The 121,896-nt window shown below is 37.0% G+C and overlaps 1 protein-coding gene across 1 annotated transcript; it reads right to left on the bottom strand.

Annotated features, from left to right (window-relative positions):
• Positions 1-496: 496 nt before the first annotated feature.
• Positions 497-96,630, bottom strand: Glt (Glutactin). The gene is made up of 6 exons (XM_067791757.1): positions 96,219-96,630; positions 2,031-2,519; positions 1,741-1,947; positions 1,521-1,683; positions 1,265-1,449; positions 497-1,192 (listed from the first exon to the last, which is right to left on the bottom strand). Exons 1-6 carry the CDS (start codon positions 96,576-96,578, stop codon positions 602-604), a joined length of 1,995 nt encoding a protein of 664 aa, XP_067647858.1. The 5' UTR covers positions 96,579-96,630; the 3' UTR covers positions 497-601.
• Positions 96,631-121,896: the final 25,266 nt, after the last annotated feature.

Here is a 121,896-nt window from a genome sequence, read left to right as displayed (position 1 = left end):
TTTGGTGGTTTACAGATGAGCCAACCATATAATTGAACCATTATGGTGAACTGTCTTGTAAAACATTACCATTTTATTAAACGGTTTTATTTAGCTTAACTTGACAGGCTGGCTGGCTGGCTGGCTGGAACGAAGTTAGTAATTGAAATTTAGGTAACTTCCCGATAAGCTACAATCTTGGAATATAGTTCAGAACCCGATGAAATGAAATAATAAGAAAAAAACGCTCCCATAGGTGGCGCATGGCTCGAAATATTTCAAAAAATCGTATTTTTGATCCGATTCGGTTCATATTTGGAACACATAATACATACATGAATAGAAAAAAATTTCGCAATTTCTACACCATTTAAAAGGTAGAAGCTTTAAATTTCACCAATTGCTTTGTTTATCTCAAAAATCGCTTAGGTATGTACATATGCTCACTATACATTTCATATCATATACAGCCTATTATTCCCGTCCTTACTTGTTTTACAAATGGTTTCGATACGCATTTTTGGTTAAATCACTCTAAAATTTCTTCAATAGTTTATTGTTTTTATTTTTATATACATATGCATGTATGTACTTATGTAAATAGAATAAACGATTGCAAAATTTAATTTGGTAGATTTCTTTGATTAGGCTCTGGTGTCGGCTCAATACCATTTAAAACGGTTGTACGAGGTCTATAATGATAATTTGTGTTATAATTCGGATAATGGAGATAATAGGGCCTTTGTGTAGTGGTTGTTGTGGAAGAGTTTGTTGTCGTTGGGATGGCAAAATATTCAGGATATAAATTCGGTACCGAAATTCCATCAGAGTAATGATAGTCTAATTCAAGGCTTGCAGATTTGGAGTTGACAATTCTCAAAAACGGTCCAACGTCGGTTGTGACATTTGGCCAAATGTTACTATCCTTGCTGGGAACATTATATGTAGCAAAGTTGGTCCACATCTCAACAAGAGTACGTGACAAAGCGCGGTCTATGTAATCCAAATTGCTCACTTCCTCTGGGTAAGGAAAAAGGTAAATATTGTCGTCGCTCAGTGTAGCATCAGTTTCAAAAGGTAATGGATTTTTCAAATGGCCGAAGCGATGAAATTTTCCACGGTAATCGAAACAATATAAATAAGTCGGTGCTTTCTTGTAAGTTGCTCGAATTGTGTCGAGTATGGGTCCGCGGTATAGAATCAAATTTGTAAGCTTAGGGATCGAGAAGAGTTATATAGGTTATGAATGTGTGTATGTATAAAGTGAATAAATTTAACAAAATACCTCCAACAATCCTTGGATTAAATTAGGTAGACTCGGTACATGGGACTCCTTTTCGTTGAATATTTCCCTCAGTGCTAAATTTTTCCAGATTAAGTAATGCTGGGGATGAGCTGTATGCCTTAATACTACATTTACATAATCAGATATATTACTTGAACGTAGGCGAGCAAGTTCACCATAAAAGCCTTTCAAATTGAAATGAAAAAAATCTTAAAGTTTTCTGTTATCCTTAGTACATATGCGAAAGTTTAATTACTGGTTAATATGAAAGATCCTGCATCCTTAGTAACACCAATTATCATTGGAACAGTTCGATTAGACACCAAAGCAGCAGGGTGAACTGGCAAATACCCTAGAACGTCGCCCACAGTCAATTTGAATCCACCCATGAAATGAAGTCCTCGAACCTCATTTTCCTCCTAAAAAGGAAGGAATAATTATAAATTTAAAAGTCTAAAAATTCAAAAGATTTATACATAGTGTCGTTTCATGGTCTCTAGCAGCTCGGCAGTACTTAGACGCTCGAAACAGCTATGAAGATTTTGCACTTCTTGTGCAGCAGTTCTTGGGCAACGAGCTAAGCGTGCGAAGCTTCGTGCTGTTGAAAGTGCATCTTGTTCCAGGTAGAATGGATTTAAAGCGGTGCCCGATTGTAGAATCAATTTTTGAAACAGACCTTTTGTCTACAAAATTATAAGATACGCATATGTAAGTATGTATATTTCTTTCTTTTCACTATATATTATTTGCGATTTTGTTTACTCACTTTATTACTTAAACTCACTGCATGTACCAAAGTTGCTCCACCAGCCTGACCAAATAATGTCACCTGCAACGGATCGCCACCAAATGCTCGTATGTATTGCTGAATCCATTCTAATGCTAATTGTATGTCAGCTAATGCTATATTTCCCGGCATATCGCTAGTAAGTGTGGTGATAAAACCGAAAGGAGCAAGACGGTAATTTATAGATACCAAGATTATATCTTGTTCCATAAAGTAATCTGGTTGAGCTTCTTCTGCACTGCCATCAAACAACATTTCGCCGTGAACAAAAATCATAACCGGCAAAAGTCGTGGTCGAAGTGCTGTGGACGATGGTACATGAATATTCAAAGTTAGACAATCGTTTACATTTTCTTGACGTCCTTCTGCAGCAGCTACGCGTTGTAATGCAGGAAATTGAGGACAATTTGATGGTATTTGAGTTGCGTTGATTGGTGCATTACTGTTATGTTTGTACGTACTGGCTTGCTGAAATAAATCAAATACGGGGCTATTACCTTAAACCTTCAAAAGGATAGTTTCACTATCAAATTAGTTAAGAGTAACATGAAGAACTGAACATGGAGGGGGAACATAAGGTCAACGGCCCTAACATGTATGAAATGTTCACAACTTCAAATATCAAATATGTAGTTACAATGTCAACATCAACCCTCAAGCCATAAGGCCAATTATTTTGTTTCGTACGTATTAAAATGCTAACCACAGTTACGTTTTAACCCTTTGTTCAGTGGATTTTTTTATTTCAATTTTTCTATATTTTGAACCCATTCTAATAAAAAATCTGATTAAAAAATGGCTCAATGAGGCCCTCTCTGAGATAAGAAGAACGAATTTCTCAATTCTGATTTCATTATAGTGCAAAATTGGATTAAAAGCTGTGCCGAATTTAATTGAAGCAACAATACTGACCGGCAAAGCGAAAGGTGAAATTGTGCTTATACCGCGAATCCCACTGATACCAACAGACATGCCATTTGAATTCAAGCGTTTGCAATTTCCCGTGCGCCTGTCATTTGCTATGTCAGTCAACAATGCGCAAGGACAAACGCTTCGAGTATGCGGATTGAATTTGGAGGAACCGTGCTTTTCGCACCGACAGCTATACGTTGCCTGTTCTAGAGTAGGCATTCCAAATTGTTTGTTAATTCATATCCCAGATGGAAAAACGAAAAATGTAGTGTATCCAAATGTTTTGGATTAAGAATTGAAATAAAGATTAAAAAAATTCTATATTTTATTCTTTTTCTATTAGTGTAGCGAAGCACACCGGGGCCCCGCTAGTATAATATACATATATCTCATACAGCCGATTGTTCAGATACGAAATTTTTCGTAATTTCTGCCCCATTTTATCAGCTATAAGCTTCAAATTTCACCGAATGCTTACGTATAGAGCATACATTGTTGTCCATGAGATAAGAAGAACGAATTTCCCAATTCTGACTTCATTATAGTACAAAATTGGATTAAAAGCTGTGCCGGTTAGGATTCCTCTGAAAAAGAACATATTTCACTTAACGTCTAACCAAGTTTGCAGAAGTTGTTTGTATTAGAATTTCACACGGTATTTGTTGCAGAAAATAAAATTTTACCTCAATATCTTAAGAATAAATACAAATGCCTTATATATAAACTTACATAAAACAAGTAAAGGTGTCTAAGTTCGGATGTAACCGAACATTATATGCTCAGCGTGAGCTTCAATTTAAAAAAAATTTCTCCTCATTTCCTCTTACAATAAAACTTGATAAGTGAAATATCATTGATTCAAAACAATTTTTTGCTAAGATATAGCTGATTATTCTAGTCTACGACCCTTTTAAACTTGTTTTGTATCTAAGTTGCCGTGGTCTGTAAGCAATCCCGTCCATTTTTACTAGAAATATTTTCTGCTATAAGGAAAATATGTGTACACAATTTCATTACGATATGTTAATTTTTCTTCGAGTTATGGCTCCCGAAACATAGAAAATTGCTTAGTCATAAAAGGGGCGGTGCCTCACCTATTTTCAAAAATTTTAGTGTTTTCCAATTTAATGTTATAATTCATTTTAAAAAGTAAAATTCTATTGACACAAACCTCTTTTTCGCTAAGATAGGGCTTATTATTTTCGTCTACGACCCTTTCAAAAATCTTTTACATGAAAGTGGGTGTGGTCTTTAACCGATCTCGTCCATTTTTCCTAGAAATATTTCCTGCTATTTGTGTACCCAATTTTATTACGATCCGTTAATTTTTCTTCGAGTTATGGCTCCCGAAACTTAGAAAATTGCTTAGTCATAAAAGTGGCGGTGCCACGCCCATTTTTTTAGATTTGAAGTTTTTCCTATTTATTGTTATAAATCCACTTGGTAAATGAAATACCATTGATATAAGGCTCTTTTTTGCTTTAGCAATTAAGAAATACCATTTTTTCCTTAAATATACAAAATTGGGTGCTATTTTCCTTTTGTTTTACAAGTCTTTGTGCCTTCGTGGCTGCTTAATTAATAGTAAAAAAAATTTTTTTTGGATTTTTTTTTCAAATTTTAATGTTTAATCAAAATATTAAAATAACGTTAATTTACTTTACTAAGGCGGTTTTTATGTACCACTTTTTCTTTGTTTTTAACTTCATCGAAAATAGTTACATTAGGCTCGTTAATTTTAGTTATAATAAACGGACCTTGATACATATTTTCGTGCTTATGATGTGGTTATTTTTGTAAAAGTACTTTATCTCCGATTTTGACAACTAAAGGTCGTGCCGTTTTATCGTACAGATTTTTACTTTGTAATTTATTTTTATTAATTAGATTCTGTGCCATTTTGTGCGTTTTCTTCATCCTAAACTTAACTTCTTTGACATAGTTTTCGACATTATAGATCGGGTCAATTTTTTCTTTACTTAATTCATTAGGCAAGATAGGGCTTATTATTTTCGTCTACGACCCTTTCAAAAATCTTTTACATAAAAGTGGGCGTGGTCTTTAACCGATCTCGTCCATTTTTCCTAGAAATATTTCCTGCTATTTGTGTACCCAATTTTATTACGATCCGTTAACTTTTCTTCGAGTTATGGCTCCCGAAACTTAGAAAATTGCTTAGTCGTAAAAGTGGCGGTGCCACGCCCATTTTTTTAGATTTGAAGTTTTTCCTATTTATTGTTATAAATCCACTTGGTAAATGAAATACCATTGATATAAAGCTCTTTTTTGCAAAGACAGAGCTCATTTTATTCGTCCACGACCCTTTTTAAAATCTTTTATATAAAAGTGGGCGTGGTCCTTAACCTTTCGTTAATTTGTCTTCAAATCATTCCTTATAGTAAAGGCAACCTCCCTGCCGAATTTTGTTACGATAGGTTTAACGATTTTTGATTTATGATTAATAATATTTGTAAAATTGATTTTATCACAAGTGGGCGGTGCCACGCCCATTTTGAAAAATGTTTCCAAATTTTTATCAAGAGTCTTAATATCAGTCCAGATTATTATTTTTACTAAATTATCAGGTTTTTTGTGTTTTCCAAAATTTTATATATATAAAAAGTGGGCGTGGTTATCATACGATTTCGCTCATTTTCAATACCAATCTATTCTGGATCCAGATAAGCTAGTGTACCAAATTTGGTGAAGATATCTCAATATTTACTCAAGTTATCGTGCCAACGGATGGACGGACGGACGGACATGGCTCAATCAAATTTTTTTTCGATACTGATGATTTTGATATATAGAAGTCTATATCTATCTCGATTCCTTTATACCTGTACAACCAACCGTTATCCAATCAAAGTTAATATACTCTGTGTGCAAAGCACGCTGAGTATAAAAATAATAAGGATTTGGAATAGCACACAGAGATAGAAATAGGGGAGATAAAAACTGCAGCTACATTCACCTATTGTAATTATGTATAACCGTCTTACAGGAATGGAGTTCCATGGGCTCACAGCATATCTTCTAATTATATACGTGTGTCTGTGTGAGTAATAACTTCTGCTCTTAGGTCAGGGTTCGCCAAAATTCAAACTGCGGCTGTGTGAGTATAACTTAAATCATCTTATTGGTAGTGGTTTAGTGGTTGATGAAAAATCAATGAGGTAGGACGTATGTACGCATGTTTGTTAACACACAAAAAGTAATTCCCAAATATGCCATATATACTACTTTATTGCTTGAGTCTAAGTAAAAATTTAAACAAAATAAATTGTTAACATGAAACCATTAAAACATTCTGCGTATGAGCGTTTGTTTGCAAAATATCCTTTCGAAAATGCGCAAATAAACGGTAGCCTTATTCGATGTTGCTACTCTGCTTGTTCAGCGACAACTAAAGCTGAATACAGATGAAATAGAATAATAATACGTGTGAAGTGGCGCCAATAATTATTCAACTAAATGGTGACCGCTGTCTTAGGTGATGCCTACATGTGTGCATGTGAAATTATCTCTTCGATCATAGCTTCCCTGTTTGCATGCATGTGTGGCTGCTTGCTTGATGTTTACACATATATGTGTGGTTGTTTACCTTGCTGTTGTTGTGCATTTATTTACTAGCAGCACAATGACGCATCGAAATTGCCAACATTCGCCACACTACCCACCTTGGCCTCATTGTCCCGATTTGACAAACTTCCCGATCTAAACGTTGCCATCCTTTCCAAATGAACAACTTTCATTTTGTTTCGTGGTTTGTCAATGGTTTGTATGCGGTAAACAACATCGTTGATCCGTTTTACAACTTTGTATGGGCATTCACAATTACATTGTAATTTCGGGGACAAACCTTTCTTTCGTTGTGGGTTGTACAAGAACGCCAAATCTCCTTCAATAAAACTTACTGAATTAATTGCTTTATCGTATCCGCCTTTCATCTTATCACTTATAATCCTGGTTCATTGTCTTACAAGATCGGGTTTTTCTCTCATTTCTTCCTCCAAGGCATCAGTGGATTTCCTGGCATTTCTTTCCGCATCGGCATTTATCCCAAACTTCAAGTCAGCTGGCAGTCGAAGGTCATTGCCAAAAATTACCTTTGCGGGAGTATGGCCCATTGTCTCATGCACTGGCGTATAAAGGTTCATTGTATGAACCTCCGAAAAATGGACGTGTGCTTGCACGTCGCAACGCACTCCACATAAAGCTGGAGACATTGGTGCTTTATCGGTAACCGTATCGGTAACCTTTTAACAGCTGATTCGACCAACCTTATGAGAATCAATGCAATCGAATATTGGTGCCGCTAAGGTCGTAACCGTATCGTAGCCAACCAATTGGGTTTTGGTTTACCGTCGTAACGATAAACAGCTGATTACGTTAGGGATACGGATACAGCGATACGACATACGGCACCAATGACTCCGGCTTTACACGTATTTGCTGTTTAAGTTCTTGTTCTTTTATTTATCAAAGTTTTTGTATAATAAATGTTCTTCATTTAATTGTACACTTTATTTAGTTTTATTTCTAGTTTGTATTTAGTTTGATTTTAACTTTTTCACTTAATTCGTGTTTTACTTGTGTCGTCCAAAGTTTTAATGAATATTCAGAGCCGAATTGCTCTGTGTTCAAGTTGTTCCACACCCGTGGGTAGACAACGGGTGTTGCAGCAACTTGAACACAGGGTGACATTTCATTATTTATTATAGATCTGTTACATCATCCTTTTTGGGGAAACGAAGAATTGGCAAAGTGATCAATTTTGTCACATTCTTCTTTGGCCAAAAACTTATAAAAATTGTTGCGAACAAACGAATATATATTTATATTAGGGTGTTCCTCCCCTTTTTAATTCGTTGGTTCGGAACCACTTTTATTAATAATTGAAAAAGATTTTATACATCGAATAGTTAAATTTTAGTTACATTTTTATAGTTCATTGTAACTTAAATAAAAGGTATAAATATTAATAATATTTTAATTCATGACAAAATATGTTGAATGTTTCTTTGTAAATATTTCGTTTGATATATTCAATTTAAGGTTTTACATTTTTATTACATATTACATATTATATGTTTTTGTTTTTTTTTTGTTGTTTTAGCAATTAAGAAATACCATTTTTTTCCTTAAATATACAAAATTGGGTGCTATTTTCCTTTTGTTTTACAAGTTTTTGTGCCTTCGTGGCTGCTTAATTAATTTTGGATTTTTTTTTTCAAATTTTAATGTTTAATCAAAATATTAAAATAACGTTAATTTACTTTACTAAGGCGGTTTTTATGTACCACTTTTTCTTTGTTTTTAACTTCATCGAAAATAGTTACATTAGGCTCGTTAATTTTAGTTATAATAAACGGACCTTGATACATATTTTCGTGCTTATGATGTGGTTCTTTTTGTAAAAGTACTTTATCTCCGATTTTGACAACTAAAGGTCGTGCCGTTTTATCGTACAGATTTTTACTTTGTAATTTATTTTTATTAATTAGATTCTGTGCCATTTTGTGCGTTTTCTTCATCCTAAACTTAACTTCTTTGGCATAGTTTTCGACATTATAGATCGGGTCAATTTTTTCTTTACTTAATTCATTAGGCAAAGTTGCCTTTTCCCCAAAGACTAACTCGTAAGGCGAAAATTGGTTGTCGAAAACTGTGCTACTCGTAGTATTGTGTAGGAAAGTAAAGTATTTTAAATAAACATCCCAATCAGAAAAAGTATCTTTTAAATATGCACGTAAGTATTCATTAAAAACTCTATGATTACGTTCAATCGTGCCAACAGTTTCATTATGGTATGCAGTTGAAAAATTATGTTGAATATTTAAAAGCTTTGTTAATTCTTCGAATAATTCATTTTTAAATTCAGTACCTAAATCTGATTTTATGGCATTCATTGTGGCGTAAGTTAAAATGTATCCTTCAAAAATAGCTAAAGCGATTGTTTTTGCTGATTTTTCTGGTATAGCGACTGTTACCAGGTATTTAGTCATGTCGCAAATCATGGTAAGTGCGAACTTGTTACCATATTTGGACTCAGGTAGGGGTCCTATTGTGTCAATTACTAGTATATCAAATGGTTTACAAGGAGTTGGTGTTAAAACAAGTTTTTCTTTTGTTTTAGGGGTAACCTTGTTTAAAAGACAATCCTTACAATTTTTGATATATTTCGATATATCGCGAGTCATATCTTTTCAATAAAATTTTGTTCGCAATTTTGCGTAAAGTCTTTTCATTCCGCAATGTCCACCAGAAATGGGATCATTATGGTAAATTTTCATAAGTTTTAATTTTGTATCTTCGTCTGTTACTGTCTCCACTGGATCTGTTAGTATAATTTCTAATGATTTTAAAATTTTATTTCCAATATTTTTGAAATTTGTAATAGTATAATGTTCGAACATAATATCGTTTTAGGCCATTCAATCTGCTTAATTTTGTGTTTGCCGGCTTCTGATTCAAGCCTCGAAAGTAATTTCTCTAGAGTCATTATTTCGTTAACAAGCTCAAAACTAAGTAACTCGAGTTTCTTATGTTTAATATGCGCAAAAATTCTTAAATTTGTTGTTTTATTATTTTTATCGTACGTAATTGCGGATCTTATTCGTGGGACTTTTTTCGAAAAATTAAATGAAAATTTGTCGTAGACATGTAAAGTAATTTGTTTTTCGTCGTTTTTGTCTGTTTTCCTATGTAAATTTTTCTCGTTTGCCTTTTTTGTCATGGCTCTTGTCTGTACTGCTAAAATTTGTTTGTTAGCTTCTTTAATCTCATCGATTGTTATACGCGATAGTGCATCAGCACAAACGTTTGATTTACCTTTTATATATACAATAGTAAAGTGATATTCAGACAGTTCCAGTCTTATTCTTGAAAGTTTTGAAGATGGGTCTTTCATATTGAATAAGTATACTAGAGGTCTATGGTCTGATTTTACAATGAAATGGGTGCCATAAACGTATGGTCGAAATTGCTTGATTGCAAAGTAAATAGCTAAAAGCTCTAATTCTATAATGGGTTTTTTCTGTTCGGCTTTATTAAATGCTTTAGAAGCGAAACAAATTGGTAAATCACTACCTTGTTGTTCTTGACTCAAAATAGCGCCACATCCAGTTGTGGAAGCATCAACTGTAATAATGAATTGTTTAGTAAAATCTGGATATTGAAGTAATTTTGGTGAAAGTAACGCTGCTTTCAAAGATAAAAATGCTCTTTCGCACGCAACATCGCATACAAATTCAACTCTTTTTCTGCTTAATCGATTCAGAGGCGCTGCCAGAGACGCAAAATTAGGTATAAACCGTCTGTAATAGTTTGCAAACGCGACGAATCGTCGTACCGCGTCTTTGTCAGTCGGTTTTGTATACTTTTTAATTGCGTTTATTTTAGAGTCGTCTGGCAACAAACCTTTGGCTGAACATTTATGACCTAAAAATGTAACTTCTGGTCGTAAAAAGTTGCATTTATTTGGGTTAAGTTTGAGATTAAAAGATCTACAAGTATCGAAGACTTTTGAAAGATTTTTAATGTGGTGTGCTTCGCTACACCCTATGACGATAATATCGTCGACGTACAAAAATGCGACATAGGGTGGTATACCCGAAAAAGCTATGGTCATCATTCGCGAGAATGAATTAGGTGCTATATTTAAGCGGAATGGAAGCACTTTCCATCTAAATGCGCCACGGTCAGTGCTGAAAGACGTAATGTCACGAGAGTCAGGATGCAAGGGGATTTGATGAAATCCTGAAAAAAGATCTAATGTGGAAAAATACTTTGCTCTACCGAGATTGTCTACAATATCGTCAACTCTAGCTAGTGGGAATTTATCAGCAATGAGTTTTTTGTTTACCGCGCGAAAATCTACGCACATACGATATGCTTTTTGACCATTGGTATCTTTCTTTGGGACTACAATCAAAGGACTATTGTAATTCGAATAACTGGGTTCAATCAAATCGTTATCTAATAATTTATTTACTTGGCGATTTATTTCTTCGCGTTGAGAGTATGGCAATCTATAATTTTTAACATATACCGGATCGTTGTCTGTCAATCTTAGTTTTTGCTCGTAAAAGTTATTTAAAGTCATTTTGTCCGTGTCAAGAGCGAAAATGTCGGCATAATCTATGCAAAGGTCAATTAATTTACTATGAGCATGTTGAGGTATTTGATTTTTTAAAATCGAAATTAGTTTTTTCGTACGTTTGTCTTCTTTTTCTGTCTTGTTAATTGTATAAACATTATAGTTTGAAAGTTTTTCTGTCGGAATACTTTTTCATTTGACATACTTTATATCATCTGTGGTATTTATGACTTTAATTATTGGGTTACTGGAATTAACAATGCATCTAGCTGTGAAAACCCCTTTTTCAATTTCCTGGGAGTCCACGAAAAGTGGTTCGTGCGAATTTCCTAAATCAAATAGTATGAATATTTCACATCTTGGTGGGATGATACAACTGTCGCTTTCTGTTCCGTGCAGGATTGGTATCGCGACTTTTTCATTACCTACCCAAAAGGAAATACTATTTTTTTCATAATTAATGATACATTTGTTAATTTTCAGAAAATCTTTACCCATTATGCCATCGGATGGAATATTAAAGTCTTCATTTACTACATGTAAAGTATGTTTAATAGTAAAGTTTGAAAAATTTAAATTTGCTGTAATTTTACCTAAAGTGGAAACTGAATTGGAAGTGACACCGGTAATGTTAATAATGTCGTTCGTATTTAATGAAATGTTACTGTCTAGACATGATATTTTTATTAAGGAAACGTCGGCTTGGTTGTCTACTAGGAAAGAACAAAATTTTTGTGACTCGTTTAGTTGTAATTCTATGAAATCAGAGTAATTTAAATTTAAACAATAGATGCCTATTGGTGAGGGAAGTTCGCTTACTGGCTTAGTTCGTCCTCCCTCAGTGTTCGCTCCTGAGGGGCACTGGCGTTTAAAGCGCGAACGTTTGCGTTTCGACCTCTACCGTTTGAGGATCTTGAATTGTTGTTTCTATTGTTACTATTGTTTACATTAGGATTGGTATTTGGACGCGTATTATTATTGTGATTATTCTGATATCTGGGTAAAAACCTCGATAACTACCACGATGTACTTTTACCACGTGAGCGAAAAGCTCAGTTACTTCAGTGTTTTGTTCTACAATTAATTTTGCTACCACGTCTTTCGGATCTGTAAATGCCGTTGAGGCTAAAATGGTTTTTACTAAATTTGATTTTGCATTTAAACGACACACGTTAACCGTTTGTTCGACTGCCATTTCATGAGCTTTTGTTTGAGTGATCCCTTCAATAATAAGAGACCGCTCAAGTGAGTCAGCTAAATCTTCAACTTTTTTCGCAAAATCTGTATAATTGTTACCGTTAATATGCAACGCTGCAATTCTCCCTGCTACAACTTTCGAGTTGTCCGGTTTTATCCTATTACGTAGAGCTGTTTTAATTTCGTTGACTGAAGTTACTTGTGTTGGTATTGCTTCACGAGCTTTACCCTCTAATTTTGATTTTAAGAACGCTATAAAAGTATCGGTTAAATCTGCAGTAGCGAATTGTTCGAGTAATGCAATTTTGTCTATGAAATAATCAAGTGCTAGTGGATCACCACTGTAGTTTTCTCTAATAGAATTAGCACATGTGTTAATAAAAATTCCCTTTTCCTCTGGAGTTGCCATGATTTCATCGTTAAGATTTGGAGCTGAATTAGAAGAAGATGAGGCCACGTTTGTACTATTTGGATCGTTAAGATCTGATTTTAGAGTAGAAGTTAAAATTTCACTATTTGAATCGTTAAGATTTGAAACTAAATTAGAAGTTAAATTTTTAATGGAAGAATTTTCGAAGCCTGGAAAATCTGTTGATAAAGAAAATCTATTTTCCTGGTTTGTGACTTTTTCGGTCGAAGATGAAGCTAAACTTTCGTAGCTTGAGCCTGATTTATCTGAATCGGATTCTGAATCTGAAGTTTTTTGCACTTGTCTACCACTTCTAAGGTTGTACATATGAAATTACTAAAGCACTTGTTTGACAGTTGAATTTATATTTGAAGTTAAATTGTCGAGGAAAAAGAGCGAAGGAAAAAATTAAAGAAATATTTAACAATTTATTAGAAGAATTAATTGAAACTGCAGTAAATTTTTATGAAAAATTTGTAAAAAGTAATTGAATTCAAAATGGCTCAAAAGTATGTAAGTATTAATTGGTAAAAATGTACTCACGGACGCAACGCTTTATTCAAAAAAATCTCAATTTGGTTTTTCACGGAACCACCGTATGTATTAAAAAAATTGAATTGGTTTTTTAACGGAACCACCGCATATATCAAAAATTATTTTATTGGTTTTTAACGGAACCACCGCATATATCAAAAAGAAATTTCATTGGTTTTTAACGAAACCACCGCATATGTATATCAAAATTATCAATTTTTTTAGGGTACTAGCAGTCTGTACATCTAATTCACTCAGCATGATATTTTGCTGAAAAATTAATGTATTGAAGAAATTCTACCTGGGGTAAAAGAAATCCTTAAATGGAAGATTTGTGAGAGGTCAAGTTTACAATTTAGACGCACGCACTGTTTTATACAAAAATCCAGGTGTTTTATCAATAGATGCACTGTTGTAACCAAAATTTTAAATACATATATTATGCGAACGCACCGCAACTAATGAAAATTTTAATATTTTGTACACATACATGTGTTTAGTAAAAGACGTAGGTAAATGGATATATACATATTAAATACATATATTCTGCTACTGGTCCTTGCTGGTTCTTACTTGTGCCTTGAAAATATGCCACACGGTGGGTAGTCGCATGTACCAAAATCGTCATCCCGAAAAAAGAATGTTTGCCGGAATAAATGTGTATGAATTTGCGTTGAAGTTTGTAAAAATGTATATTCAGCGTATTGATATTGTTGAATTGCAAAGTGGTGTCGCGATTGACTACCACATAAAACTTATTGGCAGAGTTGGATTAATCCTTTGCCAGACCAATCTAATTTTGGCTACATCTTCATAACCCCAAAAATTCGGTAATTCCACCATTTTATTTTTCGCACCGCGTGTTTCGATGTCACGGTCGCCATGTACAGTCTACTTACGAGTATTCCGGTAATTTCCCAGACAGATTCCCAAGTATCGCATCCAATAAGAAGAGCAAGTATATTTTTATGTTTCACCATCGAAACTTCTTAGGTTTATTGAGTTTTTAAATCTTTTGTTTTATAAAAACGTTTTACAATTTTTAGTTGTGCTTGAAGTGTTCGACTTGCTTTTGTCGTGTCCAAAATTATATTGAATTCGAGCCGAATAGCTCTGTTCCCGAGTTGTCCCAACACCTGTTGTTCGTTTCACCGTAGACAACGGGTGTTGCAGCAATTCGAGAAACAGGGTGACATTTTATTATTTATTATAGCTCTGTTATAGGCGATCGGTAAGCCATCAAGAATAAGTATATGTGTGTATCCCACTCTTTATGGAACTTGTGGACTACTTTCGTTCAGTGCTCCTCCAAGGTTATATTGAATCGTTCCACCATACCATCGGACTGAGGATGCACTGCAGTTGTCCGAGTTTTTCTAATGGCCAATGTCTTAAACATTTATTGGAACACAGCTGATTCTTACCTTGGTCACAATGTAACTCCATTGGTACACCATACCTTGCAACCCAATTGTTTTTAAAGACTTCTGCTACTGCTTCCGCTTCCTGATTTGGAATTGGGTATATCTCTGGCCATTTGCTGAAATAATCCATAACCACCAGTACGTATTTGTTTCCGCGGTTGCTAGTAGGAAATGGACCTGCGATCTCCATCGCAATCCTCTCAAATTGTGCACCTGAAATATATTGCTTCATCTGGCCATGACTTCGTATTTTGGGCAATCAACTCAGTGAAATACTGACGGCAACCAACCCAATAGAATCTCTGCTTAATTTTCTCGAATGTCTTCGTGATTCCAAAATGATCTCCATTTGGGCCGTTACGTAGCTCACTGAGAATGCCAGGAATCCTTTTCTTTGGAACAACTATCAGTTTCCTCTTACATTGACCATCCTCACTCTCCCATGTTCGATGCCTGCAACCGGATATCAATTGCAGACTGTTCCGCTGTGGGCAATATGACTTCGCAATAGGACTCTCTGTCTTTCGCTTCGTTCGAGTCCTTGCATAACATGTGACAGATCTGTATCTTCAAGCTGACACCTCATTAGTTGTTCCATGTCCAATTAATCCGTACATGTTATAGTCATAAGGCGGGCATCTATGATGTCCTCCTTAGCCTCAGCTTTCGAACAATGCTTGTATTCCAAATTACATGGTATTCGTGACATTGCATCAGCGTTCCCATGGGTACTACCTTTTCGATGCTCAATGGCTCTTGCAGGAGCCATTTCAAAGCTGCGTGATCTGTCCTGACGTGGAATCGGTGCCCGTAGAGGTACTTGTGAAAATGTTTAATGCACTCTAGCAATGCGGCAATAGCAATAGTTCCTCTCTGGTATTCCAATTGATCGGCTGGTATTCTAAATGATCTCCGGTTCATCGACCAGTTGTGATAAAACGCCTCCCATAGCATATCCACTCGCATCGCTATCTAGAATGAACATTCCTCCTGGAATCGGATATGCCAACATTGGGGCAGTGCATAAACGCTCTTTCAATGTTTGGAAAGCCACATCTTGCTCCTTGTTCCATTCAAAAGCTTTATTTTTTCTTGTAAGCTCGTGGATGCTATAGGCTACGCTGGCAAAGCAAACTTCTTAATTCATGCAGGTTATGTGGTCTTGGCCAATACTTTACAGCTTCTTTCTTTTCATTCGCAGCACAGATGTCCTCCGTCGTTACTTTTTGACCCAAATAACTTAATTCTTCTTTATGCAGTGAACACTTTTTGGGACTTAATTTCAGACCAGCACCAGCTATTATCTGGAAAACTTTCTCCAAGTTCTTAAGATGTTCATCAAAATTCTATACCAATACGATGATGTCGTCTAGGTTCAATAACTGATCCATGAGTCTCTCAAATGTAGCTGGTGCATTACATAGTCCAAAGGGCATAACTGTAAACTGCTAAAGGCCATGACCGACACGAAAGGCTGTTTTCTCTTTATCTTCCTTCTTCGCCTCCACTTGCCAGTAGCCGCTTTTCATCCAAATTTGAAAACCCCTTCGTACAAGATAGCGAGTCCAGAGTGTCATCAATTCTTGGCAATGGGTAGCTATCAATCTTCGTTACGTAGTTCAACTTACGGTAGTTCACACAAAACCTCATTTTTCCATCCTTTTTCTTCACAATTACCACCGGCGAGTCCATGGACTAGCTGATGGTTCCATTACGCCACTGTCTCCCATTTCTTGAAAGATTTGACTCACAACTTCCCGCTTGGCCAGTGGAACACTACGAGGTGCTTGACGGATCGGCCTCGCATTTCCAGTGTCAATTTGATGTTTCACAACGTTGGAGCGGCCTGGTTTGGAACCATCTTGGTCAAATATGTTTGCGTACTTTAGGAGCAGTTGTTTTTCCTTACTCTTATAGTTTTCCTCTATCCCCTCCATCCATACCGTGATTTCATTTGAGAGAAAAGTCTTGCTAGTTGAAACGGTTTCCTGGACCTGTTCACAATTAATAACTACCTCAGCCTCCTGGCATCTTCCCAATATAGTTCTTTGGTTAGTTTGAGTGGTGACTTGAACTCATTGAGTACATACTCTTACCGGAATACGTCCATCTTGTTTAGACATAACCAGGGTTTTTTCTAGAAGTATATTCGTTGTTGATTTGTTTGTTGCCTCAAAACCCCACAATTTCTTTGTCCCACAATCTACATCAATCATAGCCCAGATGACCGCTTCCGATTTTGGTGGTATTTTCTGATTGTCCTCCACCATCGCTCGTTTACTGCTGTAGCCTTTTTGGTGGCCGAAATTAAGTGGCACATCCATGTTCTTATATCGCATCGTCTTTCTTTGCATGTCGATCTTCGATTCCTTGGTCTATTAACAAGTCAACTCCAATTATGATTTCATCAACAACGTCTGCCACTTTAAAATTATGCAGTACCGTGACGCTCCCAATTGCCACTTCACATGCTGCTTCTCCTAGAACCTGGGTGTATTCTCCAATTGCTGTACGTCAGTTCTTGTTGACTAAATCCAATCCAATGATGGAATGAGATGCACCCATATCTACAGTCAATAAACGTTCCCTTCCATCCATTTGCCTTCCGACAGTAAGATTGCTCGACCTTCTTCCAATTTGCGAGATAGAGATTATGGAGCATTCAATTGCGGGAGCCAGCTGTCGTCCCTTGCGCTGACTCGCTTTAGTTTAACGATTAAATGGACTTGGAGATTTGCTCATCTCCTTCAGCACTGCGTTTATGACCACCCACATTGTTGGAACAATTAGGGCCGGTGCTGCAATGGCGAGCAATGGGCACTTGAAACATTTCACAAGTCCGGCATTTTTCTGTTGCGATTCCTTCAGCGCTTCTAAAATTGTGTCTACTCAATCTGGCCTTTCTACTTCCACACGATAAGCTTTGTACGCTTGTTTACTCAACTTCCTGAGTCAATGCATGTAATACCGTTTCTGCGAATGTAGGTTTTGAGTTTACGTATGTCGCTCGCTTCGTTTCAACATCCTGTATTCCATGGATACATTTTTACTCTTTCGGTATATGTCACGGGTGCGTCCGCATTTGCCAAATGAGTAAACCGTTCAACATCGGAAGCAAACTCCTGCATAGTTAGCTTAATTTCACGGTTTTGCAATCCTATTTGGGGTATCTGCTTCTGTGTTTGCTTCCGTATCGCCTTCCTAGAGCGCCCATCAATGTGTCGTAGTTGTTCCGATCTCCCTCTATAATTGTCTGTACGATCTCAGCAGCAGGTCCTTTTAACGCCACGAACAATGCAGCATCTTTATCTTCGGCATTCCGGTTGTTCGCTGCTGGCGTCTTCTCAAATTGGAGCTTAAATACCTGGAAAGGAACAGAACGATCAAACGTTGGGGATTTTATCTTCAGAGTAGACGTTGAAGTGATTGGACGCTTCAATTGTAACCCCTGAGTCTGATCTTTCAAAGCATCCATCTCGCCCTCCATTTTATCTTGTCGTTCACTAAACGCCTCCAGCTGCGATAGGAACATTGTTTCCTGTGCCGCCAGCTTTGTTGAGTTACGCTCTTCTTGTGCTTCGAGTTGTTTGTTCTTTTAATTGTTCTGCAATTTGTGACACCATGTGTGTTTTCTGTTCATCCAATTGTGCTTCAATTTTCGATTTTATGTGTGTCTCCTGCCATTCCAGTTGGGATGTTATACGTGTCTCCTGCGATTCCATTTTTGTCGATATCTGTGATAACAAAGCCAATATCGCATTATTCTCGTCGCTTGCGACTGGATTCGGACTTCCTTTTTTTTCTTCCAATTTTGTTAACGTCTCGTCCCCATCAGGATGAAAGACATATTCGTCCACATTAATTCCTTCCGACTCAATAACCTCTCGTAGTCGTGCTTGAAGTTCGGTTTTATTACCGATTGTAGTCAACCCGCGGTTCTCCAACTCCTTTTTCAGTTGCTGAATCTTTGATTCAATTAGTTTTGCCATGTCCAAGTTGTAATCGAAATCTTAGGAATTTATTGAACAATTCCTCTTCTGACACCAACTGTAACGAATTCTGGGAATTCTGATTACTATGGACCTTCTGCTAACGTCCCAATCGAATAAATAACTCCAATATTCAGTTTAGCAAAATGGTTTATTTAGACTACTTTGGGAGTAGTACTTCACAATTATAATTATACTTCACTAATAGCGTGTTTAAATAAAACTGATTGACTAACGCTTGCATCGCGCAGCTTTTATACTCTCATTTAAGCTCGTTCGCCTATTTCTCCTAAGGTCTAAACTTTTCATGAACATGCCTTCTGGAACAGTTGTATCTCATACTTGGTTATTTAGCTATATGCGTGTGTATGTGTGAGTAACAAAATCTGTTCTTAGCTGATCACTACATAATTGTATGTGAAATAATCTCTTTGCTTTAAGTTGCTGGTTATGTGTGAAATATTCTTCGTCGCCTTCTATGTATGTGTGTAAATGGCTGACTGTCATTGTGTTTATTTACTAACAGCATAGTGATGTTAGAAATGCTAATAATCGCCACAATATGTATCAGCTGTTCGTTCACAGCTACGCTCACCTGACCATAATGCTTGTCCTAACTTCTTTTTTGTTTAGGCTATTCGGCAGCGTTGTACTATGTAAATAAATAAAAAAAAAATTGTGAGGCGCGATAACCTCTGAAGAGATTTTAGGCCGAGATCGAGTTGGAGGGACGAGACCTATTGATTAATTCCGACTCCGAACGGCATCTGCTACACTCAGAGAAAAACGCCATTCTAAAATCTAGCACCAGCGGACTAAATTCAAGATTTTCATGTTCTTACTTTTTTTTATTTGGAAAACGAACGACCTGTTCTCAGAACAACAACCTTGTTCTTGAACTGGCAACCATTTTCTTGAAAAGGGAACGGCTGGTCTTAAAATATGAACAAATGTTCTATTAATGAGAACGGTGTTCTTAAATTAAGTTCAAGAAAAAAGGAACGGTACAATTCGTGTACACTAAATGTTAAATACGACATTTGGCACAAGCTACCAAGCAGTTGTAGTGGCCCAGCGGCTATGATGTTGCGATTGCGATCGTGTGGCGCGAGTTCGATCACTGTCAAACTCTGAAGTTTTTTAAGTTCTATTTTTTTTAACTCTTATTTTTCGTTCAGTTCCATCCACATATTCACAGGTAATTCTCAAACTTGTTATGAAATGTTTCATGTATATATTCAGATTGCATCAATAAAAAGAAGAATTTCTCAATAAGAGAAATACATAAAAAAATGCATATTATGCGTTTTTTGTTCATGTTTTGGACTTTGATAATAGTTTTTGTGTTATTAATATTTTTTATTAATGACAAAAAAATTATTATTAATACAAAAAAATAAATAAATGGGTTTCAATTGGAAACATTACCTTCCCACTCCCTCCAAAAATCAAGCACAAACTGTTCTTGAATTGAGACCGAAAAATGTTAAATCGACCACAAATCGTTCTCGCAGCGTGAGAACGAAAAATCTTAAATCAAGCCCAATTAGTGCTTGAAATGAGCACAGAAGGTTCACACATCAATACCAAACCAAACATAAAATACGAACGGTGTGCATGGAAAAACTGTTCTTAAAACAAGCCCACCGGTCACGAGTTAAGAAAAAACGTACTTAGCAGACTTTTGTCGACGAATATTCTTAATTTTGAATTTGTTTCGTTCGTTTTAGAACGATTCTTTCTATGAGTATAGGCAGATGAGTTTTCACTGAGAAGCTTTTCATGGCAGAAATACACTCGGAGTGCTTGCCAAACACTGCCGAGAGGCGACCGCGCTTAGAAAGATTTTCTTCTAACTGAAAAAAATTGTTTCTAAAGTTTAGATGTTGCTTTGCCCGGGGCGTGTCTCAGGATCATTGGTGTTGTAGGCGGAGCACGCTACCATCACACCACGACTGTCGCGCAGCGTTGTACTACTTGGTACAAAATAGTGTAGTACCTGCTATGTAGTAGTGTGTGTTTTGGATTCTTAATGTTGATATAAGCCTTCCATGCTAACACATCCTACTGAATGATTTTTCTAAGTTTATTATTTTTTGATGAATTTTCTCTGAAAAGAATTCAAAACTAATAGCGAGCATTATAGGAGTGATACATATATGGCCAAATCACTACCGCTTAGAAAGACTTTTTCTAATTAAAAAAAAATTTATATATCGAAATGTTGGAAATTGCTAGCTAGATCTTCGGTGTGGTAGGCGGCTCACGCTACCACCAGTTTTTCTAAGCGCGGTCTCCGTCAATCAGTGCAAATTCATCTGCCTTGCAGATGCAATTTGTAGGAAAAGTTAGGAAAAGCTTGGTCTAAAATCTCTTCGGAGGTTATCGCGCCTTCCATCTGTTTTATTTATATGCTCGTTCACATCCAATCTTAAATAAAACCATCTTTGGACAAACCGTTCTCCCTGTTAGCTTTTATTTGAAAATGGAGGAATAGAAAGATTTCTCACTTTTATCAATTCAGAATGACAACAACTTAAAAAAATTTATAAATTTGGAAAATTTTTCTCCGAGTGATTTGAACAATCTCAAAAAAACTCATGGGTTCATACTTTCGATTGCTGTAAGAACAAATAAAATAAAAAAAATCACACAATTCACAATAAGCGCCTCTTTTAAGCCAAAAACGAATTTTTTTATGGAAACAGATCCTTTTTCCACAATTTAAAAGAAAAAAGACAACACTAGTGAAAATAAAACGCATAGAAAGCAACTTGTGAAAGCTAGTTCAGTTGACTAAGCAGTTTGAAATGAAATCGCCTAAGCAACAGTCTAACAAAACCAGAGCACTATTGTGAACGAGCGAATGAAATGTACATACGACTGTGCAGATAAACGAAAATAGCGAAACAACAGCGTGGCGGCACGGTGACATACAATACAAACAAACACACCATTATGTTTTTTTACTTCTCTGGGTGATTGTCAAAAACGTACTGTGCCAGAAGTACAAATGTCAAAGCAGCTAAAAAAGTACCAATTAGCTTAGAAACTTACACCACCTGTATGGTTCCGCCATGATGACACTGTTTAGTTGAAACGTTTTTTTCAAGCTCGCAACTATTATTAGATAACAATGAACACTTTGCCGCTTTCTTCGTTTTTATTATCTGATGGCGTCGCAAGCAAGGCAGCCACACAAATCGATTAGTAAACCACCCTCGGTTCTGAATGAACACACAGCACATACACATACCTAAATATACACAAGCATCAATTTGACAATACCTGCCCATATACCTACGAACTATAAATACAGGACAAACGACACCAACAGATCAGAACGAAAATCGGCACTGATGATGGCACAACGCTGAAACCCGTTTGTCTCAAAACCAAATTTGACAAGGGATGACGGAAAATCGTTCCAATATACATCATTTATCCACCCTGTCGGAAAATCAACCAAACAAGATAAGTCAGTTATTGCTTGTCAGGCTTTTAACTTGAACGCGAACGGACTACTAACAATTTACAAGCGACGCCTACTGAAAATATATAAAGCAAAGGCTAGCATTTGGTTCAACAAACAATGCCTGGAATTGAATGTTACTCCGAAATTCGCAAAAATAACAATAAAGGCAAATACCAAGTCTAGCAGGAAAACAGTTAGAAAAGCGGAAAAGGATTTTTTAAAATATGAGTTGGAAAGCTTATACTCGAAGAAGGATGAGATAAATGCCGAGTTTTTATATATCCATTTAAGATTGGCAGAACAACTACCTACGACTGCATTAATGGAATGTTTCGACCGCATTAAGACAGAGGTCGATCAGGAACTACAACAAAAATACAGGTCGCTGAACCGAAAATTGGACAAGCTGGCAGGACGACGAGAGGGTAACCAAAACCAAAACACTCACCAGTTTCATGACAAGTTCGTTAATCTCACAACAGTGGCCATTACCAAGGAAGAGGCACAACTTCTCGAAAAAGGCCTGAAGCACAATATCATGGACCAGAATACAGTAAGAAAAACGGAGCAAGCGATTGTAGATGCGGAGATCACAATATCATTGATACCACAGAAAGAACAGGAGCACGCAAGACACATGTGCAGGGAAATCATAAAAAAGGAGGTGAAAGCACAAGAAGGACAAAAATCGAATACAGAGGAGAAAACAATAAAGAATCTACGGCATAAACTAAGGAAAAACAATATTGTCACAACGAAAGTGGACAAAGGAAACACCACTGTGCTAATCGAAAAAGAGCAATATATATCCAAAACCGAGGATCTCATAGAGGAAATGAAATGTCGTAGAATGAGAGAGGATCCCACAGAAGAATACCAAAAACAAATCAAAGTTGCTATAAAAAATGCAACAAATATAGTAGATTCTAACATGGCACATAGATTGGTCCAAATGAACCCTTCGGCTCCTCCACTGGTTGCGCTACCAAAAACCCAGAAGCCGGACACGCCAATGATGCCCATCATTAATTTTAAATCGGCAACATGTTACAAACTGTCTAAATATTTAAAAACGATATTGATAGATACTCTGGAGCTAAGGAACGAATATGCAATAGCTAACACAACAGAACTAATAGAGAGACTCGAGACCGTAGAGCTAACAAGAAACAGCAAATTGATATCTTTTGACATAAAAGATTTTTTTTTTTTAATGGACGTTGTGGCAGCGCGCTGCCCTCAAGTGGCCCAATGAAACCAGGCTAATCCTGTTCACGCGATCGATTTATATATATATATAATAACTTTTTTTTTTTTTTATACCCATCTATACCACTATCTGACACTTTGGACATAGTTAGCTCAACAATAGTTCATAACACAAAAAACAAAGTGAAAAGTATGCAAATCACAAATACGCTAAGAACCACTTTACGTCAAAACTATTTTCAATTCAACAATAAAATATATAGAAAAACAAACGGTCTTGGAATGGGAAGCCCCACATCAGCAATTCTTATGGAAGTGTTCATGCAAAATCTGGAAGAAAAGTACATACAGGAGCTGAAGTCCAAATTAGGCGTGTCATTTTATGCTAGATACGTGGATGACATAATATGCGTTTTAACTACTAATAACGAAGAGCTTGTACTGGAGTACCTTAACAAGCAGCACGGAAATATAAAATTTACAATGGAAACCGAAAAAGACGGAGGAATCAACTATCTAGACCTCACGATAAATATTGATAAAGAAGCCAAAATATTTAACTATGACATATATAGAAAGTCAACGGCCACCGACACAATAATACACAAAACCTCAAATCACCCTCAACAGCATAAAAATGCAGCATTAAGGCACTTGCTACATAGACTTGAAAGAGCACCTCTTACACAAGAGGCATATAAGAGAGAGTTTGAGGTCATATATAATATCGCTGCAAACAACGGATATAAAAAAGCACTAGTAGATAAGGTCAGAAGGACAAATGGAGAACCAAAAAGAAATAATGAAAAAAAAAAAATAGCTGGACGACTATGACATATACTGGAAAAGCAACATATAAATTGGCAAACTTCTTTAAAAAATACAACATTAACACAGCATTCAAAACATCGAACAATCTAGGGCGAAAACTAAGAACTAACATTAACTCAGAGGATCCGTTTAGCAGCCACGGCGTATACAAGCTTACCTGCGGATGCCAGCATAGTTACATAGGACAAACAGGACGGCAAATAAGAACGAGGTTCAGAGAACATATTAGAGATTACAACAAAAAAATATAAGAATGAATGTTCCCCAGCAAACATCAATAAAACAGTTAGGGTTCTTCACATACAGGAAAAGGGCCGACGTCTCAACGTACTCGAAAACATGGAAATCTACAAACAGAAAACATTCGACGGTAGAATAATAAACGAACAGATAAACACAATTTCTGGCACAATATTCGAGCCTTTAAAACTTGTTTACAAGAAACAACTTAATCACACAGGTACAACAGACAAACACACAACAACAAATAAAAACAAAACAATTAACACACCAAAATAAAAAACCGACAAAGAAGGTCAAACGACTAAAATCACAGATTTCTACCTACCCCAGTCAGCCACGCAAATCGATTAGTAAACCACCCTCGGTTCTGAATTAACACACAGCATATACACATAACTAAATATACACAAGCATCAATTTGACAATACCTGCTCATATACCTACGAACTATAAATACAGGACAAACGACACCAACAGATCAGAACGAAAATCGGCATTTATGTAAATTACCGCTAAGAAAAAAAAGACGTGTGGCACTCGGGGACTGCCGCGGTAAAGCTATTGCATATTATCAACTTGTGCAATTATAATATTTATGCAACATTTTGTTTTCTTTGATATTAATTCAAGTTAACCTTTTTAAGCGTGGTGGCCGATAAGAAAACAAATTTTTTACTTTTATTAAATAAATGAGAAGCTAATATTTAACTTTCACTTTAACTTTAACTTTATTTTTGACTTTAACTTCAACTTTCACTTTAACTTTAACATTCACTTTAACTTTAACTTTAACATTCACTTTAACTTTAACTTTAAATTTAACTTTATCTTTAACTGTAACTTTAACTTTAAATTTAACTTTTACTTTGACTTTAACTTTAACTTTAACTTTAACTTTAACTTTAACTTTAACTTTAACTTTAACTTTAACCTTAACTTTAACTTTAACTTTAACTTTGACTTTAACTTTAACTTTAACTATATTTTTAACTTTAACTTTAACTTTCGCTTTAACTTTAACATTCACTTTAACTTTAAATTTAACTTTAACTTTAACCTTGACTTTAACCTTAACTTTAACTTTGACCTTAACTTTAACTTTAACTTTAACCTTAACTTTAACTTTAACTTTAACATTCACTTTAACTTTAACTTTAACTTTGACTTTAACTTTAACTTTAACATTAACTTTAACTTTAACTTCAACTTTAACTTTAACTTCAGCTTTAACTTTAACTTTAACTGTAACCGTAACTTTAACTTTAACTCTAACTTTAACTTTAACTTTAACTTTAACCTTAACCTTAACTTTAACTTTGACTTTGACTTTAACTTTAACTTTAACCTTAACTTTAACTTTCGCTTTAACTTTAACATTCACTTTAACTTTAACTTTAACCTTAACTTTAACTTTAACTTTAACTTTAACTTTAACTTTGACTTTAACTTTAACTTTAACTTTAACTTTAACCTTAACCTTAACTTTAACTTGAATTTAGCTTTAACTTTAACTTCAACTTTAACTTTAACTTTATTTTTAACCTTAACTTTCGCTTTAACTTTAACATTCACTTTAACTTTAACTTTCACTTTAACTTTAACTTTATTTTTGATATTTATGCAACATTTTGTTTTCTTTGGTATTAATTCAAGTTAACCTTTTTAAGCGTGGTGACCGATAAGAAAACAAATTTTTTACTTTTATTAAATAAATGAGAAGTTAATATTTAACTTTCACTTTATCTTTAACTTTAACTTTATTTTTAACTTTAACTTTCACTTTAACTTTAACATTCACTTTAACTTTAACTTAAAATTTAACATTCACTTTAACTTTAACTTTAAATTTAACTTTATCTTTAACTGTAACTTTAACTTTAACTTTAACCTCAACTTTAACTTTGACTTTAAGTTTAACTTTAACTTAAACCTTAACTTTAACTTTAACTTTAACTTCAACTTTAACTTTAACTTTAACTTTATTTTTAACTTTAACTTTAACTTCAACTTTAACTTTAACTTTAACTTTATTTTTAACTTTAACTTTAACAATTTTTGTTGTTATATCGGCCTACTGATTTTAAGATCGCGGGTTCGAATCGAGCTCAAGGCCTAACAATAATTTTTTTATCATTATTATTGTTATGATAAATTTTTTCTTAATTGAAAAAATTTTTAAATTAGAATAGAAGAAAGAAAAAATGTTTAGACAACTGCCAAAGCTCGTTGTATAGATCCATTTCGGGAACTGCTAAATTCCTTCATCGGCAACGTTTAGGCGCCGCTGCTATAACCATTCAGCCATCACAGCGGTTTTTTGTTTGTCTTCATTAATCCTACTACTATTCTGTTTCGTGCCAATTGATATTCACAACACTGCGACATCTGTTGCAGAATGGCTGTGAAAATTGGACTTGTTTGTTGGCAATGCCGCCATAGTGTCATAATTTATTGACACTTTTTTTCCCCGTGCTCTGGGATGTATTAACAATTTTTGTTGTTATAAATAACAATGATAAAATAATAATGATAAAAAAATTATTGTTAGGCCTTGAGCTCGATTCGAACCCGCGATCTTTAACTTTAACTTCAACTTTAACTTTAACTTTAACTTTATTTTTAACTTTAACTTTAACTTTAAATATAACTTTAACTTTAACTTTAACCTTAACTTTAACTTTAACTTTGACCTTAACTTTAACTTTAACTTTATTTTTAACTTTAACTTTCGCTTTAACTTTAACATTCACTTTAACTTTAACTTTATCTTTAACTTTAACTTTATTTTTAACTTTAACTTTAATTTTCACTTTAGCTTTAACTTTAACTTCAACTTTAACTTTAACTTTATTTTTAACTTTAACTTTAACCTTAACTTTAACTTTAACTTTAACTTTGACCTTAACTTTAACTTTAACTTTCGCTTTAACTTTAACATTCACTTTAACTTTAACTTTATTTTTAACTTTAACTTTCACTTTAGCTTTAACTTTAACTTTAACCTTAACTTTAACTTTAACATTCACTTTAACTTTAACCTTAACTTTATGATCCGGGGTGGGCGTGAGCTTAGCACCTGCTAACAAGCCAACCTAATATAAACGCACGCAAGTCATTTTCTGTCAAAAATGTCTCATGCACATACAACTTGTATGAGAGCAACTCAAATTAATTTGCTGCGTGAAAACCTAACTCGATATCCAATTTTTGTTCTGCCTGACATTTAGATTTGACGTTTGCACACATGCTTTACATTGTCGCAACGCATGGTTCAATTATGTACAGGTTGGCTCATCTCATCAGCTGATTTTATTTATGTCATTGCATGATCGAAGGGATTGTCAAAAGGAGATGGCAAACTCAAAATGAAACCAACACATTGGCAACATTCTACTTACACATACAAAAACTGCTAAGTTTTATGTTTCCATTCCATACCATTCGCACCAACACCAATACACAGATTTTGACAATTTGAACAGACATATTTTGTTGCTTTACAGATGAGCCAACCTGTATATAGTTGAACCATGGTCGCAACGCATGCTTATTTGGGTTAGGGCAAAAAACGGTTGTTTGCGCAGTGCGGTTTTATTAGGTTGGCTTGTAAGCATGGCGCAACGATACAAGGTGGCAGCATGGGACAACTGATTTTAAGCTTTTTTTTATTTGATTTGATACATCAAAATACGGCGCAGTACGATTTTGACATTTGTCCATCGAATTTACAACAACAAAGTACCTGAAATTTTTATTTATGTTTGTAGGTATGTCACCATGCTGCCACCTTGTATCGTTCCGCTATGCTTGTAAGCGACCATATATGTATACGATAAGCGATAGCACAATGGCTACTTCGTGAAAATCAACGACAGCTCTTTTAGTTTGATTTCGATGGTCGTACGGTGAGGAAGTGCCGCACGCGCGCTTAAAACAGAGTATCAAAGAGTTTGTGTGACACGTGTTCACGTTCAAGCATTGAAATCAAACTAAATAAATAATTGATTTTGCTTCCGTGCTCGCTACGTGTTCGTGTTTCCTAACACATTCTCAATTTGGTAACCGTATAAATGTAGTGGTGCCCACCGCTGTTTATGATAGAGATCCAATTTTATGTATTTGGCCTGTTGCTAACACCGAACCTTTACGAACCTTTTCGAATCTTTTCGAACCTTTTCGGATCTTTTTTGACAAATATCCGTTACGGTTTTTTTTATTTAGTCGCCAAGCCCGCGATAAAATCTTTGCAATAGCTTAAAAACTTTACTTCACTTAGGAAGGTAGTACTCCGGGACTACTCAAGCATTATCCCCAAATTATACTGGGATTAAATAAAAACGACTAAATAAATTAAAAAAAACCCTGTGGATCGTGTTATGCGATCCCTAATCGAAATCCATTTTTTAAATCGTTATCGTTCTGCAAGAGGGAATCGGATTAATGACATTTGTGAACTAGGGACCACACATACCATTTATTATTTTATTTAGAATGTGATGGTGTATATGTAAAACATATATGACACAACTTTGTTTTTGCTTGGATTCTAAGCTAAAAAAACTGACCAAACTTTATCGGAACTTCAAAACGCAAAAACAATTTCTATCATGAAAAAGCGAGACCACTATTCCCCCAAAATTAGTGAGTTTGACATGTTTTTGTTTATGTTTTACATTTTATTTTTACATTAACACTTTTAACAATATAAGTAAATCAAATAACACACGAAAATTATTTCGGTCTCTAATGGTTCACTTTTTTCACAAGAAAGTTGATTTTAGTTGTGTTTTTATGCCCCAAATTTTAAAACTAAAAACTAAATTTTCATGTGTCAGAAAAAAATAAAGAAAAAACGGCCGAATGTCAAAAAAACCTATCGAAATACAAACTGGCTCGTGAACTAGATTGTATTTTCCTTGTATTTCGTTAGTTTTTTGAAATATAGTTTACACACTTACACCAGTACTGAAGCCGTATTAGGAGGGAGTGCGACGAAAAATTGAAGATAAAATACAAGGAAAAATACACGAAATTAAAGTAGTGTCATATAGGTATAAGACTTAGGTCTTTTAAAATATGTGCATAAGAAGAATGGAAAATTTGTTACATATGGATGTTGATCTATTACAATTTGCTAATAACTTAAAACTAGCATTAAGCTGGAGACATTGGTGCTTTATCGGTAACCATATCGGTAACCTTTTAACAGCTGATTCGACCAACCTTATGAGAATCAATGCAATCGATTATTGGTGCCGCTAAGGTCGTAACCGTATCGTAGCCAACCAATTGGGTTTTGGTTTACCGTCGTAACGATAAACAGCTGATTACGTTAGGGATACGGATACAGCGATACGACATACGACACCAATGACTCCGGCTTTACTTAGAACACAGAAGCAGTACATACTCGTAGTATATGTTTAATTTACAACTTTGCTTATCACTAATATACATCTACTATATATTTGTGAAAGTGTGTCTGTATGTTTGGACTTGCAGGCTAAACCGCAGAATGGAACCGACGAAATTTTGCCATGACGTACCCTGAGTGCGTCAATCTATGGTAGGCTATATAAAAAAAGTTTTCGACAAGGGGGCATAGCACCTCCCATACAACTTGAAATTTTCGTTGTCAATATATCTGAAAGTATTAAAGCTAGACGACTGAAATTAGGTGAGGAGGTAATAAGACTAATCCCTACCCCCTCGGAAAAAATTTAGGATAGCGAAAAAAGGGCGTGGCATCTTCCGGGGGGGGGGGGGGGGGGGGTTTGGGATTAGTCTAATATATTAGTCTATATAGTACTACTTTTATTTATACCCGAACGACGTCGGGTACTCTGCTAGTATACTATAATATAAAAAGTGAAATTTTAAATATTTGACAAATTTAGACATAGTATAGACAAAAAAAGAAAAGGAATACAATCGGAAATAAATACAGAGCATGTCTGTCTGTAGCTACTCTTGCTCAGAATTGCTCTGAAATCTTCTGGATTCCAGAGCCTAGCAGCATTAACGAAGGAAACCCATGAAGAGGACTAATATTTATATATATATACTTATAGAATATTATGTTTATTATTCCATATTTATTAACTCAAATAAAACTAAAACAAAAAAGAACAATGTCTTATCTTAAAAGGGAAAGTCCCAAATTATATATGCGTTGGAATTCAAAATATTACTAGACGTTGGCTGTAGTTGCTAAAATTTAGCTTTTCTTTGATTTTGCCACATATTGCGGCAGGGTTCGATTTGGGTAGTCACTACACCACCCCCTTTCCAGAAAATCCACCGATGTGCTGGCATCAATACTTGTGGCTTGTGTTATTACTGCTAATTCATCTCTAGGGAAATAAGCTGGTTTAAGTCTATTGATGGATACGGTTACCGGCTTCGAACCAATTGTATGTCTTGGGGTATCTGTTAACAACCATATATGGCTCGTCGTAAGGTGCTTTCAACGGCTTTTTAATTGTATCGTCGCGTAGAAAAACATGACTACAAAAGCGCAGATCCTTGGGAACAAATACCGCAGGTTTACCATGCTGTGACGTTTGTATTGGTCGAACGGTCTCGAAATGCCGTCGTAGTTCTCGTAAAAAATTATTTTGGTCCACGGGACCCTCCTCCTTCGAGTTCATTATGTCACTAGGAAGCCGAATAGGTTGGCCATAAATCATCTCTGCCACAGATACTCCCAAGTCTTCCTTAACAGATGTTCTTAACCCCAGAAGGACGAGAGGCAGGACTGCCACCCAGTTTGCATCCGCTGCATGACATCTAAGGGCTGCCTTTACAGCTCGGCGCCATCTTTCCACCATACCGTTTGCTTGTGGATGGTAGCTGGTGGTATGTATATGTTTGACTCCTAAAAGTTTGGTCAACTCCCTAAACAAAGCGCATTCAAATTGACGTCCCTGGTCTGTGGTAATAAACTTCGGTGTACCGAACCGGCTTATCCAGCCATTGAGAAACTCTCTGGCAACCGTCTCCGCTGTCATGTCCGCCAAAGGAATCACTTCCAACCACCTTGAAAACCGATTCACACATGTGAGACAGTATGTGAAACTTCTTGACGGAGTGAAGGGTCCAACTATGTCCACGTTGACATGCTCAAATCTTCGTTTTGGAACTGCGAATTGCTCTAGCTCTGCTTTCGTGTGCCGTGAGATTTTGCATCGTTGACACGCTGGGCAACTGCGTACCCAACTGCGTATGTCTGAACCCTTTCTCTTCCATACATAGCTTTTCGTTATCAATTTAATAGTTGGTTTCGCCCCTGGGTGGGCCAAACCGTGACAAGCATTAAATATCTCTAGTCGTAACACTTTTGGCACGTATAGTCGCAGTGTGCCGGTTGATTTATCACAAATTATTACGATGGCCGATTGTTGATGTCGGTGTTGCACTAACTGCAACGAGGTTTGTTCGTAATCCTTAAAGTTCGTTACATTTTGTTTGCTCGTCATGCAATTGTTGTATATCTACTGGCGTCGGTAGCCAAAAGGTCTCGACCCTTGAGAGCATATCGGCTACAATATTATCCGCGCCGCTGATGTGTCGTATGTCCGAAGAAAACTGACTAATGAAATTAAGCTGTCGTGTCTGCCGTGGTGAAAGTTTCTCCCACTTCTGTTCCAATGCATGTGCCAACGGTTTGTGATCCGTGAAAATATGAAAGCTGTTCCCTCTAAATGATAATGGAAATGCCGTATTGCCTTGTAAATTGCTGTTAGTTCACGATCGTATGCGCTATAGCGTTGTTCTGTTGGGGTAAACTTTTGTGAGAAAAAACCTAATTGCATCCACTTACCCTTAACTAATTGCTGAAGTACGGCACCGACTGCGACGTCGGAGGCGTAGGTCATTAAAGCTATTCTGGCACCTTTAATGGGGATCCGCCGAGACCAAGTGTCCTAAAAACTCCACTTTTTCTAAACCTAGTTGACATTTTTCGCCGTTGATAACTAACCCCCTCTCGCGGTAACGATCAAAAAGCTGTTTGAGATGCTCCGCATGTTCCTCTGGCGAAGTGGAAGCTACGAGTACATCATCTAGGTATGGAAATACAAAAGATAAACCTTTTACTGTTCCGTCAATGTAGCGTTGGAACGTTTGGGCAGCATTCCTTAACTCGAAAGTCATATATTTAAATCAAATACTCCGAACGGCGTTAGAATAGCTGTCTTTGGCACGTCTGCCGGGTGCACTGGGATTGGTGGTATGCCTTCTTGCAATCTATTACCGAAAAAAATTTTTTCCGAACAATTCACCACTTAAGTCCGAATTGGATAGCTATCTGGCACTGTTTTCGCGTTCAATCTCCTATAATCGCCGCAAGGCCGCCACGGTCCGTGTGATTTCTGCACCATGTGCAACGGGCTCACCCATTGACTACTTGAGCGCTGACAAATTCCGCGTTCGATTAGGTACTCAAACTCTTTCTTCGCATATCCTAGTTTTTCAGGAGAAAGTCGTCGCACCCTTTGCGCTACCGGTGCCCCTCCTGTCTATATGGTGTTGGACTGCTGTCGTGGGTCTGTTAGCCTTGGGCAAGTCATTAGTACGATCAGGATAACGTGATAACATCGCATGATAGGGATTAGCTCCCTTTAAAGAGAGTACACTATGTAAATAAATAAATGTAAGGCGCGATAACCTCCGAAGAGATCTAAGGCCGAGCTTCTCTTCCAATTTGCGTCGTGCTCCTCTTGCTTTTCCCTACAAATTGGCCGGACGGGACCTACATGTTTTATGCCTACTCCGAACGGCATCTGCAAGGCAGATGGGTTTTCACTGAGAGCTTTTCATGGCAGAAATACACCCGGAGCGCTTGCCAACCACTGCCGAGGGGCGACCCCGCTTAGAAAAATGTTCTTCTAATTGAAAAACCTTATTTCTAAAATTTTGATGTTGCTTTGCCCGGGGTGTGAACCCAGGGCATACGGTGTGGTAGGCGGAGCACGCTACCATCACACCACGGTGGCCGCCACGTGGCGGCAGTATTATTTGGCAAAGCGTCCGAGTATGCGTTGCTTGATCGATGATAGCTTTGTTTTTTAAATCCACCAACACGTCGTAGGGTCTTAGGAAATCCGCACCTATTATAGGATGCGCAACGTCGGCGATTATGAAACAACACTTAAATGGCCGTCGTAGGCCGATAGGTTATCTGTCGTTTGCCAAATGATTAATTGTAGTATTGTTCGCAGCAACCAGTTTCATTGCGTTTGGTTGCATTCTCTCACCGTGACGTTTGGGTACAACCAAATTTTCGGCGCCCGTGTCGATGAGAAATTTCATTGAGGACATTCTGTCTCGAATGTAAAGGCGGCTGGAGTTCATATCCTCCTCCGACATAGCCGCTTTGTACGGAGGGCTGACTAGTTTTCCGAAAGCTTTGGTGTGAAAGCGCATGGTGGTCGACAACGTGTTGCGTTCTTGCCGAAAATATGATGATACCAACAGATATCGCGGTTTGTATCCCGTGTGTCCTCATTGCGTAAGCTGGTCGGTCGTGCTTGTTGCCGAGGCGCTCCGATTCGTTGCTGTTTATACGTTACCTCCCGCTTCTGTAAACGATCTAGCCTATCCACCAACTCTGAAATGGCTGCTGTTACATCGTCACTTGGGTTGCAAATAGCATCGACGCTACCACTCATAGTTGGAATTGCCACTATGTTATCAGCTTTTTTTGCAACTCTTCTACTTCACCCTCCATCGTTACTAAAATTTGCTGCACATGGAGGGGCAGTCGTCACAGCCATAAAGATTTCAACAATTCTTTACCTAGCTGCTGATTCGCCAGGTCTTTCATCTCTCGTAACAAAACTGTAGGCTTCCTCTGGCCCGATTCGCCCAACTTGCATAAACGCCTGAACTTGTTTTCTTTTGATTCGCTAAATTCTTTCGATCAATCGCTCTTTCAATGTGTCGTACTTGTTTGCAGTGGGTGGCGAGGAAATAATGTCGCTGGAATGTGCCAGTACAGCTGAATCGATTTCGGCAACGACCGTAAAATATTTGGTATCGTCTGTAGTAATTCCCGCTCGTGCAAATTGAGCCTCCACCTGCGCAAACCATAAACGCGGATCTGGTTTCCAAAACGGCGACGGTTTTACTGCCAACCGTGCCACTTGAAATGGAGCTCGTGAAATGTTTCTTCGTTCTCGTTGGCCATGATGTGGAAAATGCCTCAGCAATGCTTGGTTGTACTATTCTGGTGTCCTCGGGGTCACCACTTATAGAATATTATGTTTATTATTATATATTTATTAACTCAAATAAAACTAAAACTAAAAAGAACAATGTCTTATCTTAAAAGGGAAAGTCCCAAATTATATATGCGTTGAAATTCAAAGTATTACTGGCGTTGGCTGTAGTTGCTAAAACTGAGCTGTTCTATGATGTTGCCTCATATTGCGGCAGGGTTGGATTTGGGTAGTCACTACATATATATGGATTATCAGGCTATGATGCCTTTTGGATCTTGTTAGCTTTAATTTTTCGTTAAAGTATTCCGGAGTTTTATATTCTATTCTATTATACATAAGTGTACAATTTCTAGCGTCAAGGCGATGTGCACCCTAGAATTGCGCTGATATGGTCATACCTTTTAAGTCCGTAGGCGTAACGCGTTATAATTTATACAACTGGTTGGATAAATTAATATTCAACGTTTGACTGAAATTCGATTTCCATCCGTTATTGCCCTGTTTCTTCAAACTAATGAAAATTTTATATATAAATAGAACTTTTTTCTGAATCCATAGAAACTTTCAATTCGAAGAAAATTTTTTAGGAAATATTTTCCTTATTTTAGGTAGTTTTTTTTTATTTTTTTTATAGAAATTAAATGCAAGTGATTATAATTATTATTACCGGACTAGTAGTAGTAACCCCGTCGGCATAATTGGGTTAGTGTCAATCGACGTTAATTCCATTGGCATTTTGACACGTTACTCATTGTTGACACGATAGTAGTTACATATGTATATTATCAGACCAATTCTAAATATTCTCGCGGAATTTTGTTCTCGCGGATTTTTTTATTCCCGTGGAAAAATTCCTCCAATTCTTTTCTCCTAGGGAGAAGAATAATTGGGGAATAGGAATTTCGAATTTTCGAAGTCAGCTGTTTTGTCACTTGAAATTTCGTTGCGCATTTCTTATTTTGTTTAAAACATTGAAAAGTTTAATTATTGTTGCGAATTTGTTTGAAATTCATGTGGTATTCACTGGAATAAGTAATGAATTGGTGCCACAGCAACATCAACAGAGGAGCATAAGAAGATGAAGACGGCGGGATATGCCGGAGCATGCATTCATTCTGCAAAGCAATTTTCTGGCGGCCAAGTCGAGTTGAGTTCGCCTTTCGCCATATGCCAAAATCTATTTAAGACTTCTTAAAAAATCCTTGCGCAATTTCTGGATGGATGCATCAAATATACGAAGAGCTCTTCCATTGCTTATGATATACTTTTCGACTTAAAATAAAGAATATTGTGGTTGTTGTTGTTGTATTAACAGTGAGAATATTGTGGTAGAATGTAAATACATATTTTAGCACAAATTTGTACAAATAAGTGTTCTTTTTTAAAAGAACGAATTTCCTTTAACTATTTTGATGCATTCCCTTTAATTTAGCTAGTGAAAAAAACTCCTACGAAATTGCAGAGAAATCTCCCTCTCCCTCACATTCATAATACATACTTTTCTCCCATAACCGGTTTCCGCTTTTTCGAACATTGTTCAGAATAGGAGGAAAGGGAGAAGTGAAAAAACATACAAGGAATTTTTATTTAGAATACGAGGAATGGGAGAAGGGAAAAAACTCGCACGGAATTTTCGTTTAGAATCGGGCTGTATATCTTCATTCTAGAGTTTTCTTGCAATTTACAACATTACGACTAAAGCATCCCTCTAACTATTCTGCATCGTTTCTTAGTGACTGCTGATCTTTGTAGAGTCAGCTTTAAACAGATTTTTATCAGCTTCGTGAGTTATATACCACAATAAGATTTATCTCTTTTAATGCGTGAGCCGATGCAAGTTGTAAACAAGTTCATTTGAAATTTTGTTTCATCGCGGCACTTTGTCCATTAAAGGCTACGTTCGAAATCAGATTTGTGTCGAGTTAAGAGGTCATCACTGAATCAAATGCTTATTTAAAGAAGTTTCTTATGTGAAGGTGATAACTAATCACTGATAAGAAAAACAACATTTCATTACTTTAGCAGGAAACTAAGAAATTGTGTCATATTGGATGTGAAACCAGTAGATTGCTAATAAAAACATTTATTTTCTACGCCTTCTTGATGAATTTTAATAATTGAACTCATAGCATTTTGTATTTACGAAATATGTGTCACTTTTCTCCCAGCGAACCGGTTTCGGAGCGCTCTTGGTTATGGGCTCTATATAATCGTTTTCATTAGTTTTTCTGATCGGGCGCGTAAAAATATCTCTTTTAGTTTCTAATATACATACATACATATGTATACCATTTATTTCTTAGATTAAAGTACGTTATGTATCGTTAGGATTAAGTTCAATTTAAAGAAAGTTTTTGTTATCTGTATTTAATTAGCGGGGCATGCTCATAGTGCTTTAGACAGTTGTTTTCAGTGATACTAGAGAAAAATTACAAAGTTTACAAGCGGCGATGGTTACTAGGACATGTTTCTGAATTTCATTTCTTCATCAGCTAGCATCTCGAAACCTGAGTATTGAACTCGAAGTCTGCAACATTCAATATATATACTAGTGTAAAGGCAGATGTCTGTATACACTTAGCCATATGAATGCCCTGCTGCTCGTTTTGCAATTGGTCTCCAGGTATTGCCTTTTTGTTGCATTCCTTTATACACCATTAGGTACATACTAATTCTATATGTGTTTATACTCAGTTGAGCAGAGCTCACAGAGTATAATAACTTTGATTGGATAACGGTTGGTTGTACAGATATTAAGGAATCGAGATAGATATAGACTTCCATATATCAAAATCATCAGTATCGAAAAAAAATTTGATTGAGCCATGTCCGTCCGTCCGAGCCATGTCCGTCCGTCCGTCCGTTAACACGATAACTTGAGTAAATTTTGAGGTATCTTGATGAAATTTGGTACGTAGCTTCCTGGGCACTCATCTCAGATCGCTATTGAAGATGAACGAAATCGGAATATAACCACGCCCACTTTTTCGATATCGAAAATTTCCAAAAACACAAAAAGTGCGATAATTCATTACCAAAAACGGACAAAGCGATGGACCTTGGTAGATGAGTTGAACTTATGACGCAGAATAGAAAATTAGTAAAATTTTGAGCAATGGGCGTGGCACCGCCCACTTTTAAAAGAAGGTAATTTAAAAGTTTTGCAAGCTGTCATTTGGCAGTCGTTGAAGATATCATGATGAAATTTGGCAGGAACGTTACTCCTATTACCATATGTATGCTTAATAAAAATTAGCAAAATCGGAGAACGACCACGCCTACTTAAAAAAAAAATTTTTTTTAAGTCAAATTTTAACAAAAAATTTAATATCTTTACAGTATATAAGTACATTATGTCAACATTCAACTGCAATAATTATATGGTGCAACAAAATACAAAAATAAAAGAAAATTTCAAAATGGGCGTGGCTCCGCCCTTTTTCATTTAATTCGTCTAGGATACTTTTAATGCCATAAGTCGAACAAAAATTTACCAATCCTTGTGAAATTTGGTAGGGGCTTAGATTTTAGGACGATAACTGTTTTCTGTGAAAAAGGGCGGAATCGGTTAAACCCGCGCCCAGTTTTTATACACAGTCGACCGTCTGTCCTTCCGCTCGGCCGTTAACACGATAACTTGAGTAAAAACCGATATATCTTTACTAAACTCAGTTCACGTACTTATCTGAGCTCACTTTGTATTGGTATAAAAATGGCCGAAATCCGACTATGACCATGGACACTTTTTCGATTTCGAAAATTATAAAAAATGCTATAATTCTATACCAAATACGAAAAAAGGGATGAAACATGGTAATTGGATTGGTTTATTGACGCAAAATATAACTTAAGAAAAAACCTTTGAGTGTGACACCTACCATATTAAGTAGAAGAATGAAAAAGTTATGCAGGGCGAAATCAAAAGCCCTTAGAATCATGGCAGGCATACTGTTCGTGGTATTACGTATATAAATAAATTAGAGGTACCCGACAGATGATGTTCTGGGTCACCCTGGTCAACATTTTGGTCGATATCTGGAAAACGCCTTCATATATACAACTACCACCACTCCATTTTAAAACCCTCATTAATACCTTTAATTCGATACCCATATCGTACAAACACATTATAGAGTCACCCCTGGTCCACCTTTATGGCGATATCTGGAAAAGGCGTCCACCTATAGAACTAAGGCACACTCCATTTTAAAATACTCATTATCACCTTTCGTTTGATACCCGTATTGTACAAACCTATTCTACAGTCAACCCTGGTCCACCTTTATAACAATATCTCGAAAAGGCGTCCACCCATGGAACTAAGGCCCACTCCCTTTTAAAATACTCATTAACACCTTTCGTTTGATACCCATATTGTACAAACGCATTCTAGAGTCAGCTGAGTATGTAATGTTCGGTTGCACCCGAGGTGAGCCTTCTTTTCTTGTTAATCCTAATTGTGTGGAATACTTATAGACGCGCTTTTAAGAGCTTAGTAACATTTGATTTTTAGCAGTGCTAAATATATAAGTATGAGTGTTGGAGATTTCGGGTTCAATACTCAGCTCCCGAAAAGCTACCTGATGAAAAGTGAACTTCAAAAACATGTCCTAATAACGATCGCCGTTTGTAAACTTTCTAATTTTTCTCTAATATTAATAACGAAAGTTTTTATATATTACTAGCATACCCGACAAACGTTGTCCTGCAGGAAAATTGGGTAGCCTACGTTTTTGTTTCGTTTATACCTCATCTACTTTTCCTTCCATTTATCCTTCTTATTCCTATCTTTAATTTCTTCCTGAAACTCCCGACCCACACCCACTCCTGCTCACATTCCTCTCCCACCTAAATTTCATAATGGAATCTTTCATCAAATATTGGCTATCTGCTTCAAATAATATAGGTGATTCATCATCTTGGAACTAGAATTTTATGAATTTTCTCATTTTCCAAAAGACAAGGCTTTGTATTTTTAATTCGATCATTATGATTTTTCTAATATAAATAGACCGTAGATTGAGAATCTTATTTATTGATCGTAGCCTTGAGGATTTTTTCGTTTTCTTCAGAGATAAAATATCTGAAATCTCAATTAGGCAGATTTCACGATTTCGCGAAAAACCGTTTAAGTTGCCGTGATACAACAGAAGATTGATTAAGCTCAAAATCCTGCGAAATAAATTTTACGCGTGTATCGGCGATTTTCATGTACATACACCTCAGATTTATTTTTTTTTTATATATAAAGTATAAACACTACGTGCTTTCTACTTTATAGATAAAAAAAAATTCTGCCGTGTACATGAAAATCGCCGATACACGTTATTTTTATTTTTTCTCCCCTTTCCGAAAAAGTATATTTGGTTCATAGGACGGAATGTGTGTAACGCGGTGTAATGGTTTGGTCACTAGGTCTTCAGCTGCAACTGCAAACTTGTTTGCTGATTTCTTAAAATCAAACTTTGTTTCAGACACAGACTCTCATAATTTTTTCTTAAGCAATGCGTTGTTTGGATTTCTAAACCGTTACTATTGTTGTCCAACTCTCGCTCAAACAAGGTGTCTTTCTTTATATTTGGAAGGCGGCTTTTGTCAGGTCCTTTTTTAAATCTGAGGATAAATGGGACATTTCTGACCTTCGTCCGATTTCCAAGCTTCCAAATTTCACTCAGTTCTTTGAGCAGATTGTTAGTAGTAAAATTTCATTTGCGATCAATTTGTTCTTCGCAATATGGTTTCGTACCAAAGCGACCTGTTTGTTTCCCCAAACTACTGCATCTCGTCTTTTCGTAGGAGATTTCATGTAGATGCTATTTATACCGACATCTCAAAAGCATTCGATAAGGCTAGCCATAATTTATTGCTTATCAAGCTTCACTCAATTGGACTTCATAATCAGTTTCTAGTTTAGGTTAGGTTCTATCTAGCTAATAGGATTAATTTCGTTAAGTAAATAATGTTAGATCATGTCTCTACACATCGTTCTCGGGGTTTCCCAAGAGCATACTAGGACCTCTGTTGTTCTTAATTTTCATTAACGTTGGTAGTTCATATTTCAAAATCTGTGGCCATCCTTTATATGCGGATGATTTAAAAAATTTCAAGGAGGTAAGAAGTTCTTCAGACCTTAAAGTTATTCAGCATGAACTAAATTGTTTAATTATGTACATATGTATATATAATGCTCCTATATTGCTGGTACAATTAGTTTTGAATTCGAAATCAAAAAAAGACAGCCTACAAAATTTTTGTGATTATAGCACTATAAATGCGACCAGAAAAATGTTAATTAAGGTACATTCCAAACAAAAATACATTAAATCGCTTTCGAGTTATAGGACAGTGAGTGGACGGTGTGTCAATATGAGGACATCATTTTTGAAGCGGACCACTTTTCCTTGAATAACTCAAACAGTAAACTTGTTTCATAGAGGGTCAAAATTAGCATTTTCGATTCTTTGTTTTTAAAAAAATTTCATACTTTGCAAAAAATTTCGAATTCAAAGAGTCGAATAACATCTGAACGGATAAAGATATTTTAACCTTTTTGTTTTGAATAAATCTTTGAACTCTATACACAAGCGTTTAAATTTTTGGTAGATAAAAAGTTAGCATGGCCCCAAACTTTCCCAAAAATTTAACGTTGCTTATCTTATGAAAAATTTTTTTTTTAATTTGATTTAAAACAATAAAAATTAGGAGCCTCTTATGCTAAAGAAAGAACAAAACATTTTCCAAAGCCACCTATGTAGATCAATTTCATATACATACATACATATATTTCCGTTTAAACTTTTTTCGATGGAAATACTGCACTTTTTCTTTTGAAGCCAACAAAATTAAATTTTTTTTACGGATATGTGAAATTGTTCTAAGTGCCATTGGAAAATCTCTTATTATTTTTATAACATAATAGGTTAACAAACTTTTATTTTTTAAATCAATGTAAAAAAGATAAGAGGATCAATGTTTAATTTTTGGGAAAGATTGAGACCATGAATATTTTTTCGCAAATTTCGATAAAAATCTGTTAAATCCAGTATAATAGTATCTCTACCAAAAATTTTAAATCTTGTGCTTAAAGTATAGAGTTGAACGATTTATTCAAAACAAAAATGTTTAAATATCTTCACCCGTTCAGATATTATTCCACTCTTTGAATTCGAAATTTTTTGCAAACTATGAAATTTTTTTAAAAACAATGTATAGCAGAAATGCTTATATCTGACCCTTTATGAAACAAGGTAACTATTTGAGTTATCCAAGTAAAAATAGTGAATCACCGCGCAATCACTGCCACATATGTATCTCGAAAACGATTCAACGTATAAATAAACTTTTCAGAGTTGATTTTTATGGCCTTTGGCCTTAATTTTTGAGAGACGTGTACACCTCATAATATGTAGGTTTAGAGACAAGTTTAAGGATGTCAAAATAAAGGTTTACACGTCAAGTATGTATTCAGCTGTGTATCTCGATTTCCGATGTGTTGTCGGCACATATTTATTTATCAAGCAAACACACAACCATAAGTTACTTTACAGTGTTTGATCTTAAATCAAGCTTAACCTAATTACTATATTCAATTAAAGTTGCAGTAACACGTAGCAATAAGATTAGAGTATGGGAGCCGAATGGTAGATGTGTGAGTCTAGGCATAAAAAGTTCTTGGGTAAAGAAAACAGGAGGAAGAGGAAAACGATTGGTTGGAGCTAAAAGGCCATATACATGTATGTCAGTTATTGTGCGAAGTAATGTAGCAGCTCGTTTTTGAAACGCAGTGGGTTCTGAATAGTTTTAAGTCGGACAGGTAGTGTTTTCCAGAGGCGGACAGCAAAAACGAAAAATTGGCGTTCAGTTGTTAGGTTGCTGAAGTTCATATTGAGCAAGATTCGCGATCGCGGGGATTTAATGAATTGAAGGCGTTCCCTAAGGTATTTAGGCTCTTCGGATACAATGACCCTGTGTAGAAGTGTCAGACATTTTAATTTAAGAAGGTTATCTAACGTTATGGAAGATAATTGTATGGCAGAAGCGGATATGTGTTCACGACGTTTAACACCATATACATATCTAGCGATATTGTTGTATAAGGCATTCAGTTTACCACGGCACAGGCTGTCACAACAGGCATACAATTCAAATCCATAAAACAGGGTTGGTAATAGAAATGTTTTCGCTAACAGCAGTCGAATTTCCACTGGGGTAAAGTGTTGAGTGTTCCAAAGAGAACGAAGCACGCCGTAGGTCTTGCCTATTGCATTAAATATGTGGTTATTCCAAGTCAAAGTTCGATTGAAGATTACTCCAAGCTTTTTACAGTATCAACAAATTTTACAACTGAGTTGTTTAGGATTACATTATCATAGCCGTCAAGGGCAAGAATCTTCTTATAAATTACGATGCATTGGGATTTGTTTGGGTTTAAAAGTAACCCATTATCACATGCCCACTTGTTTACACTTTCAAGATCATAGTTGAGTTTACTGATACAGTTGTTGACGGAGACCACAGGACAGTTGACATATAATTGGACATCGTCAGCATAGATATGAACATCACAGTATTTTAACACGCTTTGGAGGTCATTGACATATAACACAAACAGGAGTGGACCAAGAATCGAACCTTGTGGAACCCCCTTTTTTATGAGTAAATAATTAGACAACGTGCTGCCGGCACATACAGCTTGGGATCGATCGCTGAGATATGAAAGCAATAAACATAATGCTGGCGGTGAGAAGTTGAACAGATTTTTGAGCTTCATGGAGGGCGAAAACCGTGTCGAATGCTTTTGAATGATCCAGCGTTAAAAAAGTAACATGGTTGTTGTTAATGTTCGCTCTAATATCGTCCGATACCTTGATTAGAGCAGTTGTACAGCTGCGATTCGTTCTAAAGCCGGATTGTGTCATATTAATAAGAGAATTGTGACTCAAAAAGGAGTTTATTTGAACATGCATTTTGCGTTCAAGGACCTTAGACAAAAATGGCAGCATTGCTATGGGCCTATATTCACCATTTTTTTTATTTTAATTGGAATAACCTTAGCCACCTTCCAACATGGAGGAAAAGTTGACGTAGTCAGAATGGTATTTAAGGCAAAGGTGACGAATGGCAATATTTTAGGGAGTAAGCACTTAAAAAATTTAGGGTGAATACCATCGGGAGCGTGTCATTATTCTGTATTAAAAAATTCTGGGTGACAAAATTCTGTAAATTGCAAAAACATTCTGCTTGAACAAAATTCTGCTTTTTTAAAATTCTGCTTTCTAAAATTCTGCTTTTTCAAAATTCTGCATGTTTGGTTCTGGAAGTCAAAATTCTGGAATCATGGCATGGCGTAGCCGGTGTTGGATCGGCTAAGGGTAATTTTTTTAAAGTGCGGCCGAAGGCCGCATATACAGAAGGGAATACTACGCAGAAGGTTATACCACACACCCGGACTTGGCATGGCGTAGCCCAGGGTTATTTTTTATAAGCGCGGCCGAAGGCCGCCTATGCAGAAAGGTGTTCTACGCAGAATTACTGTGCATGGCGCACTTTTTCAAAATAATTACATGGCCTCTTTAACATTGTTAACATTATATTTTAATACAGAATTTTGTAATACAGAATTTTGAAAGCAGAATTTTAGAAAGCAGAATTTTAAAAAGCAGAATTTTGTTTTTAGAATTTTGTACATACAGAATTTCGACACCAACCCAATACCATCTAGGCCAGTGGCATTAGATTTCACACTGAGAATGGACTCAATAACTGCACAATCGTCCACGTTTGAGAACGAAAAACCAGGAAACGTATTGGCCAAACAATCGCTATATCTATCGCAACATATGTTACTCTCACCGTTGGATATCTGAACAAATTTTTCGTTTAGCTCATTGACATCGATATCTGCCGCGATAACATTGTCCCATGTTGATTTACTTCCAGTCGCAGTGCTAAACCGATGCTCATAATAATTAAGTTTTTGAAATGTTATGGCTTTAGTAACTTCTCTACGGCGAGCCTTGAAAACGTCATAGCTGCTCACACATTTTAATCGCTTCCACATACGATAAGCCTGGTTGCGTTTGAGAATAAGGCCCTTGATATGGTTGTTAAACCAGGGACGCTCATGGACATTACAAGGTTTTGTTACAACTGGCACGTGAAAATCAAAAAAGGAACAAATGTTGGATTGAAGGAAATTTATTTGGTCATTAGCAGAAGTCAGGTTATAAACATACTCCCATGGTATTCTATCAACGGCCTCTTCGAGCAGCTCATAATTTATATGTGCGAAGTCACGATACGAATAGGTGACTGTAGCAGATGAAAATTTGAAGTCGTACGTGAGAAAAATTATATCATGCTTGGAAAAGTTTGGTGCAGAGAGCTGATCAAAGAGCAGGCTTTTGGACAAATATTTGACAAAAAATACGTCCAAGAGAGTGCTGCTTGACTGGATAAAGTGCGTAGGGTATAATGTATTCACTGGGAATAATGACAGGGCTTGCATGGCTGCGGAGAATTTATTTTCAGAGAGCAGGTCACTGTTGAACACTCACGTATTTTTTTCGTACCAAAAAACGCACCAAAAGGCTTTTGAGCATACCAAAAAAATGTTTTCCCAGTAATAAAAGACAAATGGCTTTTACTTCCTTTATATTAGGTCGGTTGAATGTTTGTCCGCTTTACATACAAATCTTGCAATCGTTTTTTAAGTAACTTCTCATTGAGCTACAAACGTGAAACTTTACACATAGGTTAGAAAACCGCGACAATGCAACAAAAGAAAAAAATCCGTTAGGTGGCGCACGGATCGAAATAATTAGATAAGAATTTAAAAATTTTCAAACCAGCTTTTAAGTAATTTCTCGATGAGCTAGAGACTTGAAATTTCAAACTTAATTCAGATAGGGGGCGCACGGGATGAGATATTTAGAAAAAATCGTACGAAACGGAGGGAATTTTGGGATTGATTGTTATGTAAGTTCTTATTGAGCTACAAGCGTAAAACTTAACAGATAGGTTAAGACACCGATTAAATGTAAGAAAAGGGGGGGAAAAAAATAAAAATAATATAAAAAAATTTTAAGCACTTCCTTTATATAAATGGACAAAAATCAGCGAAATTGCCTCCTTATAAAAAGGCATAGCATATTCCTGCTACCTTGCTACCAAAAATGTTTATGACAAGTAAACATATAAAGGTAGAGCGCAATTGATTGACTAATAATATCTCCTTTACTACCAGCTTTCCAATCCGCGTTCCACTTTTATACTTTTACTTCTCATAAATATATTTGCAATTTCTATGTCAAAATTTAAAAATCGAAGTTTAGCAAGAATATGTCTTTATATAAGAAGACTTTTTTCGCTGATTTTTGTCCATTTATATAAAGGAAGTGCTTAAAATCTTTTTATCTTTTTTTATTTTATCATTTATTATTTTCAATAAAGAAAGAAAACATATACAACTTAAATTAACTTCATGAAATATATGTATATAATTTAAAGAAAAATTATTTATCATATTAAAGCTTGAAATGCAAAAATTAAAAGGATCTATAATTTCAATAAAAAATGAACATTTTCTTAAATTTCAGATATTTCGTGTTTTTTCTTGTAGAATGAACTAACTATTTTATATGTTTATAGTCTCTTTCAGCAGACCATACATAATTCATTTCATTTCTAACTAACTCCTTACAAACCATAATATTATGGATGGTCTTAACTCCTAAACTATTTCTAAGTTTTGTTTTTATAAAGTTATGCGATGAAAACTTTCTGCAGAGCTATTCGGCAGGGATAACAAATTAAAAATAAACTTAGTCTACTCCGGGAACTTTAGCTCTCCCAATTCATTTTTAAAGCTCCCTACCCTTTGTCAAAAAGAATTAATATCCAAATCGATTTTCAAGTTACGGTCACTTAACTTAAGCAAAGTCCATTGGCTAATGATTTTATCATCGTCATCACTTAAATGTTAATTTTAAAATGAGATCAAATATACAGCTATCACCATCAGACAAAACTTCTGGAGGTGTTATAATTTTTAATAATTCAAGATCTTTTAGATTAAAATCAAACCGAATTTTGATTTGATCCAATAGCTCAACATAAAATCGCTTTCTACGAAAAAGTACCAAAATCAAAAACAACGTACCAACGTACCAAATCATTTTTAAAGTACCAGTTTTGGTACGAAAGTACCAATTCCGGCAGCCCTGCTGTTGAAGTCACCGACCATCACAATATTGCTATAGTTTAGGCTAAGATCATCAATAAAATCAGTAAAGCTGTCGAATTCACTATATTTGTTCGGTCTATAAACATATCCAATGAGTAATTTGGAGAGCTTGGAATTGATTTCGATAAAGATATTGTAACGAATGTTAGCAGCACTGAGCGATCATATCGTCACCTCTCTGAAGTTGGCAAGACAACTTTTACGTGGAAAAAAATTACCTATTGGGAAAATTGCCGTGAATTTGCCGTAATTTATCCGTGAAACAAAAAAATTTGCCGTGGCCATATTTTAGAAAATACAGGGTGGCACGCCAACTTCACGTGAAGTTAGCGTGCCACCCTCAGAAAACCACCTTAGAGACCAGCTAGGAAAATAATTCTTGCACACGAATTTGCCGTAAATTTGCCGTAGGTAAGTGGCATATTATATAATTTCGAAAAAATTAAATTTAACTTTTTTTTATGGTGCACCGCCAACTTCACGTGAAGTTAGCGTGCCACTTTTCGAAAACCACCTCAGACACCAGTTAGGAAAATAATTCTTGCACGTGAATTTGCCGTAAATTTGCCGTGAATTATCCGTGAAACAAAAAAATTTGCCGCGGCCACGTTTTAGAAAATACAGGGTGGCACGCTAACTTCACGTGAAGTTGGCGTGCCACCCTCAGAAAACCACCTTAGAGGCCAGCTAGAAAAATAATTTGTGCACACGAATTTGCCGTAAATTTGCCGTAGATAAGTGGCATATTTTATAAATTCGAAAAAAAAAATTTCAAATTTTTTTTATGGTGCACCGCCAACTTCACGTGAAGTTAGCGTGCCACCCTCAGAAAACCACCTTAGAGGCCAGCTAGGAAAATAATTCTTGCACACGAATTTTCCGTAAATTTGCCGGAGATAAGTGGAATATTTTATAAATTCGGAAAAGAAAATTCAAATTTTTTTATGGTGCACCGTATGGTAAGTGGCATATTTTAAAAAAATATATAGGCGCATAGTCAAAATAAAATAGATTTTATATTTAGCTGCAGATTTTTTGACAGATAGCTCTTAGAAAATTATATCAAAAAGCTGTAACTAAATTTAAAACCTATTTTATTTTGACTATGCGCCTATATATTTTTATAAAATATGCCACTTACCATACGGTGCACCATAAAAAAATTTGAATTTTCTTTTCCGAATTTATAAAATATTCCACTTATCTCCGGCAAATTTACGGCAAATTCGTGTGCAAGAATTATTTTCCTAGCTGGCCTCTAAGGTGGTTTTCTGAGGGTGTCACGCTAACTTCACGTGAAGTTGGCGGTGCACCATAAAAAAAATTTGAATTTTTTTTTTTAATTTATAAAATATGCCACTTATCTACGGCAAATTTACGGCAAATTCGTGTGCAAGAATTATTTTCCTAGCTGGCCTCTAAGGTGGTTTTCTGAGGGTGGCACGCTAACTTCACGTGAAGTTGGCGGTGCACCATAAAAAAAATTTGAATTTTTTTTTTTAATTTATAAAATATGCCACTTATCTACGGCAAATTTACGGCAAATTCGTGTGCAAGAATTATTTTCCTATCTGGCCTCTAAGGTGGTTTTCTGAGGGTGGCACGCTAACTTCACGTGAAGTTGGCGGTGCACCATAAAAAAAATTTGAAATTTTTTTTTTTCGAATTTATAAAATATGCCACTTATCTACGGCAAATTTACGGCAAATTCGTGTGCACAAATTATTTTTCTAGCTGGCCTCTAAGGTGGTTTTCTGAGGGTGGCACGCCAACTTCACGTGAAGTTAGCGTGCCACCCTGTATTTTCTAAAACGTGGCCGCGGCAAATTTTTTTGTTTCACGGATAATTCACGGCAAATTTACGGCAAATTCACGTGCAAGAATTATTTTCCTAACTGGTGTCTGAGGTGGTTTTCGAAAAGTGGCACGCTAACTTCACGTGAAGTTGGCGGTGCACCATAAAAAAAAGTTAAATTTTATTTTTTCGAAATTATATAATATGCCACTTACCTACGGCAAATTTACGGCAAATTCGTGTGCAAGAATTATTTTCCTAGCTGGTCTCTAAGGTGGTTTTCCGAGGGTGGCACGCTAACTTCACGTGAAGTTGGCGTGCCACCCTGTATTTTATAAAATATGGCCACGGCAAATTTTTTTATTTCACGGATAAATTACGGCAAATTCACGGCAATTTTCCCAATAGGTAATTTTTTTCCACGTAAAAGTTGTCTTGCCAACTTCAGAGAGGTGATATCGTCTCTAAGCCGATGCTAAGCAGTGACGTGAATTCACATCCATAGATCAATCATTATGTATCTACATAAACGAAACAATAATTGCGTCTACACATATGTACCATGTACGTATACGAGCAGCGGAGAGTCAATGCACAAACACATGCATATATCTGAGATGCTCCTATAAGTATGCAATTGTAGTTACAGCTAAGAAGTTTGAGTGCTGCTGGACTAGTAGATTCTGGAAGCGCCTAGAAGATGCGAAGGTTGAAATCAAAGAGTATAAAAGGTGGCAATTGTAGAGGCGCTGGAATTCAGTTTGATTTGAGTTGTCAAGCAGTTTCGACTAAGACGCTATCTAGCGAGCAAGAGCAGTATTATATTGAATAGTAGAGTTTCATTTGAGCTATCAATCAGTTTGGTTATTAAGCAAGCTATTCGTTGCACAGTTTGAGTGTTATTGTGAAGTACATTAATAAAGGCCATTTTGCATTATTACAAATTGGAGTTATTTATTCAACAGTTTAGTGATTCGAACTTAGCAGAGGATTGCCAATAAGAGGATTTGCAAGTAAATTCGTTACAATATATTCAATCAAGCTGGAAGAATCTGATTTACATTTCAATCGGCACGATAAACCATGACTTACAAACACCGCAACACCCCTACCATGTCCATTACGATCTGAGCGAAAGAATGTATAGCCGTCAACATGCAGCGAAGTATCGCTATGCCATGCAGAGAACCAAGTCTCTGTGACACAGACAACATCAACGGCGGACGATTCAAAGATGTACCTGAACTCGTCAATTTTACTTGATAAGCTTTGGGCATTGAGGTGGCACATTAAGGTATTATGTTATGTGTGCTGCACAGCCCCTAGAACGAAAGCTACTAGAGCTCAAAATAAACAAGATTGCCACTGCGCTTCAATACTAAACGAACGTACATACGCACTTACATGCATACAAGTTAAGGAACGTGACTCCACTCAAATCAGGTGGCAAATATAAACAAATTCTTTAAACGTTGCTATTTGATTTATTTACGAAATCCGTTGTAAGATTCCATTCCCACATACTGACATTACGTTAGCCAGCTGATGCAATGCCAGGTGTAAAATTACTAAGGTATCGTATTAAGATAAATATCCTATTCAATATGCCTATTGTAAACTATTTGTAAGTTATAAATAAGAGTAAAATGTAAAGCTTAGTCAGTTTTTGAGCGGCATTGAAATAAAGGAAAGAGTTTTTTAAAAACTCAATTTACCCAACCTATACTTTAATTGGCGATCCTGCCAGGAGCCACGCAGTGATAGCCTGTAAAAAGGTTGCGTGTCCTCCGGAGTGAAAAAAAACACTGTAAAAATTAAAATAAAACAAGTATCTCTAAAAAGGAGAGAAAAGGAAAAAAAACAAAAACACTGTAAAAATTAAAATAAAATAAGTATCTCTAAAAAGGAGAGAAAAGAAAAAAAAAACACTCTAAAATTAAAGCAAACAAAAATATTTGTCAGCTTACAAGAAACCTAAAAACGCGAAGTACGTAACTTCAGAAAGTGAAAGGACCACCAACATATGAACAGCAGAATTCATCCACAAAGCGAACAAGGATCTAATAGAAGGACGAGAATCCGACGACGAAGAAGCGTAAGCTAATGAATAAAATAGTTAAGGTATACATAGTATGTATAAATAATTATATGTATGTACATATAAATTAGAAGATTATAAATGTTAAAGCAAAACAAGAAGAGATAAAGCAAAATTAAAAAATAAAATTTATATGAAGTGCTGAAAGATTGTGAAAGAAGATTTGAAAAGGGTATATAGATCTGGATTCTTTGATAGAAGATTTGACAAAAATATCATTAAATAGTAATAATAGTACCACTAATATGGATGTAATATCTAGATTGATTGCCGCCAGTACGGCATCATTACGAACGGAAGTAAGGCAAATGAGGCGACAGATACAGACCATCAACACCAGTGATGCTGTGACCGAGTTTGTACCCGAACAAATAGATTCAAATATAAATTGTGACGAACCTTTAGACGTTATCAAATCTTTGCCTGAGTTTGGGGGTAAGATAAATAATTATGTAAGTTGGCGCGAAGAAGCCAATAATTCCATGTCCCTGTAAACAAGGGGAAGTAGGAAATATTTCGCGGCGTTAACAATTTTAAGGAATAAAATTACCCGTGAGGCCAATGATATACTGACCTATCACGGAACAGTTTTGAATTTCGACGCAATTTTAAGTCGTCTGGACTTTGCCTTTGCTGACAAAAGGCCAAGTTATATAACCGGACAGGAGATGAGTGTCCTGAGACAGGGTTCGAAATCCCTGATAGGTTTCTATAATGAGGTTAACGAGAAGTTGACGCTTCTCATAAATAAGACCATAATGACTCAAGGGACAAGCTCACCCATAAATAAAGAGCTAAACTCTAAAAACAGAGCCACTGCTCTGCGGACCTTTATAACTGGGCTTAATCACCCATTAGATCAAATATTGTTTACCTTGGCACCGAAGGATTTGCCAAATGCCCTTGCCAAGGCTCAAGAGTTAAATGTCAATCAAATGAGGTCATAATTTGCTTTACAATATTCGCAAAGCCACCCGCAGAAAAGTTTTAATTCATCTCCACACAGACTTCCTTATAATAATCGGAGAAGTCAGGAGTTTCAGAATAATTGGAGGTATCCGCAGAAAAATAGTACAATATTCGGCGACGATAAAAAAACCCGTCCAGAGCCAATGGGTGTAGATCCATCCCTGCAAATTGAGAATAGGCCTAGTAATAGATATATGCCACAGGGAGTTAGAAACAATTCGCAAAACAACAATTTTAATAAAAGAGTTGGAGGTGCGCAAGTCAGTGCGCAACCACAGGAAAAAGTACAACGAGAAAATATATTAATGTAGGCCATTTTTTAGGCCAAAAGTAAGCTTGCCATATATACATATATCTGTATGACCAAGCTATAAAAAAAGATTTTGAAATTTTAGTAGATACAGGTGCAACATCCTGTTACATTAGGAAGGGAATTTATAGGAATCCAAAAGAATTGGATATTTATAAGAGGATAAAAACCATTAATGGTTATACAATAATAAGATTTTACCACGAAATTCATCTGTTTGGTGTTAAGGAGATTTTATACGAAATTGATAACTTGGAGTCAGATCTCCTTATAGGTTATAATTTATTGCGGAAAGTCAACGCTTTAGTGGATCTGAAAAACCCGAAGTTAATTGTTAATAGAATTAAAAAAAATTATGAATTTGTGGAAAGGAGTGCTATGAAGCACAGTTGTGAAAAAGAAAGTGAGGTTGGTAAAGTGAACTTTGTGGGACAAAAATGTTCCACAGCGCCAGCCGACGGTAATACCGGCAATAGTACAGATAATATAAAAAATAGAACAAATGTGGGACAAGAACGTTCCACAGCGCCAGCTGAAGAATGTACCAGCAAAATTCCAAATAATAAAATAAGCCCAAAAGAGGGCAATATAAAGAATCTTCGTCAGAAGATAATTGATGTTATAAAAAAAAGAACATGAAGATGTTGATTTGGATTTACCATTCAACACAGATGTCAGAGCAGAAATTCGCATGGATGAGGAAAGACCCATTTGGTCCAAACAATATCCATATCCAATGTCTGTTAATGGTTTTGTTAATGAAGAAGTCCAAAGTCTATTGCAGAAGGGGATTATAAGGGAAAGTAAGAGTCCATATAACTCTTCATGTTGGGTAGTTCCAAAAAAGGGAATTAATAAGGATGGAAGTCCTAAGTTACGCTTAGTGATTGATTTTAAAAAAATAAATGAAAAAACTATTCCGGATAGATATCCGATGCCGTATCCAGAGATCAAACTTTCAAATTTGGGGGAATCAAAATATTTTTCAACGATAGATCTCGAATCTGGATTTCATCAAATATTAATGAGAGAAGAGGATATTGAAAAAACGGCGTTCTCCGTTAATAACGGGAAGTATGAGTATGTGCGGATGCCCTTTGGCCTTCGCAACGCTCCCAGCATATTCCAACGGACTATGAATAATATTTTGCATGAATATATCGGGAAGTTTTGTCATGTCTACATTGATGACATTATAGTATATTCACGTAATTTGGAGGATCACTTGAAACATTTAGAATTGGTAATAGTAGTACTGAAAAAGGTCCATATGAAAATATCTCTAGAAAAGTCTAGGTTTATCGAGCAAGAAGTTGAGTTTCTGGGATACATTGTATCTCATAAGGTCATTAAAACCGATCCAAAGAAAATAGAAGCAATAAAAAATTATCCAATACCAAGAACTCTACGTCAGCTTAGAGGATTTTTAGGTTTAACGGGATATTATAGGAAATTTATAGAAGGTTATGCTAAAATAGCAAAACCAATTAAAAAATATTTACAAGGGGAAATGGTAAAATCTCCCAATATAAATCAAAAAAACTATTGTCAATCTAGACCAAGAGGCAATAGCTGCTTGCGAAAAACTAAAGGGATTGTTGTGTCAGCAGATAGAATTGATACAACCAGATTTTACAAAAAAAATTTGTTCTAACAACAGATGCATCAAATGTAGCCGTAGGAGCTGTGTTATCTCAAGAGGGGAGACCAGTGACTTTTATTTCAAAAACATTAACCACGACTGAAAAAAACTATGCGACAAATGAAAGGGAATTATTTGCCATTGTGTGGGCATTGAAGAATTCACGAAATTACCTTTATTCGGTGAGAGATTTGGAGATTCACACCGACCATCAACCATTATCATTTACAATTTCTGAAAGAAATTCAAATATCAAAATGAAAGATGGAGGGAATTTATTGAGGAGTTTTCCCCAAAAATTATTTATAAACCAGGTGCAATAAATGTGGTTGCAGATGCTTTATGCCGGAAAATTTTAAATAATGTAACAGAGTCGGAAAATGATGAAAGTAACTCAAGCGACTCTTTAACTAATACACAACATTCTGCAGAGAGTAGTGATGAATATCAAATTGCTGCAACAAAAAAACCATTAAATCATTTCAAACAGCAAATCTTATTGATAAGGGTGCTAGAATTACAGCCTTAGAAACCATATTTCCATTTAATAACAAACGCTTTTTGATCGAATATGATCAACCTGAAAATATTCCTTCGGTTTTGACAGAATATTTGAATCCAAAATTGGTTACCGCAATTTACTGCACACCAGATGTGCTTTATGGAATTGAACATGTCTTAAGAGAAACTTACCCATCGAAAAAATTTATGCATTCTAGATCTTTCCCTAATGATATTACTAATAGGGAGGACCAAGCGGCTATTATAGAACAAACTCATAATCGCGCACACCGCAATTATAGAGAAAACTTAAAACAAATCAAAGATCAATACTATTGGCCCGAAATGTACAAGCAGTTTAAACAATATTCAAGAAATTGCGAAGTATGTAACAGGAATAAATACGACAGGCATCCGAAAAAGATTCCAATTGGGGAAGTTCCAATACCGGAAAAAGAGGGAGAACAAGTATATATTGATATTTTTTATGCTCAACATTCGAAATTTATTACTTGCATTGATGCATATTCTAAATATTTGGTAGTAAAGCACATTGAAGATAAAATTTATTTGGAGGAAAAAGTAATGGAAGTTATCCAAAGTTTTCCTGAGTTAAAGGAAATAACGGTTGATAATGAGCCTGGGTTTATTACAATGCAGTTTAAATCTTTAATGCAAAGATTATGAATAAGAATTATTTTTTGTAGTCCAAGTCATAGCACAACTAGCAAGTTGAAAGAGTGCATTCGACCGTAATAGAAATCGCGCGTTGCATTAAACACGAATATAATTTAATAAGTTTTGCTGAGTCGATATATCGTGCTGTGCATCAATACAATAAAACGATTCACTCAGTAATAGAAGAAAAACCATTTCAAATATTTTTTAATAAAGTGCCACTTGATGCAGTTCGGTCAAAGCTTTTGACTGCGCAAAATAAAATGTTAGATAGGGAAAATAGAAACAGGGTTAATAAAACATACCAACGTGGCGATGTTATATATGAAAAGATTATAGGGGAGAGAAATAAGCTAAAACCTAGATTTAAAAAGCAAGTGGTAAAGGAAGATTTAGGAAATAAAGTTAGAATCAATTATAGGAATAGAATAGTACATAAAGATAACATTAAATCTTAACTTTAATTACAGGGAATGGAGTTAATCTTATTTCTGGCATTAATTACTATAGTAGGGACGGATATAATCGATTATATAAGAGAAGATTATGTATTAATAGGAGATGGAGACGTGGCGTTATACAACGACTTTGGTGACCTTTTCCATGTTACAAATTTAACTTATTTTTCCGAAATATTACTACTAGATGAGGAGGATTACAACAAAAATTTAGGTTATGATAATGTTAGGGAAATTGACATACGTGACGAGTTTCATATCAATATGGACCCAGAAATAGAGCTAATACAGACGTTGTTAGGGCAATTAAAAAAAACGGAGAGTCGTTTAAAAAGAGGAATTAATGGATTAGGGACTTTATGGAAGTGGATAGCCGGTACCCCGGATCACGACGATTTAGTTTTGGTAAATAATAAATTAAACGAGTTAATTTTAAATAACAACAAACAATTTATGACAAATTCAGAAGTATTTAAAGTTATTTCTCAATTATCAGAGACAATAAAAAACGCAAATAAAAATGATCATGCTACACAACTAAGGAAACGTAGGCATAAATTTTTACTAAATGAATTACAGAATATTATTCATACAATAACTTTAGGAAAATTAGGAATTTTGAATCCAGCAATTTTACATTTAGGTGAAATTAGAGACATTATTGCAAACGAACACGGACGATTGAGTGTGACGGATTTAATAGATATTTCTAGTTTTAAAATATTACAGAATAAAGATTTAATAGTTATTTATATTAGGTATCCAAAAATTTTTTTAGATTGTAAATTTTACGAAGTAAGAGCAATAGCTAAGCAAGATGGTAAGTTATTTATCGAAAAAGAGATTGCAAAATGTGAGATTCAAATTCTTGTTTAGTGGATATTTTGTTAGGAAAAACGACTAGATGTATAAAAATTAAAGAAAGGAATAAATAAATTGATGTAATAAAAGATGGCGTTATTTTAGTTTCAGGAAATCATGCTGTTGACAATCATAATGTAAATGGAGTTTATCTCGTAACTTTCAAAAATCATTCAAAGATTGACAATGTAACTTATGAGAACACAGATGCAAAAATATGGAAATATGTAAAAAATAATAAATTCAGTAGCTTTGAAATTGTTAAATATATAGAATCTGAAGACTTCAATTTAAAATTTGAAAATATAAACTTTATTGATGTCATAAAAGGTGAAATAAAATCAAAACCCATATTTTGGATAGGTTTAATAATAGTAGCAGTTATATTTATGATAATAGTATTAGTCAAAGTTGCTAATCAATACAAAATATTTAAGCAAAGAAAACAAACTGAAATTAATGAAAAGATATTTAAAAATTTAAGTTCTCAAATTGAAATATTAACTAATTCGCTGAATGAAACAGGTACGTTTCATCTGAAGAAAGGGGGGAGTTAAGGAACATGACTCAACTGACAAATATAAACAAATTCTTAAAACGTTGCTATTTGATTTATTTATGAAATCCGTTGTAACATTCCATTCCCACATACTGACATTACGTTAGCCAGCTGATGCAATGCCAGGTGTAAAATTACTAAGGTATCGTATTAAGATAAACATCCTATTCAATATGCCTATTGTAAACTATTTGTAAGTTATAAATAAGAGTAAAATGTAAAGCTTAGTCAGTTTTTGACCGGCATTGAAATAAAGTGCAAGAGTTTTTTAAAAACTGAATTTACCCAACATTAACTTTAATTTACATGATAAGCAAATATACATCTTGTTACGGAGTGAAAAAAGCAAAGAATGCAGCAATCGAAAGTATAGAAAAACAGATTGGCCAGAAGCAAGAAGAATATCAAAAAGTAAAGATAACAAAAACATAGAAAATTTTGGAGTATGCTAGAAACTAATATAAAATTATGGACGAAATCAACAAATGTGCAGAGTACGAGATTGGGAGAGTATTATATATATCCGTGCCTAAGTATATACAATGTATATTATACATACATATGTGTTATTTTCCCTGTGCACTTAAAAGAGAATCCACATCTGCTTTGGTACATACTGGCTGCGGCTCTGCGTTTGGCTTGCATCGGATGCATACATTCCTCTAATAGAGAACACTGATGTCACAAGTTTTTTTCTCCGGAGTCCAGAGGCATATGACATGAGTTCGCGTGTCATTATGGGTAAACTCTCATATACATATACGTTACCATGGCCTGGCTGATCAATGTCCGCGAGTGTAAGTGGTCTCTTGCACGATTTGCGAAGTGCAGAAAGAGATTTTAGCAGCTGTGTGCGATCATGTGAAGAGGACAGTTTTATTATGATTGGAGTATGGCTCATTGTTTACTATATAGTTTGGCAGCTTAATTGGAGGTTATGTTGCGAATAGAATGGAAGGCACTCGCAAGCCGTGAAAATAGGCACTCGAATGGAGTGGAATGAAGAACAGTAGGAAGACCAGAGTTGCATTGGATCAATCCTTGCATCAATATTAAAGATAAATTTAGAAAAAATAATTATATACTTGAGTATAAGCAAACATTTTCTTTCAATTACTGCAATTAAGGTGTCCTAGATGCTATATATTCCAAAATTATAACATTTTATGTCTGTTTAAAAATTTAAATTCAATTTCCCTAAGATTTCCGTAATATGGCCATTAGTGATGTTTGTGCGTGTGTGCAAATTTTGAGCGATCAGCTGTTAGATGCGCTACTTTGTGAAGTTTACAATGGTATGGCTTTTGTTTTGCGCATTTGCTTTTGTGCTTCTTAAGCCCCCATTACTGATACTTAGCATAGACTTGACTTGACTTGGCGTAAACTTGGCAACTTAGCCACGATTATACTCCACTTGGCGCATACAACCTGGCATCATAATCAGCGTTGAAATTTATTTTTAAATAAATGTCAATTTGTATGACAAAATGTCAAAATGAAATGGAAAAAAACAAATGGCATCTCAAAATGTAAACGTCACTTAGAACTTACATAGAAAATCAAAATTCAACAGACTTCTAAGTCAAGTTAAGTTTTGAGTAATCAGTAACATGCAATGTTCATTTAACAGAACTGTAAGTGACAGTTCTCAAGCCAAGTCAAGTCTATGCTAAGTATCAGTAATGAGCCCTTTACTCTGAATGCATCTCGCACGGGGGTTGTATTGTTTTGAGCCGCATTGCATATTTTGGCGAATAGTTCTGGCAAATTTTCGTTGGCTGCTTGGGGGATACCGTTAACTACTACATCGGAGGTAACTGCGCTGCTTTGTAGCTCAGTGAGTTGGGCACGCACACTAGAAAGGTCATTACGTAGGGCATTATATCACTGCAAGAGTTCTCGACTGCAGTTACTCTTGAGTCAATTGCGGTTAGTGAGTGTTTTATATTTGCGATATCAGAGAATAACTCACCGAACTTTTGCATCATTCCATGGCGCAACGATACAAGGTGGCAGCATGGAACAGCTGATTATAAACTTTTTTTATTTGATTTGATACATCAACTTCTGGCGCAGAACGATTTTGACATTTGTCCATTGAATTTACAAAAACAAAGTACATGGAATTTTTATTTGTTTGTAGGTATGTCACCATGCTGCCACCTTGTATCATTCCGCTATGCATCATTCTCTCCTCAGTGCTCTTTATAACTGCGGTCAGCTCATGGCCGAACGATACAAGGTGGCAGCATGGTGACATACCTACAAACCCATATAAAAATTCCATGTATTTTGTTTTTGTAAATTCGATGGACACATGTCAAAATCGTACTGCACCGGAAGTTGATGTATCAAATCATATAAAAAAGTTTATAATCAGCTGTTCCATGCTGCCACCTTGTATCGTTCCGCCATGGGTCAGCTCTTGTACGATGGAGACTCTCTGCTCTTCGATTGTAGTTCTCGTTTTGGTTACAGCAGTTGTTAGTGGTGTTGTAGGTGATGCAGCTTTGCGAGGTGGATTTCTACGGTTTGATGCCATTTCCTTTGGTTCAATGTGGAAAAAATATTTTATGAAATTATTATATTTCGTTAAATTTTTGGAAAACTTATAATGTTTAACACGCGCGCACATTAAAATGGTTCAGTGGTAATTTAAATATTAACAAGTAAGGAAGGCTAAGTTCGGGTGTAACCGAACATTACATACTGAATTGAGAGCTATGGAGACAAAATAAGGGAAAATCACCAGGTAGGAAAATGAACCTAGGGTAACCCTGGAAAGTAGTGTTTGTACGATATGGGTATCAAATGAAAGGTGTTAATGAATATTTTAAAAGGGCGTGGGCCTTAGTTCTATAAGTGGACGCCTTTTCGAGATATCGCCATAAAGGTGGACCAGGGGTGACTCTAGAATTTGTTTGTATGATATGGGTATCAAATGAAAGGCGTTAATGAGTATTTTAAAAGGGAGTGGGCCTTAGTTCTACAGACGGACGGCTTTTCGAGATATCGTCATAAAGGTGGACCAGGGGTGACTCTAGAATTTGTTTGTACGATATGGGTATCAAATGAAAGATGTTAACGAGTATTTTATAAGGGAGTGGGCCTTAGTTCTACAGGCGGACGGGTTTTCGAGATATCGCCATAAAGGTGGACCAGGGGTGACTCTAGAATTTGTTTGTACGATATGGGTATCAAATGAAAGGTGTTAACGAGTATTTTAAAAGGGAGTGGGCCTTAGTTCTACAGGCGGACGGCTTTTCGAGATATCGCCATAAAGGTGGACCAGGGGTGACTCTAGAATATTTTATGAAATTATTATATTTTGTTAAATTTGTGGAAAACTTATAATGTTTAACATGCGCGTACATTAAAATGGTTCAGTGGTAATTTAAATGTTAACAAGTAAGGAAGGCTAAGTTCGGGTGTAACCGAACATTACATACTCAATTGAGAGCTATGGAGACAAAATAAGGGAAAATCACCAGGTAGGAAAATGAACCTAGGGTAACCCTGGAAAGTGGTGTTTGTACGATATGGGTATCAAATGAAAGGTGTTAACGAGTATTTTAAAAGGGAGTGGGCCTTAGTTCTACAGGCGGATGGCTTTTCGAGATATCGCCATAAAGGTGGACCAGGGTGACTCTAGAATATTTTATGAAATTATTATATTTTGTTAAATTTGTGGAAAACTTATAATGTTTAACATGCGCGTACATTAAAATGGTTCAGTGGTAATTTAAATGTTAACAAGTAAGGAAGGCTAAGTTCGGGTGTAACCGAACATTACATACTCAACTGAGAGCTATGGAGACAAAATAAGGGAAAATCACCAGGTAGGAAAATGAACCTAGGGTAACCCTGGAAAGTGGTGTTTGTACGATATGGGTATCAAATGAAAGGTGTTAATGAATATTTTAAAAGGGCGTTGGCCTCAGTTCTATAGGTGGACGCCTTTTCGAGATATCGCCATAAAGGTGGACCAGGGGTGACTCTAGAATTTGTTTGTATGATATGGGTATCAAATGAAAGGCGTTAATGAGTATTTTAAAAGGGAGTGGGCCTTACTTCTACAGACGGACGGCTTTTCGAGATATCGTCATAAAGGTGGACCAGGGGTGACTCTAGAATTTGTTTGTACGATATGGGTATCAAATGAAAGGTGTTAACGAGTATTTTATAAGGGAGTGGGCCTTAGTTCTACAGGCGGACGGCTTTTCGAGATATCGCCATAAAGGTGGACCAGGGGTGACTCTAGAATATTTTATGAAATTATTATATTTTGTTAAATTTGTGGAAAACTTATAATGTTTAACATGCGCGCACATTAAAATGGTTCAGTGGTAATTTAAATGTTAACAAGTAAGGAAGGCTAAGTTCGGGTGTAACCGAACATTACATACTCAGTTGAGAGCTATGGAGACAAAATAAGGGAAAATCACCAGGTAGGAAAATGAACCTAGGGTAACCCTGGAAAGTGGTGTTTGTACGATATGGGTATCAAATGAAAGGTGTTAATGAATATTTTAAAAGGGCGTGGGCCTTAGTTCTATAAGTGGACGCATTTTCGAGATATCGCCATAAAGGTGGACCAGGGGTGACTCTAGAATTTGTTTGTACGGCATGGGTATCAAATGAAAGGTGTTAAAGAGTATTTTAAAAGGGAGTGGGCCTTAGCTCTATAGGTGGACGCCTTTTCGGGATATCGTTATAAAGGTGGACCAGGGGTGACTCTAGAATTTGTTTGTACGATATGGGTATCAAATGAAAGGTGTTAACGAGTATTTTAAAAGGGAGTGGGCCTTAGTTCTACAGGCGGACGGCTTTTCGAGATATCGCCATAAAGGTGGACCAGGGGTGACTCTAGAATTTGTTTGTACGATATGGGTATCAAATGAAAGGTGTTAATGAGTATTTTAAAAGGGAGTGGGCCTTAGTTCTATAGGTGGACGCCTTTTCGGTATATCGCCATAAAGGTGGACCAGGGGTCACACTAGAATTTGTTTGTACGATATGGGTATCAAATGAAAGGTGTTAATGAGTAATTTAAAAGGGAGTGGGCCTTAGTTCTATAAGTGGACGCATTTTCGAGATATCGCCATAAAGGTGGACCAGGGGTGACTCTAGAATTTGTTTGTACGATATGGGTATCAAATGAAAGGTGTTAATGAGTATTTTAAAAGGGAGTGGCCCTTAGTTCTATAGGTGGACGCCTTTTCGAGATATCGCCATAAAGGTGGACCAGGGGTCACACTAGAATTTGTTTGTACGATATGGGTATCAAATGAAAGGTGTTAACGAGTATTTTAAAAGGGAGTGGGCCTTAGTTCTATAAGTGGACGCATTTTCGAGATATCGCCATAAAGGTGGACCAGGGGTGACTCTAGAATTTGTTTGTACGACATGGGTATCAAATGAAAGGTGTTAAAGAGTATTTTAAAAGGGAGTGGGCCTTAGCTCTATAGGTGGAAGCCTTTTCGAGATATCGCCATAAAGGTGGGCCAGGGGTCACACTAGAATTTGTTTGTGCGACATGGGCATCAAATGAAAGGTGTTAACGAGTATTTTAAAAGGGAGTGGGCCTTAGTTTTATAAGTGGACGCCTTTTCGAGATATCGCCATAAAGGTGGGCCAGGGATTACTCTAGAATGCGTTTATACAATATAGGTATCAAACGAAAGGTGTTAATGAGTATTTTAAAAGGGAGTGGGCCTTAGTTCTATGGGTGGACGCCTTTCCAAAAATCGATATAAAGGCGGACCAGGGGTGACTCTAAAATTTGTTTGTACGATATGGGTATCAAATGAAAGGTGTTAATGAGTATTTTAAAAGGGAGTGGGCCTTAGTTCTATGGGTGGACGCCTTTTCGAAATATCGATATAAGGGTGGACTAAGGGTGACTCTAGAATTTGTTTGTACGATATGGGTATCAAATGAAAGGTGTTAATGAGTATTTTAAAAGGGAGTGGGCCTTAGTTCTATAGGTGGACGCCGTTTCGAGATATCGCCATAAAGGTGGACCAGGGGTGACTCTATAATGTGTTTGTACAATATGGGTGCCCAATTAAAGGTATTAATAAAAATTTTAAAAGGGAGTTGTGGTAGTTGTATATGTGAAGGCGTTTTCGAGATTTCGACCAAAATGTGGACCAGGGTGACCCAGAACATCATCTGTCGGGTACCGCTAATTTATTTATATACGGAATACCACGAACAGTATTCCTGCCATGATTCCAAGGGCTTTCGATTTCGCCCTGCAGAACTTTTTCATTTTCTTCTACTTAATATGGTAGGTGTCACACCGATTTTACAAAGTTTTTTCTAAAGTTATATTTTGCGTCAATAAACCAATGCAATTACCATGTTTCATCCCTTATTCGTATTTGGTATAGAATTATGGAATTTTTTTCTTTTTTCGTAATTTTCGAAATCGAAAAAGTGGGCGTGGTCATAGTCGGATTTCGGCAATTTTTTATACCAATACAAAGTGTGTTCAGATAATTATGTGAACTGAGTTTAGTAAAGATATATCTATTTTTGCTAAAGTTATCGTGTTAACGGCCGAGCGGAAGGACAGACGTTCTACTGTGTATAAAAACTGGGCGTGGCTTCAACCGATTTCGCCCTTTTTCACAGAAAACAGTTATCGTCCTAGAATCTAAGCGCCTACCAAACATCACAAGGATTGGTAGATATTTGTTCGTCTTATGGCATTAAATGTATCCTAGACAAATCAAATGAAAAAGGGCGGAGCCACGCCCATTTTGAAATTTTCTTTTGTTTTTGTATTTTGTTGCACCATATCATTACTTGAGTTGAATGTTGACATAAATTACTTATATACTGTAAAGATATTCAATTTTTTGTAAAAATTTCACTTTAAAAAATTTTTTGTTTGAAGTATAAAATTTATTAATCCAAAATTTTCATTTTGATACCACCAAAATTTTCATTTACAAAAACTAATTCGATAACAAAATATTTAAAATTCAAAGTATAAAATGCAAAGTTAATAATTTAACAACAAATAATAAACACTATATTTAAAATTTATTAATCAAAAATTTTCATTTTAATATGACCAAAATTTTCATTTACAAAAACTAATTCGATAGCAAAATATTTAAAATTCAAAGTATAAAATACGAAGTTAATAATTTAACAACAAATAATAAACACTATAAACCCTCTGTTATGCGCCGCGCTTTTGGTCGAATTTTTAGGCCTTTTTCCTACCACTGATGTCATAGAAAGTAAGCAAAAGGATACCATAACCTACAAATTCACGAATTTTGCATATCCTTTCGTTGCCAAAATCAAGGGCGATGAAAAACTGTATAACCAAGTGCTTAGCCCTAAACACGATATATGTTAGGTTGAACTGGCCGATCCGTGAGAACCTCACATAGACTTAATGAGTATAGCGCGAGGAAATGACTGTTCAAACAAGAAGGTGAAACATTTTTAAAACGACGCATCATTTCTTACACAAAATTTTAAATTAAAAATTTTTTTTGACGTTGACAAATTTTTTTTATTCACGAATTATCTTTTAGTTTTTTAATTATGGCCATATTACGAACGTTACTGGTAAATTTGTTATCGGAATATTATGAAACCGAAAATCGTTACGAGTTCATGTAATCGCGATTCTGACCTACACGGTTATTCTGTCAATAAACAAAGATGCGCAATCATTGTGAATTCATGCAAGTGAAAAAATCTTTCTAATCCTCCATTTCCATACCTACCTGCCTAATAATAGCTGATGAGAATGGCTGTCGCGAATGGCCAAAGAAAGGAAGAAGGGTTTGTTCTTTGCTCGCCGTTATTAAATTGAAGTGCCATGAATCGCCCACTTGTGTTTCAAATCAGCTTTTCTTTTAATTGTGCATACAGAAAATCAGACTACATATTGATTTTAATATCTAAAATCTAGTTATTAGATAAAATATGAGCAGCCGGTTAAGCAAACATTTTAAAATATGTAAATTATACAATATACCAGTCGTATAAAAAATTTTGAAAACACTATTGGCAAATGATTTAAGTAATCGAAGAGAGACTGAATAGGTGATCGAGGCTGTGTACTATTGTGAACGTTTTTTTCAAACTTCGCCACTTATGTGAATTCACAATGTGCGCAACTGAGAATAAAATGAAAATGTGAACAAAATTTTGTGTTAAAAAGTATTAATATTGTTTAGAAATTATGGTACATCAACATATACACTTTTTTGGCTTTTTTTGTTCAAACAAATATTTAGCAAACACGTGCAATTTTGCGAAGCAACAAGACGGCCGCCGTGGTGTGGTGGTAGCGAGCTCCGCCTACCACCACCGAAGATCGTGGTGGGTACAACCCCCGGTCAAAGCAACATCGAAAATTTAGAAAAACGTTTTTTTAAGCGGGGTCGCCCCTCGGCAGTGATTTGGCAAACACTCCGAGTGTATTTCTGCCATGAAAATCTTCTCAGTGAAAATTCATCTGGCTTGCAGATGTACTCGAGCCTCAAAAAGCAGTAAAAATTTTTTCAATTCAAAAATGTTCATGTACTCGAGCCTCAAACAAAAACTATTTGCTGTTGGTTTTTTTTTTCTTTCTTAAAGAGTTGAAATGTAATAAACTCCAATTACTAAAGGCTCATTCCATTTCAAGACACCCGGTCCGCGCAGGACATGATTTTTGATTTCGATGAAATTTTAATATGTTGTTCTTTGGCCAACATAATAAAACACGTGTTTTTTTTTTGTCTCAAAAAAATTTTTATCGGATTTATAGGCAATTGAATTCGATAAAATGCAATTGATATTTTATTCACATATTTTTTCAACTGTCAATAATAACTTTGTCAAAAATTAACCGATTCTCATGATTTTTTCTTTGAAATGTTCGCTATTACTTTTACTTTTATATACATTTATAACCAATAGCATATAGTTTAAAAAAATATTTTTAGTATTTAGTAAAAATTTATGACTTTTTCAAAAATTTATTTCTCTAAAAAGGTTATTTTTTTTTGTTTAAACTTTTTCTATATCGAGTGAGCAGTTTATATTTCAATTTGGGTAAATATCCATTGGCCAAAGCTCGTTGTTTTCGAAATATGAATTTTTGAATATTAAACTTTTTTCGCCATATATTGATGCAATACATATCAGCATACAAGGCGATCAATGCCAAATGCTTAAAATTAATTGAAATATCACATTTATTATTGAAAACATTCATTTGCTGTTATTTTTCAGCATATGGCAAAATATTTCACTAAACCTCCAATACCGTCACAAGAGCCTTTGCCATGTCCTGTTACAAAATCATTGTAATTCTGAAAAATAACAAGTAAGGAAGGCTAAGTTCTGGTGTAATCGAACATTACATACTCAGTTGAGAGCTATAGAGACAAAATAAGGAAAATCACCATGTAGGAAAATGAACCTAGGGTAACCCTGGAATGTGGTTGTATGACATGTGTATCAAATGGAAGGTATTAAAGAGTATTTTATGAGGGAGTGGGCCATAGTTCTATGGATGGACGCCATTTAGGGATATTGCTAAAAGGTGGACCAGGGCTGACTCTAGAATTTGTTTGTACGATATGGGTATCAAATTAAAGGTGTTACTGAGCATTTTAAGAGGGAGTGGGCATTAGGTCTATAGGTGGACGCCTTTTTGAGATATCGCCATTAGGGTGGGCCAGGGGTGACTCTAGAATGTTTGTACGATATGAGTATCAAACGAAAGGTGTTACTGAGCATTTTAAGAGGGAGTGGGCATTAGGTCTATAGGTGGACGCCTTTTCGAGATATCGCCATTAAGGTGGGCCAGGGGTGACTCTAGAATGTGTTTGTACGATATGGGTATCAAACGAAAGGTGTTACTGAGCATTTTAAGAGAGAGTGGGCATTAGGTCTATAGGTGGGCGCCTTTTCGAGATATCGCCATTAGGGTGGGCCAGGGGTGACTCTAGAATGTTTGTACTATATGGGTATCAAACGAAAGGTGTTACTGAGCATTTTAAGAGGGAGTGGGCATTAGGTCTATAGGTGGACGCCTTTTCGAGATATCGCCATTAGGGTGGGCCAGGGGTGACTCTAGAATGTGTTTGTACGATATGGGTATCAAATGAAAGGTGGTAATGAGTATTTTAAAAGGGAGTAATCCTTAGGTCTATAGGTGGACGCCTTTTCGAGATATCGCCATAAAGGTGGACCAAGGGTGACTCTAGAATGTTTATACGATATGGGTATTAAACGAAAGGTGTTATTGAGCATTTTAAGAGGGAGTGGGCATTAGGTCTATAGGTGGACGCTTTTTCAAGATATCGCCATAAAGGTGGACCAGGGGTGACTCTAGAATGTGTTTGTACGATATGGGTATCAAACTAAAGGTGTTACTGAGCATTTTAAGAGGGAGTGGGCATTAGGTCTATCGGTGGACGCCTTTTCAAGATATCGCCATAAAGTGGACCAGGGGTGAATCTAGAATGTGTTTGTACGATATGGGTATCAAACGAAAGGTGTTACTGAGCATTTTAAGAGGGAGTGGGCATTAGGTCTATAGGTGGACGCCTTTTCGAGATATCGCCATTAGGGTGGGCCAGGGGGACTCTAGAATGTTTGTACGATATGGGTATCAAACGAAAGGTGTTACTGAGCATTTTAAGAGGGAGTGGGCATTAGGTCTATAGGTGGGCGCCTTTTCGAGATATCGCCATTAGGGTGGGCCAGGGGTGACTCTAGAATGTTTGTACGATATGGGTATCAAACGACAGGTGTTACTGAGCATTTTAAGAGGGAGTGGTCATTAGGCCTATAGGTGGACGCCTTTTCGAGATATCGCCATTAGGGTGGGCCAGGGGAGTCTCTAGAATGTGTACGATATGGGTATCAAATGAAAGGTCTTAATGAGTATTTTAATAAGGAGTAATCCTTAGTTCTATAGGTGGATGCCTTTTCGAGATATCGCCATAAAGGTGGACCAAGGGTGACTCTAGAATGTTTGTACGATATGGGTATCAAACGAAAGGTGTTACTGAGCATTTTAAGAGGGAGTGGGCATTAGGTCTATAGGTGGACGCCTTTTCAAGATATCGCCATTAGGTTGGGCCAGGGTGACTCTAGAATGTGTTTGTACGATATGGGTATCAAATGAAAGGTGGTAATGATTATTTTAAAAGGGAGTAATCCTTAGTTCTATAGGTGGACGCCTTTTCGAGATATATCGCCATAAAGGTGGACCAAGGGTGACTCTAGAATGTTTGTACGATATGGGTATCAAACGGAAGGTGTTATTGAGCATTTTAAGAGGGAGTGGGCATTAGGTCTATAGGTGGACGCCTTTTCGAAATATCTCCATTAGGGTGGGCCAGGGGTGACTCTAGAATGTGTTTGTACGATATGGATATCAAATTAAAGGTATTAATGAGGGTTTTAAAAGCGAGTGGCCCTTAGATGTATATCTGAAGGCGTTTTCGCGATATCGACCAAAATGTGGACCAGGTGATCCAGAAAATCATCAGTCGGGTACTGCTAATTTATTTATATATGCAATACCACTAACAGTATTCCTGCCAAGATTCCAAGGGCTGTTGATTTCGCCTTGTAGAACTTTTTCATTTTCTTCTACTTAATATGGTAGGTGTCACACCCATTTTACAAAGTTTTTTCCAAAGTTATATTTTGCGTCAATAAACCAATCCAATTACCATGTTTCATCCCTTTTTTCGTATTTGGTATAGAATTATGACATTTTTTTCTTTTTTCGTAATTTTCGATATCGGTAAAGTGGGCGTGGTTATGGTCGGATTTCGGCCATTTTTTATACCAAGATAAAGTGAGTTCAGATAAGTACGTGGACTAAGTTTAGTAAAGATATATCGGTTTTTGCTCAAGTTATTGTGTTAACGGCCGAGCGGAAGGACAGACCGTGGACTGTGTATAAAAACTGGGCGTGGCTTCCACCGATTTCGCCCATTTTCACAGAAAATAGTTACCGTCATAGAATCTATGCCTCTACCAAATTTAAGAAGGATTGGTAAATTTTTGTTCGGCTTATGGCATTAAAAGTATTCTAGACAAACTAAATGAAAATGGGCGGAGCCACGCCCATTTTGAAATTTTCTTTTATTTTTCTATTTTGTTGCATCATATCATTACTGGAGTTGAATTTTGACTTAATTTACTTATATACAGTAAAGATATTAAATTTTGTGTTAAAATTTGAATTAAAAAAAATTTTTTTTTAAAAAGTGGGCGTGTTCTTCATCTAATTTTGCTAATTTTTATTTAGCACATATATAGTAATAGTAGTAACGTTCCTGCCAAATTTCATCATGATATCTTCAACGACTGCCAAATTACAGCTTGCACAACTTTTAAATTACCTTCTTGTAAAAGTGGGCGGTTCCACGCCCATTGTCCAAAATCTTACCAATTTTCTATTCTGCGTCACAAGGTCAACCCATCTACCAAGTTTCATCGCTTTATCCGCCTTTGGCAATGAATTATCGCATTTTTTCGGTTTTTCGAAATTTTCGATATCGAAAAAGTGGGCGTGGTTATAGTCCGATATCGTTCATTTTAAATAGCGATCTGAGATGAGTGCCCAGGAATCTACATACCAAATTTTATCAAGATACCTCAAAATTTACTCAAGTTATCGTGTTAACGGACAGACGGACGGACGGACGGACGGACGGACATGGCTCAATCAAATTTTCTTTCGATACTGGTGATTTTAATATATGGAAGTCTATATCTATCTCGATTCCTTTATACCTGTACAACCAACCGTTATCCAATCAAAGTTAATATACTCTGTGAGCTCTGCTCAATTGAGTATAAAAATGAATGTTTTCCATAATACATGTGATACATATTTTAATTAATTTTAAGCATTTGGAATTCAGCGCCATATATGCTGATATGTATTGCATCAATATATGGCGTAGAAAAAGTTTAATATTCAAAAACTCATATTTCGAAAACAACGAGCTTTGGTCAATGGATATTTACCCAAGTTGAAATATAAACTGCTCACTCGATAAGTAAAAATTTATGACTTTTTTTCAAAAATTAATATTTCAAATAAGGGTTATTGTTTTTTGTTTAAAATTTTTCTATAATACTAAAAAGTTATTTTTTTTTTTAACTATATGCAATTTTTTATAAATTTATATAAAATTAAAGGTAATAACGAACCTTTCAAAGAAAAAATCATGAGAATCGGTTAATTTTTGACAGAAGTTATTGTATGCTGTAATTAGGGCTGTGAACTGCATCTGGATTTTCCAACTAACCGCATAAACGGTATATTCGAATATCCGGATAGCTAAACAAAAAATTCGGCTATACGATATCCGGATTCACAAATGGAAAATCCGGATATCCTCTGTTCGGCTATCCGGATACGTAAATGAAGAATCCGGATACCCGTATGTCCGGATATTGGAATATAAAAGTTGAATATCTGCATATCAGAATTGAACCAAGCAAACATCGAAAAATTATTCACAAAATATGTTTGTAGATTATTAAATTAACGTCAAAAATTAAAAAGCTTCAATTTTACCAACAAGTGAAAATAAGAACAGTGCCATTGTTTATATTGTGAAAAAAAGCGCTGTTAATTGATTTAAATGCCCCACGAATTTATTGTTATTAATTTTAAATAAACATATATGGTACATCAATTTTTTGCTTTCACTGGATATCCAAAAATATGGTTATTAATCGGATCTTCATATATCCGGACATCCGGATAGTTTCACAAACGAATATTAACCGGATATCCATGCCGTCCGGATTTTCTCCGTGTCAAAGGATATCAGTATGGATATCCGGACATTCGAATATGCGGATAGTCCCAGCCCTAGCTGTAATGCATTGCAGGTGTTAAAGAATATTTTAACAGGGAGTGGGCCTTAGCTCTAGGTGGACGCCTTTTCGAGATATCGCCATAAAGGTGGACCAGTGGTCACACTAGAATTTGTTTGTACGACATGGGTATCAAATGAAAGGTGTTAACGAGTATTTTAAAAGGGAATGGGCCTTAGTTCTATAAGTGGACGCCTTTTCGAGATATCGCCATAAAGGTGGGCCAGGGATTACTCTAGAATGCGTTTATACAATATAGGTATCAAACGAAAGGTGTTAATGAGTATTTTCAAAGGGAGTGGGCCTTAGTTCTATGGGTGGACGCCTTTTCGAAATATCGATATAAAGGCGGACCAGGGGTGACTCTAAAATTTGTTTGTACGATATGGGTATCAAATGAAAGGTGTTAATGAGTATTTTAAAAGGGAGTGGGCCTTAGTTCTATGGGTGGACGCCTTTTCGAAATATCGATATAAGGGTGGACTAAGGGTGACTCTAGAATTTGTTTGTACGATATGGGTATCAAATGAAAGGTGTTAATGGGTATTTTAAAAGGGAGTGGGCCTTAGTTCTATAGGTGGGCGCCTTTTCGAGATATCGCCATAAAGGTGGACCAGTGGTCACACTAGAATTTGTTTGTACGACATGGGTATCAAATGAAAGGTGTTAATGAGTATTTTAAAAAGGTGTGGGCCTTAGTTCTATAGGTGGACGCCTTTTCGAAATATCGCCATAAAGGTGGACCAGGGGTGACTCTAGAATTTGTTTGTACGATATGGGTATCAAATGAAAGGTGTTAATGAGTATTTTAAAAAGGAGTGGGCCTTAGTTCTATAGGTGGACGCCTTTTCGAAATATCGCCATAAAGGTGGACCAGGGGTGACTCTAGAATTTGTTTGTACGATATGGGTATCAAATGAAAGGTGTTAATGAGTATTTTAAAAAGGAGTGGGCCTTAGTTCTATAGGTGGACGCCTTTTCGAAATATCCCCATAAAGGTGGACCAGGGGTGACTCTAGAATTTGTTTGTACTATATGGGTATCAAATGAAAGGTGTTAATGTGTATTTTAAAAGGGAGTGGGCCTTAGTTCTATAGGTGGACGCCTTTTCGGAATATCGTTATAAAAGTGGACCAGGGGTGACTCTAGAATGCGTTTGTAAAATATGGGTATCAAGTGAAAGGTGTTAATGAGTATTTTAAAAGGGCGTGGGTCTTAGTTCTATAGGTGGATGCCTTTTCGAGATATCGCCATAAACGTGGACCAGGGGTGGCTCTAGAATATGTTTGTACGATATGGGTATCAAATGAAAGGTGTTAATGAGTATTTTAAAAGGGCGTAGGCCTTAGTTCTATAGGTGGATGCCTTTTCGAGATATCGCCATAAAGGTGGACCAGTGGTCACACTAGAATTTGTTTGTACGACATGGGTATCAAATGAAAGGTGTTAACGAGTATTTTAAAAGGGAATGGGCCTTAGTTCTATAAGTGGACGCCTTTTCGAGATATCGCCATAAAGGTGGGCCAGGGATTACTCTAGAATGCGTTTATACAATATAGGTATCAAACGAAAGGTGTTAATGAGTATTTTAAAAGGGAGTGGGCCTTAGTTCTGTGGGTGGACGCCTTTTCGAAATATCGATATAAAGGCGGACCAGGAGTGACTCTAAAATTTGTATTTTAAAAAGGAGTGGGCCTTAGTTCTATAGGTGGACGCCTTTTCGAAATATCCCCATAAAGGTGGACCAGGGGTGACTCTAGAATTTGTTTGTACTATATGGGTATCAAATGAAAGGTGTTAATGAGTATTTTAAAAGGGAGTGGTCCTTAGTTCTATAGGTGGACGCCTTTTCGGAATATCGTTATAAAAGTGGACCACGGGTGACTCTAGAATGCGTTTGTAAAATATGGGTATCAAGTGAAAGGTGTTAATGAGTATTTTAAAAGGGCGTGGGTCTTAGTTCTATAGGTGGATGCGTTTTCGAGATATCGCCATAAACGTGGACCAGGGGTGGCTCTAGAATATGTTTGTACGATATGGGTATCAAATGAAAGGTGTTAATGAGTATTTTAAAAGGGCGTAGGCCTTAGTTCTATAGGTGGATGCCTTTTCGAGATATCGCCATAAACGTGAACCAGGGGTGACTCTAGAATTTGTTTGTACGATATGGGTATCAAATGAAAGGTGTTAATGAGTATCTTAAAAGGACGTGGGCCTTAGGTCTATAGGTGGACGCCTTTTCGAAATACCGCCATAAAGGTGGACCAGGGGTGACTCTAGAATTTGTTTGTACTATATGGGTATCAAACGAAAGGTGTTAATAAGTGTTTTAAAAGGGAGTGGGCTTTAGTTCTATAGGTGGACGCCTTTTCGGAATATCGTTATAAAAGTGGACCAGGGGTGACTCTAGAATTTGTTTGTACTATATGGGTATCAAACGAAAGGTGTTAATAAGTGTTTTAAAAGGGAGTGGGCTTTATTTCTATAGGTGGACGCCTTTTCGGAATATCGTTATAAAAGTGGACCAGGGGCGACTCTAGAATTTGTTTGTACGATATGGGTATCAAATGAAAGGTGTTAATGAGTATTTTAAAAAGGAGTGGGCCTTAGTTCTATAGGTGGACGCCTTTTCGAAATATCGCCATAAAGGTGGAACAGGGGTGACTCTAGAATTTGTTTGTACTATATGGGTATCAAACGAAAGGTGTTAATAAGTGTTTTAAAAGGGAGTGGGCTTTATTTCTATAGGTGGACGCCTTTTCGGAATATCGTTATAAAAGTGGACCAGGGGCGACTCTAGAATTTGTTTGTACGATATGGGTATCAAATGAAAGGTGTTCATGAGTATTTTAAAAAGGAGTGGGCCTTAGTTCTATGTGTGGACGCCTTTTCGAGATATCGCCATAAACGTGAACCAGGGGTGACTCTAGAATTTGTTTGTACGATATGGATATCAAATGAAAGGTGTTAATGAGTATCTTAAAAGGGCGTGGACCTTAGTTCTATAGGTGGACGGCTTTTCGAAATATCGCCATAAAGGTGGACCGGGGGTGACTCTAGAATTTGTTTGTACGATATGGGTATCAAATGAAAGGTGTTAATGAGTATTTTAAAAAGGAGTGGGCCTTAGTTCTATAGGTGGACGCCTTTTCGAAATATCGCCATAACGTTGGACCAGGGGTGACTCTAGAATTTGTTTGTACTATATGGGTATCAAATGAAAGGTGTTAATGAGTATTTTAAAAGGGAGTGGGCCTTAGTTCTATAGGTGGACGCCTTTTCGGAATATCGTTATAAAAGTGGACCAGGGGTGACTCTAGAATGCGTTTGTACAATATGGGTATCAAGTGAAAGGTGTTAATGAGTATTTTAAAAGGGCGGGGGTCTTAGTTCTATAGGTGGATGCCTTTTCGAGATATCGCCATAAACGTGGACCAGGGGTGACTCTAGAATATGTTTGTACGATATGGGTATCAAATGAAAGGTGTTAATGAGTATTTTAAAAAGGAGTGGGCCTTAGTTCTATAGCTGGACGCCTTTTCGAAATATCGCCATAAAGGTGGACCAGGGGCGACTCTAGAATTTGTTTGTACGATATGGGTATCAAATGAAAGGTGTTAATGAGTATTTTAAAAAGGAGTGGGCCTTAGTTCTATGTGTGGACGCCTTTTCGAGATATCGCCATAAACGTGGACCAGGGGTGACTCTAGAATTTGTTTGTACGATATGGGTATCGAATGAAAAGTGTTAATGAGTATCTTAAAAGGGCGTGGACCTTAGTTCTATAGGTGGACGCCTTTTCGAAATATCGCCATAAAGGTGGACCAGGTGTGACTCTAGAATGCGTTTGTACGATATGGGTATCATATTAAATGTATTAATGAGGGTTTTAAAAGGGAGTGGCCCTTAGTTGTATATGTGAAGGCGTTTTCGAGATATCTACCAAAATGTGGACCAGTGTGATCCAGAACATCATCTGTCGGGTACCGCTAATTTAATTATATATATGAAATACCACGTACAGTATTCCTTCCAAGATTCCAAGGGCTTTTGATTTCGCCCTGCAAAACTTTTTCATTTTATTCTACTTAATATGGTAGGTGTCACACCCATTTTACCAAGTTTTTTCTAAAGTTATATTTTGCGTCAATAGACCAATACAATTACCATGTTTCGTTCCTTTTTTCGTATTTGGTATATAATTATGGCATTTTTTTCATTTTTCGTAATTTTCGATATCGAAAAAGTGGGCGTGGTCATAGTCGGATTTCGGCCATTTTTTACATCAATACAAAGTGAGTTCAGATAAGTACGTGAACTGAGTTTAGTAAAGATATATCGATTTTTGCTCAAGTTATCGTGTTAAAAGCCGAGCGGAAGGACAGACGGTCGACTGTGTATAAAAACTGGGCGTGGCTTCAAACCGATTTCGCCCTTTTTCACAGAAAACATTTATCGTCCTAGGGGCTAAGCCTCTACCAAATTTCACCATGATTGGTTAATTTTTGTTCGACTTATGGCATTAAAAGCATCCTAGGCAAATTAAATGAAAAAGGGCGGAGCCACGCCCATTTTGAAATTTTCTTTTATTTTTGTATTTTGTTGCACCATATCATTACTGGAGTTGAATTTTGGCAAAATTTACTTATATGCTGTAAAGATATTAACTTTTCTTTTAAAATTTGAATTAAAAAAATTTTTTTTTAAAAAGTGGGCGTGGTCGTTCTCCGATTTTGCTAATTTTTATTAAGCTGACATAAAGTAATAAGAGTAATGTTCCTGCCAAACTTCATCATGATATCTTCAACGACTGCCAAATTACAGCTTGCAAAACTTCTAAATTACCTTCATTTAAAAGTGGGCGGTGCCACGCCCATTGTTCAAAATTTTACTAGTTTTCTATTCTGCGTCATAAGCTCAACTCACCTACCAAGTTTCATCGCTTAGGGCGGAGCCACGCCCATTTTGAAATTTTCTTTTATTTTTGTATTTTGTTGCACCATATCATTACTGGAGTTGAATGTTGACATAATTTACTTATATACTGTAAAGATATTAAATTTTTTGTTAAAATTTTACTTAAAAAAAAATTTTTTTTTAAAAGTGGGCGTGGTCCTTCTCCGATTTTGCTAATTTTTATTGGGCGTACATATAGTAATAGAAGTAACGTTCCTGCCAAATTTCATCAAGATATCTTCAACGACTGCCAAATTACAGCTTGCAAAACTTTTAAATTACCTTCTTTTAAAAGTGGGCGGTGCCACACCCATTGTCCAAAATTTTACTAATTTTCCATTCTGCGTCATAATTTCAACTAATCTACCAAGTTTCGTCGCTTTAGCTGTCTTTTGTAATGAATTATCGCACTTTTTCGGTTTTTCGAAATTTTCGATATCGAAAAAGTGGGCGTGGTTATAGTCCGATATCGTTCATTTTAAATAGCGATCTGAGATGTGTACTCAGGAACCTGCATACCAAATTTCATCAAGATACCTCAAAATTTACTCAAGTTATCGTGTTAACGGACGGACGGACGGACGGACGGACGGACGGACGGACATGGCTCAATCAAATTTTTTTTCGATCCTGATTATTTTGATATATAGAAGTCTATATCTATCTCGATTCCTTTATATATGTACAACCAACCGTTATCCAATCAAACTTAATATACTCTGTGAGCTCTGCTCAACTGAGTATAAAAACAGGTAGGTACTTTGTGTGAGGATGCAAAGTTTCTGTTTTTTTGTGGTCTGCGTGTAAAAACTATGACTGCGAATCACGTATTTCAACAATATATGACGTAAACGTAACTATTTGATGAAATTTGATGAATTTTGAAGCTTCTAGCCGTAAAAAGGGGGCAAAAATTAGAGTTTATATGGGGTATATAATATATATACCACCGATCTCTATGCTTTTTTCAGACAACAATATATGCTATATACGTAAGCATGTGGGGAAATTTGAAGCGTCTAGCTGTTAAAAAGGGGCAGAAATTGCGCAAAGTTTCTTAACTGAACAATCGGTTGTATGAGATATATACTATATATACCACCGATCTGAATGATTTTTTCAGACAACAATATATGCTATACACGTAGCAGTTGGTGAAATTTGAAGCTTCTAGCTGTTAAAATGGGGAAGAAATTGCGCAAAGTTTCTTATCTGAACAATCGGTTGTATGGGATATATACTATATATACCACCGGTATCTATGATTTTCTCAGACAAAAATATATGCTATACACGTAAGCATTTCCCTCACTAGGGTAGGCACCTTGTCGTTGGTGTGAGGGCTTAGCCGAACTCCATAGCGCCCGACTATGAGGCGGAGCTGTTTAGGACTGACATCTACGCCGTTTCGCCTCATAGGAGGGCGGCGGGATGTCGGTGACCAAGAACTGCCAACCCCCTAATCCAGGGTGTTATGCGGACCGTGCCTATTGGACGATTTGCAGCCAGGGGATAAATTCGGCTGTATTCGAACGGAGCCTTCCCGATACCGGGCCATCTCGGGAAGTTTTATGGCCTTACCGCAGTAAGGGGCGCTGCTGTGGCGGACGGTTCTTTCCCCGTATATAATACTGGACCGCTGAGCCCGCCTTGTCGGGCAGGTGGTCGTACGACCAAGATGAACAACTCATTACCTGAATGTAATAAGGAGGATGTAAAGAGGAGGACTGAGTCGCAATCCAAGGACGACAAATACGAATTAAGCGATGTGTCGGACTCGGGGAGCGAGAGTAGTGCTGATTCAATGAACTCCGTGTTGGAGAAGCACACAAATGAAAACGGAGTAGAAGAGTGGAGAAGGGTACGGAGCAGAGGAAGTAAAAGAGCTCTCTCGCAGTACCGTGCAGCACTAAGAATTGTACAACGCTTGGGAGCAGTGGTCGACCCAACAGAAGTGGAGATCGAGCGCTTGGAATGGGCCCATGAAGCGGTAGAAGTAGGTCGAAGGCAGTTCAAAAGGTTTGCTGCGAGAAACCCTCGGTTCTGCAACCGGTACGAGGAGGAAGAAGCGTCGAATGGCAGAATGAAGAGGCAACGTTCGGCAGAAGGCGACAAGCCTGCTTTCAAGAGGCAGAAAGGACCCAGTCCTAGAGCCGCGAGGCAGGGCAGTCGCATAGACAAGACAAGTAGGCCCAAAGCTGTAAGACAGATGGGTTCCAATAGCGAGGTAGCAACTACCTCGAAAGCTGCCAGTCAGAGGGAAGTTCCAACTACGGAAGTAGGAGATAAGCCAAAGGGAGATAACGCTAAGACTCCAGCTTTCTCGGAGGCGCTAAAGGGAGTTAACGCGAAGACTCCGGTGTTCTCGGAGGTTCCAAAGGGAGATAACACTAAGACTCCTGCTTTTCCCGAGAAGATGAGTGATGTGGCAAAGCAGTCACTGACTGTGGCGCTGGTTGATCGTAGCAGTCCGTTCGGACAAATGACTACTGAAAGGTGGAGATCTGTGGAAAGGGAGCTTATTAGCTTAATGCTTAAGATGATGCGGGAACAACCAAGTAAGCCCCTTCCAACCTTTGATTCGGGGGGATGGTATAATGGTGTGAAGATGATAGCGTGCGACAACATCGCGAGCTTGCGGTGGCTGGAGGAAGTCGTTCCAAACCTCCAAAGGCAAGGCACGAACGCGCGGTTTGAGGTGGTGGATAAAGCGCAAATCCCCACGGTACCAAAAGTTAAGGTATGGATACCATGCGTGATGAAGTCGGAGGATACACTGCGACTTCTGCAGAATCAGAATCCGAACATACCGACACAGGATTGGAAGGTACTTACTGTATCTCGGACTACCGAGGATGGTCAGTTCTACATCTTCCAAATAAACAAGCAGGCGGAGGATATTTTGTACACGCAGCTTGGCAAAATGTCCTTTGGCACTGGCAAAATTTACATGCGACTCAGGAAAAGAAGTCCCGAGGATAAAAATCCTAACACGCTGGAAGTGGGCGAAGTCGAAAAGGACCTCAGAAGCCTAAGGGAAAAAAAAGACAGGCGGAGGTCCCCGACGTCACCACGAACGTGCTAGAAGAGGACCAACCGCTAAATGGTGCTGTGACTCGCACAGAGGAACACACGGCACAACATTCACGAGGGGCTGAAGGGGGCCTCGAATACTCTAAACCAAAAGGGCAAGAGGAGGACGACGACGTCAAGACGAAGGTGCTGGAGGGGGACAAACAGCCCAATGGTGCGGCGAGTCCTACAGATAAACCTCCAACACAGTAAAGTGGCGTCGAGCGAACTCCTCCTAACCCTTGAGGAGGGTTCGTTTGACGTGGCGCTGATCCAGGAGCCGTGGCTCTCGTCGGGAGGAAAGGTTTCTGAACTTAGCTCGCGCGGGTTTGGCGTTTACTACGCACAAACGGAAGGACGGGTGCGAGCTGTAGTAATGGTAAGGAAACAGCTGCATTCATATATGCTGCCTAATTACACCACCGAGGATCTCGTAGCGGTGGCCGTTGAGCAAAAGAATAAGCAGGCATTTATCCTGGCGTCCTGCTACATGGCCCATGCTGCGGAGGTTCCACCGATGGAGTGCAAAAGGCTAGTACAGGACGAAGGGCGCAAAGGGCGGTTGGTCATAGGCGCAGATGCAAATGCGCACCACAATGCGTGGGGAGGAGCAGATACGAACGAGAGAGGCGAATCTCTATTTTGTTACATCCTGCAAACCAATTTGCAGATAGCCAACAGGGGAAATGTTCCTACATACATTGGTCCAACATCCAGCAATGTTCTGGATATTACATTGAGCTCCGAGCGTGATATATCAAGGTATGATTGGATGGTTCTCGATAGACCATCCTTCTCCGACCATGCGTATATAAGCTTCAGCATCCCACTAAAGAGGGTAGAGAAGGGAGGAACCTTTAGAAACCCTAGGGCAACGAATTGGACTAAATTCCAGAAACATGTAGAAACGAAACTGGGACAACCCAAAGAGGTTGCTAATGTAGAGGAACTGGAGGAGTCGAATGAATTCCTAACAAGGACGCTTATGACTGCGTATAACAAAGCTTGCCCTCTAAGAAGATTCAGAGGAAAAGCAAAGCCGCCATGGTGGAGCAATGAGCTGAGTCTTCTAAGAAGACAGGTAAAAGAAATGTTTAAACTCGCAAAGACCGCGGAAAGCGAAGCGTGTCGGGACGAGTACAGGGATCTACTGAGGATCTACAAGCGTGAAATTACCAGGGCGAAGAGAAACTCATGGAAAAGTTTCTGTACGGACATAGAGTGCTCCAGTGAAACAGCACGGTTGAAAAAAGTCCTAGCAAAGGGAAACATAGTCCAGGGACTAATAAAGAAAGAGAACGGGGAATGGTCACGTGATAGTGAGGAATCCCTTGAGGTGCTTCTCGATACACATTTCCCATCGGGAGACGGTTTAGAAGAACCAGCAGACATCACTCACACTTCGATCACGGAGCTAGTGGTGCCGGGCTTGGTGACCGATACCAAGATCGAGTGGGCAGTGAAAACGTTTTCTAAGTTTAAATCGCCGGGCCCAGATGGTATATTCCCGGCCATGCTACAAGACTCAAGTAGGGCGGTCGTGGAATGGCTTAAAATAATATTCGATGGGTGCATAAGACTGAATCATGTACCGTACTCTTGGAGAACTGCTGGTGTAGCTTTTCTACCAAAGGCGGGGAAGATCGGTCACGTGTATCCCAAAGACTATAGACCCATTAGCTTAACATCATTTCTGCTCAAAACCTTTGAGAGGCTGATAGATGTGTACATAAAGTCCAACGTGGATGAAAAGCTGCTCTCCACAACACAGCATGCGTACACCAAAGGCAAGTTGGTAGACACCGCATTGCATAGGGTGGTAATAAGCATAGAGAAATCCCTGGAATATAAGGAGTATGCTCTAGGAGTCTTCTTGGACATTGCCGGGGCTTTCAATAATGTTGCAAAATGGGCGATTATGGATGGTCTTAATTACATTAAAGTACATCCTGCCTTAATCAGATGGATCGGCTGCATGTTAAATTGCAGAAAGATTACATCACAATGGGGATTGTACGAGGCCACGAAATCAGTGGACAGGGGCACGCCGCAGGGAGGGGTGCTATCACCTCTGCTGTGGACACTGGTCATCAACCAACTGCTCAGGCAATTCGATGAGGGACCCGTAAAACTTACGGCTTACGCAGATGACGTTGCAATTGTCATAAGTGGAAAATGCCTTCCAACGATTAGTTCTTTGATGGATCGGGCGCTTCGGGATATTCATACCTGGGCATCTAATGTCGGGCTGAAAGTCAATGCGGAGAAGACGGATATGGTCTTGTTTACAAAGAGGTACAAGGTCCCAAATTGGACCAGGCCTAAGCTAGGAGCGGTGACCTTACAGGAGAAACCTTGCACAAAATATCTAGGAATCATCCTAGACAGTAAGCTGTCATGGAAGCTCAACGTGGAGGAGAGGGTCAAGAAGGCCTCAACGGCACTCTATGCATGTAAAAGAATGCTGGGGTGTACGTGGGGCCTATCGCCCTCTCTTTCTCATTGGGTTTTTACAGCGATTGTAAGCCCTATTCTATACTATGGAGTTCTTGTTTGGTGGAAAGCCACACAAAAAACAACATACCTCAAAAAATTAGAGGGGGTATGCAGACTATCGATGCTTTGCATTACGGGAGCCCTGAAAACAACCCCGACGGCTGCACTGTATGCCATTCTGCACATTCCACCTGTAGACCTGGTAGCAAAGAACAAAGCGTTAACGACCGCAACCAGGCTCGATGCTTCGGGGCAGCTTGAGCGCCGACCATATGGCCATAGTAGTATAGCGTCCTCAGTCACAAGACGAACAGACTACATGATTCCCTACCTGCACTTTGAGGGAGATCTTAAGGCCACAATAGAGGTGGACGGTTGGCGCAAGGGTGCGCAAATGGCGGACGAGGCGATACATGTGTACACCGATGGTTCCAAAATAGTGGAAGGAGTAGGGTCTGCGGTATACTGCGCTGATCCGGAATTAAGCAGATCCTACAGGCTGCCGGATTACTGTAGCGTTTTCCAAGCGGAAATATTAGCCGTAACCAAAGCAGTAGAAACCCTGGAAGAGAATAGCTTAAGCTGCAACCGTGTTAACTTTTATATTGACAGTCAAGCAGCAATTAAGGCAATAATCTCGCATAGCACAGCATCTAAATGCGTGTTAGAGTGTAAGCAGTCTCTGGAGAGAATCGGGACAGGGAGAAGCATACATCTATATTGGGTCCCAGGGCATATGGGAATAGATGGGAATGAAAAAGCGGACGAATTAGCTAAAAAGGGCGCATCCCTTGAAGCTTGCTCCGTAGACGTTCCAATTAGATTGGGCGAGATTAAGCGAAGGCGAGAGGTGCACATGATCGACCAAGCAGAAAAGGCGTGGGTTCAAGCGCGGGGCTGTAAAGTGTCGAAGATTATGTGTAGGTCTTACAACCTTAGACTAACACAGTTGCTTCTATCATTAAAAAGAGAGGACTGTAGACTCATGACGGGTATTCTGACTGGACACTGCCTTCTGGCGTCACATGCCTTTAAATTAGGCTTGGTCAGTGATAGCAGGTGTAGGAAGTGCGGGTTGGAGGAGGAAACGATCGAGCACGTTCTGTGCTCGTGCCCTGCACTTGCCAGGCTAAGACTCCAGCTATTAGGAGTGATACAGCTGTCAGATCTAGAAGCAGCAAGTGGCTTAAGTCCTAGGAAGCTTCTAGTATTTGCCAAGAGGACGGAGTTATTTTATAACATAGGTCCTGGTTTTTGATAGGGTTTTTCAGTTTGGTCGTTAAAACAAACTTCTGGTAACACTACGGACTCAATCAGTCTATGTGAGGTCCTCATGGACCGGCCAGTTCAACCTACCTACGTAAGCATTTAGTGAAATTTGAACATATCTAAACGATTTTTAAGATAAATATAAAATAAAAAATAGGTAGGTAATCTGTGTGAGGATGCAAAGCTTCACGTTTTTTGTGGTCTGCATGTAAAAACTATGACTATGAATCACGTATTTCAAAAATATACGACGTAAACGTAACTATTTGATGAAATTTGATGAATTTTTAAGCTTCTAGCCGTAAAAAAGGGGCAAAAATGACAGTTTATATGAAGTATATAATATATATACCACCGATCTCTATGATTTTTTCAGACAACAATATATGCTATATACGTAAGCATTTTGTGAAATTTGAAGCTTCTAGCTGTTAAAACGGGGCAGAAATTGCGCAAAGTTTCTTATCTGAACAATCGGTTGTATGAGATATATACTATATATACAACCGATCTCTATGATTTTTTCAGACAACAATATATGCTATATACGTAAGCATTTGGTGAAATTTGAAGCTTATAGCTGTTAAAATGGGGTAGAAATTGCGAAAAGTTTCTTATCTGAACAATCGGTTGTATGAGATATATACTATATATACAACCGATCTCTATGATTTTTTCAGACAACAATATATGCTATATACGAAAGCAATCGGTGAAATTTGAAGCTTATAGCTGTTAAAATGGGGTAGATATTGCGAAAAGTTTCTTATCTGAACAATCGGTTGTATGAGATATATACTATATATACAACCGATCTCTATGATTTTTTCAGACAACAATATATGCTATATACGTAAGTATTCGGTGAAATTTGAAGCTTCTAGCTGTTAAAATGGGGCTAAAATTTGCGAAAATATATATATATATACTATATATACCACCATATATATACTATATATACCACCGATCTTTATGATTTTTTCAGACAACAATATATGCTATATACCTAAGCATTCGTTGAAATTTGAAGCCTCTAGCTCTTAAAATGGGGCAGTAATTACGAAAAGTTCCTTATCTGAACAATCGGTTGTGGGGGATATATACTATATATACGACCGATCTCATCAATTTTTTCAGGCAACAATATGTGCAATATACGAAAGTATATGGTGAAGTTTGAAGCTTCAATCTGTTAAATTGGGTAAGATATTACAAAAATCCTCTTTTTCTGAAAAATCGGTTGTATGGAGGATATATGCTATAGTGGTCCGATCCGGTCGGTTCCGACAAATGTCTAATCGGACACCCAAATACACCCGTTTGCATAAAAACAGACAGACGGACAGACGGACATGGCTAAATCAACTCAGCTCTTCAACCTGATTATTTCGGTATACTTAATGGTGGGTCTATCTATTTTCCTTTAAGGACTTACAATTTTCAGTTTCGTGACGAAATTAATATACCATTTCATTTTCATGAAAGGTATAAAAATAGGTAGGTAATCTGTGTGAGGATGCAAAGCTGCACGTTTTTTGTGGTCTGCATGTAAAAACTATGACTACGAATCGCGTATTTCAAAAATATATGACGTAAACGTAACTATTTGATGAAATTTGATGAATTTTGAAGCTTCTAGCCGTAAAAAAGGGGCAAAAATGAGAGTTTATATGAAGTATATAATATATATATCACCGATCTCTATGATTTTTTCAGACAACAATATATGCTATATGCGTAAGCATTTTGTGAAATTTGAAGCTTCTAGCTGTTAAAACGGGGCAGAAATTGCGCAAAGTTTCTTATCTGAACAATCGGTTGTATGAGATATATACTATATATACAACCGATCTCTATGATTTTTTCAGACAACAATATATGCTATATACTTAAGCATTTGGTGAAATTTGAAGCTTCTAGCTGTTAAAATGGGGTAGAAATTGCGAAAATTTTCTTATCTGAACAATCGGTTGGTTGAGACAACAATATATGCTATATACGTAAGCAATCGGTGAAATTTGAAGCTTATAGCTGTTAAAATGGGGTAGAAATTGCGAAAAGTTTCTTATCTGAACAATCGGTTGTATGAGATATATACTATATATACAACCGATCTCTATGATTTTTTCAGACAACAATATATGCTATATACGTAAGTATTCGGTGAAATTTAAAGCTTCTAGCTGTTAAAATGGGGCTAAAATTTGCGAAAATATATATATATATATATACTATATATATATACTATATATACCACCATATATATACTATATATACCACCGATCTTTATGATTTTTTCAGACAACAATATATGCTATATACCTAAGCATTCGTTGAAATTTGAAGCCTCTAGCTCTTAAAATGGGGCAGTAATTACGAAAAGTTCCTTATCTGAACAATCGGTTGTGGGGGATATATACTATATATACGACCGATCTCATCAATTTTTTCAGGCAACAATATGTGCAATATACGAAAGTATATGGTGAAGTTTGAAGCTTCAATCTGTTAAATTGGGTAAGATATTACAAAAATCCTCTTTTTCTGAAAAATCGGTTGTATGGAGGATATATGCTATAGTGGTCCGATCCGGTCGGTTCCGACAAATGTCTAATCGGACACCCAAATACACCCGCTCACCAAATTTTATCAAGATATCTCAAAAATTGAGGGACTAGTTTGCATACAAACAGACAGACGGACAGACGGACAGACGGACATGGCTAAATCAACTCAGCTCTTCAACCTGATTATTTCGGTATACGTAATGGTGGGTCTATCTATTTTCCTTTAAGGACTTACAATTTTCGGTTTCGTGACGAAATTAATATACCATTTCATTTTCATGAAAGGTATAATGACCGATTTTCATGATTTTTTCTTTGAAATGTTCGCTATTACTTTTACTTTTATATACATTTATAACCAATAGCATATAGTTTAAAAAAGATATTTTTAGTATTTAGTAAAAATTTATGACTTTTTCAAAAATTTATTTCTCTAAAAAGGTTATTTTTTTTTGTTTAAACTTTTTCCATATTGAGTTCATAACAGTTCATATTTCAACTTGGCCGAATGCCTATTAGCCAAACTCGTTGTTTTCGAGATATGAATTTTTGAATATTAAACATTTTTCCCCCCATTTATTGATGCAATGCATTACAGCATACAATAACTTTGTCAGAAATTAACCGATTCTCACGATTTTTTCTTTGAAATGTTCGCTATTACTTTTAATTTTATATAAATTTATAAACAATTGCATATAGTTACAAAAAAATTATTTTTTTAGTATTTAGTAAAAATGTATGACCTTTTTTTCAAAAAATAATATTTCAAATAACGGTTATTGTTTTTTGTTTAAACTTTTTCTATATCGAGTGAGCAGTTTATATTTCAATTTGGGTAAATATCCATTGGCCAAGCGTTGTTTTCGAAATATGAATTTTTGAATATTCAACTTTTTTCGCCATATATTGATGCAATACATATCAGCATACAAGGCGATCAATGCCAAATGCTTAAAATTAATTGAAATATCACATCTATTATTGAAAACATTCATTTGCTGTTATTTTTCAGCATATGGCAAAATATTTCACTAAACCTCCAATACCGTCACAAGAGCCTTTGCCATGTCCTGTTACAAAATCATTGCAATTCTGAAAAATAATAAAAAATGAATGTTTTCTATAATACATGTGATACATATTTTAATTAATTTTAAGCATTTGGAATTCAGCGCCATATATGCTGATATGTATTGCATCAATATATGGCGAAGAAAAAGTTTAATATTCAAAAACTCATATTTCGAAAACAACGAGCTTTGGTCAATGGATATTTACCCAAGTTGAAATATAAACTGCTCACTCGATAAGTAAAAATTTATGACTTTTTTTCAAAAATTAATATTTCAAATAAGGGTTATTGTTTTTTGTTTAAAATTTTTCTATAATACTAAAAAGTTATTTTTTTTTTTAACTATATGCAATTGTTTATAAATTTATATAAAATTAAAGGTAATAACGAACCTTTCAAAGAAAAAATCATGAGAATCGGTTAATTTTTGACAGAAGTTATTGTATGCTGTAATTAGGGCTGTGAACTGCATCCGGATTTTACAACTAACCGCATAAACGGTATATTCGAATATCCGGATAGCTAAACAAAAAAATCGGCTATACGGATATCCGGATTCACAAATGGAAAATCCGGATATCCTCTGTTCGGCTATCCGGATACGTAAATGAAAAATCCGGATACCCGTATGTCCGGATATTGGAATATAAAAGTTGAATATCTGCATATCAGAATTGAACCAAGCAAACATCGAAAAATTATTCACAAAATATGTTTGTAGATTATTAAATTAACGTCAAAAATTAAAAAGCTTCAATTTTACCAACAAGTGAAAATGAGAACAGTGCCATTTGTTTATATTGTGAAAAAAAGCGCTGTTAATTGATTTAAATGCCCCACGAATTTATTGTTACTAATTTTAAATAAACATATATCAATTTTTTGCTTTCACTGGATATCCCAAAATATGGTTATTAATCGGATCTTCATAAATCCGGATAGTTTCACAAACGAATATTAACCGAATATCCATGCCGTCCGGATTTTCTCCGTGTCAAAGGATATCAGTATGGATATCCGGACATTCGAATATGCGGATAGTCCCAGCCCTAGCTGTAATGCATTGCATCATTAAATGGGGGGAAAAAATCTTTAATATTCAAAAATTCATATCTCGAAAACAACGAGTTTTGGCTAATAGGCATTCGGCCAAGCTAAAATATGAACTGTTCACTCAATATAGAAAAAGTTTAAACAAAAAAATAACCTTTTTTTTTAATAATTTGGGAAAAATTTAAAGAACGTGACATCAGGACGGACAAGGCGACAGCTGTATCGATTATACCTTGTAAATCTCTTCAAAACCTTTTCTCCAGGGAGTGGGAGTCGAACCCGCACTCCTACGATAGTTGAAATGGTTTCAAACGCATTCAGCTACGTCATGCCTTAGTTGTTGTAAAGTTTTTCCCATTTGCTTTCTTTCGCATATATTATCTTCCACACATCATATACTTCGTATGTAGTTATATGTTGACGTTGTGCATGGTTGAAAGGCGGTTTACTAGAAACTTGGTTTTTATTGCTGTTTTTGTTCTATTTATAGAACTGCAACGAATTAACCAAATTTTGTTTCTTTATATGAATTAATCGGGGATTGACCGTATTGCTTTAAATGTATGAACATTTATTTCAAACAATTTTTAATTTTATAATTCATTTAATAATTTGGGAAAAATTTAAACAACGTGACAACAGGACGGACAAGGCGGCAGCTGTTTCGATTATACCTTGTAAATCTCTTCAAAGCCTTTTCTCCCGGGAGTGGGAGTCGAACCCGCACTCTGTTATGGCTGTCAGCTATCTTAACTAATTTTTTTTTTTTGCATTCTCCTAGAATTGTGGGTAGGGATTTGTTTAGGGTAGAATCAGTCATCATATCAACCCACCTGATGTGATCTAATTAGTAAATTGAATATACCTTATTCTTTTGCGTTACCCAACACTACCATGGTGTGTCAAAAAAAAAAAAACAAACAGCTGAGAAAGAGAGAATAGAGGGAACCCAGCGGGTCAGGGGGTAAGAATATACCCGCGGTAGGTATGCCTGTCGTAAGAGGCGACTAAAATACCGGATTGGCCTGAAGGTTTAATGTGGCCATATAAATCGTTCCCGAGATGGTCGGGCCAGCACCTTAGTGATGCTGTGTTACCGGAGCGTACCGGATCTGTAAACGGCAAAGGACCATCACATCGATCACTCCCTAAACCTTCGGGGAGCAACCGTATCGCTACAACAACAACAACAACAACAACAGAGAATAGAGGGGATGGAAAAAAAAATTCGTTTGGCTCGGCCATTTTACCGGCGGATCGAGACGAAGCACATCTTTTTATTTTAGAGGACACCAATAAATTGGGTAAACCATTAAAGTTTGTATTTTTTTATAATCCGGCGTTCTGTGCGCCATGATCAAAAATTGTGCAAAAATCCCACTGCAATTGGACTGCTAAAAGTCGCAGCAGCGTTTCTGCGCATATATTTGAAGGAAAATTCCATTCCTTTTTATCAAAGCGTACATCGCACGTGTATCAATTCGCTTGCAATATCAAGCAGAGTGCCGCCGCTTGTCTAAAGATTCCTTGGCATAAATCTGCAAAACAATTCGTCATAAAAGCAAAAGTGATTGATCCAGGCGAAAAGGTGTGAGTGGAAAGACGTTCCACGTAATTTGGTGAGAAGTTTCATAGTGCATGCTCGCGTCTAGCACAAGACAGCAATGATCATGACGGGGTGCACGTGCACGTATACTTACAGAGGATTAAGGATGGCCAACCATAATTGGCGGGTTCCGACGAGAAGTGGACGATTTTAGAAGGTGATCGCCTACTGCATATTCTTATATCACCGCCTCCACCCTTTCTTTCTCAGACAAAAAAAAAGAAAAGAAAAAGGCGATATATAATGTAAACTGACTAAATAATATCTTTTTGCATATTTCAATTTGAGGCGAAGTTAAGAAAAATGCAAACAACTTTGATTACAACACGACTCGAAGTCTAAGCAATTTATAGTCGCCAAATATACTACAAAATTTTATTTAAAAACTGTAAAAGCTATTTTCATAAGTAAATACGAAGAAAGATCTGTAATAAAGAGAAGCATACATTTGGATATAGGTACTCATTTAAGCCAGCTAAACCAAAATAACAATATTGTAACAATATGGAACTTCACAACATGTTTGCGCAAACAACGTTGGATAATGTAAGTCCTACCCTAATTTAAATTTAGCTATATGCATATGTATATATTTTTTTTAACAAAAATACTAGAGTACGCCAACTACCGTATTCTTTTTTTCTGCTTAAATCATTCAAAGCGTGAGTGAACAGTATTCATAGTTTGAATGATTTTCATTCGTGTTTAACTAAATTTCATTTCCACACCTCGCTTTGGGGGTGATACACATCAGTGGGTTTTTCTACTTGTAAACAAACGTATGTATATACATATATACGTGCAAATGGTCTGCACGAACTCACGATGAATTATTGTTCGGAATTCATTACAGATGTGGAAATCGTAATTTAACAGATTTTTTTTTTGGGTATTTAACCCAACTAACAATGTAAAAGGATACAGACTCCTTAGAAAAGTTCTTGCGATAAACACTAAGCAAACGTTGATTTTTTTATAAGCTTGAAATAGTCGAAACGGCGTTGCCGAAACGCTTAATTGATATAAACCTATAAACCAATTTAAGGAAAGTTTTTTTTTGCTACTTAGTTTTTATTGAACGATAAGTTTCATTTAGATACCTTCAAAATTTCAATAGGAATAGATACATAAAATGAAAATAATATATTTATGTAGATCCACACATGAATTTCGGATGTCATACATTCATTGAGAGCAGTGTAGCTGCAATGATAACGAATCTTAGCAATGCTAAGAGATGTTCAATGTAGCTATTCTCTTACATGTGCAACGTTTTTTTTTTGAAAGATAACTTGAATAAAAGTTCAATTAAATAGACAAACTGTTTTCTTGAGTTTTGTTGTTATCATTTACAAAGGGATTCAGAATCCAATTAATTATAATCGTTGCCTCCAACACTTATATAGTTATTTTTTTTGAAAAAGTTAAAGAAATTATTTAATACTGGAAACGCTTTATGTCGCTTCACAAATCAAGTTGCTTTAAGCCACTTGTAAAAACCTTTATAGTAATGCCTGTACAGAAATATAAACGGCACAGTAGTTTACATACATAAGGCTATTAAATCATAGTTTTCAAAATAATGAATAAAGTGTAGATTATTATTATGGTCTTGTAAGCCAAATATGCAGTCGTGAGTTTATTTGTTTTGGTTGGGTATGGGAGAGTACCAGTAACTCTCAATACAAGGTAGGGCAGGGAATTGAGAAGACACTCAGAGGAGTAACGACACCTATCTCCTCCACACGCTGGTGAATACATTTTCCTTTTGCTGAGGCACACTTTACTTTTGCGTAGTCCTGTTTTTTTTTTTTTGGTTGTGTGTTACGACCTTCACCTTGAGGTTTTTCATTCCACTGTTGTAAGAAGTCCGTCCGTTCCCACTATGCCAGTCAATAGAGTAAGCAACGAATATAGGCTGTGTGCTTTTTGCTTTTTGTGCTTTTATTTTGACTCTTTGTCTTTAGGCGGTTTAGTCCGCATAGTGCATGAAAATTTTTAGTTATATACATACGCTCACACTAGGGTGGATCGCAGGAAGAACCCCGACCTCCCGAGTAACTAAGCCCGATTAAAACAAGCATGCACACCCGCTCCGAGCTCCCTAGGTCAGTTGCAGTAGAAAACTGATTTGGCGTTTGGTGGTATATAACAACTCGTACGATAGTTGAAATGGTTACAAATGCATTCAGCTAAGTCATGCCTTAGTTATTGTAAAGTTTTTCCCAATTGCCTTCTTTCGCATATATTATCTTCCACACATCATATACTTCGTATGCAGTTATGTGTTGAAGTTATGCATGTTTGTAAGGCGGTTTCATAGAAACTTGGTTTTTATACTCAGTTGAGCAGAGCTCACAGAGTATATTAAGTTTGATTGGATAACGGTTGGTTGTACATATATAAAGGAATCGAGATAGATATAGACTTCTATATATCAAAATAATCAGGATCGAAAAAAAATTTTACTGAGCCATGCCCGTCCGTCCGTCCGTCCGTCCGTCCGTTAACACGATAACTTGAGTAAATTTTGAGGTATCTTGATGAAATTTGGTATGTAGGTTCCTGAGAACTCATCTCAGATCGCTATTTAAAATGAACGATATCGGACTATAACCACGTCCACTTTTTCGATATCGAAAATTTCGAAAAACCGAAAAAGTGCGATAATTCATTACAAAAGACCGGTAAAGCGACGAAACTTGGTAGATGAGTTGAGCTTATGACGCAAAATAGAAAATTAGTAAAATTTTGGACAATGGGCGTGGCACCGCCCACTTTTAAAAGAAGGTAATTTAAAACTTTTGCAAGTGTAATTTGGCAGTCGTTGAAGATATCATGATGAAATTTGGCAGAAACGTTACACTTATTACTATATGTACGCTTAATAAAAATTAGCAAAATCGGAGAAGGACCACGCCCACTTTTAAAAAAAATTTTTTTTTTAAGTAAAATTTTAAGAAAAAATTTAATATCTTTACAGTATATAAGTAAATTATGTCAAGATTCAACTCCAGTAATGATATGGTGCAACAAAATACAAAAATAAAAGAAAATTTAAAAATGGGCGTGGCTCCGCCCTTTTTGATTTAATTTGTCTAGGACACTTTTAACGCCATAAGTCGAACAAAAATTAAGCAATCCTTTTGAAATTTGGTAAGGGCATAGATTTTATGGCGTTAACTATTTTCTGTGAAAATGGGCGAAATCGGTTGATGTCACGCCCAGTTTTTATACACAGTCGTCCGTCTGTCCTTCCGCATGGCCGTTAACACGATAACTTGAGCAAAAATCGATATATCTTTACTAAACTTAGTTCACGTACTTATCTGAACTCACTTTATCTTGGTAGGAAAAATGGACGAAATCCGACTATGACCACGCCCACTTTTTCGATATCGAAAATTATGAAAAATGAAAAAAATGCCATAATTCTATACCAAATACGAAAAAAGGAATGAAATATGGTAAGGTAATTGGATTGTTTTATTGACGCGAAATATAACTTTAGAAAAAACTTTATAAAATGGTTGTGACACCTACCATATTAAGTAGAAGAAAATGAAAAGTTCTGCAGGGCGAAATAAAAAAACCTTAAAATCTTGGCAGGTATTACATATATAAATAAATTAGCGGTATCCAACAGATGATGTTCGAAAAGGCGAACACCTATAGAACGAAGGCCCACTCCCTTTTAAAAATACTTATTAACACCTTTAATTTGATACCCATATCGTACAAACAAAGTCTAGAGTCACCCCTGGTCCAGAAAGGCCCACTCCCTCTTAAAATACTCATTAACTCCTTTCGTTTGATACCCATATTGCACAAACGAATTCTAGAGTCACCCCTGGCCCACCTTTATGGCGATATCTCGAAACGGCGTCCACCTATGGAACTAAGGATTACTCCCTTTTAAAATACTCATTAACACCTTTCATTTGATACCCATATCGTACAAACGCATTCTACAGTCACACCTGGTCCATCTTTATGGCGATATCTCGAAAAGACGTCCACCTATAGAACTAAGGCCCACTCCCTCTTAAAATACTCATTAACTCCTTTCGTTTGATACCCATATTGCACAAACGAATTCTAGAGCCACCCCTGGTCCACCTTTATGGCGATATCTCGAAAAGGGGTCCACCTATAGAACTACGCCCCACGCCCTTTTAAAATAATCATTAACACCTTTCATTTGATACCCATATCATACAAACAAATTCTAAAGTCACCCCTGGTCCACCTTTATGGCGATATCTCGAAAAGGCGAACACCTATAAAACGAAGGCCCACTCCCTTTTAAAAATACTCATTAACACCTTTCATTTGATACCCATATCGTACAAACAAAGTCTAGAGTCACCCCTGGTCCACACTTATTGCGATACCTCGAAAATGCGTCCACCTATAGAACTAAGGCCCACTCCCTCTTAAAATACTCATTAACTCCTTTCGTTTGATACCCGTACTGCACAAACGAATTCTAGAGTCACCCCTGGCCCACCTTTATGGCGATATCTCGAAACGGCGTCCACCTATAGAACTAAGGCCCACTCCCTTTTAAAATACACATTAACACCTTTCGTTTGATGCCCATATTGTGCAAACAAATTCTAGGGTCACCCCTGGTCCACCTTTATGGCGATATCTCGAAACGGCATCCACCTATGGAACTAAGGATTACTCCCTTTTAAAATGCTCATTAACACCTTTAATTTGATATCCATATCGTACAAACGCATTCTAGAGTCACCCCTGGTCCATCTTTACGGCGATATCTCGAAAAGGCGTCCATCTATAGAACTTAGGTCCACGCCCTTTTAAAATACTCATAATACCTTTCATTTGATACCCATATCGTACAAACGCATTCTAGAGTCAACCCTGATCCACCTTTATGGCTATATCCCTAAATGGCGTCCACCTATAAAACTATGGCCCACTCCCTCATAAAATACTTTTTAGTGCCTTTCATTTGATACACATGTCATACAAACACATTCCAGGGTTTCCCTCGGTTCATTTTCCTACATGGTTATTTTCCCTATGTTGTCACCATAGCTCTCAACTGAGTATGTAATGTTCGGTTACATCCGAACTTAACCTTTCTTACTTGTTATTGCTGTTTTTGTTCTGTTTATAGAACTACAACGAATTAACCAAATGTTGTCTCTTTATATGAATTAATCGGGGATTACCCGTATTGCTTTAAATGTATGAACATTTATTTCAAGCAATTTTTAATTTTATAATTTATTTAATAATTTAAATTAAATTTTTACAAACATGCATAACTTCAGCCTATAAATACATACAAAGTATATGATGTGTGGAAGATAATATATGCGAAAGAAGGCAATTGGGAAAAACTTTACAACAACTAAGACATGACGTAGCTGAATGCGTTTGTAACCATTTCAACTATCGTAGGAGTGCGGATTCGACTCCCACTCCCGGGAGAAAAGGCTTTGAAGAGATAGGTATAATCGAAACAGCCGTCGCCTTATCCGTCCTGATGTCACGTTGTTTAAATTTTTCCCAAATTATTAAATAAATTATAAAATCAAAAATTGCTTGAAATAAATGTTCATACATTTAAAGCAATACGGGCAATCCCCGATTAATTCATATAAAAGAAAATTAACCTTTTTTGAGAAATTAATTTTTGAAAAAAGTCATACATTTTTACTAAATACTAAAAAATATTTTTTTTTTTAAACTATTGGTTTTTATATGCTATTGGTTATAAATTTATATAAAAGTAAAAGTAATAGCGAACATTTCAAAGAAAAAATCATGAGAATCTGTAAACTTTTGAAAAAGTTATTGACAGTTGATACGTGAATAAAATATCAATTGCATTTTATCGAATTCAATTGTCGATAAATCCAAAAAAAAATTGTTTGAGGCAAAAAAAAACACGTGTTTCATTATTTTGGTCGAAGAACAACATATTAAAATTTCATCGAAATCAAAAATCATGTCCTGCGCGGACCGGATGTCTTGAAATGGAATGAGCCTAAAGAATGTAATTGGTAATGTAATGGGGTTGCATTTACCAGTTCCCCGCTTTAAATGACAAATAGCGTACTTATTCAATTACAAACGAAAGTTGTAGGCAATATACCTATAGCAATGAGGAAGGACTGCTAAATAATTGGCAAATACAACGTGATTAAATTCTGAATTAAACTCTATACATCAATTATAGGACGAACAGACTACCTGATTCCCTATCTGCGCTTCAAGGGGGCTATTAGAGCCACAATAAAGGTGGATGGTCGAAACAGGGCACTCAAATGGCGGACGAGGCGATACATGTATGCACAGATGATTCCAAAGTAATGGAAGGAGTAGGGTCTGCTGTATACTGTGCTGATGCGGAAATAAACAGATCTTACAAGCTGCCAGATCCCTGTAGCGTTTTCAAAGCGGAAGTATTAGCTGTAACCAAAGCAGTAGAAACACTGCAAGAGAATGACTTAAAATTCAGCCGTGTTAACTTTTATATTGACAGTCAAGCAGCAATTAAGGCAATAATCTCGCATAGCACGAGAAAAAGTATAATCTAATCCAGAGCATATGGGAATAGATGGGAATGAAAAAGCGGTTGATCTAGCTAAAAAGGGCGCATCCCTTGAAGCTTTCTCCGTAGACGTCCCAATTAAATTGGCGAGATTAAGAGAAGGCGAGAGGTGCACATGATCGACCAATCGGGAAAGACGTGGGTCCAAGCGCGTGGCTGTAAAAGTGTATGTTATCATCGAAATGATTACATCAACACCTCTAAAGAAAAACTTTAAGTGTCTTATAAGTCTGATTATGGGCTGTGGTTTTATACACGCTTAAAAGTTTGAGCCTAAATTTTAAACTTTTTGTACAACATGTATGACCAAACAAAATTAGATTATGCCGGACTTCATAAAAATGGATGCACAGAACTGAGTTTCAATTTTAAACTAGAGCAGTCTACACTTGGATATAATAAATAAAAAATCTAGTGGGCGGTGGCAAGGTTTCGAACTGACGTACTCCGAATTTCAGTAGTGTGCTCTTCGCACCGAGCTATCACGCCTGTATAAAGAAACTTTTCATAACACCTCATAAGTATCACAAAAGGTTGTGGAAAAGAATCTATGATATTTCTGTCAATGAAATTTATCAACTTTGAAGCTTTTGGGCTTGGTTTTTAGCCCAAAAGGGTACCTATACAAGTTTCTATTTTTGAGACTTGTTTGATTTTTACACAATTTTGAGACTTCAGATTTATTGTTCAATAAGTTCAAACAAATTTCGAAAACCAGTTGAACCCTCTCAAATTTCTAACCGTGTATTTGTTCTATATTTAACCGCTTTAAATCCTTCACGAGTTTTGAAAAGGAATCAAACTAAATTAAATTCAAAAAATTTACATTTAACTTCAGTTACAACCTTTAAATCGTTCTCTTGAGATACGACAATCATACAAAAGTACATATGTACATATCTATCTAATTCTAACTTTTCTATTTGTTTATTTCTTACTTGAAATCGTCCCAAACCCGGTCGTACTACACCATATTTTAAGCCAAAATAAGAATTTATTGGCCTCCCTTTGATGTATTTGTATCCAATTTTGCCACGAACAACACCCAATCCCGGTACAATTAATTCATCGGGACGTACTGGTGATAAACCGAATCTCGGAGTTGGTTGAATTACAGTACCAGTTGGGACAACGGATGGCTGAATACTGTTTCGTGGTTCGTTTTCTGTTTCAACTTCGCCGCCTTCAATGTCGTAGTCATCATATGGCCAGTTTTGGGTATTGCACACGGAAAATAAGAGGACTAAAACAAAGCTCATACACAGAAGCGCCCGAATTCTATCTAGACTTACGAACATTTTATAAAAAAACTAACCGCAAACGACTTAATGCTGTGATAACGCGAGCTCTACTAAATCAATAAGTCTGCCTCTCAAACTAATCGAGCTCAAAGCACCAGCGTTGCCGTCTTAATTGCACAAAAGCAATTTTAAATTACACAAAATAAGTCTAAAATAATCGACAATAAAAATAAATGTTTACGTTCGCTTAGTGATGGTGAAATTAAGGCCGACCATTATTTTTTTTTGGTGCTTTAAACCTAATAACTTCTATGCAATTCCATTTCGCTAATACCAAATAAAAAATGAACTAGGTACCTACCTAATTTTTTTCGAGAAATATATCCCAGGCAGCTTTTTTTTAAAATGTTGATAAAAAAATATTCAAATATCATACACTCCCAGATAATTAAAAATGTACAAATTTAAAAGTTTTTTCTATTCGAAAACTAATATATGTATGTAAAGCTGTGTTTGTTTTACTTCTATATACGTTTACGCTTAAATTTTATATGGACTGCTAAGCGACAAACTTTAAATACACCTCTGAAATTGCTGCGCATAAAATTTGTCCTACTAAATTTCAATACGCATTATACTCAGATGTAACTGAAATATGTGTCTATGTTTCACCCTCTACACTAATTCTATGTATTCTATGTGTGTCCACAATACATCGCAACTGATTCAGCCTAAGGCATCAGAGGGTTGTGTCTCCGCTTTTCGGTACACCCTGTGCTGTAGCTAGTTATTTAACCACTGGCGCTAGATGGGTCTCCTAAGCATTATCTAAGCGAGGATAAGCTTTTTTTTACGCGCAAACGTAAACGTATACGCGTGTGAAAAGACACGGCTTATGTATGTCGTGATAAAAATGTACCCAAAATGTTAAAATTTTTTGAAAAATTATTTATGATTAAACTTGGTTCATAAACCTTATAATCACGTAATTGTACTCGATGTGTTATGTCATTACAACGCCTTATGTAAGCCTGCTTCTTAGTGGCTTATAGGCTTGTATAAAATTATATGCTCAGAATTTCCAATGGAACCTCTAAATCTGGAGTTAAGGGCAAAGAAAAATCCCTATAGGTTGAAGCATATAATTTTGTTTATGTTTAGCCTTCGAACAAAGCCTTTATGGCGACCTGGTTAAGCGGCGTGCACTGAAAAGTCACCAGAATTGCGAGTCGATTCGACCGATATTTCTGTAAATATTTATACATCGCAATTATCTCGGCCTAACCTAACAGCAAGGTCGTAACTAAAAAGTGTTAAGAAGGACGTATTTCAGACATTCTGTTAATAAGGCGGAATCTGAACCAAGTCTTTAGTAAAGTATTATCTCAGGTCGGTTAAAAAGTTGTTACTGAAATAAAAAAATGGGTGTGTGTACTTATGTACGCGGGTGAGAAGTTACACTTCTTTGTCTTTAAAAAATAGTTTTTAATCGCATGCAAATAATTAATTACAATAAAATAATAAAAGCCCTGGGCGCGGCAATGTCTTGGCCGGGCCACAGCTCAGAGATGGTGCCGGTCAAGATATCGCACAGAAAGAAGAGAGAAATGTGGTATTAGTATTTAATTAATATAGTATCTTTATTTAACAAAATATTGTGCACAAAATTGATATATATATATTTTTAGGTTACCTGTACAATTTAGTTGGTGAATCTGGAACTCCTGCGGGATACGTTCTTTCTTCTTGATGTAAGAAAACAAGCGATTTAAAAATAACACACCGCTTGCCAATCAAACTGTTTACTTATTCTGCGATGTTTATTACAGTTTGACTGGCACTGTTAACAATATAAGAAAAAGTGCGAGGGCGACCTTTTATGTTTTGAGTTTGGGCTGTTGGCCTAAACAGATAACCAACAAAGTCAATAAAGTTCAGTTTAAATTTGAAAGACTAAATAAATAAATATTAGTTTTTTTTTTCATTAAGTTCGACATAAATTCGCAAATTTGAATAAAATCGGCAGAGTGGTTAAAACGCAAAAAACATACATATATATATATATATATATATATATATATATCCTTCTCTTTATATAGATATACTTAATCTCCACGTGGAAAGCGATTTGGGTTCCCTTGGTGTGACCGATTGGCGCCGGTTAGCAGAGCGAAGAAGCGTCTGGCGCGCCATGTGGGATGGCCATAACCGTTTAAACGGTTCAGTGCGAATTAAGCAAGTACGATTAAATCTCCTTAGTGCAAAAACATTAGTTGCACAAACAAATTAGAACTTTTGTTTAAGAATTTTAGCGAAAGGTTATTTTCAAGAGATGTATGCATTCTTAACCATTAACATTAGCCGTATTTTTTTTTTTACACGCGTCTCCGTTTACGTTTGCGCGTAAAAATAACGCTTATCCTCGCTTACCGAAGTTTTTTGAAATTTAGTTGGACAAATTTTATCCACAGCAAATTCAGAAGAGTAGATAAAGTTTGACGCTTAGCAGTCCATATAAAGTTTAAGCGTAAAGGTCTACAGATGTAAAAAAAACACAGCTATTAACACGCATAAATATGTATGTATGATGTATGTCACGCTGATATGAAATGAAAATACTTACATATGTACATATATACTAGACACGTGCATGAATGCACAAAAATATGCCTAAGAATACATTTATTACGTTCCATTGGTGCGTGAACCAGATGCGGATAGAAATTTAACATGCAAATGCAACAACAATGTTGTGATCCTCATATTTATCTGGTTAAATTTCTGATCCGTATAGCAGTTCTGTTCGTTTCGTTTTCTGTAGTAGATTTTTTGACAGCTAACCACTTTTGAGTTGGTTGCACTCATGGCTCAACTATATGGTTGGCTCATCTCTACAGCAATAACATACCTTTGTTCACATTGCCAAAATTAGCGTGTTGGTGTTAGACGAATGGAATGGAATGAAAACTAAAACTTAGCAGCATTTGTAAGTAGTAAGAAAATGTTGTAAATTCGTTGGTTTCATTTTAAGTTTGCCATCTCCTTCTGACAATCCCTACTCCAGTGAAATGAAAAAAATAAGATCAGCTGGTGAGAAGAGCCAACCATATAGTTGAGCCATTGTAGCACTGAACTAAATACGTGTACATTTGTGTATACATAAAAGATCTCGCCATATTTAAAAGCAAAAACACTGAAAGAGTAAACAACTTGAAGATGATGTAAGGAAAATAAATAGGTTGCTTAAGAGCGGTACGCAGATCGCAAGTAATTGCTCAAGAAAAATTTAGCCTTTTCTCTTGCGTTAAAAATAGTACTATGGAAGTAATTTTGACTTAAAAATCCACGGTGAATAGTGAAACAAGCAAGAAGAAGAGCACATAAACAAAGGAAATGTAAAGAATGTCACTTCTCTTATAAGTGCCCGTTTCTCCTCCGCCGTGAAATTCACTATGCGCTTTTTGCGTTTTGGTGTTGCAGCTTTGTTATTTCCATTTCTGAAATAAAATAATAATTATTTATTGCAGAAAAATTAAAAAACCATGTGCTTACCTAATTTTTCCAGGTTGTTTACCTTTTTTCTTCAAGAAATATATGGCACTTGGCATATTTCTTGCGGAAACCGGTGTTGTTAAAGTAGCGTACTAAATTTCTTGTAAACTGCGTACTACCTCAAGAAAATTTACCACAAGGAATTTTCTTGAACATTTCTTGAGCGTTTTTTATATGGAATTTTTACTTTCTTGTGATCTGCGTACCGCTCTTTACGTGCGAAACTATTTAAATGTTAATAATTCTATCAGTATCTTAACAACTTCCCTGTCTCCATACAAAGCGCTTTGATAATGCCCCACGCCCATTATTTGTATGTATTGCTTAATTGAATAATATGAATATATATTGTAACGAATTTTACTCGCAAATCCTCTTATTTGCAATCCTCTGCTAAGGTCGAATCACTAAACTGTTGAATAAATAACTCCAATTTGTAATAATGCAAAATGGCCTTTATTAAAGTATTTCACAATAACACTCAAACTGTGCAAAGAATAGCTTGCTTAATAACCACACTGATTGATAGCTCAATGAAACTCTACTATTCAAAATAATACTGCTATTGCTCGCTAGATATCGTCTTAATCGAAACTGCTTGACAACTCAAATCAAACTGAATTACAGCGCCTCTACATCTGTCGCCTTTTATACTCTTTGGTTTCCTCGTTCGCATTTTCTAGAATCTACTAGCATTGTCCATGAGCTCTCAAACTTCGCAGCTATAACTAAAATTGCACAATTGTATACATCTTCTAGGCGCTTCCAGAATCTACTTGTCCAGTAGCTCTCAAACTTCTCAGCTGTAACTACGATTGCACACTTTTATAGTTTTTCTCATTGCATACTTATAGGAGTATCTGAGATATATGCATGTGTTAGTGCATTGACTCTCCGCTGCTCGTATACGTACATGGTACATATATGTAGACGCAATGATTGATTCGTTTATGTAGATACAAGTGACTGTCTGCTTTATTGTTGTTGTGACTTTATTTACTTAGCATCAGACTAGGGATGTGAGTATCACTTAGTGTCACTCATAGTCGTCACACTGCCCTCCACCTAAGTCTGATCGTCCCGATCAGACAAATCTCCCGATCTAAACGCTGCTAATCTCTCCAAATGAACCACTTTAATTTTGGTTCGTGGTTTGGTAGTGGTTTGTATGCGGTACACTACATCGTTGATCCGTTTTACAACTTTGTAGGGGCCTTCCCAGTTACACTGCAATTTCGGGGACAAACCTTTTTTTCGTTGAGGGTTGTATAGCAGCACCAAATCTCCTTCCTGAAACCCTTCCGAATTAATTGCTTTATCGTACCTCGCTTTCATCTTGTCACTCATAATCTTTGCTCGTTGCCTTACCAAATCGTGTATCTCTCTCAGCTCTTCTTCCAAGACACCAGTGGATTTCTTGACATTCTTCTCCGCATCGTCATCTATCCCATACTTCAAATCAGCTGGCAGTCGAAGGACATTGCCAAAAATTACCTTTGCGGGAGTTTGGCCCGTTGTGTCATGTACTACCGATCGGTAGGCCATCAAGAATAATGATATGTGTGTATACCAGTCCTTATGGTACTTGTCTACTACTTTCCTTAAATACTCCTCCAATGTTCTATTGAAACGTTCCACCATACCATCGGACTGAGGATGCAATGCAGTTGTCCGTGTTTTTCGAATGCCCATCTTCTTGCACATTTCTTGGAACACAGCTGATTCAAAATTCCTGCCTTGGTCAGAATGTAACTCCATTGGTACACCATACCTTGCAACCCATTCGTTTTTAACCACTTCTGCTACTGTTTCTGCTTCTTGGTTTGGGATTGGGTATACCTCTGGCCATTTATTGAATTAATCCATAACCACCAGTACGTATTTGTTTCCGCGGTTGTTAGTAGGAAATGGACCTGCGACATCCATGGCGATCCTTTCAAATGGTGCACCTGAAATATACTGCTTCATCTGGCCATGACTTCGGGTTCTGGGCCTTTTCGCTCTGCTGCAAACCTCGCAGTTCGCAATCCACACTGTGACCGACTGACGGCAACTACCCCAATAGAATCTTTGTTTAATCTTCTCGAGCGTCTTCGTGATTCCAAGATGACCTCCGCTTGGACCATTATGCAGCTCGCTGAGCACGTCAGGAATCCTCTTTCTGGGAACAACTATCAGTTTCTTCTTGCATTTACCATCCTCACTCTCCCATACTCGATGAAGGCAACCGGATATCAATTCTAAACTGTTCCACTGTGCCCAATATGACTTCGCAATGGGACTCTCTGCTGTCATCTCTTCTCTGTTTGGTCTTTCGTTTCGTTCGAGCCCTTGCATAACACGTGACAGATCTGTATCTTCTAGCTGACACTTTCTTAGCTGTTCCCTGTCCCATTCATCTGTACATGTTATAGTCATTAGCCGGACATCTATAATGTCTTCTTTAGCCTCGGGTTTTGAACAGTGCTTGCATTCCAAATTACATGGTCATCGTGACATTGCATCGGCATTTCCATGGGTACTACCTTTTCGATGCTCAATGAAAAAGTCATAACTTTGTAGTCGCTCGATCCACCGTGCCAATTGTCCTTCCGGATTACGGAACTGCAGAAGCCATTTTAAAGCTGCGTGATCTGTCCTGACATGGAATCGCTGGCCGTAGAGATATTTGTGAAAATGTTTAATGCACTCTACCAATGCCAACAGCTCTCTCCGCGTAACGCAGTAGTTCCTCTCTGGTTTTCCAATCGAACGGCTGTAGTATGCAACTACCTTCTCCTGTCCATCGACCAATTGTGATAAAATGCCTCCTATAGCATATCCGCTCGCATCTGTATCTAGAATAAACGTTGCTCCTGGAATTGGATATGCCAACATTGGGGCAGTGCACAAAAGCTCTTTCAATGTTTGGAAAGCTACTTCCTGCTCCTTCCATTCAAAAGCTTTATTTTTTCTTGTTAGCTCGTGGAGACTATGGGCTACGCTGGCAAAATTGGTACAAATCGGCGGTAATATGTGCACAGCCCAAGGAAACTTCTCAATACATGCAGATTCTGTGGCCTTGGCCAATCCTTTACTGCCTCTATCTTTTCATGCGCTGTACGGATACCTTCTGTCGTTACCTTGTGACCCAAATAATTTACTTCCTTTTTAAACAGCGCACACTTTTTGGGACTTAACTTCAGACCAGCGCCAGCTATTCTCTGGAAAACTTCATCTAAGTTTTTAAGATGTTCATCAAAGTTCTTGCCCAATACGATGATGTCGTCCAGGTACACCAAGCATGTTTTCCAATGTAGTCCTTTCAGTATCTGGTCCATGAGTCTCTCAAAAGTTGCTGGTGCATTACAAAGTCCAAAAGGCATCACTGTAAATTGCCAAAGACCATCACCGACACTGAAGGCTGTTTTCTCTTTATCTTCCTCCTTCACCTCAACTTGCCAGTAGCCGCTTTTCAAGTCCAGTGTGGAAAACCATTTCGTACCAGATAGCGAATCCAGAGTGTCGTCAATTCTTGGCAACGGGTAGCTATCCTTTTTCGTAACGTCATTCAACTTCCGGTAGTCCACGCAAAACCTCATTTTTCCATCCTTCTTCTTTACAAGTACTACCGGTGAGCTCCATGGACTAGCAGATGGTTCGATGACGCCGCTGTCACTCATTTCTTGTATGATTTGACTCACAGCTTCCCGATTCGCCAGTGGAACACTACGTGGAGCTTGACGGATGGGCCTCGCATCTCCAGTGTCAATTTGATGTTTCACAACATTGGTGCGGCCTGGTTTGGAACCATCCTGGTCAAATATGTTCGCGTATTTTATGAGCAGTTGTTTTACCTTACTCTGATAGGCTTCCTCTAGCCCATGCGTCCATGCCGTGATATCATTTGAAAGATCAGTATTACTAGATGAAACGTGTTCCTGGAGCTGTTCACAGTTAATAACTACTTCGGACTCTTGGCATCTTCCCAAAATAGCTCATTTGGTCAAATTGAATGGTGACTTGAACTCATTGAGTACTCTTACCGGAATATGTCTATCTTGTTTTGTCATAGCCAGGGTTTTTCCTACAAGTATGTTCAGTGCTGATTTATTTGCTGCTTCGACAACCCACAATTTGTTTGTCCCAAAATCTCCATCAACCTTTGCCCAGATGACTGCTTGGGATTTTGGTGGTATTTGCTGACTCTCTTCCACCAGTACTCGTTTACTGCTGTAGCCTCTCTCGTAGCCGAAATTAAGTGGCACATCCATGTTCTTATATCGCATCGTCTTGCTTTGCATATCGATTTTGATGCCTTGGTTGATTAAGAAGTCCATTCCAATTATGATTTCATCAACAATACCTGCCACTATAAAATTGTGTAATACCGTGACGTTCCCAATTGCTACTTCTCCAATTACCTGGGTGTTCTCTCCAGTGGCTGTACGCAATCTTGCTCCATGCAATGGTCTTATCTTCTTCTTGACTAAATCCGCTCGAATGATGGAATGAGATGCACCCGTATCTACAGTCAGTAAACGTTCCCTACCATCCACATGTCCTCCGACAGTAAGATTGTTTGACCTTCTTCCAATTTGTGAGATAGAGATTATTGGGCATTCAATTGAGGGAGCCAGCTGTCGCCCTTTGCGGCTGAATCGCTTAAGTTTAACGATTGAGTGGACTTGGAGACTTGCTCATCTCCTTCAGCTCTGCGTTTACGGCCACCCACATTGTTGGAGCTATTGGGACCGCTGCTGCAATGTCGTGCAATATGACCTGGGTTGCCGCACTTGAAAAATTTAATAACTCCGGCATTTTTCTGTTGTGATCCCTTCAGTGCTTCCAAAATTGTGTCTACCCAATCTGGTCTTTCCACTTCCACACGATGAGCTTTTTATGCTGGTTTACTCAATAGTGAGGCCGTTTCCTGAGTCAATGCATGTGATACCGTTTCAGCAAATGTTTGCTTTGGGCTTGCGTATGTAGCTCGCTTCGTTTCCACATCCCGTATGCCATTTATAAAACTCTGGATTTTTTCCCTCTCGGTGTATTCCACGGGTGCGTCCGCATTTGCGAGATGAGCCAACCTTTCAACATCCGAGGCAAACTCCTGCAAAGTCTCATTAGCTCTTTGGTGACGGTTTTGCAATTCTATTTGAAATATCTGTTTCCTGTGTTCGCTTCCGTATCGCCGTTATACAGCAGCCATCAATGCGTCATAACTGTTCCGTTCGTACTCTGGAATAGTCTGTAAGATTTCGGCAGCTGATCCTTTCAATGCTACGAAGAGTGCGGCAACTTTATCTTCCACATTCCAGTTGTTCACTGCTGCGGTCTTCACAAACTGTAGCTTAAAGACCTGGAAAGGAACAGAACCGTCAAAGGATGGTGTTTTTACCTTCGTATTGCTTGCTGAAATAACTGGGCGATTTAGTTGCAGCTCCTGTATACGATCTTTTAAAGCATCTACCTCAGCCTCGATTTTGTTCTCAAACTGCATTATTTTTTCGTCCATACGGGCTTCTAGTTGTACAGAGATCTGCGATGATACCTGTGCTGAAATTTGTCCCGACATTTCGGATATACGTGCCTCCTGTGCTTCAATCCTGGATGCTATTTGTGATGACATTTCGGATATACGTGCCTCCTGTGTTTCAATCCTGGATGTTATTTGTGACGACATTTCCAATATACGTGTCTCCTGTGATTCAATCTTCGCTGTTATACGGTTCTCCTGCGATTCTAGTTGTGATGCCATATATGTCTTCTGCTCTTCCATCTTGGATGTTATACGGTTCTCCTGCGATTCCATATATGTCTGCTGTTCTGTCAGTTGAGATGACACTGTCGATGTTTGAGCAAATATTGCAGCTAAAATCATGTTCAAGTCTGTACTGGTAACCGTCTGCGATGTTTCGTTTTTCTCTTCAATTTTTGTTGTCTCCTCGCCATCAAGATGAAAGACATACTCTTCCACATCAATTCCTTCTGCTTCCATTGCCTCTCGTAGCCGTGCCTGAAGTTCGAGTTTAACGCCGCTTGTATTCAATCCACGGCTCTCCAACTCCTTCTTTAGTTGCTGGATCTTCAATTCACTGAACTTTGCCATATCCTTGTTGTCCTCCGGGTTTATTCAACAATTCCTCTTCTGACACCAATTGTAACAAATTCTACTGGCAAATCCTCTTATTTGCAATCCTCTGCTAAGTTCGAATCACTAAACTGTTGAATAAATAACTCCAATTTGTAATAATGCAAAATGGCCTTTATTAAAGTACTTCACAATAACACTCAAACTGTGCAACGAATAGCTTGCTTAATAACCACACTGATTGATAGCTCAATGAACTCTACTATTCAAAATAATACTACTATTCCTCGCTAGATATCGTCTTAATCGAAACTGCTTGACAACTTAAATCAAACTGAATTCCCTCGTTCGCATTTTCTAGAATCTACTAGCATTGTCCATGAGCTCTCAAACTTCGCAGCTATAACTAAAATTGCACAATTTTATACATCTTCTAGGCGCTTCCAGAATCTACTAGTCCAGTAGCTCTCAAACTTCTCAGCTGTAACTACGATTGCACACTTTTATAGTTTTTCTCATTGCATACTTATAGGAGTATCTCAGATATATGCATGTGTTAGTGCATTGACTCTCCGCTGCTCGTATGCGTACATGGTACATATATGTAGACGCAATGATTAATTCGTTTATGTAGATACAAGTGACTGTCTGCTTTATTGTTGTTGTGACTTTATTTACTTAGCATCAGACTAGGGATGTGAGTATCACTTAGTGTCACTCATAGTCGTCACAATATTATAAGATATTATTTTTATACTCAGTTGAGCAGAGCTCACAGAGTATATTAAGTTTGATTGGATAACGGTTGGTTGTACATATATAAAGGAATCGAGATAGATATAGACTTCCATATATCAAAATAATCAGGATCGAAAAAAAATTTCCGTCCGTTAACACGATAACTTGAGTAAAATTTGAGGTATCTTGATGAAATTTGGTATGTAGGTTCCTGAGCACTCATCTCAGATCGCTATTTAAAATGAACGATATCGGACTATAACCACGCCCACTTTTTCGATATCGAAAATTTCGAAAAACCGAAAAAATGCGATAATTCATTGCCAAAGGCGGTTAAAGCGATGAAACTTGGTAGATGGGTTGACGTTATGACGCAGAATAGAAAATTAGTAAGATTTTAGACAATGGGCGTGGCACCGCCCACTTTTACAAGAAGGTAATTTAAAAGTTTTGCAAGCTCTAATTTGGCAGTCGTTGAAGATATCATGATGAAATTTGGCAGGAACGTTACTACTATAACTGTATATGTGCTAAATAAAAATTAGCAAAATTGGATGAAGAACACGCCCACTTTTTAAAAAAAAATTTTTTTTAATTCAAATTTTAACAAAAAATTTAATATCTTTACTGTATATAAGTAAATTAAGTCAAAATTCAACTCCAGTAATGATATGATGCAACAAAATACAAAACTAAAAGAAAATTTCAAAATGGGCGTGGCTCCGCCCATTTTCATTTAGTTTGTCTAGAATACTTTTAATGCCATAAGTCGAACAAAAATTTACCAATCCTTCTCAAATTTGGTAGGGGCATAGACTCTATGACGGTAACTGTTCTCTTTGAAAATGGGGAAAATCGGTGGAAGCCACGCCCAGTTGTTATACACAGTCCAACGTCTGTCCTTCCGCTCGGCCGTTAACACAATAACTTGAGCAAAAATCGATATATCTTTACTAAACTTAGCCCACGTACTTACCTGAACTCACTTTATCTTGGTATAAAAAATGGCCGAAATCCGACCATAACCACGATATCGAAAATTACGAAAAATGAAAAAAATGACATAATTCTATACCAAATACGAAAAAAGGGATGAAACATGGTAACTGGATTGGTTTATTGACGCAAAATATAACTTTGGAAAAAACTTTGTAAAATGGGTGTGACACCTACCATATTAAGTAGAAGAAAATGAAAAAGTTCTACAAGGCGAAATCAACAGCCCTGGAATCTTGGCAGGAATACTGTTAGTGGTATTGCATATATAAATAAATTAGCAGTACCCGACAGATGATTTTCTGGATCACCTGGTCCACATTTTGGTCGATATCGCGAGAACGCCTTCACATATACATCTAAGGGCCACTCGCTTTTAAAACCCTCATTAATACCTTTAATTTGATATCCATACCGTACAAACACATTCTAGAGTCACCCCTGGCCCACCCTAATGGCGATATCTCGAAAAGGCGTCCACCTATAGACCTAATGCCCACTCCGTCTTAAAATGCTCAGTAACACCTTTCGTTTGATACCCATATCGTACAAACATTCTAGAGTCACCCCTGGCCCACCCTAACGGCGATATCTCGAAAAGGCGTCCACCTATAGACCTAATGTCCACTCCCTCTTAATATGCTCAGTAACACCTTTCGTTTGATACCCATATCGTACAAACATTCTAGAGTCACCCCTGGTCCACCCTAATGGCAATATCTCGAACAGGCGTCCACCTATAGACCTAATGCCCACTCCCTCTTAAAATGCTCAGTAACACCTTTCGTTTGATACCCACATCGTACAAACATTCTAGAGTCACCCCGGCCCACCCTAATGGCGATATCTCGAAAAGGCGTCCACCTATAGACCTAATGCCCACTCCCTCTTAAAATGCTCAGTAACACCTTTCGTTTGATACCCATATCGTACAAACACTCTAGAGTCACCCCTGGCCCACCCTAATGGCGATATCTCGAAAAGGCGTCCACCTATAGACCTAATGCCCACTCCCTCTTAAAATGCTCAGTAACACCTTTCGTTTGATACCCATATCGTACAAACACTCTAGAGTCACCCCTGGCCCACCCTAATGGCGATATCTCGAAAAGGCGTCCACCTATAGACCTAATACCCACTCCCTCTTAAAATGCTCAGTAACACCTTTCGTTTGATACCCATATCGTACAAACATTCTAGAGTCACCCTTGGTCCACCTTTATGGCGATATCTCAAAAAGGCGTCCACCTATAGACCTAATGCCCACTCCCTCTTAAAATGCTCAGTAACACCTTTCGTTTGATACCCATATCGTACAAACACATTCTAGAGTCACCCCTGGCCCACCCTAATGACGATATCTCGAAAAGGCGTCCACCTATAGACCTCATGCCCACTCCCTCTTAAAATGCTCAGTAACACCTTTCGTTTGATAGCCATATCGTACAAACATTCTAGAGTCACCCTTGGTCCACCTTTATGGCGATATCTCGAAAAGGCGGCCACCTATAGAACTAAGGATTACTCCCTTTTAAAATACTCATAACCATCTTTCATTTGATACCCATATCGTACAACTAGAGACACCCCTGGTCCACCTTTATGGCGATATCGCGAAACGGCGTCTACCTAGGGAACTAAGGATCACTCCTTTTCAAAATACTCATTAACAGCTTTCATTTGCTACCCATATCCTACAAACACATTCTAGAGTCACCCCTGGCCCACCCTAATGGCGACATTTCGAAAAGGCGTCCACCTATAGACCTAATGCCCACTCCCTCTTAAAATGCTCAGTAACACCTTTCATTTGATTCCCATATCGTACAACTAGAGACACCCCTGGTCCACCTTTATGGCGATATCTCGAAACGGCGTCCACCTAGGGAACTAAGGATCACTCCTTTTCAAAATACTCATTAACAGATTTCATTTGATACCCATATCGTACAAACATATTCTAGAGTCACCCCTGGTCCAACTTTATGGCGATTTCTCGAAAAGGCGTTCACCTATAGAACTAAAGCCCATTCCCTTTTAAAATACTCATTATCACCTTTCATTTGATACCCATATCGTACAAACACATTCTAGAGTCAGCCCTGGTCCACCTTTATGGCGATATCCCTAAACGGCGTCCATCCATAGAACTATGGCCTACTCTCTCTTAAAATACTCTTTAATACCTTACATTTGATACACATGTCATACAACCACATCCCAGGGTTACCCTAGGTTCATTTTCCTACATGGTGATTTTCCTTATTTTGTCTCCATAGCTCTCAACTGAGTATGTAATGTTCGGTTACACCCGAACTTAGCCTTCCTTACTTGTTATAAATCATTTGACATATATTTACCTTATTTTGGCTATTTTATTTTGTGAGTCAAATGTGACTCCTGAACGTAGCAAAAACAGTTTTGTTTACCACGTTCAATGAGTCACATGTGAACATTAGGACCATAAGAAATAATTTAAGTTTTCGAATCACAATAACGGTTAACTGATATATAAATGTCAAAAGCGTGTATTAGTGTGCTTTTTTGTTTATTTGAAGAAAATTTCGAAATTTTCTTTCATTTTCCTAAAGTTTAGGTCTTTTGATATACGATCACATAGAATTCACAAATATGCATATAACGACACGTTCATACCAAGAAAGCGTATTTGTTGTATAAAGAAATGAGTCACACATGGCTCATTGGACAGGGAAGTTGTTAAAATTTTGTGTACGTTTCTTCTTATTTTCCACAAAACAAATGTTGGCGCAGTTTTAACGATTACCATCAATTCCAAAGAGCACCTTCAGTTTTTCTGCTGCTTCTAGGAGCTACAATTCCCGACGTTCGAACAGTAGCAATCCCGGCCGCCAGTCGCTACCACGCATCCTGGCCCTTATACCATATGCCAGCACAGAAGCCATAGGACTGCGACTTCGAACTCATACTCTCGTTGACGTCACTTTCCAAGAAGCTTTAGGTATAGCTCCGCAGACTTTCTGACGGATGCTTTTTTCGCGCTATGCTATCGAGCTACCCCAGAGAAATACCTTGAACAGTTAGGGAGTGACTATTCGGCCAAGGATGCCGCCCTCGAAATCATAAGCAGTCTAAGTGAATGTCATTGCGTAACTCATGGGTGAAAATCGTATAATCGTCGGCGCATCTACATATTTTAAATTTTACAAGGACCGTGGAAAAAAATTTTAAAATGTGGACCAAGATTTGCAGACGTTTGTTTTCGATACATTGACTTCAATGGTCTTCGTTTTCGACCTTATGATATAACAGCTCACTATGGATGACCGCCTTCAGGTTGCAGATTAGTTCGACTATCCCCTACGTTAGGCTAGTAGAACACACGGTCATTTGTGCGACTGTCTTGAGAAAGCTATTGCTTCACCACTTTGAGTGTTCAGGACAAAGGACAAAGCCTCACCTAGTAAATATATGTGCCTAGGTATTCCCATTTTTAAAAGGAGCCGTAACGTGTAGGAGATATTTAAACTTGGTTGATAGGCTATAATCAATGTGATTCACTCCAAGGGAATAGTTTTGGATAGCGCCGCCAACTTTAGGAAATGTTAAACCGGGAGACTTGGGTGTTGAAGGATGAAGTGTGAAAATCAAAATTAAGATTTCAGACGCTATTGTATAGTTTCGCAAATAAACAACAGATGTTTGAATGTAAGCCCAAGTGATTTTCAAACCCTTCTCATACGTACATACATATATCTTCAACTTAAGTATGAGGTGAGAATCATTTCAAAGGAGAGTTTAAACCCCTGGAACCGACTAAAGGATTTTGCATCACTGATTTCGCTTATTCTTTCAGCCAATCGCAATATAAATTTTTTTTAAAGAATCGGCACCTTTTTTGGGTAATTTGCTTTTTTTTTACAAAAAAAAAACAAAACATATGCAAAGTGAGCATACAAATTTATTATATAACTTTTCTTTTAGTGTTTTGTTTTAATAACTTGGTGAATTGGGTGATGCAAAGTCCGTGTTAAGTTGATATCGAAAACGGCCATTTTTTTTAATAACTTTTGACCAGTTGAAAGAGTTAAATTTCGCAATTAGTTTCTTATATCTGGCAGTGATGCGCATCCGTTGATAGCCCTTTCGACCATATCCGTCGAATTTTCGACATGAACAATAAATGGCCTAAACAGTCTTAAGCGAGTAGAAAATATAGTAACGCGCCGGATGCCGCCGCCGCCACCGCCGCGCCGATATTTTTCACATTCGGCGGCGGCGTGCGAAAAACGACCAAAATCGGCGGCGGCGGCGGCGTATATCTCTAGTCTGTATGGGATCCTTAAATATGTTATTCTTATGTGTTCGGGCCTTCACGAATTCACATTCAAATTAATTTCACTTCCCAAGTATGAAGGCACGCAGAGCCAAAGCAAATGTCGAATACTTCTTATGCCTTTCATGAAAAATTTGATGTGAGGCGGCCATTAACTTCTTTACTTTTAATCTATTCTTACATTAAACGTTTTCAGTACCATCTGGCGTGAAAAATTGTTATGACACCAATTTCTTGCTAAATACGGCACCATCTACCGACCGATAGTTATAGTTGGTTTCTGTTTTACTACTGACTAGATGCTAGATGTCACCAGAATCGCTAAAATAAGAAGTTTTATGCCGCACAAAAAATAAATAATTCAGGTTGCGAAAAAAGTTAGAAAAGTTACCAACGAGTGGGAAAAATAATTTCACTTGCAAAGAGTGCCAACACCCTTAGCCAAAGCAAATGTCAAGTTCTTCTTCTTCTGATTTGCTTGCAACAAAAGTTGGGAGTTGGCTAGTTTTTCTTGTCAGATGGCGCCGCTGTCGCTCAATCTACCGTTCTCCATAAAAATACGTGCAATCTACTCATAATGCATAAGATTGAGTTAAACGCAGCTGTATGATACTTGATAAACAAATACATAAAAAACTTGTGTAAGGTGTAAGGTGAAGTTGAGATAGCTTTGGCTTTGAAAGTCACATAATAGCTGCGTTTTTTATAGACGTTTACGCTTAAACTTTATATGGACTGCTAAGCTTCAAATTTTATCTACTCTTCTGAAATTGCTGCGCATAAAATTAATACTACCAAAGGTTCATGCACATTATACGACGCGACATGTAGCGGCAAAATATTCTTTGCATGTATTCTTATGAAACCATGCACATTTAGCGACAGTGGTACGACACGACAGGACCAAGTAATACCAAAGATTTTAAAAATTATAAGATGGTACATTGTAGACTTGTAAAACTTTGTGGACTTTGTAGGACGGCTGCGCGAGGATTTCACCATACTTTTTGATATGCTGTCCGCCTCAACATAGCTGATTTTCTAAGGGTGTTTAACACTGTAATCTTTGCTGTAATTTATTTTGCTTTTGGAAAAATGACCTATTTGAAATAAGCTGGCTGAAAAATCGCTCGTTCCTTGAACGAAATGTTGACAATGTATTGATCATCACTAGGAAATTAGCTACATTCCAATTTACATCACTAAAATTGCGCCAATGCCCTCTTGCCTCTTGTTATACGCTACGGCCACCGGAGGTTTGTGTCTCCGCTTTTCGGTACAACATATTGTATAGCTAGTTGCCGCTAGATGGGTCTCCTAAGCATTTTCTAATTGGAGTTTTTTTAGCGCGTAAACGTAGACGTATACGTATAAAAGAAAACGCGGATAATGGCACACAGTATCTACCTAATAAACAAAATTCAGAAGAAAATTTAATGTTTTTTTGCTGTCTGATTACTTTCTGAAATTTGGCTTCTAAATTTTGGCTTCTGAAATTTGATTTCTGAATTTTTGTTTCTGAGTTGTGACTTCTCAATTTTGGCTTCCTGGAAAAAGGGTTCTGACTAAGGTTTTCTGAATTTATGGGGGAACCAGCCGTCTGTTGTTCATCTACTAAAGCCAGCCTGGGAAACCAGCTGGCGTAGGAGAATGTTATTATCCGAAATCTCTGATATCACTTAAAGCTTAAAGCCATTCTGCTTCCCTAATCTTTGGTATGTGTTAAAATGCACATGTAGCGACACGTTCCGACAAAATATTCGCGGCATTTTTGCAAAAATCTGTATCAAAATAAAGCTGTAATAGAAAATTTTCGATTTTGTAAAATCGTATTGCAACAATCGTCCAGAGTGTATCATTCAATCATTTCCGGGACGCGGGACAGATTTGGATGCAATTTTGCGGGCAGAAGTACACTCTGCTTTTTCAACACAAGAATTCTGTTAAATTTCTCTGCTCGACACAAGAATTCTGTTAAATTCCTCTGCCCAACACAAGAATTCTGTTATCAGACAGTATATTTGTCAGTGCCATTCAAAATTTCTGAGTGATAGCGAATTCTTGTGTCGGGCTGAGGAATTTAACAGAATTGCAGAATTGTCACATTTGTCAGTGCCATTAAAACTTTTTTGTTGCTCTTTTTTTACGTAATACCAAAGAGAGTAGATTAATAACAGGGAGCATTGTAGAGTCGTTCATTCTCCACAAAGTGGAACGGCTACACCAGGAATACACCATACATTTTGCACCTGTTTCGTTTTCACCATCGGGATTAAAAAAGTCATGAGCCTGAGTATTCCCGCAATTTTAGTGATGTAAATTGCATGGCGCCAGCGCCAATGCGGTGCCAGCTCAATGGTAACTCATTGACGCAATTACTCCAAGCGAATTTTTGACGCTACTTAGTAGTGAGTGCGTAGTACATTTCACTTGCGCTATTGTGTGAAACGACTTTTGTGTGTCAGGCACGAGTTTGGTGTTATTGGCGCTACTGGCAATGATGACACTGAGCTGATGACGGTAGCGCTGGTAGTTCAGCTTTTGAATCAGAGAAAGAATTGATGACCCGTGTAAATTATTATGGCTTTGGCTATTATTGGCTGTGACTTTGAACTAAATAAATGCTGCGGACATAACAACTAGAGTCATTTTTTAGTTTTATATTTTAGATTTAATGCACAATTAATATGGGTGTGTTTGAGCAGCCAAATAATAACAGTAGTATTGCTAAAGTGCTGCTTAGTTGATGGAATGTCGCTAATTTCCTAGAGATGATCAATAGATTGGTCAACATTTCGTTCAACGAACGCGGGAAATTGCCACATCTGCTCAAATGTTGCTGAAGAACGTTATCCGCTGTCATAAAAAGTAACACTGCTGCAGCTCGAACACACCCTATATCGAGAAAGTAAGAAATAGACAACTTAGCTTTTTTTTACAAATCGCTTGGCTGAGATTTTCATTTGTTGATTTAACTTAACCTGTTATGCCAATATTTTTCAGCCAGCTTATTTTCAAATAGGTAATTTTTCCAAAGGAAAAATAAATTACAAAGTTAAACAGCCTTATAAAATCAGCTATGTTGAGGCGGACAGCATAGCAAAAAGTATGGTGAATTCCTGGTACAGCCGTCCCACAATTTCCACAAAGCTTTAGTACTCTACAATGTCCCATCTTATATTTATAGAGTCTTTGGTATTACCAAATAGCGTAGATTAATAAGAGGGAGCATTGTAGAGTCGTTCATTCTACCCAAAGTGAGACGGCTACACCAGGAATACACCATACGTTTTGCCCCTGTTTCGTTTTCACCATCGGGGTTAAAAAAGTCATGGGCCTGGGTATTCGCTCAATTTTAGTGATGTAAATTGCATGGCGCCAGCGCCAATGCGGTGCCAACTCAATGGTAGCTCATTTACGCAAAGACTCCAAGCGAATTTTTGACGCTACTTAGTAGTGAGTGCGTAGTACATTTCACTTGCGCTATTGAGTAAACGATTTTTGTGTGTCAGGCACGAGTTTGGCGCTATTGGCAATGATGACACTGAGCTGATGACGGTAGCGCTGATAGTTCAGCTTTTGAATCAGAGAAAGTACTGATGACCCCTGTAAATTATTATGGCTTTGGCTATTATTGGCTGTGACTTTGAACTAAATAAATGCTGCGGACATAACAACTAGAGTCATTTTTTAGTTTTATATTTTAGATTTAATGCACAATTAATATGGGTGTGTTTGAGCAGCCAAATAATAACAGTAGTATTGCTAAAGTGCTGCTTAGTTGATGGAATGTAGCTAATTTCCTAGTGATGATCAATAGATTGTCAACATTTCGTACATAAGTATACAACTTTATACAAATATTTGTTAGGTTTGTGACCATTCTATGACTATACGATATATACATGCAAAATATCCGGGAGCAACACATGATTCTTTTGTGTTCAATATGTCGACCTTGAAATCACATTTGGAACAGGCAAGAGCTCTTAACTACACACCAGAAAATGCAATACAAATTATAAGCGTGTGTGCGGCTTTGCACAATACAAATTTCTAATGAAGAGGACGACCAGGATATCCCATTCGCCGAAATTGAATCTACAACCAACTCGGAAGCAGAAGAAATCAGAAACCAAATATTGCGAGTTTTGTAGATACTGTAGACTGCTAAGCGACAAACTTTAAATACACCTCTGAAATTGCTGCGCATAAAATTTGTCCTACTAAATTTCAATACGCATTATACTCAGATGTAACTGAAATATATGTCTTTGTTTCACCCTCTACACTAATTCTATGCTATGTGTGTCCACAATTCATCGCAACTGATTCAGCTGTATGATATACCCTATGGCCATCAGAGGGTTGTGTCTCCGCTTTTCGGTACACCCTGTGCTGTAGCTGTAGTTAATTAACCACTGCCGCTAGATGGGTCTCCTAAGCCTTATCTAAGCGAGGATAAGCGTTTTTTTTTGGCGCAAACGTAAACGTATACGCGTGTGAAAATAAACACGGCTAAATACAGTCTTAAATTCTATTATAAATTTGGTATAAAAAATATCACTTCAGTTTCATATGTATGTTTAAAAAAAAACAAATCAGGTATTGTTCAGCACTTAAAGCTTAAATTTGTGATGGTCTTCTTTTTTCATTTGGCTTTTATACGACTCCAGTTTTTCCTGTTTCAATTTCAAAAATTCGCGTTTATAATAAATCTCCAAGCTATACGTTCTCTTCGCATACTTTTCTGTATCAAGAGCACTTTTTTTGATCTCTTCCAATGTTTTCAGCATCTCTTCTTTAAAATTTTTTTGATTTGCTGTCTTCTCTTGCAATAGTTTGAGCCTATCGTGCTGCACCTTTTTCGATTTGCTTTTTGTGGCCTCTCCTCATCAGGTGCACCACTTTGTCCACTTACTTCCAAATTCTCATCCGATTCTAAGTTATCACTATACAATCGCTCCACAATCATATCTTCACATTCTTCATTCGCATTAGTACTAAGGCCATGCTCTTGTCCAGGTGGATCTACACTGGTCTGGAGACTTAACAAACCCATTATAGCCTCTTCTGAATGCGAAAAGATATTTAACCTGTTTGGTCCACCACCAGTTGCACGGTATTCCACTATGTTCTCCGACATTTTTCTTTTTGTTTTTGACTTCATGTCAGCCCACACCTGAGTCGACAAAAATAAAGTTGTATTATACAGACTTAACTTCTAGGTTCTTTAGTTCACCTCAATCCACTTTTTCGTCGTTCTTACTGGTGCTCTAAACACTGTTAGGTTAGGTTGCAAGGGCTGAGCTGGACACTATGGTAACAGCTCACTACTTAGGCCACCAATGGGCCCATTGAATAGGGTCTCAAAGGGACCCCTACCCTGCCTAAAGCGGGTCTAACCACCTCGTGGAAATTATAAATTTTGCTAGAGCCTTTACTTCATAGCTAGAGACCTCAGCGAGGTCATGTAGAAAAGGTTTACCAAGGATGTCCAACCTACGCCTACTAAGCGTTGGACAATAACAGAGAAGGTGCTGGACACTCTCTTCCTCTTCTGTACATCTGCAGCTGCGACAATAGTCGAAGGTCGATACCCCCATTCTAGCACCATGCGTGCCTATTAAGCAATGCCCTGTTAGAACCCTTATCAGGGACGATAGAACTGATTTGTTTAAAATCAGAAGTGCTTCTGTGCGCCCCTTGTCATATGAGGCCAGGTTTGCCTGGATGCCTCACACGATGATATGGCTGACCATAGTCCATTTGCAATTCTTATAGTGCTTGTGTTCACACGAAGCCTGAAAGTGGCCATGGGTATACCTACCGAATCATTTCCCGGAAGGATATGGTCGGTGGTGCCTCTTCTGGCCAGCTCGTCTGGTCTGCAATTACCTTCAATATTCCTGTGCCCAGGTACGCATATAAGGCTGATACTGAAGTGCTGAGCAATCTCGTTAAGAGATCTGCGGCATTCAGTGACCGACTTTGCGTTGTCGACGAATGAGTCTAGGGCCTTTAATGCGGCCTGGCTATCTGAGAAAATAAACACCCGTTTACCATCCTTAGGCATAGACCCGAGATGGTTCACAGCCCTGTGTATTGCCACCATTTCCGCTTGGTAACCACTACAGTGATCTGGTAAGTGAAAATAGACCTCTAGACCCAGATCCGGCGAAAAGAAGCCTGCTCCCACCTTCCCGTCAAGCTTTAAACCATCCGTGAATATGTTGATGGCACCCGGTACCGTATGTTGTCTGGTATTCCAGTCCTGTCGCGATGGTATATATATACTATAGTTTTTAACGAAGACGTTCTTTGGCATGCAGTAGTCGGTGCGCACCGGTATTGGGGCGTTCGTGTCCAGGATTGTTGCGTGTCCACTAGATCCATTTGACCAGAGACCTGTTTCCCTTATGCGTAGAGGGGCGATGGCCGCTATTTTCTTCGCCACCAGGTCAAGAGGTGGAAGGTATAGCATTGTGTTGAGTGCTTCAGATGGAGTGGAGCCGAGAGCCCCGGTGATGCAGAGCTGCGAACTCCGTTGCACCTTTTGAAGCGTTTTAAGATAGGTAGTTTTAGCTAGTGCAGGTCACCAGAACAAAGCACCATAAAGAAGAATCGGGCGCACAATGGCTATATAAATCCAGTATGTCACCTTAGGGGAGAATCCCCAGGAGGTGCCAAATGCCCTCTTGCAGGTGAACAGCGCTGCTGCTGCCTTCTTGCATCGCTCCACTATATGGTCACTCCATAATAGCTTCCTATTCAGAATGACTCCCAAATACTTGACTTGATCGCTAAACGCTAAAAACGTACCCCCAATTCTTGGCGGTGTTAGATTTCATTTAATTTCATTTCATTTTTATTGAGCATTTTACTTATATCTACTTATGTACATGTTTCGCAATATTACAAACTATGCAACACAAAGTTTAAACATAAAATCTTACAACTTATAGATAAGTATATCTAGATATAAGAAAAAGTAAGACATTTTATATGATATACTTAACATAGTGTCAAATGTCATCTTTATTGAATATACAGTGGGGTGGACTGTTATATATTTAAGTTAAAAATTAATTATATGTTGAAAATAGGTATAAATAAATCTATTTATGTAACTAACGCATTAAATAGAGCTTTTGTAAAGATAAAGGTAATACAAAGGAAAGCAATGAATATAAGACAAAATTAGTTAATTAAAAACTGTTTATGAACTTGTAAAAACCCCTATTGTATAGATGAATTGTAATTGCTTACCAACCAGAAGTTGCGAAGAATGCAGGAGAAGATGCACGGTAGTTTTCAGGAACGGATCCAAGGTTCCACCTTTAGTTGTTGGAGAATGTTGCGAACTAGTCGCGTTGTTCGGGTACTGCGCCCATTTCCACATTAAAAGAATGTTGGTTTGGTTTTAAGAAAACTGTGGATTTAATCACGCTCAAAGTTATAAACTTTACTAATTGTAGTTGTCTTATGGGTTTTTTCAATGGGGCTTTTTCCCCAGTACAATTTAATAGAACTTCTTTATATTTTAGTGTTAACCAAAAACTTGACCGCTCACACGAAAAAATGGAAAATTATGTATATCTATTTTTGCATGCACGGTTGCATTATGCACGATAGGAATGTTACAAAAGTGAAACATCAGCTGACTGATTTGATGTGTTGAGATTATTTGGCTTGAGCTTAGGGCCCCATTACATCACCCTCCTTTGGAAAAAAGGAGTCGACAGGGTGATCAAGTCTGTCGACTTCTTTTTTGCTCAAAGTTTACGAAAAAGTAAAATGGGAATATTTTAAATGATGAAAATCTAATATTTATCAGCTTATGTTTCAATTTGCAGTTTATGAAATTAGTTTATATGTAAAATACTTAACGATAATTAAGTTTATTTATACAATATTATTAAATTTATTTAATATTTTATATGTAAAATAATTTTAATGAGTGATAATTAAATTTCTTTATACAATGCAATATGCGAATATTAGGAATATGTTTTAATACGTATGTGTATGTAAAGTTTTAGAATGATTCATTTCATTATCGTTTTTTTTTTTTTGTTTTTTTTTTGTTTTACATCTAAATTTGTAATTTTTTGTTTTACATTTGAATTTGTATTATGTTTGTAATTGTATTATTTTTGTTCTGCCTTCTTGGCTGTTTGAAAAGACTATTAATATATGAATATAATATAAACAAGTAGTTATTAATGTATTTTAGTAATTCTATTTTTGTGTACAATTTTTTCTTTTCTCGTAACTTCATCACAAATAGTTACATTAGGTTCGTTGATTTTAGTTATAGTAAACGGACCTTGATATATATTCTCGTGTTTGTGGTGGGGTTCTTTCTGTAAAATTACTTTATCTCCGATTTTTATAATTAAAGGTCGTGCAGTTTTATCATATAGATTTTTACTTTGTAATTTGTTTTTATTAATTAGGTTTTGTGCTATTTTGTGCGTTTTCTGCATCCTAAACTTAACTTCTTTGGCATAGTTTTCGACGTTATAGATCGGGTCAATTTTTTCTTTACTCAATTCATTTGGCAAAGTTGCCTTTTTCCCAAAAACTAACTCGAAAGGCGAAAATTGATTGTCGAAAACTGTGCTACTCGTAGTATTGTGTAGGAAAGTAAAGTATTTTAAATAAACATCCCAATCAGATAACTTGTCTTTCAAATATGCACGTAAGTATTCATTAAAGACTCTATGATTACGTTCGATCGTTCCAACAGTTTCATGATGGTATGCAGTTGAAAAATTATGTTGAATATTTAAAAGTTTAGTTAATTCTTCAAATAATTCGTTTTTAAATTCAGTACCTAAATCTGATTTTATGGCATTCATTGTGCCGTAAGTTAAAATGAATCCTTCAAAAATAGCTGAAGCGATTGTTTTTGCCGATTTGTCCGGTACAGCGACTGTTACCAGATATTTAGTCATGTCGCAAATCATGGTAAGTGCGAACTTGTTACCATATTTGGACTCAGGTAGGGGTCCTATTGTGTCAATTACTAGTATATCAAATGGTTTACAAGGAGTTGGTGTTAAAACAAGTTTTTCTTTTGTTTTAGGTTTAACCTTGTTCAACAGACAATCCTTACAATTTTTGATATATTTCGATATATCGCGAGTCATGTTCTTCCAATAAAATTTTGTTCGCAATTTTGCGTAAAGTCTTTTCATTCCGCAATGTCCACCGGAAATGGGATCATTATGGTAAATTTTCATAAGTTTTAATTTTGTATCTTCGTCTGTTACTGTCTCCACTGGATCTGTCAGTATAATCTCTAATGATTTTAAAATTTTATTTCCAATATTTTTGAAATTCGTAATTGTATAATGTTCGAACATAATATCGTTTTTAGGCCATTCAATCTGCTTAATTTTGCGTTTGCCGGCTTCTGATTCAAGCCTCGAAAATAATTTCTCTAAAGTCATTATTTCGTTAACAAGCTCAAAACTAAGTAACTCGAGTTTCTTATGTTTAATATGCGCAAAAATTCTTAAAATTGTTGTTTTATTATTTTTATCGTACGTAATTGCAGATCTTAATCGTGGAACTTTTTTCGAAAAATTATATGAAAATTTGTCGTAGACATGTAAAGTAAGTTGCTTTTCGTCGGTTTTGTCTGTTTTTCTGTGTAAATGTTTGTCGTTTGCCTTTTTTGTCATGGCTCT

Source organism: Eurosta solidaginis, chromosome 5, assembly GCF_040869045.1.
Source record: "Eurosta solidaginis isolate ZX-2024a chromosome 5, ASM4086904v1, whole genome shotgun sequence".
Taxonomy (NCBI): Eukaryota; Metazoa; Arthropoda; class Insecta; order Diptera; family Tephritidae; genus Eurosta; species Eurosta solidaginis.
This window is presented reverse-complemented; position numbering and strand designations above follow the sequence as displayed.

Coding starts and splice junctions, on each gene's coding strand:
- Glt (XM_067791757.1), bottom strand. CDS start 96,578: ATGTTCGTAAGTCTAGATAGAATTCGGGCGCTTCTGTGTATGAGCTTT. Junction 1,948..2,030: donor CAGTGAGTTTAAGTAATAAA/GTGAGTAAACAA, acceptor ATAATTTTGTAG/ACAAAAGGTCTGTTTCAAAA. Junction 1,450..1,520: donor AGGATCTTTCATATTAACCA/GTAATTAAACTT, acceptor TCAATTTGAAAG/GCTTTTATGGTGAACTTGCT.